This window comes from Condylostylus longicornis, unplaced genomic scaffold (assembly GCF_029603195.1).
Source record: "Condylostylus longicornis isolate FDR11 unplaced genomic scaffold, ASM2960319v2 ptg000005l, whole genome shotgun sequence".
Lineage (NCBI taxonomy): Eukaryota > Metazoa > Arthropoda > Insecta > Diptera > Dolichopodidae > Condylostylus > Condylostylus longicornis.
The window spans coordinates 3,844,844-3,954,124 of record NW_026577974.1 but is presented as its reverse complement, the minus strand read 5'-3'; the positions used below and the strand labels follow the sequence as shown (position 1 = coordinate 3,954,124).

The following is a 109,281-nucleotide window of genomic DNA, read 5'->3' as shown; positions in this document are numbered from 1 at the left end:
TAATAGTGATCATTGAAAAAAGAGTAAATTACAATGTAATGTGCATGTATACAGTAAATTATATAAATTATACAGCTTCTATACCTATTTATTAATGTTATACATATTATATGCATGTATACAAGTAGAACATATTTGCAATAAAATAGATTACTAGTATAATAGATTTATATGATTAAAGTAAACATTTAAATGAGCATCAATTTGAATAAAATATAACATTTATAATATATAGAGAAAAGTATTATAATATAACAGTTTTATAATAATTTTTTTTATAATAGCTACATAATTTGAGTAATTTTTAACAAACATTTGAATTGTTTTTATAAGATATAAATATTAGTTAGAAAAATAATATTTAAAAACTATTAAAATTTTAAGGCTGATTAAGGCTATCCATGTTATAGATAATTGTAGTCATAAATTTCAAACACTATCACTATCCTGAATTCTGTATGTTCTCTAAATTGTACATTAGAATTTACATAAACAAAGTCTTGGGAAACATTTTTAAATATGATGCAATTATAAATGGCAAAAAAAAATATTATGGTAACACAGGAACATTATTACATAAAAAACAACTTATATTAAGTATATTGTTTTGAATTATTACTTAAAATTTTAACCCTTTTATTGAACTTTGTAACAATTTTACAAAAAAAATTTACATTATTTAATATAATATGCAATAATTGTAATAATTAACTTTGAAATTCTTTTTTGTTTTATTTAAGTAGCTTATTTAATAATAGTTATTTTTTTATAACAACACTCTTTCGAGTTCAAATTTAATTAAAGTTAATGACCTTTTTTAATGATTACAAATACATAATATGTATAGGAGTAAAAATATTATCTAATGAGTTTTTATGAATTAAAGAGTCTTTAATTATACATATGTATCTAGACATTTTTCTAATTTAAAAGAAAATTAATTACTTCTGTTTTACCATAATGATAATTAATTAGGTTAATTTAAATTACTTTCAAATTATCTTCAAAAATATTAGTTTTATTATTAGAAATTTACGATATTAGGAACCTGTTACATTACCTAATAGCTAATTAATCATTGTAAAGCATTCGCATTGCAGTTCGATATTTTTTAATTATTTGACTTAGATTATTATATTTAAATTTAAAAGACATGAGAAAATTTTTTATCATTTTAATATTTCGTTTTCAATTGGACAAAATTATTTCTGAAATATTTTATTCAAAATTATTGAACGTATAATAAAAAGAAAACTATTATATTAAAAAAAAACTTTAAAAAATATTATAATTATCCAAAACTTTTACAATATTTTATATTTTTAACAGTATTTTAAATTTGAAATATTCTAAAATCAATAAATATTTCAGGTGAATTTCGGCATTTTCTATAAATATAAATAAAAAGTAAATGTGGCCAGATACTATTTTTTTTTGTTTTAATTTATTATTATTTTTTTAAATTTTAAAAACTTCATCAGAGTGTTTTGTAAAATAATGTAATTTTTATTATTTTAAAATTAATGCAGAATTAATTATTTATTAATAAAATACAAAAGAATAAAGTAAACAAAATTTTTTGGTGAATAAATACGAAAAAATTAAAAAAAATTGTTGCCATATTATATTTTAATTATATATTGAAAGAAAAATTAAAAATATTTATTGAATGTTTCATATTGAAGTTAACCGGATAAATTGGATTGTTAAATATTTCAAGTATATTCTATATTAAATTGGGATTATTTTAATACAAAAAATTAAGGATTAAAAAATTCTATTGGATTACCAGTTGAAAAAGGGATTTAAAATCTTAAAGGTAAATTTATTTTTTTACATTTTTTAAATTCAATATTAAATTATTTATTTTAAATCTAATTTTTTTTAATTCAAATTATTCAATTTATTTTAGTTTCAATATTAAAAATTATTGAACAATATATTTTCAAAATTTGCCCAAAAAAAATTATTTAATTTTAACTTATTTTCAAAATATTTAGAATTGTTAGTAGTTTTTGAAAGTTTTATTGAAATTTTTAAATAAATTATATTAATTATAATAAATATATTAACTAAATATTGATTACAAATTTAAATAACAAATAAATTTGTTGTATAACAAGTATAAATTTTTAAGCCGGGTAATAATTTTTAAATGAATCATAATCTAATTTCAAATTTGTTGCTCTAGGCTATAGACTTTCATAAAATAATATTGAAAGTCTAAAATTAAGTATGAAAAGAAAATATTTAAAAAAAACTATACTTGTTTTCTAGAATATTACATTTTTTTAACTTTAAAATACTTAATTGATTATTGTAATTATCAAGAAAAACAAGAGCATTTTAGAAACTAGTTTAAAGTACCTACTAGTTTCTTGCAATAAAACATATACTGACATAATTAATTGTAATTTTTAATAAATATTTATTTTATTAACTAGCTTAAATTTAAACAATACTATATTTTGGCACACCAAATTTATAATATTCTAATTCTAGAAGTCAATTAATCTATAAAGCAAATGTAATAAGCACCTTCATTTTTATTCATAAAACAAAAAATCATTAATTTTCATGATATCTTAAATTTTTATTAATTTTAAAATTTAAGAACATCCTGTTTGAATGAAATATGTAATTTTTTATTTTTTACTTGCAATATCTTAAAATTTCAAAAATTTTACAATATTTTATCGTTAATCATTATTATTATTAATAATTATTACATGAATATTATAAAATAATCTAAATACCAAACAATTCTAATCTATAAATTTATACAAAAAATTCAAATTAAGTACAAAAATATTTGTATGGAAAAACCTTATTAAATTTATTTTGCCTCATGTTTAAAATTCTTTTAAAATCGTGTGCATCTACATAAATATAATTAAATATAGGAACCTATACCTACTAATATGAGCATGTATATTATGTGGATAAGGTGCGGTTTCGCTTGAAATTTCCATCAAAATAATATGGTATATGGATGGATGAGACCATAAAAAAGAATATATAAAGTTTGAATTTTTCTTCATTCATTTTTGATATGCATATATTTACTAAGAATTGGTATATTATTGTGGGTATATTATGCCTTAAAACTTTCCAAATTTCAAAAAACAAAAAAAGGTTCATATATGAATATTTTTAATATAATACAAAAATATAATATAATAATAACAATAAACGAGAAGAGACGCGATAAAAGTAGAACTATAAGTGAAACATACATGAAATAAAAAACAAAAAAGACAATCCCCTGAGGGTGCATAAAGAATTTTAATCCCAAAGAATTCACGAAATACCTATGTTATGCTTACATTTTCATTTATTAATATTTACCTGAAAATTTTTGTTTTTTGCTTTAAATTCACATAGTTCAGGTGTATCTTTTACTTATTTCTCATATTATATACAGCAATGTAGCATGTACAGCGTCCTGTATATAATATAAAACTAGCATGTTCCCTAATAGAATAAACAAAACATATAAAATATTGAATGAAAGCATTATAGATGGAAGGGATCATTATTTTGATTAATTTTGTTTTTAGATCTAGTGTACTCTTGCATATATACAAGTTTGTTAAATATGTGTGCATGGAATAAAATAAAAAAAAATTAATTTAAAAATATTTATGTATGTTTTATAATTTAAAAAAAATGGAGATGATTTTGGGTTGATTGTCATATTTTTTATCTTTTTAAAGTAATGTGATGATGACATGAGTTGAATATAACAAAATTTGTTAGGGTCTAATTTTGTGGGCATAATGCATTAATATAAGTTTTATGTTATATGCTTTGATTGATTCTGTCTGGAAATTTTTAAGAATTTTATATTTTAATAACGACAGAACAAAAGTATTATAACTCAAAAAAAAAATTGATTTGGAGAAAAATTGAAAAATAAATCTAAATTATATGAAAAGGATTATAAAATATATATACATATGTACATAATTGTAAAAGTTACAAGTTGGTTACCTTTAAATCTACATTAAAATTGTTAATACAAATGATAAATAAATGTAAATAGCTATCAATTTTATTAGAATCTAAAAAATTTAATTTTGTGAGTTACAATATTTTTATTATAGAGGTACAATATGTGCATGATGTCATGAATATCCCATAAATATACTTAATTTTTTTAAATTGTTATTTATTTTCTCGAATATAATTCATTCCATTCAATACACACATATTCCTATAGCTTCTTATTATATATTAAGAGTGTGCGAAGATTAGAATTCAAAGGATAACGAAAAAAAAATGTTTTAACTTAGTGCTGTTGTTCAATTTTGTTGTTATATAACAATTTTTTAAGATGATTTTGGGTGAATTTAATTTTGTGGAATTCAGAATTTGGTTGATATTGTGGAATTATGATAATTTTTGGTTGATTTTTTCTTTTGTTTCGAGTTCAAGGTTAAATTTAGTTGAATTTGATTGAGATTAATTTTGTTTGACATATTAATTGTTTATCTTTATTCTACCTACAATTTTTTTTGTTATAATAAACCCATAAATTTCGATTTTTAGAATATTTACTTTAAAGTAGCTTAGAAAATGAATCTTTTGATTTATGTTAAGGAATGTGTTTTGATTATAGTTAGCAGTAAGTAATTATTTTTTAATAAAATTGACTTAGAATATAGAATATACAAGGCTCATAAGCTATTTTAAAATCACTAAAATTAATATAAACATATAAAATTATTAAATTTGGAAGTTAACGTACACATTAAAAAAATTTAAAATTACAAGCGATTAGAAAGTGATCAATGCATAAAATTGTTACCTTAATATTTTACAAATTGGTACGAACAAAAACTTTAAATAAATTTAATACATAATATTGGAATCATATTTGATTTGCTAAAAATTAAAATAAAAATCCCTACTAAAATAATCGTAAAATTTTACTTTTTAAGAGCAATAAATTTGAAATTTTTTGGAAATTCAACTTGAGTTCAACTTTTAAAAATAATGCAAAATTTTGATTTTTTCTTATAAATTCAAATTATTGCAAGATTATGTGTGATTTTATTCAAATAATACATATATTTTTGAATGAATAAAATATTTGAACCTCTAAGTAACAATTTTCTATTAAAGTTTTTGAGTTCCTATACAATATAATATTGAATAGGTGAGAGTTTTTTGAGGAAAAATAATTCATATGCTATTTACTTGCATACTACTCTATTGTATTGTTTTATATTGTATAGAAATGTATTTTTTTTCAATTCTTAATTATGTTAAAGTAATATCAAACCGATGAAAAAAACCATAATTATATTTTGCATAATTTTTTGAATTTAAGTTATTAGTTTACTAAGTTATTAAAATACAATAATTTTTATTTTGCATAATCATGTAAGGAAACAAATAGAAATAAATTAAATTTTTTTTTTATTTTTGCATTATAATTAAGCAATTGCTATAATAATTTCCTTAAAATATTAGATAAAAATTGAGTTAGAAAAGTGAAAAAAATCCGGAATTTGATTTTTAATTTATATTTATATAATACATACATAATATATGTGTAAGTACAAAAATTTTGTATAAACTATGGTTTTTTAAAATTATCTTTGCAAAATTTTTATATTTGCGCATATTTTGCTTTCAATTTTATACGGAATTTTCGTAAATTCCGCATAATATTAAGTATTAATAATGGAAAAAATTGAAATTAGTTCAGTGGACTGCAAATTAAAATTATTTGTACATGAAAAAAAAACTTAAAATGCAATTTTACAATAAATTAATTAAAACATTGAATTAGTACTCGAAATATGGTTCTTATATAATACTTGACATAATTTAATCTGTTACAAAAGGTTCAAAACAAGTTATTCTCAATCACAAATATAACATATTCCAATGTTTAATTTCCTCGTCATAATATCTATAAAAATTTTCAAACTTCAGGTAATTAAATTATAGCGACAAAAATGCTCTTCAAAAAAATTTTAATTGTTTTTCGCAAAACTTTGAAAATCTCATTAAATTTCAAAAAGTATTAAAACTAATGAGGAACATTTTAAAACAAAAAATTTGGATTTTCCTCAAAAATGATCTTTTAAATCTTTAAACTTCAATTAATTCGAAATTGCTAGCATCGAGCAATAAAATTTTCCATTATGAACTTAAATATTGATTTATTAATTTTCTAATTAAATGCAATTTACTTACAATTAATAAATTTAAACAAAAAATGCCATTTGGTACTTACTAAATATCATTAATTAGTTTAACATATACTAAAGTTACATGCTAAAACTCGTTATATATATGTATAGTACAGTGCAAAATTTATTTTGTAAACTAGTATGTGATTCATAATGTGATTCACATTAATTGTTTTATATTATTTATGTGCGTATTTGTACCGTTAAAATGATTATTATTTTAAAAATGTTTAAAATGATCATTATTTTGGTTGTGTTATAAATAAACGGATATGAATTTCCGAAAATAAAATTTAGTAAGTCTAAAACACAAAATCTAGTAAGTCTAAAAACGATAATTTACATTTAAGTAACAGAATTGTTGTATTTCAATTTTCTTTTTTAAAATTAAAAATAACGTTGTTCTAAAGTTTCATATTCTGCCTATTTACACTTAATACCTTTTTGTTATTGCAACAAACCTAAATTTGAATATTAAGTTTTTACAAAAATGGTTAACAATTTTTTATTGTTTTTAATTTTTATATTCTTAAAGCACGTTATTTGGCAATTTAGCACGTTTCTTATTGAGTTGAAAACTATTTTTTTACATTATGATTCAAAAAGACCACAAATAAAGACTAACCTTTTAGAGAGTGCCATTTACAGTGAAAATTATTTTCTTTTGTCTTTTTTAGCAAATAAATTTAGCAAAATAAAAATTTCTCTTTTTCTTTTTGTACTTCGAAAAAAAAAAACATTTCCATATTTAGAGCAGCGAAAACGTTTTTAATTTCTTTAAAAAAATTTTTGAAACTATTTAGAATTCTTAATGTAATCAGCCTATTTTTTTTTGTATATAATTCGTTTTTAAAATACGTTCGTATTTTTTTTTTAATTTTCGAATGCTTTTAACTAAAACTAGAATGGAAAGAAAAGAAAGAATCAAATCTTATTTGCATATACATTTACAAAAAATTAGTATATTTTAAATTGTACAATTTTGTATACTGGGTGAGCCATCTACAAAATTTTTTTTCTACAAAAGGTGTAAACAAAATATGGATCACTATAATACCATCTTAGCTGAACATACATACTTCCGAAAATGTGTACGAATATAGCTTAATTAGATATTTTTACATTAAAACATTCGATTGAATCAATTTTTAAACTCAATCTCGAATAGAGAAAATTAACTACTATGAAATAAATATTGCAAACTAAATAGTATTATTGAAAGGGTCACAATTAATAAGTAGTGCTGCTAAACAGAATGACATAAAATTTCATATATATTCCTACATGCAAATTATAATATAAAAGTTTGAGCTCATGTGTTGATGTCAATATAAAAATATATATCTTTATTTATTAATAATCAAACAATAAGAAAAAACAAGCAACCGCGTAATTTAAAATTTTAGCTTTTCATTCTAAAATAAATAAAAATTAAATTATTTGACTTTGTTTTCTTATTTTTTTAAAATTTTTTTTATTTATTTGCTAAATGCCATTTGTACTCATTACAAATATTTACAGAGCATACTGACCTAGTATTTCTTTCAACTAGTACTATTGTATATACGAATTATTATTCGAATATTACACAAGTTTATACATTGATTTTTGTATGAATAATAAAATTTATTGAATTGTTTAGCTAATTATGAATGTACCTAAATTGATTGAAAATTAGCAATGTACAAATTCAATTCATCTCAATAAAATAAAAATATTAATAAAACTTTTGAAATATTATTAATCGTTGTTTTTAAATATAATATTTTAAAATATCGGGAAAAAAGTAAAAAAAAAAATATAAAAGTAAAAAAACAACTGTAATTGAACTAGGTAGCAACAAAAAAAAAAAGAAAAAATACATGAAAAATGTGGAGAACACAAAGTAAAATAACACAGAAAAAAAGAAAACAAAATAGAAAATACCGAAATGTAAACCGTGAAACGCGAAATTTCCGTTTATTTTTATTTTACCTGGCTCACTTAACTAGGTGCTAATTTTTATACTATACTTCAATATTATGTACATACAAAAAAGAAGATATAACTGATTTTTAACGGTGTTCTTTTCTGATCAATTTATATATAATACTCAATTTATACATAAAAAGCACAAATACTTCATACATAGTTTTTAACTATAAGTTATTTTCTATTTTTCTTTAAATTATTCTTGACTATTTACAGATTTCTTTTAATTATTTTATGATTTAAAATGGAAAAATGTTAATAAAATACATAATAATAATTTCTTTTCTTTATATTATTTCGGTTTCGGAATATTTTTTCGTAAATTGTTCTTTTTTAATATTAAGAATATCTGAAATTATTAATTGATTTTAATTGAATTTTTTATATTAATTTTATTGTGTTTTAAATTTCTTATTGAATTGAAATTCTAAAGAAAAAATTGGGAATATTTTTTTAGAGAAATTGAGAAATTTTCTTTCAAAACTTTTTAGGTTAAAAACTCAAATGATTGTAAATAAAATCGTAACTAGTCGAAATAGTTAAATGTGACTAAGTCCAATAAATTACTGTTCTTAAAATTTAATTACAATACTTCCTTTAGTTCTTCGGAATTTTTATTTAAGTTTATACACAAATAACAGCTGGTTTTCACTTCCAAAACTAGATTCCATGTCGAATTTCATGAAAAAAATTGTGACTTAAAAACATCGACTATAAAATACAACTAACTAAACCTTTCAGGAACTAAGATACATATATGTATGTAATGTACCGAAACTATTTGACTACATATGAAAATTTTCAATAAAATATTTACTCAGTAAATGACTCAACAATTTCTTACTACATCACAACATTAAATTAGTTCCTTGTATATTTTTTAAAAGTTAGTGAAAGTTTCTTATTTTTTTGTTTTCTATATACAGTTTTGTATTGAATTAAAAATTCATTTTCTGTATGTAGAATACCGTATGTTAGTATCTGTGTACAATTTTTTAAATAAAAAATAACTATCAAATAATTAGAATACACATATAAAAAATTCATTAGGATTATAAAGGTTAAATATATACTTACATACTAACTTACTTATTTTATATAATTTAATTTTATAATTTTTAAAAATTTTATATTTCTCAAATCATTTTTTATATTAAATTGTTAAGTGCCTACTTAGAAATTTTAATCGAAATTTTAAAAATTAAGTTTCTTAACATTAGGGATTCGTCCCAAAATTGTGCTATGAAAATAAAAATTTGTTATAAAAATATATATTTTTTTCCGATAACACAGGATTAGATTATTTTCTTTCTCGGCCCTTGTAAAATTTAGGTCACATTCCAATTTACAAATGAGTGATGAATGGGAGCATTGATTGTAAAACATTTATCTATACCTTATATACTTTCGATAAGTCATCCGAAAGTTACAGTCACAATTAAAATTAAATTTTGCAAGTCCTGTAATAGTTTTTGATTTTCCACATTATTTGAAACTGATAAAATATTTGAAGCACGTCCCTAAAATTATAAAAAAAAATTTAATTATAAATTTTAAACTATAAATCCAAATTTTAAATTAACCATTTGATTTATTAAATAAATGAATCAGGTGATTCATTTTTTCATTTAATGAATCAAATAAATCATTTGATATATTTAATTTTATATATTAGATATGAATCAAGAAGAAAACAAAATAAAACGAAATAAAAATTTGTTCCTAGTTTAAATTTTAAAACTAAATTACTATATGGCAACCCTAAAGCCATTTTTTTTAATTCATAAAAATTAAAAATTAATTGGTTTTTTATTTTAATAAAGAATTTTTATTTTTATTCGAAATTTTTTCCAATTTATCTTTTTTTTTTTATTTTTATTAAAACAGGTTTCGTAATACTAACATACTTTTACCATTTATAATTTTTTCATATATTTTTTACAATTATTATACCAAAAACGAATGAGATTTTTTAACTGTTTTATTTTCATACTTTTACTGGTTTTTTTTGTTATTGTGATCAACGCGCAACTTAAAGACTGGATTTTTTTTTATTCCTTCTCTTGTAACCTAGAATATAGAAAATAATGAAAAAAATTTGTTTTTGTAAAAAATTTTGAAATTTTTGAAATGATAAACAGAAAAAAAAGACCTCAACCCAAAGAAACTTGAAATTGCCAAATTTGTCAGGAGCTTTTTTAGGACTTTTTTATGAATAAAATTTTTTTTTCCAAAATTTCATTGTTTGTTTCTTTTTTGATTTAAAAGAATGATTATACAATTTTTTAAAAAAAAATTTTAATCAAGTTCATTTGTTTTGAGGGGACAATAAAAATTTCACATAAAAAAACAAGAAAAAAAAGAAAACCATTGACGCTATATGAAATCAGCATTGAGAGAATGATTTTTCAATTTTTATTTTTTGAAGATTCTTCAATATTATTATTAATTTTAACTTTAGGGCAATGTTATGTTATAGTAATGATTAAGAATTTTAATATTAATAATAAAATACGGCATATACATAATTAGGAATCAATTATCTAAATTAAAATTATATTTTTAGATTTCAATAGAATTGAGAAAAATGACTAAACTACATTTTTGTATTTTATTTTTGGAATTATTACATAACTATTATTATATTCTTAAAAAAAGAATAAAAGTTATGGCGTACATTTATATAGTAATTAAATGTTATTGTCTAATAATCTAAGATGAAGAATTTAAAGTTATGTTGTTATTTGTAAAAAAAAATTGTGATCACTAAAATTTTAATTCTATCATAACTCATTTTGTATTGAGAAATTTTAAAATTTAAAAAATTTTTGTGTGTTAAATAAATAAAATTTGAATATTAAATTTTTTATTTAAAATAAAAAAACAAAAAATATTTTAATTAGTTTTTGCAATATTTTAAAATTTTTCAAAACTCTTCTGAAACAAGTAAGCAATTTGATATGGTAGTAGATATATTTTAAAATTATGTAATTTGTTTATGCCTTAACATCCTGTGTATCAATAATTTTCATATCTAAACTTGAATTTTTAAAGGAAAATTTGCATTTTTTCTATTTATATTGAAAATTTTTATTCTTACATAAGTTAGTGTTAATTCTATGCTTTCTTCTCTATGGTATGCTAAATATCTAAAAATTATTACATCTAAAATTATTTACATTATAAAACTTCCTATACATGCTATTAAAAATTAACTGTTATAATAATTGATTTTTAATTATTATTATTAAATTATATAGCCTGATACATGAAAAATAAAACTTAACAAACTTATTCTATTAAATAATAAATTTTTCATATTACCTTATAAAAAAAAAGTCATGAAATAATTTGTTAATTGTCTAGGCACGAAATTCAAAGCTCTTTTATAAACTTAAATTATTCGTAAAAGTTGTGCTCTATCAATTTTTTTAATTCACTTTAATTTTATATTTGAAATCAAGACTAAGAAGCTATTTTTCTTCATATATAAAAAAAAAATAATTTTAAATATCTTAACGTTTTTATAAAAATAATAGTTATTTAGAAATAAGAAATAGCTATGATTATTGAATGCTTATAGTAATTGGTTCTCAAGGTTATTTAACAATTTATTTTTATATTTCTTTTATGTTTTTGCTTTACGTTCAACTCTTTTTTATTCATGTTTAAAGTATTTTAAGATTTTATTAAACACATTTTTTTATAAATTGCATATAATAACCATAACCAATTTACAAAGTTATTTTTTTTTTACAATTTTTCTTTTTGTGATATTGGCAAAATACCCAAGTTCTTTTCTTTTTATATAAAAAAAAAATCTAGATTGATTTTAAAATTATTTATTTGGTGGTCAAATAACTTGATACGCTACATATATTATTAACAGGAAGTTAAAGGTTTTTGATTTTTTTACTTGAAATTTTGAATATATTGAATATATGGCGATGCAAGCTATTAGTGTGTTTGTGTTAAAACTTTTGTTATCTTATTTGCCATACAACTTCAAGATATTAAATTAAAAATAAAAAAAAAAACAGAAAAAAGAGTAAAATCGCAAAGATTTTTTTATCTCACATAACAATATTATAAATTAACAGAGTATTTCATTTGATTCCAAAATAAGATTATTTAGCCCGAGGGTATTATTTATTTCTATTTCCTATTAAACAGTTTATTATGCCCTACGAATATTATTTAAATAATTAAAAAAAATAAATGCCAAAATATTTGAAGAATCAATCAACAATTTTATAATACTAAAGATTGTGCATTTAATATTAAATATTATGGTTTTAACTTACATTTATATAATAAATTAAATTAACAAAGTTAAAATTAAAATTCAGAGTACAATACGAATATTGAGGTATTTAGTCGGAAATGAGCGCTATATCCAATGTTGCATAGCTCTTAGCATCCAATACTAAAAAAAATTTAATGAGTATTTAGTATCAATACGAAACTTAATATAAAAATTAATTTTCTAGATTTGCAATATTCATTATTATATACGAACAAAACCAAAAAATGGGCACTACATATCAATACCTTTAAATATATTACCATATAAAAATCGGTCCGAACTAACTATACTCATCAAACATCTTGAATGACTTGTTCAGGGCAGTGATAATCCGCAATAGTAATCTTGCTGAACAAATTTCTTTACACGATTATACTGTTAGAATATCGACTAATACTCTGTTTAGTGAAAAATCAAAATGATCTCCCAATATTAAACCGTTTCACTTTTAAGGTGAACTAAAATTAAAAAATTAAAGTAAAATTTTAATATAATATAGACAATGTTGAAACACACTTTATTTATAATTGTCAGTTATTGTAGTTTACACAAAATGTATTAATAATAGTCCGATAAAATATCGTCATAAAGTATAGGAAATGAAAAAAAAATTATATTAGTTATTTTTGTTTTTAAATATTTCTGTAGATTTACGAATATGCACAAAATATTTAATTAATATAAATATGTTTGGATAAATGAAAATAAAAAATGTTGTCATGCCATGGCTATTTTAAAACTGTTACTTCATTGCAAAGGTTAAGGTTTTTATTAAAATAAAATATATCCACATACATTTATATTTTTGAATATTTAAGCGTTTAACACTTTTTTCTCAACTAAAACTTGTCGAAAAAAAATGACTAAGTATATCAACTTAAATAAATTATTTTAATAAATTTTTTATATCATGTTTAGTCCATTACTATACTTATGTGTACACTATACGCAGAATATCTGTGTTATATTTTATAAGAATTTTAATATAGTAAAAGAATTTAAACAGGTTTTTCATATAATTATAAAATTTAATTTGAAATTTTATTCAAAAATTTCTTTAATTAATTTAAAAGCTTTAAAATAATAAAATATGCAAGACCTGTTATAAAAGATATAGAAAATGGTATAAGACAGTTTTTTTTTTTTCATATAAAGCTAGACTTGAAGACTAGTTTTAAATTTTTATGTCTTTATTTTAAAATAAGTTTTAAAAATTTTTACTTATTGTACATTTTATTATAATTTTAGAATTTCTGGAAGATTATGTACAGTCGAATGATTGAAATTTTAAAACTTTAATATATTTCTAAAGAAATGTTTAAATTGATTGCTCAACTTCAAATTATATTTAAATTTTATTACATTTTTTTAAGATAATTAAAATTCTTTGCACAGGTACAGAAATTTAGGCTTGTTTGAGCTTTAAATTTTTCAACCAAAACCATTCACAAACAATAATATGTTTATATTAAAGTATGGTCTCAATCTAAAAATATTTTCATAGAAATTAAATTACAATATGTATATAATTATAATTTTAAAAAAGTAAAAACTAACTTATAAATTTAAATATTTTTCATACAAAAATGAAGAGCCATCTCCAAGAATAATTGTGTAAAATAAGTATTTTTTTCTTCTGGCCGGGAGAAGTTGTTCTGTTGCCATACTCGATTCCTTTAAGAATTTACAAATCTACACAAAATCTGTAAAGTGCTATTTTCTTACCCTTAAATGGAGCATATGTAATAATTTTTGTTTTTGATTTTGACGCAGCTCTTCAAGTAATATTTAGGTACATTTCTGAAGCCAGCTTTTTTTTATAAATAATTATTGATTTTTATATATGGAAATTTCTTATGAAACGGAAATATTTCAAAATATCGTTCTTTTATAAATCAATTTTCCTCATTTTCATAAATAGAATTAACTTAAAAAAAAAACAAAAACTCTTTAAGAACAAAATTTTGTATTGGGATTTTATTGCTGAAGTTTCCTATCAATTTTCAAATAATTTGAATTTTTGAATATTTTTAAGAAATTTTTTTTGAATCGATATAAAACTCTTTATTGTTATAGAAAACAAAATGAAAAAAATTGTTGTTTCTTACAGATTTTCATTCACTCACCATTTTATTGCATAAATCTGAATTCATAATTGTATTTCAGTCATACGTAAAAAGAGGATTGCATCATGTTCATGTATTCATGTGTATATTATTCATTGTTTAAAATTGCAGTTATTGTTCTCATTTTTGACTTTTAATTATACTTTTAATTGCAATACATTATAAAATAGAAGGCGCTATATAGTTGATGATATAAAAAATTTATTATTATTGTTTTGGAGTTTTAATCAACATTTTGTAGCATACTTTGAAGAAAATTTGAAAAAGAATTGCATTAAAAAAAAATTTTTTTTAAGATTTTAAAATTTCAAAATTTTTTAATCAAAAAAATGTTAAATTTTTAATGCACACATAGAAAAAAAATAAAAAATTAAAGGGAATTTTTTTGAATTATATAAAAGTTTTGAGATTCACAACGAATTTACACGGTTATGCTTCTGAAAAATACAAATGTTTAGAAAAATAAAGTTTGAATTTTATGCATAAAATAGTTATTGTTACTATATTATACACGACATACAATTGTCATTAATATAAAGGTGCATGACTTATTTTTTGCATACTGTAGGTTTTCTTGAAATATTATTCTTGCTCATGAATAGCTATGACCATTGGTTTGAAATTAATAATTTTGATTTTTTAATAATCTCGATTACAACGTTTTGTTAACAAAAAAAAAACATCGTTAAAATTAGAACACAAAAACTTTTAAGTGCTAAAAGAAAATGCAAACAGATTAATAATTTTGAACAATAACATAAAATTTTAAAAATATTCTAAAATGTCCGAAAACTTGCAAACATTTTTTCAACAAAGCTTTTTAAAAAAGTCGTGTGTTTTTTTTCTTAAACACTAAGTTGGTAACCTTTATGCGTAAATATAAACTATGTACTAAATAAATACTGGTTTACATTTAAAAAGAAATAACAACTTCTAATAAAATCCATAAAAAATTATTCATTTTATCCAGAATTGTTAAAAAATTTTGTAATAAAAGATAATAAAAAAAGACTAAAAATTAAAAAAAAATATATTGTTTTTTTCTCACTATACAAATTTGTATTATGATGCAATTGTACAATACCTGTTATTAAAACTGTAAAAGTATACTGTATTTTTCATTAATATTTTTGCAAAAGAATTTCTATAAAATTTATCTTTCTTTATACTTATATGATTCGAAGTATTATCTACACGTGCACAATAAATTTTCTGACTAATTGAATTGGTTAACATTTGATTTTTGGGAATTTCCTGTGCCTGTTGGTTTTATTATCACAAAAAATTTATTTTCTATTCGTTTTAAAATTATTAGAAGAAAATATAAAGGACAACCGTGAGAAAGGTACTGGTATTTCCTTAGTAAGGTTATTTGAAGTTCCTTTTGAAATGTAATAAAAATAATTGCACATGTTTTTTTTTATAGTTACATACCTGAAAATACATACATATATGTACATATTTGTACATATTATTTATGCAGGTAATTTGAGCATGGTCTATGCTTAGGATCAGTTATAAAAATATTTACATATATGTATTAACTTTGGATGGTGAATTCTTAAACTGTGAAATCAGTAAATAAATAAAAAAAAAAACAGGTTTTACTCTATAGAACAAAATACCTGTACGGCATTATTTTAAAATGACTAATACGTCTCAAAACTCAAAATTTTAGTCACAAACAGGGAGGTATTCTGATAAAATAGTTATAGCAACCTCAAATCATAAATGTACTCTCGAAAACTTATTGTTATGTCTATTACCATGTCAGTTTTATGAAGATAATAAAATATTTGATAAATTTTATATTCTTAAATTCAATAGATTTTAAAATTAACGCAATTTTTGTGATTTTCACAAAATTGTTATTAATTGGCTCTGTTAAAATGCAGAATTTTTATTTGAATCCAAAAAATAATGTGTTCATTAAGGGTCATTCCATCTAATAAATTTCAGACATTTCATAAATTTTTAAAAAATTGTATTTCAGCTTAACATATTGTTATCATATTGACGCATAAGTATCATATTGATCCATATGTATCATAGTGATCCATATGGGTCATAGAGATTCATATGTATCATAATGATCCATATATATCATATTGATCCATCTGTATCGTAACTTACTCATTCTAACATTCTGCTTCTGAATTACTTGTTTGCCAGCGTATTTTGTTAATATATTCAAAATTATTATTGAACCTTAAATATAACTAGAATTAAATAATAAATCTCATTGCAAATTAACTATTTATTAATTTTTTAATGTATTTTGTTTTTCTTCTCAGGTAAGGATTAAATTTTTGTAAATGCGGATATGTATGTATGTATGTCAAATTTTAACAAAATCAAGTATAAAACTGATAATTTAAGTAGTTAAGGTTCTATAACATTTCATGGTATAAGATTTGTAATAAAAATAGCATAATAAGTTAAAATATAGATTCATGTAGTCTAGCATAAATACATACCTGCACGTCATATAAGTACGCATATACATATGTATATGCAAATTCAGTTTCAAGGTTGATAAGAGCAGTATTGAACGTTGGCACTGTATGATTAACTATTTTTATGCCACTTTTTCGTAATATGTAGGTAATTAATTTAAGTTAATACATATTACATGCACAATTTTAAGTACGTAAAAATTCTTCTTCATATTATATTCTATAGATGCAGCATATGTATGTATGTTTCACCTTGAACTTTAATTATTTGATGTATGCATGTATTTTCAGCAAAATCTACAATGTTAAATTTTGATACATGATGTTAAACTGGTAAAAAACAGATATATACCTACACTCCTATTTCCGGGTTTCATTTCCCAATCTTAATTTCGAAATAAAATTGAACTTGATATGATTATTACATCAATGGCTTTATTAACGGTAAATGTGCATAGCAGCCAATGCAATATATTATGTATGCATTTAAATTGAACAGGAGTCAATTTTTCATCATTTTGTAATTGGCTAACGAATAATGTCTTCTCAATTCTTTTATTACGCTAAATTTATCTTTAACTATTACTATTTTGATTAATTGATTTTCAATAATGCGAGTATATTTAAATTCATTAAATTTTTGATTTAAACTCAAAAATACATTCAACTTACTTATGCCACATATTTAAAAATGTCACACAAAATTTTGATCGCAAGTACGTTTAGACAATTTGTTTGATCCTAGTTTGTTTTGCTTTCACAACGCAACTTAACTTTGGTGATCGTACTTTTTTTTTCTCGATTATTTTCCTTAATATTTGTATCGAAACTTAACAAACTTCTACAAAGTACATTTCATTTATATTGTAAATATTTATATATATTTATAAATTACCGGAATTTTATTTATATTTTTAAATAAAATTCCGGTACTGTATTACTAACCTCAAAGTAACTTTTTATGAAAAAATTCATAAATCATGTTTAAAAACTAAAATTTATACAAAAACAATTTTTAATTTTTAAATTACTTAGCAGCAATATTCAAATGAAAATAACTGGTTCTAAATAATATTTAATAATATTTTTCCAGGTAAAAGAAAAATATTATCCTTATAGAACCGGTATTAATAAATTTATTTTATGCATCTAACAAAATCAAAAAGCATTTCAAAAGTTTAGTCATCCAGAGTTTAGTTTTCAACATTGATTTAAAACTGAAAATAATTTGCGCAAACTCTTAACAACAAACTATTAATAGTATATAACACTATTAAATAGTATTTATGTTGTCATCTTGAGGGAATTTTGCTGAAAAGTTAATTTAAAAAAAAATTTAAAATTAATTTGATATTATGACACAAGTTCTTAATGTGTATAAGCGCTCTTTGTGTAGTGTTAAAATAACCTTCTGCAAAATTTATAGTTTACTATACTTTTGATTTTTTTTGTTTGTCTTTATTCAATATCTTTTATAAACTGTTATTTGCAATCACTTGAAAGTAAAACGATTCTATTTTTAATTAATGATTTTTTAGATAAGAATTTTAGATTTTGACATTTTGACTTCCTTAAGATTTTTAATAAAGTTTTAATTCGATATTTTTATTCTAACATTAAGCTTTTTTGTGTTACATTTAAACATTTTTTCAATGTTACATAATTTTATGTCAAATATCAAATAAATGCTGCAAAAAGTATATATATATATATATATATATGCATAATGCTTATAGGCCTAATGGTATATTTCTTCTTCTTTAAAAAAAGTTAACGTGCACTTAATGCGATGGTTACTGGAAGTGAATTAAAATTCAAACGGTAACACTTTGGCCGCGTTTACATTTTTTATATAAAAAAATATTTTTGAAATGTACAACTTCGGACATAAAGAAATATTTTGGTTTATTTTGACAGGTGTTAGATATAAAATGTACAATTTATGTCAAAGCTATGTAATCCATTATATTAAATCGTGTATGTGTTTTTGAATTTCGATGTTAAATGTCACAATATAACAAATATTTTTGTTATTTAGAAATATTTAAAAATATTTTTCAAAATATCAAAAAATGGTTGTTACAAAATATTCAATAATGGACTTATGATTAGGCAACATGATTCACAGTAGGCTACAAATTAAAATTCATTTATTTTGCAAAATTGAGAAAAAGAAAGAAAAAGTTTTTTTCCGATTTACAAACAAAAAATCAAGTTTCTTAATGTTTTTCTATTCAATTTTTGTTTGATTTATTTATTTTTTTTTTATATTCTTGTATACAACAATAATTAATTTAAATATTAAAAAATAAATGTGGTTCCACAGTTTATCATATCCATCATCTACTGCATTGCTAGAGCATGTGTAGTATTATATATATTTTGACATTGAACTATTGTGAATGAAGTTGAAATTTTCAATTTTATATTTGAAATATTAGTAAAATTTATAGCTTAACAATAATAACTGAGTAACCTTTTTGTTATATTATCTTGATTTAAGAAATTCATGACAGTTGCGATATTTCAAAAAAAATTAATTGTAAAAATTTATTTTATAAATTATAAATTATTTATTGACAAGATTTTGAAAATATTCACAATGATGGTATTAATACAGAAAAATTAATTGTGTCCATTGATTCTGTTTTTTTTTTCTAATTTGAACTAGCAAATTTCATACACATATGTATGTAAAATACAAATTGCAATTCAATATTTTTTAAAGTTTATTGGTGGTACAAATAATTTATAAAATTTTCCGTGAAATTAAGAAATTGTTTGATTTTTCGAACAAAAATTTTGAAGGACAAAAATTGGTTTGGTCACTTTTTGTGTTTTTTTTTGTGAATAAATGAATGGCGAAGGTTTAAATAACACATTTTTTTCAAATAGATAAAAAAAATAAAATAATGCAAATATCTTAGATAGATTATAGATTTCGCTTTGTTTGTGTGTATGCATGACAGGTACCGTTTTGTTTCATTGATTCCATTAAAATGTATGTGTACAATTTAAAGCGCTAAATAATAATTATTTTACAGCATGAACTTTTCCTGTTTTTTGTTTAAAGTGGAATTTACAGCTTTTGTTATTCTTACCTACTTCTTGCATATAGTAATAAAAATAATGTATATGTGTATATTCGTTAAAATATAATGGTAAGCATAACTTTTGAATGTTTGACAAGTTAATGTACATACTTTGGTTTCATAAACTTTTTCAGTTTAGTATAAAGTTTTAAATCAGTTCGAAATTCAGTTATAGTTCTTCATGGAAAAATATTTCCATTAAGTATTTACAGCAACTCAGAATATTGATATGGCCAATAAAAATATTTGTTTTCTTATAACAATACCTAAATTATGTGCGCACACATTTATTATATAGCATGCTTTCAACCCATATTAAATTATATACGAGTAACCAATCATTTGCATTTCTGTTATATGTATGTATTTTTCATTATAAATCGGCCAATTTTGTTGTAATTTCCAATATAGTATTACTATGTGATACAAATTATATTAAGATATTTCATAATTCATGTATGAACAACATATAAATGATAACAATAAGTCCGACATAACCCTATATTATACCGTTATCCAAAAAATAAATTACCATTGAATTTTTACATATTATTTAAATTATTTTTATTTCTTTAAAATAAATCTATAATAATGTAATAATAGTATTTGAATTTCAATGTAATTTTTTCTTTACATATTTTTGATCGATTAATGAAATTTTTAAAAAAATTTTAAGGTTTTTGTGTTATCTAGAAAACTCAAAAGAGTGAGAAAAATGTAAGATGAAAATGTGAGGCACAATTAAAATTTACATCTTAGGGCAAATCAAAAATTGAATCGATGGTTACGGATAGCATTGCATAATGAATTGTTTTTTCTTTTATACAAAGTTCGTATGTTAATTTGTGAACCTTATTTAAATATCAATGTGAATACCTATAATAATATAAATAAAGGTATACTCTAAAATTTATGTAACAGATAATGTATTGGCATTATATACACATGTACGAATACGCAACGTGTACTTACACACATTGACAATAGGCTTTCAAATACCGTTATATATTAAGTATGTATATTTTATTCAATATAAGTATACCTATCTATTTTTTTCTATTTGATCTTATAACAAAATTTTTAACTGACAATCGCTATTAGCTTTTTTAATATGAATAATGCCCCCTATGAATGAAATCTTATCTTGACATTATAAAATATTTTATTTTAATAAAAAAAATATGTGAAAGAAAGAGAATGACTTATGAAATAATGCATATAAGTTGTATCACGGCTGAGAGAAATATGTATTATATTTTTGTTATGTCAAGGTGTGTATATACTTCTTAGAGGAAAAATACAATTTCGGAAAATGCATTAAACATGGCTGAAATTACGGTATGAAAATTAATTAGTTTATTTTAAATTCAATAAATTTGATAACATCGAAGTGTTTAAAAATTGATAAATTTCAAAAAATTAAGAGAATGGTGAATTATTAATAAAAAAAACACAACAGCACAACTGTTACGTGTACCTTAACAAGAAAATTTTATGAATAGTTTGTATAACTGTAAAAGGTATTTCGTTTTAGTGCATTAAATTACATAATTTTATTATATTTAGTGTTAAAACTATATTGATAATACAATAAAAGTTCAAAAATAACAACAATTTAATACAATTTGGCCCCATGTAGACCACTTTGCGTAAAAGAAACAAACCCGTGTCCAACAAATTTTTGTACTACGGCAGTATTAAATTCGTTAACGAAAAAATGTGGCATTCCATTTATGTATGTAAGTATGTAAGTGTTGCGATAGATGCTATCATATTTTTTATGAAAAAATAATCGTCATAATATATTAAAAATTTAAATTTGTAGATTAGTTTTTGATTCTATACAATCGAATACGCTTATTTGCAATATGCATTTAAGCAAAACTGTTTTACGCGGCGCAAGTAATTTTTCTAATTAAATAAGAAATTAATAACACGTGTGTCTATGCACAATATGGATCTATGCAAAAAAAAAAATCTTCCTATGGTAAAATGGTATACATAATGGTATTCAACTATATATATAATATAATTTTCCTATAAAATGGAGTTCCAGTTAAAAATTATTCGGCAATAGCTTAGACTTAATAGTATTATAGATGGAACGAACACAAGCAATGTTAGTGAATATTTCATAACTTCATAGTAATATTGTACTTTTTGTACTTTTTTAATTAAATAATATAGTGTGAACGAAGTTGATGAATCGTTCACCTAAAATTTATGTACTTATTTCTCAAATATAAGTTGAATTCAAAAACAGATTTGTCATCACACTAACATGTCATGTTGTAATTAAAAAATATTGTCGTCGCGCTCTTGTCATATACATATAAATTACAAAAGTATGAGTAAATTAAAGTGACTGGTAATTGCTTATTCTCAAAATATAAAAAAACTAATATATGTATGAATGTAACTTTAAATTTTGAAATTTAAATTACAAATAAAGAATTTGAAATAAAAGTAACGAAAAGTGGAAGAAAAAAAAATCTCTTTTTCTTCTTGCTTTTTTTAATTTTTATAACTTTTAATAAGCCCGATTCAATGAAGTAACAGCGGATCCATTGAGTAAATAACTCATACTTCATTGGGATTGTGACACAATTTTGTTTCGTTAACAAAATCAAGTTTTTTTTTTGTAAATTTAAAGTACAAAAATGAGTTGAAAAAAAAAAACTTTAAAAATAAAAATTGAAAGCATAAAAATTTTAACTTGATTTTTTTTTACATTTTCTTCTTTTGATTTGCTTTTGCATTTATGGCGATGAACGCGCGATTATAACAAATTTTTTTTGTGCACTGCTTAAGAGGATGTTATGGTTTTTTTTTTGGAAGCATAAACTATTAAAATTTTTTATTCCTTTTATATTAGTTTATGCTTTTACATATTTACATTATGATAATATGATGATGATACAAGTACAATATGAATACTTTACAAAATTTGTTAAAAATTTTCTTAAAAAATGACGATTGACGCTAACTAGCATATTAACTTAAGTCTATGTTATTTTAATTTGATTAAAATGAAAGACGTTGTTGATTTAATTCATAACGTTCGTTCAAACTTCAATAAATCTCCAATTACTCCAATCTTCCGAAATTCTTGATCTCCAAGTAATTTTGTATCACGACATTATCGGTTCTAAAAATAAATTTGAAATTTAAAACTTAAAATCTATTAGTATAATTTAGTATAAGATTATTCCACAAAATCTATAAATTTTAATTGATAAGGTTCACTTTAGTTAATCCCCTTAAAATAGATTCATTGTCATATTATATTTACTTAAGTTTAAAAAAAATGTAAAACATTTGTGTGGTAAAATTTACAATTTCACGTTTGCATCAGCACTGATTCTCCTCGCGTTATAGAAACTATTTTATAATTTCTGGTAAGCAATAATGAAGATAAAAAGAAATGATGTTTTTGCAAAGAAAAGAGATGTTTTAAGCGTTATCTCCATATAAATATCAAAAACTCACAAAATATGGAGTTATGTCACTGTTGCAGCAAATGAGTGATTGTAAATGCATAGACAATTTAATTCTATATTTAAACCAACAAACAATTAATGAAATCATTTAAAAAAATAATGTATCTTAGTGATATTTTGATTTTCATTCATGATAGGAAAGTCATCTTCAGTCTTCAATATAGCAAATCTTCTGTCATCCAAAACTTCATTTTCATCTTCTCCTCTCATACACATACATTTATTATGTTTTTATCAAAAGTTTCAATGTTGATCAGATCGAACTTTTTTTTATTCAAAGGTTAATGTTAAACTTTGTGATAATCTTTAATATTATATTTCTAAAAAAAAAAACAATAACAAAATGAAAAAATTAAATAAATTTTTAATATAAAATTTATCTTATAATTTTAACTTTACTGTTATAAGCACACATTTAAAAGACAATAAAATTAGTTGATGCCAAGTGAGCGCGAATGAAAAGAAAAAAAAAAGTGAAAAAAAAAACTTTCATATCTCTTTCATTAAAGCGTAAACATTGATAAAAAGATAGAAAAATTTTGAGTTGAGAAGCAATTTTAAGCGGCGAACATTTTAACATTTTTTTGATGCGTTACGTTCAAGCTTTCTTCTTCTTTATCTTTCAAAGATTAAGTGAAGAAGAAGACAAAAACAATTTAAAAGCCCTAAGGTGCTGTGTTCAACGATTTTTATTTTGTTTTATTAATTTTTCCCTATTGATTTAATGACGGACTTTCACCTAATAATTAGCTGGTTATTTGACTTGTTGAATCGTCTTTTACTTCACTTTTTGTTTTATGTTTTCATTTTTTGTTTTCGGGATCCCATTCTGCTGTGAATTAAAAAAAGTTAAAGTAAAATGTACAAATCGAATTAAAAAATAATTTTTAAAATTTTTTAATTTTCCAAAAAAATAAAATTATTGGAATCCGAATATGTAACTACATGTGTATTTAAGTGATTCCCAGCTAAGATTGTTAAATTTTTATAATCGATTAAATTATAGATATACACTAATCGATTCAATCGGTTTTGTAATAGTACAAAGTTATACAATAAAATTACTCTTTGAATTCAAAAATATAAAAGAAATTTTTGGTTTTAAACTTAAAATATCATTGTATTTACCTTCTAATAAAGAAGTTGAAATAGGATAAATGGTTTTGAAAGAGCTTGAACAACCGATTACATATACAAATAACCGGTTCAAATTATCGGTTATACATATTATATGTATAACCGATAATGTTTATATATACATGTATGTAAGTAATTTTTTGGAAAGTCATTACGTTTGTATTCTCAAAAATTACTGTTAAATATCAATTCAGTTTTTATTCAAGATCAATTGTGAATTATGAATAATTGTTAATAAAATTTTTAATTCTTTTAGTTCAAATAAAAATGTTTTATTATGCTATATGTATAAGCCCAATTAAAAGGGAATAGTTTTGATAGATTTTGAATAGATGCAAGATTTTTTAAGAGTTGAATAAGTTGTTAGCGGTGCAAATATTTATAAGGATTTTAGTATAAATCCTAAAACTTAAAATAAAAACTGTAATACCGAAGAAATTTTGGTATTACAGTTTTTATACAATAAAATTTATATGTATTCGAATAACTTTTGCTAATCGGATTGCTGAAAAATTTCAATTTTGTTGATATAACGGGTTCTCGAAAATCTGAAGAGATAATTATGATTTTGAAATTCTTTAAAATTTTAAATGCACTACAAATGATAATTTTTAAAAATAAATTGATTTTTTTTTTGAAATTTTTAATTTTATATAATAATTAATGATTCAAGCATTTTTTCAGATAGTTAAATTATTTGCATTATTATGTATGTTCACATAATTGTTATAATGTAAATTTAAAAAATCATATAAGTAAGTACCGATTAAGTATCTTAAAATTATTTATTTTAATTTATATTAAAATAAATAAACATATTTATATATTAAATATGAAGTATTATTTTATATAATTTATATATATATCAATTCAAATGAATTACTTTCACCTTTTTAACAGTTATATAGGTACATATATATGTGTATATACAGTATATATATATATATATACATGCAGATTAAATGAAAATTTTTCAATACACACACATATAATTTTCTGTTTGTGTTCAAAATCATTGCCAATTCATTATTTACCACCCGCCTTACTATACAAAATTGTACTATAAATAAAAATTGGCTATCTTTCACTATAGATTTTATTTATGTAAGTAAATAGAAAGAGATAATATACAAAACATATTAAAAAAAAATATTTAAGAGAAAAAATAGTCATCAAAATGTAGCAAATTATAACAAGTTTTCTTTTATAATAGATTGGAAAAAAATTAAAATTCATTTGAAAAGAAAAACTAAAACTATGTATTTAAAATTTTTATAAAGTGAAATTGTGTCAAGGATGTTTTACTAGTTTTTTTTTTTCTCAATAATAGTTAACAAATAGTCGAACAAAGAGTGACTATTTTCAGTTTAATTTTTTTTTAAAGTAAATAGCAAATCTAACCAAATAGTAAAAAAAAATTTCTTTATTGTGCGCGTGAAAACTCTCTAATACAACAACTATACAACAAAACTAAAGAAAATATCAAATATAAAAACACGACACTAAGTTCAAGTTATAAAATAAGAATTTAATATTAAAAACAATAATATGGAAAAAAACAAGAAGAAAAGAAAAAGAAATAATTTCATTTTTCACTTAATTTTTGCGTCAAGATTTTAAAAAACTAACCAGTGTCATGATAATAATTGTTATAATAATAGTAATATTAATAGTAATAATAACAGTAATAACGAAACGAACAATAATAACAACAACTATCTAGCAAATTATGTATGTACAACTTACACATCATACAATAATGTATGAGAACTGGAAAATTCACTTTTTCCGATTTAAAATAGTGATGGTGATTTTCACATTTCATAATTTTTTCTATATTATTATTTTTCAAATATCTTCTTTATCCGATTCAGGAACTTACAATTATTATAAAAAAAAACATTAATTTTAGAAATTATTTGCACTAGTATTACAATTATACCATTCAATCATACAAATCAATTGAAAAGAATTTCTGTTGTTTTACCGACTTTGTATAAAACTCGCGAATTTACCGGTTTTCTGGTATTTTTATAATCAATTGCCAATACCTTTACATAAATGTAAATAGAAAATATAAATTTCCGAACAATATTCCAATCCAATATTAATCATTTATTAACATTGATTGACAAATCTTCCATATTATTATGTTCAATGTATATGTATACAGAAAATGAATTGAATTTGAAATTTTCTGCCCAGTCCAATGAAAAATTTCTTTATAATTTTTTGATTTCTTGTTCTATTGATTTTTTTCGAATATAAATAAGGAAAGAAATGCATTTTTTTATAATTTACTTTGAAATTTTTTAGTAATCTCTAAATTTCTCTAAAGCAATGAAAAATTGTAGTTAAGTCTTGAAGATTATTAAATTTCTTTTATTGTTGTTTTCATTATTTTTTACTATTACGTTTATTACTATTATTGTTATTAAAATGCTATTACAATTTTCATATATTTCACAAAAGCAAAATGGTTATCATTGTAGTTTATCAGTTTTTACAATATTGCAAAGAAAAAATATTAAAATTTCTATTTCAATATTAAAAATAAAAAATTATTTTTTACAGAAATTTTTATACATATTTTTTTTTCATTGTGATCAATAGAAAGACCTAGATATTATTTTATTGATTGATGTGTTATAAAAAAAAAAATTAAAACTTGAAATTTTTAATGTTACCATTATTTATAGAAAATTTATCCATTTAACATATTGAACTTGTTTGAGAAACAGGAAGTGCCTAATTCCTATTGTTATATTTATGTTAATAGAATAAGAAATTAAAATAAAAAGTTTCTAACTTAAATCTTTTATTTGAAATTAATTTCGCAGAATTCTTCCGTAGTCTATATATAATTATACTTTGAAGTTCAAAAATTTGATGAGTGTACTAGTAAACTACCAAATTTTAATTATAATTAAGTAGTTGTGCGGTAAATTAGTGAGTTTTGAAATAAGCGTTTGTATGAAACAATTTTATTGCATGATTGAATTGAAATTCCGGCCACTTTACGGATTGCAACTAATTGTAGTTCATTAAAAATATTACTATCTATTTAATTTTGACTGGGTTAATAAAAATCACAAAAAATAACTTTCAATTTTTACACATTCCAACCTAATTAAGAAGAAATTCTCCTATTGTGAATTAATTTTAATAATTATACATCAAATATTTCATTTGTTATGTCCTTCAATGACACTGCATGTCATCCAAAATTTTAGTTCACTTTTTGTTTTTAAAAAATTTAACCATAAATTTAATTTAATTAAATTCACTTTCAATATTGAAGCTGTTTGAAAATTTTTAGTTCTTTTTTCATAAATCTATTACAAAAATGGTTTTTTTTTTTTCATGAAATGATTTGAAAGAGAACAACCACCCGTTGATACCGCAAAGAGTGTTATACACACAATCTACATACATATGTACATATGAAATCGTACTGCGATTATTATTGATTGGAAATACGTGCATATTAAACGAAGTACTTAAAGTTGACACTGTAAAATTAAATTTATTTAAATATACAATTATGCACACACACACTTGCATGTAATATACTAATAAATTTAGGAAAAAGACAAAATTCGCGCATGAAGTGTAAAAAAGGAAAAACTCTGGAAAACAAAGTAAGTTTAGTTTTTCACTGCTCTTTTTAATAACTAGAAATGAAAACTGGTCACAAGAATTTTTGAAAAAAAAAAACGAAAATACATTAGTGTAGGTTATTTGTATGGATTTGTAAATATGTGCACTACACATACATTGATAAATGACAAATCTTGTGTGTAACTTGAAAGTAATAAAGTACTTAGCGTTTATACCATTTAAGTTATAAAATTTTTAAAGGTATCTAAGCATTTTATTAAAAATTTTTTCTTAAAAAAACCTGATTTTCCTATCAGTCATGCACGTGGCCTACTTTACGACCCATTTTGTTTTTGTAGTTGTCGTCTTTTAATTTTTTTTCTTTAAATATAAATGTACTTACAATTTTATTTATTTATTGGGTTATTTTTTGTATACGTATTTGTATTTGGTATGATGGCAAAAGTGCTTCATGATGGTATATCATCTTGCAAATTGGCGCTGGTTATTTGAAAATTAACTTTTTTTTTTAATTAAGTTTTGGTAAATAAAGGAGAGTGCGATGATCGATGTTATTGCGTTATTGTTTATTACTTTGAAATTTTTGGAATTTCAATTTTCATCAATTAAATCAACGTAAATTTAATTTTAAATAAAAACATTGTAATTACTAATTGCTCTTATTACTATTGGTAACCTATTGAATAAGCACACAGAAAGTATATCATAAAATTTTTGATAGCTAGTGATGCGAAATTCAGAAATGCTTACAAGAAATCTGTATTTTAATAAACCATACACCAATTTTGCTTAAACCATACTGTAATTCAAAATGAAATATATCATAATACAAAATTTTTAGTGTATTATTCGAAACATATTTACCTATAGGCGATAAAATCTGCGTATTGTACATAAAAGATAAGTTTTCAATACAGAAGCATGATCTGAGCAGTTCACATTTTATTGATTATTCAAATTTAAATTCCATGACATTGTAATAGAGTTCCTGTCTAATAAAGTCAATAATAAATAAATTGAAGTCAAAATAAAACTTCAAACTTAAAAACTAAATTATAATATTATATTTTTAAAATTTCGCTCATTTAATTTTTGCTTACTCAATTATTAATAATATTCAATAATTGTTACGAATAATAACGGTATGCGAAAACTTTATAATATTACGATTTACAGTAATAATTTTGAATTTATCTATGTGTGTGTGCACATGTTCGCAATAAAGTACGTTAGTATATGTGAAATTTATTGAATGGAATGGAAAGTAATTATTATTTTTTCTTAATGAATTTCGAACGAAGGTTGGTAAGTTACAAAAAAAAATATCGAAAACAAAAATCTGAAAAAAAAATCGAATATTTTTTTTTTAATAATTACGATCAAGAGTATGAAAAATTCAAACTTCTTTTCTCGGTTTTTTTTTTTTTAATTTCGTTTAATTGTTTTTCTCATTTTTAATTTTTATTTTTAAAAATATAAGATTAAAAATCATTAGTTCCATATTTGATTTTAATCGGCTTATATATTCGAACCACAATAATTTTTGTTTTATGTCCTTACACACTTGGTAGACAAAATATATTTTAAATATTTGATTGCTTAAAGGGAATTTTAATTTTTTAAATTTTTATATTTCACATTTGTTACAGGGAAAAATTATGTATACGTATTTTGTAATTAGTTTAATATATGAGAACCAATTATTATGCAAAGTAATATTGCATCGCGAAAGAGCCAAATAACAATGATCTAAATACACCCAAAATTCGGTTATCAGACTAGTTAGCAAAATCGTCATTACTTGATGAGGAAGGAAAAGGAAATGGCGAAAAATTGATAAGAGTTGATTATTGGATTAAGTTTCCAAAAAACTAAATTATTTAATTAATCATAAATCGTTAAAAATAATATTGCCACAAACGGGGACTTTAACAATTATGTAAGGAAATTGGAAAGTGAAATTTTTTTATATTCATTTAAATTTACTAAAAATTTTTAAGTCTTCGTATAGCTATGATTTAATAAATAGTATTGCAAAATTTTCTAATTTGAAAAGTGAATTAATCTAACAACTATTATTAATTAAAGGAGATAATATTTGCAAGTTCCTTAAATTGAATTAATTGCTCTTCTCTAATATTTGATAACATATTTAATTTCGGCACAAATCATATACTTTGTGATTACTAATTAAGAAACTTAAACATTTATAATACTAATTGAATATAATACCTAGAAGGTTTCCACATTTCGAACATCAATTAAATTTTTATGAAATTAATTAGTTAATCGTATACATGTATAATTAAAAACAAATTAAAAATAAATTAATTTACTAATATCTTTTAAAAATTTTATACTTATCTACAATCTGATGGAAAATAAATACGCCAAAATACACTCTGACTGACATCATAAAATTTTTAAAAATTCGAACATCACATCTTAACAAAAAAAAAATTTTATTTTTTTATGACAAAAATTTGTTAATAAAAAAACCATAATCCTGGTCAGTTAATTATCGATTACATCATAAATTCTAATGGTATAACATGTGATATTGCTGTCTGTTTAGACGATTTCATTTAGAAATCTAGTTTAGAATGAGAATTGAATTCCTAATGCAATGTAGAATTGTAAACTGTGTAATTTTAGGCTTTAAGATTCATTGCACATTATGGATTTTTTCCACGGATATCGCGTTTTACTGGTGTTAATCTCATAGACGCAAGCTTTGTGGTATCCTTCCTTTCTCGAGAAACCTGGAAGCGCTATAGCGCTATAGTAAATGAAGTTGCACGCAATGTTTAGGGTATTTAGATCTTCATATATCAGGTTCAAAGCGCAAGGATCCTTTATTATAATAACCTTAATTTTCATTTGATTCGGAAAAAATCTGAAAATTAGATCTGCTGCACACCGGCCACGTCAAATAAATCAACCACTTAATCAAATAAAAATGTCAAATCGAAAATGAAATTGACATTACATTAAGTTTAAGATTTTTTAACCCCCAATTTTCATATATCGTATATGAAATCTTTCTCTAATTAAAATTAAATATTTTTTTTAAGGTTAATTATTAAAAATTGAAATGATTACATCTACCTCAAATACAAGAAATATAAAATATTTTTACTCGAGATATTAATGAACGTTTGTTTTAAAGCTAATTTCAAAATAATTATTTTATTTTTTTTTAATTTTTATATTTTAAAATCCAATATAATAAATACGTAAATAAAATATATTACCTCATATTTATGAAATCGAAGAAATTAGAAGAAGGTAAAAATACAAAAATAATAAGCAGCACAAAAACCACTATTTAATGGCAATGATTTAAAAATCAATAATTTCAGCAATACCTAACTGAAACTTTACGCGCACAATTACTCGCGTTTTTTCTTTTTTCTTTTCGTTTATTAAAAAAAATTAATATTTTTTACTATTATACTGTTTTCGTGTTTAAAGAAGGTGTGCAATTATTTGTCTTGAAGATATTTACCAAAAGCAAAATAAAAAAAAAAATTGAAATACAAAATATCATCTTCCAGTTTTGAGAGTTAATTAGCCTTCAGTGTATGATTTCCAATTGTAGTATGAGTACTATTATTACTACGATTAAAAAAATAACAAAAAAAAAATTATGACATGATCGTATTTTAATGTGAATATAACGGATAGCGAAGTGATTTGCGGTAAAGCGATATTAATGATTATAATAGTTGTTGGCGGCGACTGTAGAAGCGGAGTGGCGAGACGAGAAGACTATGATGACGATTAACATGAAATATATACACTTTTTCTTATAGTCGCAGTAAACGAAAATGAAAATATTTTAAACACGAAATTTTATTTTTAGTTTTCAGTTTTTCAATAATATTTTTTTTTGGTTGATCATCAAAATATTATCGAAGTGGGCTTGCAATGTAAGAAATTATTGTTAAAATATGATGTAATCAGAAAAAAAATTGTTTTTGCTGCAATTTATTTTTTATGTTGCTTGTTTTTTTCTGCTTTTTAATCTATTAGTATCGATATTTAGCCTTCCATTAAGTGTACTTATTATTTTACATTCCACTGTAATAAAATTTTATTTCTTTGCTTATAACTATTTTTTTAGGCCAAAAAGCAGTTTTATTTTCTCAAAATGGAGGTTTATAAAAACAATTTACATATTTGTAATTTCTGACGCTTTTTCATCAAAAAATTTCGACATAACATATATTTGAGTGTAAAGACTGAAAAAGACTCAAAAGGGTTAAATTAGTTGTTATAAAACTATAAATGTCAGAACGAGACAAGGAGAAAATGTTCCCGGCAACCAAGAACAGATCTTGATCTTTAAGTTGTCATTTTCAGAAAAATAATTTTTTTTGTTTAATTTTTATTCCTGTCATTGATCTTTGCGTTATTTTTTTTTAAATATTACAAAATATTCGTTTAGTTCATAAATACTAAATATAGGTTAAGTTATTTGTTCATATTAAGTGTCAAAGAAAAAAAAAATGTCACTCATGTCAAATATATAACGTTTAGATACGCAAGGTGTATTTGTCAACACCACAATATTGTGGTTGAAATTTTTTTTTATATTTACTTCAATTTATCTTACATTTTAGTTTTATATTTCGATAATAAAGTCATAGTTCAATTTGCTATGCTAAATGTTTTTTATATATTTGATGTAATATAAATTAACATTTAATACATTTATGTATTATACATGACAGGATATTATTTCATTGCGTATTCAATGAGAAACACTAGTAGAACTTACTTCTTTGCTCCTTTTTGGAAATTTGTCGAAATTTTCATTTGGTTAAAGGGTATTGTAAAAGAGAACTTTCGACGTCATAAACTAGCAATAAATTAAATACTGATATACGTCATCCGATTCACAGACATAAATGTACTTGAAACAAAAGTACCTATACGTATGTGTACCTTAATATGTTGAACGTAATATAAGTATCACATATTTATATCGCATTTTAGTAGTAAAATAACCTCGCTATTCGGTTAATATTACACATTGTTTATAAAATAGCAACGTAAAACAAAACTGTAATAAAAAATAAAAAAGAAATTTATAATTTAAGTTTAATATTAATTAATTTATGTACTGTTATACTGCTGTTATAACTAACACCGCAAACGTAATTCAAAATTACATTCTCTTAATTTAATTTATTTGTTGTTAAACAATTATAAATGTGATTTTATGTCATAATAAACTCAACGTCTGTATAGTTTGTAGTACAGTAGAAAATAGTGTTATACACATGTGAAAAACGGGTGACTTTTTTGTTATTTCAATTTTCCATATTTTTATTTTTAATATATCACAAGTAATTCATTACAGATGTGAATGCCAAATCAATTCGGCTTGCCAATTCACAATGGAGAAACTGGCGCCCGAGCAAGCATTTTCATGTTGATGATTCATTTAAATAATTCAGTCACTTAATATATTGAGACCAATTAATTTCACTCTTTGTACCTTCTATTTGGCAGTCAAGATTTTGTGATTCGTTACTTCTAGTAGAATATAGATTCTTTTTTACAAATATGCCGAATCAATTGTTTGTATGGGGCATTCGGCATCGGTTAAATAAAATCGATTCGGCATTAAATAAAATTTACATTTTGCCATTAATAATGTTTCCGAGATTCTTTTTAAATTTAAAAGCAAATGCTTGGAAAATCATCCATTGTTTAAGTTAGCAAGTATTGACTTTCATGACAGTTATACAATGATAAATATGAGAAAATTAAATGAAAGGTTGTGAATATTAAATGTGAATATTAAATTTTGTATATGTATACATGATGCATTCATCTTATATGCATAATATATGAACAATGCAAGTATATATTATGTCTGGGCACTCCGGATGAAATAATTACCTGTGTAATTACGTCTTTTTACAAGTTTCTTATTATCTGTTTTTTTTTTTTGCAAATTATTTGAAATTTTTTCTAATATTCTATTATAGAGTAGCAAAGAAAAAGGTTAAATATAATATTAAGTAACAAAAATTCTATTTATAGTTAAAAGTGCATTTAAAATACACAACTTCATTGTATTTTTCACATTAAGTGTATTGTAAAAGTGGAAAAAAGCGTTTGAAAACTAAAAAAATATGAAAATAAAGTATAGAAGTAAGATTTAAAAATTTTTCTTAGAAATAAAAGAATTTTAAGGTGAGATATTTAGATTTTAATTGTTATTGCTGCATTGTGTTTCGTTATTTTCTTATAATGGGATTTTTTTAATGAAAAATATTTTAAGGTTATTCATTTTTTTATTGTTATATTTTATATATAAGTTTTAATTTTCATTCATAGTTAAAATTTAATATTTATTTATGTTTTTTGTTTATGATCATTATAAAAATTAATTATGTTTTTCCTGTTCTTTTGAAAATATTTAATAAAATAAATAATTTTTTTTATTATACTTATTTATTTGTTGTGACAATTTGTTAGATTTTATTACTTATGCTTTTTTGATTAATTTAGGTATAAGAAGACTGAAAGTCGGATAACATCAAAGAAAAAAACTAATTTTGTAAAAAAACAAAGTGATCACTTCGACAAACGAAAGTTCGTGTTTTTTTTTTTAAATCTAAAAATCCAAATTGATATTTCAAATTCAGGATTAGATTAAGCTAGATTAGACATGGGTAACAACCCACTGCCTCCTCCGCTCTTCCAACTTTCACTCGAAACTTGTTATTCTGGAAAATGTGAGTATTTCGGAAGGATCAATTTCTTACAGCTCTCTAGTTGCGAGGACATAGTTACCTGCTGTAAATTAACATTCCACTTTTTTTAAAATATACTCAGAAATGTTATATGAAAAAAAATCTTTGATTACGTTCTGATTATTGTCAACTAATTGTCAAATTTTAAGATTTTGACATTGACAGTGAAATTTTTACTTATCATAAAATGACTTTTAGGTAACAATTTTGCATGTGAATAAGTCTTTTAATTGTGATTATAATAATCAAAAACTTTTTCTATTTAATCTCAACTATAACTAATATTAATTTCAGAATAAAGAGTAATGTAATTGTTTAAAATTAAACTCTATTAAATCTGTGTAACTGATAAGATTTTAAAAAAATAACATTTAAGATTTTATTTATCAAAAAATATAAATTCTTTTCCTTCTCTCTTTCTTTCTTTCTCTTTTTGATTCAATATAATATGTAGGTCATTAACTTATATAGACTCAGAATAATTACAATTAAATTACAAAATTGAGTATGAAAACAAAAATAAATAAAAGAAAAAAAGAACTGCGAATCTAATTTAACAATAATTATTAATTCTATTGTTACAAAAAAAACAATATAAATATAGAAATCCTAAACAGTTAACAGTCCAAATAAATTAAATTTTATTTTACTGTTATACTGTTTATTTTTTACAATTAAAGAAATGCTTTATTTTTGTACTGAAGTATTTAGAAATATACAGGAAATATTCTTTATTACTAACCAAATGTCATACCAGCAACAATGATTTTAACTAAGTTTGCTTATTCGGTAAAAGTTTTCTTTTTTTACCAAATTTATTGTTATGGGATAGCAATTATATCAGCGAAACTAGTCGACTATGTTACATTCGCCCTTATGTTGTATATGAGTATAATATATTTGGAAGGACAGACACAAGTACTCATTGAAACCTTATTTTGCCAAATAAATCAAAATTATAAACAAAAAATTTTGAATGTTAAATTTTAGATAATTTTCTAGAACTTATTCTAGATCTAATTTAGTCATTCGAACCCTTAGGGTCGTAAAATTATTCAGAATATCAATGAACTGTTGTTGAATTTTAAGCACCTCGGCTTTTGGAATATACGAAGTCGAATGAAATACAATCGTTTTCGTGTTGCAGTTCGGATTTTGGATCGATGCCCCAAAATTTTTCGTCGAAAAAAAGTGAAACTATATAGCCTGCGTTTAGAAACATTAAGTTTATGTTGCCGCTATCATTACCTTTACACAACCCTGTCAAAATAATATATAATGTATATTTTTCATCGATCTCAACACAAACATGTTTGAATTTTAAATAAATCATTCGATATAAGATACTATTGGTATTTGGTACATCCAAGTTTACTGCATATATAGAGCATTTATACATATAGGTAATTCCATCAGAAAAGTGTTAAAAAATTTGTTTTAAATTAATTTTTGTGAGAGATACAAAATGATACTAAATATTGGAAAAACTAATAAGCATTATAAACTGAGAAGCAAATTTGTATAACACATTTAATCAACTAAAATTCATGTAGGCTTCGAACCATATCCATATTTATATGTATGTACGTATACTTAGTTAAGTATTTAAATTTCGTTCCACTTGAATATTTAACATAACATTTAACATAACAGAACTTATCTTTAGATTAAATAATTGTTATTGTTGAATGAACGTGTACACAGCAAAAAAAAAAAATGAGAAAAAAAAACTTTTCTATTCTTTTATTACCTCAATTTTTTAACTTCTTTTTTAAAATATTATAAAATATAAAAAAGAAAATGTAAAAATAATTTTCTTCTTCACTTGTAAAACATGAAATCAATGAAAAACGCTAAATAGAGGTGTTATTGGTCTAATGGTTTCCTCGATTACGGTATTTTAGCGGAATAATTTTTTTAACTTCTCTGCATATTATAAGAAATCGGTGCTAATGAACTTCTTCTGTGTTTTTATTTAATGTGCCGCACATGTTCATATACATTTGAGTGCAAGCATATACGTATATACCTACATAAAAATTTTTATACTGTAAATATATGTTTGTACATTTATAAAATTGCTCTAATCAAATAAATTTAATTTTTCTCGTAATATTTGATTTAGTATTTTTGTATTTTTTATTTTATATTATAATTTTTTATATTATACATTTAATAATGTACGTGTTTATTATTGCATACGGGTTATAAGGTTAGTGTTTAGGAAATGAATTTATAACGCATCCATATAACATACCTACATTTTTATACATACATACATATATAATTAAATTATGTAAGTTTAAATTTTGATTTTAAGTATATAAAACAGTTGAATAATTATTTTCTAATATTTTTATTTTATTTATTTACTTTTGTTTCAGTTGACTGGCTTTTTTGTATAGAAGAAATTTTTTAATATAAAATAAAGAAATGGGGAGGATAAGGGCGGCCACACTTATTTGGCTGTCCGCAATTTTATCTGGGGTTTTATCAGAGGTAAGTTTTAATTATTTATATTTTGTTTTTTTTTATAAATTCTTTTATTTTTAATTGTCTGATTTTTTTAATATAATTTCTGATGGAATATGTAATTAGAATCATATACATTAAATTATACATTGAATTAGTAACTAGCTAACCAGTGGTTACTATTTTAGAAAAATATTTATTTCACTTACAGCTTACCCGAAAATCGGTGCCACGCTGGGGACTCTTAATATCAGTTTTTCCCCCAATATCTGGTTGATAGATTTAAAATCTTAAATCTATCAAATAGATAATATTCCGCCGCACAATAAAATTCACAATATTTTATATATATACATGTGTCGTACTCTATCTACCCACAATCAACCGTTTTATTTAATTTTTAAATAAAGAAAATTAAATTTAAAAAAGATTTTTATGATAAAAACCATTAAATATTTCGGAATTTTGTTAATAACTATGAAATGAATAGTAATGACAATTAAATGTCATTTATGCAAACCTATTTATCACATTATTTATCACACGCATCTACAATTTTGATACTGTACTATTATACTACATTTGCATATTTGACATATACATATGACTGCATCAACATGTAAAGTTAGTGCAAGTATTGTCTTTCAACATATTTATGTTCTTTTTATGTTTTGTTTATTTCCTAATTTGAAATAATAATTTTAAATGTCATTTCTATATAAGATTATACTTCAATAATTCAAAAAACATAATCGGTTGTATTATCGTTGTTTTGTAAGCGATATCCGGATAAGCGAAAAAGCATACAAAAAAAGAATTGGTTATTCTGGTAGTGTACAAAAAAGTTATAAAGCAGTTTTCAGATATAATTTTCAAAAATGTCATTTGGTTCATATTAATTCAAATTAAGTGCAAAATTTGGTGGCACATTTAGGGAATTTTAATGAACAATATTTATAAATAAGTTGTTATTTTAACGAGCAAGATAATTTCTTTTTGTGACTATATATTATTTGTCACATAATTGTGAGTTTTAAAATAAACAAGTTTTTTAATTAGAATTCAATATTTTGACAAGTATCATGTGAACTGCATGACACTAACTGAACGCAGTTATTATTGCATTAGGTGTTTAGAAGTCGCACGAATTACTTATAAACTCATTTGTGCACCTAACTGACAAATACATAACTACTTTTTAATTTCAAATTTACTAAATTTTCTTTTTGTTTTCATTTCAGGATTTATTTTCATGTCCCAATGGTAAGTTCAAATGTATATTGAATTATCAAGTACAAAATATTTTTTTAACTATATTTTAAATTTTAAGAAAAATTTCAGTTTCTCCCTTTTGCTATTTAAGTGTGCGCGTCACGAATTTTAATCAGACATTTATTTATTTATATAAACACATATAAAGTATATGTGTGGAATAAAATTTTTTGATTTTTTATATAACAGTTAATTTTTATTTTACCTTTACAGCTAATCAAAAATCTTTAAATATTTTTAAAGTTAAAGTAGGTAGTTGAATTTTTAAATTTTGTTTTCGGTAAAATAAAAATGCATAAATTGTATAATTATTAAAAATTTTTAATTCCGAACATGTACAAAAATAAAATGGACTAACCAAATTGAAGGAAAAATTCTTTATTGTTACTTTTTTTATTATTATTTTTATGGTGCTTTAATCAAAATGACAATGACAAATAATCGATGACAAGACATTCGGAAATCCTTTTGAATACATTTGTAGTGCTTGTAGTCTTTGTTCAAATAAATTTGGGAAAAACTGAAAATGAAGGTATATTGAAAATAATGTTAATAGGATTTTTTTTGGTAAATTATTAGTATGGTTTCAGAATGACAATAGTATTTAAGAAAAAAATCTCCCCTAGTTTGTAAGTTAAATAAAAACTTATGGCAGCAATTACTATTGACTTAACCCTTTAACGGTTAAAAATTTAAAATCTGACAATCAATGAAAGAGAGTCTGATTAGAGAGGCAGTAGGAGAATGGGCTCGAATTTAGTTTGCGTATGCACACCATTTAGTTTGTACTTCTCACGCAATCTCCTACAAGTAAATTTTACTTTTATAGGAGAGAGGCATAAAAGAAGAGCTGTGCCTAACCGCTCCACATACAAATGTAAATAGACACAATGTTGCTATTTTTTTCCAATAAAATTAAAATTAAAAAGTTTTTTAAACTTTCTAATTAAACAATAAATCAAAATTTTGAAAATTTGAAAATTAATTCATTTTTCTTCTTATTTTAATCTTCTTACGCCTCTACTTATATGAATTACGATTATTTAGACTAGAGCTCATATATATGTATTTACGAATATTTTTTATTTCGTACGTACCTATTGAATCAATAATGTTATTGCAGAGAAATATTTAAATATTATACCATTGTAGATACAGTAAAATCCCTATTATTTGATTGGTTATTTTTTTAATTCGGAAGCCTTGTAGGATTTTAAACGTGACGTTTTCGTGAAATAAATTTCATTTGTACTAGTGAACTTGTTTAAATATTCGAAAATAATATTTTTTCACCGAATTTCTTCGAATTACAGCGACCGCTCGAGACCAACTGCCCTGATGAGCTCGATCATCTTGTCGAAAGACAGCAACTCTGCCCCAATGAGACCAAACTCCCCTAAATTCTTTCCCTGTGAGCAACACACTTTCCCAGAAGGTATACTGAGGTTTGCTCATCTTCTCCACAGAATATGCTAGTGCCTTCTTTTTCCAGGCCCAGTTTACTTAGTAAACTCTGATCAAGACACCAGGACTATAGTTTATATATACCAGTGGTAAGCAGGGTCATTCATATAATAATTACTAACTATATATACCAAAAACTATAATTATTGCATAGTGGAGACTTCACTGTAATAAACAATATACAAAAGAAATTAAAGATTTTTTTGAATTTTGTTACATGATTTGTAAATTTTCTTTATTTTTTTTATCTTGATATTCCAGCTGTTAACTTTCCTTCTTTAGCTTATATAAAACTACTTAAGAATTCAATGATCGCGTTTGAGATTTTTAATTTTATAAAGATGTACACTTATTATAATATCATACGAGATTATAGTATTGAATAGAAATCAGTAGTGTAGGTACTTACTAAGTATTTCATACGGTCTCTTTATATTTTATATATATACGATATTTTATTTCATTATTTTATTTATCATTGCGCACAAATATCATTATTATGTGTGCAAAATAATAATTATGAAACAAGACAGAAGAGTATAACAATATGTTTGTAAAAAAAATAACGTAATAGAAAATTTTTCACATTTTTAATGTTTTTCTTCACTTATCTTAGATCAAAAACAGAAAGGAATTTTGTTTTGTTATATTTTTGGATTTTTACTAAAAATTTTGAAGGGGTTAAAGTACTTTAAATTCAATATCGATTATGAATTTTTTTTTATGTATGATTGAGTAAGTGATATGTAATGAGTACATGATTTTGAGCAAATTAAATTTATAAGTATGTATACCTTATTGGGTAACACAGTATTGAACAATGCTCATATTGCTTAAGTTACAAAGTAATTTAAGAAGTAATTAATAAACAATTAAATTTCAGTCAATTAAATTTATTTTATTTTGAGACAGTATATTAAATACGTGCAACTGATGTTGGCCATAAAGTCCAACGTGAAACATCATATATTCCAGTAAATGTTGCCAACGCAACTGATTATTATGTTTTTTTGCATTTATTTAAAGGTTATATTGTAACCATTATAATATACTATATTTTATAATATCTTTTAAAATGTCATCTTATTCGCATAAAATTCACCTCTGCAGAATTTCAATAATCACTTTTTTTAATTAATTATAGAATTACTCAAAAATTCAAATTTTAAAAAATTCTATCAGATTTCTTTAATTACAATTTATCAATTATATTCACATAAAATGAATCGAATAAAAAATACGAGTAGTATTGAATTTTAATCTTTAATCAAATTTTCAATAAAGGTAACTACTATTTTATAACCTTGATCAATACCATTTAATATTGTCTTTATACTTTTTACTATTTTACCATACTTTGTATAATATTAAACTACATAAAGAAAACTAGTTTTGTTGAGCCCCCCCACTTGCATTTTATAAAAAAATTTGATTTTTTTCATTTTTTATTTGTAAATTCCAGTGCACAAAAGCAAAAATTATAAGATTTTAATTCTCATGGAATTTTTCTAGGTACTTGTACCAAAATATTTTTGTTTTCTATTTTTTTTAAATTGGTAATAGCTAGTACAAATAAAATTGAAAATTTTCTTAGGTTAATAGATCATTTTATTTATGAAAAAAATATGGTCAAAAAATATTTCAGAAAAAAGACAGAAAATTAAAAAAAAATTTATAACATTACACGAAATTATCGTGATATTGGTTACCTACTTTAACTTTGCAACTACCTTTAAAGTATTTCCAACTACAATAAAAATATATGTACATATATTTGTATAGATAAATAAAAAATAAATTGAAGCATAGTTGAGATCAAAATATTGGAGTACCTACTATACAATTCAAGGCTAATATTTACTTAAATAAACTCAAATAAATTGTTTATTTCAAACTTAAAATTTTTTAAACTTTAGAAACTTAGAAATTTTAAAAATATTAATCTTAATGGTAACACATTCAATTTTTAAATCACAAGTTTCAATTTCTTAGTCATTATAAGTGTTACCGTAGACATACAATATGTATCATTTGCAATTGGATGTCACAATTAAGCTACCTTTTGTTGTTTTGACTATTTTTTTCTACCCTTGAAAAATCTAGTATATCTTTCGAGCTGATCTGGATTTCCGAATTGATTACTACATTTAATTACCTAATATTTTGATACTGTTTTGATTTGGAAATAATTTTTCTTATTAATCTCACTCATTAATCTGTTTATAAGTTTAATGAAAACAGTTACATCACAATCAATTTGTAATAAATTAACAATTTGAATAATATTGCAAACGTTGTCATGAACAAGATCACAGCTAAACTACAATCGAATGTCAAGTACGATTACTAAATATTGTTATAAATAATCGAATGGAAAGTTTTCGTAAAAAACACAAATGCAGATGAAAGGAGTAATTCTCTCCATAACATCTCTCTTTTCTTATTTAAAAATTAAAATATTTAACAGTTTACTATTATCGTAAATTTATAAAACTGTAATTGCAGTAAATTTACTATAACTTTTAATCAATTGATAACACTAATGAAAATTATTACTGTAGTGGCTTAAAACTTAACTGTGTAGGTATATGAATTCAATACCGGTTGAAAAAATGTTATTCTCAAAAGTTATTAATGCTGCTATTGCGAAAAAAAAAATGTTGTAAAATTTCTTGTTTTCATGTTATTTTTTTTCGTTTTTTCTTTTTTTTTTATATTATGTTGTTGGATGTTGTTGCAGCAACAACTATTTAGAAATGGCTTGCGGGGTTGTACAATTTGTACAACAAAAATAACAAATTTTTTTGTTTCTATTTTGAGTTTTTTTGATTAAATTATTGGACTTTCAATACGCAATCAAATATACCAGTATATTTAAAAATTATCAAGTAATGAAAATAAAAATTTGCATTTTTAGCTTGTAATCAATTTAAATATTTTTTTCTTCTCCGTTGCTATATATTCGAAGTTTTCTATAGTTAAAGATGAAAATATCGTATATGTTGCTCGGCATTTTATCGTATTTTTGTATAAGAAAAGATTTTATTTTTCTTTCTTTTTCAAATGAATTTAAAAATAAATAAAATTGATTTCTTTCTCTTGCACTATAGCGCAACTCTGTAGCTCAAACATTAGAAGAAAATTTAATTTTCTATAAAATTTTTTAACCTTTATGGTCAGTGAAAGTTATTTATTAAAAATTTATTGAATTTTTTTTTCTATTCATTTATATTATATGAAATTACATTTCAATATTAGTTTGTGTATAAGAAAATTAATCATATAAAAAAAATTAACATATTGGTTTAGTCACATTATAATGCAAATAACCTAGAAAACGTGCAAAAATTTTAGCTGCATTTCAGTCAAAAGTTCAAAGAATTATGAATGAATTTCAAATTTTTTAAAAATTATCAAGAATTTACAATAATCCATTATAAAGTTGAATCGTATGATGAAATATATTGCTAGCACCCGGTTCTAAATTTCTATAGGAATTTGCATTCTTTGTGTTAATTTTGTGTTAGATATAAGTAAGTAGTCCCTTAGTGATTTAATAGAGTGATCGTTTTCTTATTTTTCTGAAGATTTCTGCAATTATTCGACATTTTTTTAATACTTTCTAAATATGTATACTCCAGTTTAATTCACAATATCAACAGTTACTCCAAGGTAGTTGTGTCTGTTTACTTTTTTTATTGAAGCTCCGTTAAATTTAATGCACATTTTTTTAGTACCATAATTACTAAATTAAATATAGTTTGTCCATATTATATTTCCCTGGTAGTTTATTGGCTAATTATGTTACATAGGATTTCATTGTCGGAATTTATTTTGTTTTGCATTATATTAAAATCTCTCTCAGAATAAACTATACATAAATATTTCTCCATTGGTGTCTAGGTTGGCTATTTCATTTCCGCACCACAAAGGAACTTTCATATTCAACTCTACACACTATTTACTTTTTATGATTTGCTTTGATTCCGGAATACTAAAAAAAAGAATATTTTAAATTACTTGCTTTTGGTAATTCTTGATGTACATTTGATGTTGCTCCAATTTTGGTATTTTTACTTCATATGATAAACCTGAATAAATTTTAATTTTCTTCAAATTATTTTCAATCATACTATTATTGTTGTGCATCAATCATGATTTAATTACACAGTTTGACAGAGCCTTGAGATTTGTTATATTTTCTAAAATAAAAAAAAGGTTCGTTATTAATCATTTAATGTCAAAAAAAAAAACTTTCAAATTAAATGTTTGATAGAACTATAAATTCTAAATGGCTATTAAAACTTAATTGGGAGTAGATAAAATAAAATAATAAAATTTATTCCGATTTATATGAGATTTCTGAAATATACTTAAGAAATTAAAAGAATATACTAAATTTATAAATAAGCAATTTAGTATATGTATATGTACATGAATCTAGGTTATTTTACCAATTGAATTAATATATTGAATAAAAAAAAATATAGAGAACAAAAACAAGGTTAATTAAGAATTGAAGAATTGGAATATTATGCTAAAATTTATGTACATTCTGCAAACCTATATTAAAAATTCTAGGTTAATGAGGAAATTATACTTTGTCTTTTTGTATACAAATATTAAAAAATAAAATAATTTACAATAAATTACAATATTATTCTACATAATTGAATTTTAATGACTTTTAAAATTAAGACTTTTATATAAGGAAATAAATTATTTATATTATTAATTATTATTTTGTTATATAATATGCCTAAGATTATGAAAATTTAATGAGTATGTTAATTAATTAGTTTGTGCGCAGTGTTGTTTTTAACTACTATGTACAGTAATAAAAAAGATATGTACAATTTAAAATAGATTTCCCTTAACGTGCCTGACTAAATATGTAAGTATTTATATAATTAGGTTTTATATACGATATTCATGTGCAATATTGTCATAGTCATTACAGACTGAACTCTGAAGGGAATCGTAATTACTCAGCCTGGGTATTTTATATTTTACCGGTTGGTATTCAATAAAAAACCTTCGTCATATTACGAATTTGATTTCTATCCATCCTCCGCAATCCGCACCTCCTAAAGAAGTTCCTTGTATATAATGCAAAGGACACCTTGAATCCCATGAAATATCAGCTCAAACTGTCCAGTTGTAATTCCTTCTTTAAGATGGATCTTCAATCTACAAAATCAAATTTGTTCAAGATGTTAATTATAACATTAATATTTACAAAAATTCAATTAGTATTTAAATTTATCTAGCAGATCTTTGTAAAATTATAATTTTGCATCTGGTGATCTTGATTTTGTAATTTGTTTGATTCGTTTTGTTATTGAATATATTTTATATACATACTTATATGCATATATGTATATAAGTATGTGTGATAATTTTAGTCTAATAAAATAAAAATCATAAAACCGCATGCAAAAATGTACAATTTCAAAAGTGCATTCTCATCATTATTTCAATTCTATATATTCGATTTAAAAAATTTTATTCTTCATCAATTCAAAACCCAGAGTCCTGATCAGAATCAAAAATCAGAGTCCTGAAATAAAATAGTAGTACATATTTCTGTAAGCCCACTCCACCTTGTCGTACTTGTAGAAATAGAATTCACAATATCGCAACATTCCTTTTAGTTTGTAGAGAGGTTATTAGATGGCGTAAACGTTTTAGACTAGCAATTTGTCAAGTGTGCTTCTCTTTTTTAAATAGAGACCAGTAATTTCACGTACCTTCTGAAAAAATTATTTAATAATGTCTCTTAATTTAACGTTGATGTCCAATATTGTCAAATTCATTTTTTAAAATCAATTTGTCGTTAAATTTATTTTGATCACCGTATAAAACTTCATATACTGATCAAAAATTGGTCAAAAAGTAAATGCCAGATGACGGCTTGATTGACAATCAACCCCTTTCTAAATCGTAAATTCTATTTAAACAAGAAAGAAACACTTAATATTTCAAATTTTCCTGTCTTATTTTATAAAATATAAAATCAATTCAAGGTTCAATGACAGAATAACAATTTCTATTGTATAATAAATATTGTAAGCAGAAGATTACAAAAGTAATTCAACAACCAAAATGTTCACATAATACAAATTTTATATTAAACAATATAAATGTATAAATATAAATGATTGTATAACTAAATTTATCATTTGAAATTGAAGCTAGAAACCAATTAATTTTTTTTAATTTTGCTTTTGCCAGACTAAATTACAGAAAAAAAAATTTGATTCAATGTAGGTCATTCTTAACATACATGTGAACGCAATGTAGGTATGTACTAATGTACGTATATAAATAAAAAAATTCTTCACCTGATTTACATATTTCATCAGTTTATATCTACAGACTTATGTTATAACTTACACATTATATTGTTTTAAATCCGATTTGAAATAGATTATTATTTAAGGTTTACATAATAAGAATTTGCATTGTAAACCTCATAGTAACATAGAAATGTAAATATACAAAAAAATAGAGCTATTGATATTTAATAATAATTGCGGTTTTCTGTTTTTCTTTAAAAATAATGTAGGCTTTCAAAATGACTCTTATTCTTATTATAAATATATGAAATTTTGTATGTACAATTCAATTTGAAATTTTATTCCATTGATTGCAATCAATTTTTGTTCTTTAATTGTGAATTGTTGAATAAATCATCTTGAAAATGTTATACCATATTGATTTGACATTTCACTCAAGATTATTTTAAATCGTTTTGTACTATTTGGTATAAGAATACAAAATGTTTGTTGTGAATAACGTTTTATTTAGATTTTAGAATGGAATTTTATATTTATAAGATTTTTATTGACTAATTTTTGTGTTAATCATAATTTAACGGGGCTTTAGAAATTTTAAAAATGAATTTCGACACAGGAATCTACAGCATACTCAAGTTATGGTTGAGAAAACGTGCGGCGTTGTTTATTGTATTGGCAACTGTGCGAGGTTTATAAAACTCTCCCAGAATTAAGTCAAAAACGGAACAAAAGCGGGTTAAGTTAAAAAAAGAACAATGGAGTAACTTGTGTTTGGAATGCTTCTGTATTTCAATTGTTTAATCAATTATCAAAAAATTATCAATTTCATACTCGTACAATAACATATAGGTATAATTGTATGCTACTTTCGTTTGAGATTCTGGAGCTATATTATAATAAGTATGTGTGCATGTATGTATAAACACCTATACTTATATACGTATAACTGTTGACATAACCATTTTTTTTAATAATTTAGAATAGATTACGATTTGCAATTCTTTTTCTTTCTCATCAATACACCCAGTTCAATAAAATGTAGAATGTAAGGTAAAATTCTTTTATTTAGAATGCATAGAATTTCAATTAAGAATAAGAATAACAAAAAATTTTCCAGGTTTCAGGTGTTCTATATTTTTAAGCAACAAACATACATACAAACAAACAAATAATAAACAACTCAATTTTATTTCAGTTCTTAAAACAAGTGTACATTATCTATTTTTCCTTCTCTCGACTACCCTCCCCTTCCCATATTGTATTCGAGATCGTTAAAAAATTTCTTTTATTTTTTTTTTATTTTCAAGTTTAACGAGTTTCTTATTTCTTATAGCACAATTACATTTTATTTCTATAGCGCTTATTTTATTAAAGAAATCATGTGAAATTGTTGAAATTTTTAGCAAAATAAATTTCTAAATAATAAAAAAAATTATTTCGTTCTCACTCAAATATTCAAGAACCGTTGTAAATTCTATTTTACTATTATAAATTATTTGAGTAATATTAATACAAAAATTTACAATAGTTTTCATACATGTATGAATGTGTAACATGCCATACATTACATACTTAAATAGGTTGGTAATTTAAAAAAAGTATGAATTTGTTTATTGCATTTTATTTACTTGAGCTGTTGTAATAAAAATATTAACGGTTATTATGTTACGAATAATTTTAGTTGTTCTTACTACATTTTTTGTGTGTATAACAGGTTATAGATATTGTATGAAATGCTATTGCTCATACAAATATGTACGCAGCGCAATGTTTATGAGCTTAAAGTAAATTTTTCATTTGTTATTCAAAAAAGTTGAAGGAAATGAGGGAAATGAGTTCTCAAATTTTGTATATAATTCTCGTAATTAATTTACGAGATTAAAACAGATAAAATTGGTATATTTTATAAAATATTTTATTGATATTTTTTTAATGAAATTTGGTTTTAAATTTTGTTTCTTAATGTTGTGCTAGGCGACTTATAAAAGTAGTAAACTTACAATTAAAGTTGAGTTTAAACTCTTAAGCAGAGTAATAAAATTACTCGTTTTATTAGGACATTGATTATTTATTTTGCTTTTCAAAAACCAATTTTTTGTTAAATTTTGTTAATAAGTTTTAGGTAATATTGGAACAATTGCATTTTACATTTATTGCCGCCTAGTTATATGTCTACACACGAGCATAAATTTGTTCAAACATACAGTGAATAAAAAAATGAATCGGAGTTGTATCGAAATTGATAATTTCTTTTCTTTCGGTATTAAAAAAAGAAAGAGAGGAAAATTCTTTTTCTTTGTCTTTTTTTTCTTGGTTGCAATCGCGCACCTATTTTTGTGTTTTTTTCTTTCGTATTTTTAAAAAGGCGATGAAGCATGACTTAAATAATAAAGTCTTTTAAACAGTTTAAAAAAGAATAATGTTAGATATAAGACGAAAACAAGAAACGAAATAAAAATAGGGAAAAAGATTTTTTTTTAGAAGACAATAAAAGTTAATCCGATACTGTACATAACTACATCGTATATATAATGTTTATGTATTTTAATTCTAAATAAAATAATTCTAAATCTTTAATTCTAAATAAAAATAAAAATCCGAAAACTTGACTGGCTAATTGGAAAGTATTCTAAATTGAACCTGCAAAACAAATTATTAATATACAACCAAATAATCAAACCCATATGGACTTACGGTATTCAATTATGGGGTTGCACGAAAAAATCAAATCATCAACACATACAAGTACTACAAAATAGGGTACTGAGAAATATAACAGCAGCGCCGTGGTACGTTCGTAACAATGTGATCCACCGCGATCTAAAAATAAATTTAGTAACAGAAGAAATAAAAATCCAGGCAATTAAACACAAAGATAGAACACTTCGCCATCCAAATATTGAAGTTAGGAGCTTAGTTCAGACTCCAAATCACCAAAGAAGATTAAAAAGACTGAAGCCGTTTGATTTGATTGAATAAATCAAATTCGGAATAAACAACTAAATTAATTGGGGGGTTTGTCCACTGGGTATCACTCCCCTTCCTCCACAACGTATCAGAACATAAAATTGCTAGATAGGTTACATTAACTTAGTTGCAATATAATATTGAAATAAAAAAAAAAAAAAAAATGTATTTTAATTCATAGCTAGGGAGTATTCAATTGTAAAAGAAGGTATTTATGTAGATAAAATTGTACGCTATTATAGAATGAATTATGAATAAGCCACGAAAGTAGGCATTTTGGGCTTGCCAGATTAAATTAAAATTTTTTTTTCTGTTTTTTTTTTTTTGTATGAATTCTATTGGTAAATGCATTCATTTAGCGGTTTGAAGGTTTTTTTCATTTTGTCGTGTTTATTTGCATTATGCACCTATAATTGTATTGTACATATGCATATATATATATATTTGTGTTTTTAAACAATGTAAACGATTTATATAGGATTTATTTTAAAATGTTTGTGTATTTATAAGTAGAAAATTTTAAAATTTGCCTCAATATTTGAATCAACTTTTTGCGACAATTTTCTAGAATTTAAATATTGCCTTATAAATTAGTTTGTATACATATATATGTATGTATATATGCATACATATTTATTTGTTAACACTTATAGTATATAAGAATTGCATATGTGGAATTCGTGCCGGAATTTCATTTTATATAAAAGTTTTACATGCTTATTTTACTCACTTAAACACATCGCTTTTTGTTCGGAGAAAAAAAGTGGATTGAACGAAGAGAAAAGTTTTTTTATAAAAGAATTTTTAAGTACCTACTTTAAAAAAAAACAAAAAGAAATTAAAAATTTACAACCGAAAAGTAATAACAATAAAAAAAGAATAACCCCTTTTTATTTAAATGTAATAAGGTATTTTAAATAGTGAAATGAAACAAAGTATAAAAATTTTTAATGTACCTACATTTTTTCATATGTTAAATCCCTATTCCTTTACTGTATACTAGATATTTTTAATAGGCGGAGGTAATAAGCTATTTTTTGTGAATCTAGGTCATTTATGTTCAATTGATTATTCGATTAGCGAAGAGTAACTATACAAATAAAAATATATATGTAAGTAGGTACATGTAATTGCCATCAAATAAAGATATAACGATGTTAGATGGAAAGTAATCCGTTTATTAGAATGAGTAATAGGCATTGTGTTATAAGAAGAAAATTGTGTTTGTCCCTCTACTCGCCAGTGCGTCAACTGCCTAAATTTATAAAATCAGTGTTTCAGAATATAGTATCCAAAAATTTCTAAAATTAGATTTCGTAGTCGTACCAAATTTATTCGAGTTCTGCATAATTTAAGTATAAAATTATGGCTGAAATCTATGTGGAAAATTTAGGACCGCATGGAATCTAAAAGTCATTGTTAATGCTGTTTGCAAAAATCATTTACCATTGATAAAAATTCAAAAAAAGTGTTTTTGAATTTACAGAAGGTGTATAAGTTAATAATTTTTGATATTATCATACTAAGACGCTTGTATCCATTACAAAATCAATTGAACAAGTTCTTCATTTCTTATTTCTCTTTTAACATTTGAATTGTTTTATCTAGATAAAAATGTTTTATTGTATATTTATTAATTTTTCCTTAATTATATTATTATTTAATATTTAAATAAGATTTTTAAGGAAATATTTAATTAATTGAATATTTTAATAAAATTTTTTTTTTTATCGTACAAAATTAACATAAAATCACATTATATTTTTTATTAATTCCAATAATTCTTGTGATCTAATCAGATAGCAATTATAAAAAATACACCTCTGTATTTTTTAATTTAACGAATAAAAGAACCTTGAATTTCTTTATAAATGATGGTATGAGAGACAAATGTTATTTTATTAGCTTATTGTTTGAAAATATTTTGTTTTTTGTCATCTACACTTTTCTATAGCTTATAGTGCATTTCAATATGACTTCGTTTTTATAAGATTAATTTCATGTAAACAAAAGAAATTTTTGATTTTTGTAGTTTCCGAAATTTTTTTATTTTTATAGAGAGCAAATTTGCATACTGAAATTAAAATAAAATTTCTTAAGTCAGCTCCCTAGAATTTGGTAAAATACACAATTTTTACAAGTTTTTTAAAAAGGAAAATAAGTAACCCTGGCATCAATTGCTTAAATATATCGCAATATTATATCTAGAGTTCAAAATTTTTTTATGCACAAAAATCTGTAAAATGCAAAGTTTAATGCATTTTGTTGCTCGTATATAAAAAATGGTCAGATAATGTAAGTATTTCGAGTATAAAAAAATTGATACATGCTTAATTTTTGCTTTGTTCACAGCTGAAACGGCAGTAACAATTTTTAATGTTTAGGTTGCCACAGCTTATGTGATAAAAACGTAAATGGACAAAAACTAAAAAAATCAGTACAAAATAGAATTTTTATTGGATAGATAATTTGAAAAAAAAAATGTCATTTTGTTTTTGCGTCCGCACTTTACAAAGTTTACATGCAGTGTCAAGAAATTATAATTATATATTACCAAAATCTATGAGTTCTAGGTGATCACGAAGAACGCTTAAAATTGCTCTATATCTTTTTTAACTTAGCCAGAGAGCGCGTTAAAAAATTTTCAAAAAATTTTTTCAAATATATTCAAAAATATTTTTACTATAGGTTATTATCATATATTGATGGATTCTGGAAGATCCTGGTGATAACGAAATACGCTTACAAAGAAAGCAACTTAAAGGGCATCACATTCCATTTAAAAAAATTTAATTTACTCAATTGCTTAATAAACATAATATTTTAATGCTAAAAAAATAATTTGTAATATGGCTGGTCTTAAATCAACACAAAGAAAATATAAAATTTTGTTTATTTTTCATGAAAATTTTCAAAATTCAATAGTTCAATATTGCATGTACAAAAATCCAAACTGGAATGGTAGACAAACTACAAAATTAGAAAAAAGAAAAAGAAGATATTAGGTGTGCAGCCAAAAAAATTTTTTCAATTTGTGTTTAAAATTTTTGTGCAACACAACATACTTATAAAAACAAATATTTGCATTTAGTATTTTTCACGTAATGGGTTGCATATTAAAGCAATAATTATACTGATTATGCCTTCAAAAATAATATAAGAAAATTTAACTGGTTTGAATATTTTTGTGTTTCATTCAAAAAACGATAGTAAGAGTAAATTGAATGAAAGTTATATTTGTTTATTAAAGTGGTTTTATGGCAATACAATTGCATTAGTCTTGTACTCTTGTGTATAAAATTAATCAATATTAATTTGCAAATTAATAAACTGGTATTTTATTTAATATTTTAATTAAAAAAGCTAATTTATAGTTAGTATAATTGAGTGTTATAGTAAAAATAATTGAAAACCTTATAAATAAATATTAAAGTTGGGGGTATTTAATATCAAATAAAGTACCATTATCTATGAGTAAATTTTTGAGTACCATTAAATTCGTATTTCATAGAAATATTTGAATATGAATTGCTTTATTAACGTACATATAATATGATATATACATCTAAATAAAAGACTAACAAAAAAACAAAACACATATTTTAATTTACAGGTGTGGTGTAATTTACCTTTAATTTTTCACCAATATTCAAATATTTTTACAAAAATTATATGTAAGATTGTTTTGAATATAAAGTGTGTTTGAATGGAAATTGTTCAGAGTTGAAAAAAACCAATTTGGAAAAGCTAATTTAAGTTAAAGTTACCCTTAATTCATTAATTTCAGCTTATTTTAATAAGATCAGCCATCACAGGCTAAGAATTAGCTTTGTGAGTACAATATTAATCAAAATTATATTAAAGTTTTAAGGTAATGGCACGTGGTATTGCTAAAACTCAAATTTGACCATGCATCCGCTGGTGAATAATTTAATTCTCGGTAGTATATCTTGGCAAATAGTAGATATTACTCTATTCTCATTCAGATTTGTTGTCAAATTCCTTAAATGTTTGAACGATCAGCGGAAGTTTTTAGCTGTAATCAGCTGATTTTTATTTTGATTATAATTTTCGAAGCAAATTGTTTAATTTTGGCATAAAGTCTGAGAAAATTTCAGTGTAATATGTCAAACCATCAGACTTTGTCGTAGATTTAATCATAGATTTTGTCGTATATATAAGCAGTAACTTAAATGTACACACTATAGTATATCGACCAAGGTTTTTAGTAAGTACACACTTTATAAAAAAAAATTTTGGAAAAGTTGAAAGACTGCCTCCATTATTTTCTAATAATTTTATAGTATTAAAATTTTATTAACTTTATTGAACATATTTGTATTAGTATACATTAAGTACATTATATTGACATTGACATTCTAAAATACCGTTACCATTTATGCATTTTATAGGTAAATAACTAATTTGAAATTAAATTTTTTTTGTGTGTGACGAATCGTCACTGCGATAAAAAACTAGTGAATTTTATCCAAAGACAGAAAATTCATTAAAAAATTAATTTGATTTCTTAACACCCATAACAAATTGAATTTTTCAATACTAAATAAAACTGTTTTATGTTTTCTATTGTTGTTTTTGTTTTTAATTTTTTTCATTACATTAACGTGAGAATTAAAGAGAATGAATAGAGCACCGTATTTTAGCGCAGTTCTTAATTAAAAAAGAAACAGAAAACAATGATAAAACAAAAATATTTTTGTAAGGCGGAAAAATTCGATTTACATTTTTGTTTTGCCCTGTAGTCTACCAGATTTTCTAATGCCGCTATTAGCTTAAGTTATACCTGTTTTACTAATACTAAAGAGTGTTTTATCAGTTCATTGAATTTTTTATATCCAAATACTAGTGAATTTTTTTTTAATCAAATCATTTTTTTAATTGATTAAAAAGAAAAAACTTGAATTTACTGAAATTTTTGAGTGCATTATTGTGATTTTTTTCTTCTACTGTATGTTTGTTTGATTGCATAAATGAGTTTAATGACAAACGACGTGGTGGTGGCCTCATTTTATTTGTAAAAAAAAAAAAAATATGAGAAAAAAAAAAACAATATCCATTAAAATTAATGTGGGAGTCAACGGCAAACACGATATTTTAATTTGAATTTTTTGACACACAGTACAACCTTTTTTTAACAGAACAAATTTAAGAGAATTGAGAATGTATTTTGAGCTTCTAAGTGACTCAATAGTATATTCAATGGGCAGTAATTAACTTTAAAAATTTAGTATGTATACATGGTTGATTGAATTTGAATAACGCGACAATTTGTATAAATTCTATTCTAATAGCGCGGAAGTTAGCTAGTGGCTTATAGATGACTTTCAGGCATGCTAAAAAGTTTTGTATACATATATTATAAGATTTGTGTGATTCGTTCAAACTTCAGTATTTCTTGATCGTTTTGAGTGACAATGTTCCTTTCGAAAAACTTTTACTGTGATTTTGTCATATAACAAACACAATTTATTTGGTTAAGCATATATTTTGAAACATGTGGGAAATTAATATTCTCTCCAGTATCAAGAAATATTGAGTTCAGTCCACACATATACATACATGCATAAACTTAATATCTAGGCTACTATTATATATGTATAAGTAAACAAAAACTAATAAAATTTTATTGAGTTTTAATTCTTTTCTTCAAAAGTTACATAATATAATAAATATAACTAGCTATTGGTAAAACTGTTATACTGTATATCTACAACCTATATAATTCGTTTTATTTTGTTCTTTTAACTTAAATCCAAAAGAAAAAAAAAGTCAAGAAAATTTTGAAGGTCATTCAATTTATATTGTAGCTGATAGCTATAATCTGGTAGCCTGCCTACGAATGATTGATTTTAGCATTTTAACACTTTTTTAAATTCTCTTGCACTTAAATACTAAAATGTCAAGAGGGATTTGTGTATTTTCGTTATATCTATTAAAATAAATATTCAATTCATTAAGGTCAAGGTGTTCATAATTAATTACTGCGTGTATATATAAGAGTAAAATAGTTTATTAGACTGTTGTATATTTGTTAGGTATATTATACTCATTAGCTAGTCAATTAAAAATTTTGATTATTAAAATTTTATGTAATCACCATAATCAAGTCTTTTAATGTTCATGAAATTTTTGCTCTGTGAAAATTAAAAAAAATTAAAGTCTATACCAAAAGATGTTAATTAAAATGTAATCAATTAGTTGTTTAGCACAATATGAAATATTTTTCCAAATAGTTGGTATTTAATATAACCGCTTCCTATAGCAGCTATGAAATAGTCATGTTATAATAAATGAAATCGTATAACAAAATAATAATTTGTTAAATAAATGTAGAATATTTCCTTTTATAAGATAATTAACAATTATTAGTACAAATCATTTCATTTACTTGAAAGTAGTTTTTTGACAAAAACCGAGTAGAGAATACATTGATGGGTCATAACTTTTGAAGGGAAGGAAGAAATTTAGCTTATGGAACAAAGTATTAATAGAAATTTCTAAACTGTAAAAAATACAATTTACTATGACTTGCCGTTGGTGAAAAAAATTATTTCATAATTTTGAAAGAAGTTTTTTCAATATAACAGTTAATTTAAATAACTATTTTGCAATGAATACCTATTTTTTTGTGCTTCTTTTATGGAATTCAAAATGTTATTTTACTTTAGAGACTATGAGTAACCAAAAAACACTATTTTTAGTATTTTGGGTGGGGAGATAAACAAACATTGTGTTCTAAAGAACGAAGTTTTCCACTTGAATTTTCTGTATAATAAATCCTACATATTATATCGCATGTATTTTGGTGCAAGTAGTTAATGAATTTTTATTTTTACAAAAATATCTTTGAACTCTCAACTGAAAGAAACATTATATATGTATGTATAACAACAAAGGATTATTAGATCTATCTAAAAATATAACAAAAATTTTTGATTTAAAAAAAAATGAACACACAAAACATTTTCTATTATAACCAATTTGAAAAAATCAAACAATGTGTATTCCGTTTTCTAGCAATAGTTTCGCATTAAATAAATATTTTTAACAAAGTTATACATACGGAATATGCATATACAAAGAAAATTTAATGTGACACGTAAAATACCACTTATTTCAAGAATTTAACGTCATATATAATCTACATATGTATATAAATTCACTAATTATATACTATAGTGTAAAGTTTGTAAAAATATGCCGACTTTTATGCTATATCTATCCTACATTCATACTCTTATATATGATGACCAAAGCCAATTGATTTTTTATGGTTAAATAAAGAAAATTTAATAAGAAAAATATAAAAAAAAAAGACTTGAAACATTACCCTTTTTCGTAAATATGTATAGATGTATGTGGGTATGAATAGTTTGTATAACACAGTTTGTATGTGCATAATTGTGCTGATATACCACATTTTTCTTATAACTTCCACCAGAATAACTTCCCATTTAATTATAATTGAAATATAACAAAAAAAAAAAAAGAAATTTTCTAAAGAAAAGAAAACCAAAGAAAAACATTCACTAACTGGCGATTATAAAAACCCAACTAACGAATTTCTCTCTTTTAATGCCGTAGTCCATACACTCCACTGCTACTAACAACTTCTTTTTCCAATCGTATATTTACACATAGATTCTATTATACACTATCATACCTGTCGATATATGTATGAATGGAAATTTTCATACGCACATGTTTAATGCTATACAATCCGTGCGTTTACGTGTGTATATTTTAAAACTTATTTTACATTATGTGAGTAAGTAAAAGAAATATAAAGCTAACAAAAATTACAAAATAGTAACCGGGACTTGGTATGCCTTATCTTAATCTATCGTCATTATTTCTTGTGTTTATAAAAGTTTGTAACAAAAATCCAGTATATTGGAAATTATAAGTAACTAGTTTGACAGGTTACTTTTCACATTCATACACACTTATATAAAATTTATTATTGTTGTTTTTTTCATTTTATCATTTGATTATTAACTCTTTCTTCCAGCTTTTTGTTTGGTTTTTTGTTTTTAACATTTAAAACCGTTTATGGTATTATGCTAAATAACTTTTATACATGGCCTACACATTAATTATTTTTATACATTTCTTCACTATTTTTTATTTAATCATGTTGTTGGCTAGCTATATTTATTTACATACTTATGTGTAACTATTTGACTGGGCTAACTATTACGGACTCTACTTTAATATTAATTTCGTATTATTTTTGCTGGTGGATAAAAAATGAAAAGGTTCAAAAATTAAATTTTGTTTTTGTATAACTTTCATACCCATAAGTGAATTCGCAGGTTCATATTTATGTACACACAATACAACATACACATATCTACATATATATTTATTATTAATTTACTTATTTTAAATTAATGCAAAAATAAGAAAATTTATAGTTAGATGTACTAACCTTAGGATATTTGTATAAGTATGTTTTATAATTTTCAAAAACATTTTATAACAAACAAAATCAAATCATCAATCATGGAAGTTGCATTGCTGTTCATACTATCTGTTTGATTTTGAACATGATTAATTAATTGTATTTATAAGCGAGTTTTTTGTATTTTCATATTTTATCTTTTGTTGTCATTCATGTTGTCTTACATGTTATCGTTCAAACAAGAAAAAATAAACAAATGCAAGATAAACAAAAATTGAAAATTGTTGAATAATGCGCGACAAGTATATTCATACAAAAGCATCTTAATTGTTTGATATAATACATCATACAAATGGAGAAACAAATCAACTATACCATATGCTTTACTATACTTGACTAAAACACTTCAAGTATGGAAGTATTGTTTACTTACTATATAGATTTCTCTCTATATACATTAATGTAATTCAGCAGCAATTGCTAAGTCAACATACGAACACACAGAGTAACATAATTTAGTTTTGGAGATAATATTACAATTTGATTTTAGAAACAGTTAGAACTTAGAGAAGAAAAATTTTTCTGTAGAATTTGTCATTTTAATGCTTTCTTACTGAAATTTTCTTTAAAATTAATTATTTTTCTCACATAGTAGTTTATATACAAAACCATTACTCAAGCATACTCAAATATTTGAAAAATAAAAATTATTTTTAATGAGAGGAAAGCATTCTATATTTTGAGTTTGACTCCAAATCTAACCAAATATTTAACTGCTTAAATATACAAAATATGCTCTGTAAATCTTATAATATGAAAATCCTTAATTACGGATAAACAATTTTATCTTAGTTGCAATCTAACGCAATCGTAAGTGATTCTTCTATTTAATTAACTCATTAAACTAAATTATTTAATTATACGTTAATGCTGATTAAAAATTATTTAATAAATACTTACATGAATTTCATTCGATTTCATTTCCTTTCCAATATTTTAAAAAGGAAGTGTTAAATTAAGTGTGCTTACATACATTTAATTCAAGAAAAATTATACTTGTGTCGAATGATAGAAACACGGAATCACTTAAGCGTCATCGAATTTCGAATACAAATGTCATCGAAAATATTGATCGAAATTTCTGCATAACATTTATATGCGTTCCTTTTATGTCTCAGGGGTAAAAAGTAACCTATAAACTTAAACATTTAGTATTTGATGTTTATTTTCCATATCAAAATGTGAGGTCATCTACTGTAAAAAATATTCCTAGCTACTCCTGTCATCTACACTTTTCCATAGATTGATGTAGTTATATAATTGGTGTAATTGGTTGTGGAGAGGTATTGATTTGAACTGTAGAAGGAATACTTACATTATTGATAAAATTAGAAAAATCAGAGTAAAGTCTCTGGAAACACACGACTTGCGAAGGATACTTTAAATTTTCAAGTAAATTTTGTTTGGTAGTAGCAGACATCACACTGTTAAAATTAATATTTTTCTTGCATAACGCCGGTCGCACTATTGATATAATTGAAATGTAGAATAATTTCATTTATACACTTTCGAGATTGTGTCATAATTTTTTTTTTTAATTCTCACATATTATTAATTTAATTTTTTTATTTATATTAGACATTTCCGCTCGTATTTGTTTGTATTTAGCTGTGAAAAATTAGGTAGGAACGTAAAAGTATTTGCAAAAATCAATTTCCTGTATTTCGTCATTTTCATAATAAAATTATATTCAGCATTTTAACTACCAACTGCATAGATCACACTTCTTTGACTACAAGTAACCGTTGATTTTTTTTTTATTTAATACGATCACTAGCCGAATTGGTATGCGAAACACGAATCATGCCGTATTTATTTACTATTTATTTTGTTTTAAATAGAATGTTCGTATTTTAACGAGTTATCGTCGCTGTGTAGTAAAAAAAAACTGAAACAAAATTTAAGCAACAAAAAAATTTCTTTTCTATTTTTATTTTTGTATATGATTTGAAATTTTTTCTTAATTACCTGTTGATTTACCTGTTGATCTATATGGAAAACTTGTTTCAATTTTTTTTCTTTTATTATGCATAAAAATTTCTATTTAACTTTTTTGTTTTCTTTTCATTTGTGTTGTTTATTCTTAAGAAAATAGAAGAAACTTGAATTGCTACTATAAAAAAATAGTATGATTTACATTAACACAGTTTCATACAAAATGTAATATTATCTTTGTGTTGAGCTAAACCTAATGTATAGATAATGTTCGAGTAAGAGTACATATATTTCAGAGAAAGATAGAAGGAAAAGAAGAGAAAAGTTAATTAATTGCATATAGAAAAAATAATTTTTTTTTTTAATTAGTTTTTGACTTTAATTAATGATGGTTGGTTAGAACAATGTCGTGTTTGATACACATTATGTATATAGTACACATTTTATACATAGAAAAAAATAAATAATTAAAAACATACTTATAGTGAAATGATAATCAGAGATGGCCAAATTTTTTATTACAATCAATAGAAAATTGGTGGCAGGTTGAACAGGATGATTTATTATCTTACTCATTTTGGAATTTGAAATATTGATCATACCAAATGTTAGTACACCGAATTGTATACACACTCATTTCAGAGTAAGACGTTTTATAAACTGCATGCCTTTCTTCATCTTACATACATGAATGTGTTAGTGCAATTTTTGCTAAAATCTGCGATTTTATCCATTAGTGAACTTTTGTAGTCCCTCCGGCTTTCTTACACTGTTTTTTCCTTCTTCTTGATTTGATTACAACGTACGGTTTTATACTGCCTATTTTGTAATAATTTTCAATTTACGAAGTTCTCTTCTGCAGGAAAACAAAAACAAATGATAGCTATTTTACTCTAAATTGTATGAAACGTCATTCAATTGTCAAAGTTTTATTTTTAAATTAAAATCTTTTTTTTTAATACCTTTTTTCTCTTTTTTACTTTATTATTAATTAACTTAAGGAAATACAAAATTTTTTAACTAAAGTATAATTCATACCTTTTTTTCCACTAAAAATACAGATAAATTGCAGAATATTTTTAACGTAAAGCATCATTCATGAATCATCATGGATTGTGAATCATTTATACACTGATAATGTGCATTTTAAGCAACATTGAGAACAAAAAGAAAAATGACAGAGAATTTCTGCATTGCCGTCGTTTTCATTTTAGTTTTTTTTGTTGTACTATAAAACAAAACTTGTACAATATGGTACTTTTACATTACACTTTATAATTTACAAGAAAAACCTTCACCTTGAACGCCTTCACTTTTAAGTTAAAGATTGTACAGTGCAATAAAAGAAAGAGAATTATTTATGTATTAACAACACATGTAGGGATAAAATTACCATTGCAAAAAACTTGAGTTGAACTTAAAAAATATTAAAGGCATATGGAGGCCATTTTTATTATGACAAGCGAGTGCTTCAAGCAATGTTTTTCTTAATTTATTTTTTTTTTATTCCTTTTTCTACATAGTTTTGTTGCTCATATTTTACACAGTTTTAAACAGTTTAAACGTTTTTAATTATTTATAATGAGATTTTAATAAATTTTATTCAAATAAATTAGAAGTTGCTAGATGTTTGAATTCTTTTTAAATTAGATTAGATTTAACATAGGGTAACAATGTACCGCAATCCAAGGGGTGAATATGTGCTCCCGTGATAGATGTGCTCCCGTTCTATCTATCGCGTGTAAGGTAGTCCCTCGAGATCTCCCGTTCTGACCAATTTTGGCAACTACTGGCAGATCTTTTGCTCTTGAGCCCATAATCACCAAGAGGCTTCCTTCTGCTGTTCTCCATAAAACCTGTAAGTGCTATCGCCTTTCAGGATCAACCTCCTCAACTTGAATTCGGTAGTATCTACAGCTTAAACCAAGTAGAAATATTGAAATTAACAGTAGTAAATTGAACAAGTGTTAAATATTTTGTTCATAAAACATAATCCGTCATTATTATCCAGAGAAATTATGTCTTACAATTTACAGTATCCCCTACTATCATCATTATAAATTTTAATAATTTAAGTCTACCCTAATTTGGATATAATTTTTATAATATTTATATTTTATTGAAATAGACAAAAAATTTTTTTATTTGTAAAAATCGCGTGGGAGTACGTTTTACATGAGCGGAACAATTATACTTATGCAACATATTGTGTTTCATTCTCTATTTTACTTTTGATTGCGTTAAAGCTGTCAAAAAATTTTATTTGCATTCTTTTTTTTCCTCTCAAATTTTATATCTGAAGTTTTTCGCTTTAAATTTTTCATTAATAATTTTATTATTTTTTAATAACTTTTATCATGCTCCGCTTTAATTATTAAATTATTTTTTTTATATAGTATTTTAATAAAATCTCCTAATGAAAAATTGCTGTTGAATAAGCGTTTAAAAAAATTTTCATCATCTAGTCTTTTAAGAGTTGTTGTTGTTATTAAATCTCTTTTATATTGTTTCAAGAAACAATTACCTCTTTTTTAAATTCAATATTTTAAATTTTGGATTTGTCATAGCTTATACAATAAAGGAATCAGCTTACAATAGGAAGGTACATGCATAACAACGCAGAAAAAAAATAATAAGCTTGCCATATTAATTTCTAAAACAAAAAATAAATTTTAAACTGATTATGATTTTAATTTTTTTGGCTATTTGAAATTCCTTTCACGAAAATGTTACATATTAAAAAAATTTAAAAACAAAAAAAAATAAAAACGAAATTTTAATAACAAAAGAGGGCAACACTCATTGTACTTATATTTTTAAATTTCATTATTTCATGTACGCGTGGTGAATTCGACGTCATGAATTTCGGCGTCGAAAGCAATGAAAAAAAGATGAAACTAAGAAAGATTTCAGTTGGTGGACAGTTTTTAATAACCAATTCTTATTGTTGCTTTTATATTATTATATTAAAAATATTTTGTAATAATTAGTAAAAATTTTCACGTCAAAATTTGCATCAATTATAAATTTTCTTTTTCTGTTTTTGTATTTTAATTAATTCGTTCTTTGATTGTGTTTCTCTATTATATTTCATATTTAATTGTTTACTATTGAAATTAGAAAAGATTTCATTTTTCTTTATAAAAATTATGGGAACAGAGACAGTCATAGATGACAAGTTGAAGTTGATAAAGTGTTGAAATAAAAATACAGTGTTGCCTCAGTGTTGAATGTTAAGATTTCAAACAAGAAAACAAACAAACCAGGAAGTGAATTTTTTATTTAAAATTTAAAAAAAAAACGTTATTAATCATAATTTTTGTTGGTTAATAATAATTACTAAGATGACTACTTCATTCAAGTATAAAAATAATCTTCGAATCTTTAAATTTAGTTTATTTTTAAATTCGTTTCATTTTCGTTAGGATTTATTTTTACTTTTATGACCACATCGAATTTAAGTGTTTTTTTTTTTTTTTTTTTTTGGAAAAAAAATGTGAGATATGTATGTACTTCTGTTGTATTGTAAAGTAAAACTTGAACATATTATTCATATGTCTTTAATAGCACATTATGTAGTTTTGAAGTAAAGCAGCTCACTTGTCGCGTATTGAAAATTATATGTACAATATCTTAATGTATGATTTGCTTTATACTCTACCGTAAATACAATCACATTTTTATGTCGTTTACTAATAGAATAAGTGATAAGACTATTTACTATTAAAAAAGAGTAGGTTTCAGTAGTTCAGAAGTATTCGGGACAATCAATGCTTACGACTTTTCCAGCATTATAAAAGCGTTAGGTGACATTTGTAATACATAAAGAAAATAGTGTACAGACATTTCATATTATTGCTGTTCGAAGTAAAATTTTTTGAACAATTTATATTCAGAAATGTTTGTTAAGTACAATAAATAAATATTCTCATTAAAATTTTTTGTATTATCATTACAAAAACATTGACTGTTTACTTTGTCAAATTCGCTATAAACACAAATATCTTGAGTTCTATCAATTAAAAGACTTTCTTAATTATGCAATATATTTTTTACTTTTCAATAATTTGCAAAATTTATTCGTACAACAATAAATTCACATTCTTATTAACAAAATATTTTCTTAGGTATGTCATCTGTCAATATCAGTAATTCTTCAAACTTATTCACCAAATAAAATGGTAGTACTTCATGATAAAAGAATTCTACTAAAAATCTGTCAATAAAAAATTTTACCTCTCATAGGCACTTGGATTATTTTTGTATTTCGAATCACTCATAAATTTTCAAAGAGAATTATTTACACTGATCGTAATTTATTCAAAAAATATTTCATTATGTCCGGGTATTCTCATTTTATGTATTAAGAATTGAGAAAGACAAAATAAAAAAAATATTGAACACAAAAAAGTTTTGATAAATTATCGATAGATGTCATACTATCATATTAACAAACAATAACAATAATTAAAAAATTTTATTAAAAAAAAAGAAAAACAAGTTTCTCGCTTTTGTCTTTCGTTCGGTTATAACGTTAAAAATATTTTTTTTTTTTCAGAATGAATCACAGTTATTTGCATAAATTGATTAATTTTTAAATAAAATATTAAAATGTTTAAGAAGCAAAAAAAAAATAGGCAATCAGTGGGGGCCATTTGTCATTAGTTTATGATAATTTTATAAATTTTTTCTTAAGGAGGAAATTACAGTGTGGGAAAATGAAAGCTTTTATAGATAAAAAAAAATAAAACAAAACTCATGTAAATGAATTTTTTTTAACAATTTTAATGTTAATTAAATATAATGTTAATAATTAAATGTATTTAAAGCAGAAAAATTATTTTCGGAACAGAAAATAAAAAAATGCTTTCCAACATGTTTGAAGTACGAATATGCAAATGTCAACATATGGACCATTCACAACCTTTCAAAGGCAATATTCTAACTCTCAGTAGTGTAGTAGGCAGTCACAATTGTAGTACTCAGTAGTGTAGCGTGATAAAAATTAAATCAAGTGATGGTACTATCAAATTTTTATTAATTAAACAAAATTTTGAAACAAAAAAATTTTCCATTAATGCATGTTGCAAATATTTTGGAAAAAAATTTCATTAAAAATGGATAAACTTTTGATGTTGAAATTTACAATTTTCGTGCGATGAAATAAAAAAACTAAACTTGTTTTATTATAGAGGTAAATGATTTTTAACTTTAAATACGCTGCCATTTCACGAACATTTTAAGGATTACTCAACAGAGAACATGATCCTATGTAAGTTAATTTGTCAGTTATTAAAGTATGTAACCCTCAAATAAATTAAACAACAAAGTAATAAATTATAATTTAAAAAAAATTTTTGAACGTCTCGATTCGCCAAGGTTTCCACCCTCTTTTTTTCTTATCCAACAATATAAACATGACTTTCAAATCTAATTCAAATCTCCCTTTATGATTTGCTTTGGGTTCAAAAAACAAAACCTTAATTAAAAAACACTTATAAAATTACCAACACATTTAACAAACATAATTTTTTCTCTTTAAAATGAAATTTTTCTTTAAAAATTCTTTGACTTTCGTTACCATATCGAATTTTTTTGGGTTTAAAAAGAAAAGATTTTTACGTGAAAACAAGAAAAAAATAGCCCATGTTTTCAATAATAGGGCAACCATAGCAGTAACAACAAGAAAAAATCAATAGCTTTTTCAAGTCGATTATTTAATCTCGTAGCAATCATTTTTTTAATTTTTTTTGTATTGGCGTCGATTGTTATTTCGTTTATTCATTTTTCTTTATTTCATTGCAAAAATTATTTTTAAGTTTTCTTTTTAACAAATAAAATTTAACGAATTAAATTTTATATAATAAATCAAAATTAATTTTTATAGTTTTGGAATTTATTATTCAACAATTATAACGTATAGAAACTCTTATGGAACGAGTCTTGAAACCTTGAAAATTGTTTAATCAATGATGTGTCATTGATATAGACTCCAACTATAAAAATATTTTTACAACTATAAAAACTTTTTTCAAAAAATTTTTATAATAAAGGCAAAAATATGTGACAAAATATTTATAAGAAAAACCTCATCATTAAATGGAATTAAATTATTTTATTGCAAAATTATCAATAAATTCTGGTGACGAATCATTTCTTATTTAAAAATCATTGATGATGGTGCTGAAAAAGCCATGAAAACCAAAAAATACAATAATAGAATATTTAAGATTTAATGATTTGAAAGATTTATTATTTGAATTCTGATGGTTTTCAATTTAATTTTCTTGAAAGAAATCAATTCGAATCACTTAAATTTATGATTTTTTTTCGTTTATTCTATGTAATCGATATTATTAACTATATTGGTTGAAAAATTCTATATGGTATCGAGTTTAATGACAGATAATGAATTTTAAGGGTCAGTATAAATGTCAATATATAAAAACAGTAAGAAAATAATAGCATAAAATGATTTGAAAGATAAAAAGTGAATCGATTTATCGTTGAAAAACATTTCATAAGATGAATCCTTTGCAAGGTAACAGTTTTGTTAAATAAAAGTTTATTGCATATACCAAAAGTTCCCAAAATGAAACACATTTCATTTGAGTGCCCACATCTTACGACACACACGTAATAAATAGTAACTATGTATTTTGTATGCGTTAAAGCATTTTACAAAATTTTTAAATTCACTGACCACTCAACTACTTTATTATTATTTACTATTTTAATTCATTTTATTTGAATCAGGAATTTTAATTATAAAATCTGATGAAAGGTAGTTGTCATGTCATTGTCACAATATCTTTAAATGAGTTGAAGTAATAAAGTGACATTTTCACTCTTATATAATGAACTATCAAGTTGTATGCAAATGTACAAATTGATTGTTTGATTTCAATGAAGCATAGGATATTTCTTTCTGTTTTGGAATGAATATCCGTTGATATATACATAAGAATTATTCATTTATCCGCGCACATTTCTATATATTCGTATTTATACATATGTGCATTATGTGACTAAATACCTAATAATGTGTTTAATAAAAATTTTATATTAATAAACTTTCATCCACCATTTTTACGAAATCAGTATTCCTTTTTTAGGCAAAATATTATTTTTTGTGTATTTCTTGTGCTTTTCAAATGAAAATTAAACATTTTTGGAATATTTGATTAACACACAATTTGCTATGCTCAGCATTATAGTGTAGTATCTTTTGTTTATTGTATATAGCTTGTGCTTATTTTGATAGTGTCATCTATTAGGAAATTATGTAACAAAATATTGTATAAAAATATCAATGACAGAAACATTGCTACTGTCACTTTACATATTTAACAAAACTGCTTGTATAAATATGCCATGTATATTTAATAAAAAATTATAAAAATAAATAAATTGAAAGCTGTGAATATTTTTTTAATTTTTTGAAGATTTCTGAATGAAAAGTGAAAATAAAAAGTAATTTATTATTAAAAATATCCTAAAGGGTTTTGTTTTTATTATTTTTTTTTTTTGTTTTCTAGGTATTTTAAATTTAATTACATAATTTAACTTTGCCATGTAGATTTAGCCAATCGATTAATTTAATATTTATAGTAAAATTTAATTTGTTAAAATTATACTTTTTTTTTATTTTTTAAATAAATTTTAATAATATCGGATATTTTTACAAATTAATTTGTCCAAAAAATAAAAATTTTATAAGGCTTTTCTATGAATTATTCATTAGAAATTTTACTAAAAATTATAAAAAAAACCTAATATTTCTCTTTCATTTCTAAAATCAAATTATGTAAAGTCAAGATTAAATTTAAATTTTTTTTTTGTAATTTTGACGGAACTAAAATTTTTAATGATTCGACTGTCATAATTTATTTATAGGAATTAATATTTGAATGGTATATGCAACTATAGGTATTGAAAAAAAAGTGTTGTCTTCTTCGATTACAATATAAGTTAGACATAAAAAAGATAATATGATAAAATTATAATTTATTATAGAAATTAAAAAATAAAATGTTTAATTTATGATTTTTGGTTATCGTTTAAAAAATATTCAAATTTTATAATACATATGTACATACTGTGATTGTTACAAAATTAACCAAAATTTAATTTAGTTGTAAGGTATAACACATTGGTTGAATAAACCTATAAAAGTATTCATTACTAATATTATGTGATATTTGATGGTTAAAAAACATGATTATGCAAAAGTTTTACAGTTTGTATTTCATCCAAAAATGTCTTTAAAACAACATTTTAGGTTTATGCTTAGGAGGCCCGCGCATTGACAGCTTCCAAAAATCGTGAAACGCTTAAAGCTCACTCTTTTTTGTTTCACTGATACATAACGTTTATGGGTGTGAAGAACGATTCGATTAACCTTAACTCTTGACATCCAGATGTCAGTAATTGTCTTGTTTAGCCCTTTCGTAGAACTGCAGTTGACGTACTCAAGTAAATATATCTTATCTCTTTAGACTATTACAATCCTGATTTAAAAATATTTTTCCGCTTCCATTTTAAGAATTGCTATTCTCTTATCTTAAGTTTGGAATTTCATTTTGTTCAACTATAGTGTGCCTAATATAAAAGAAAACACTTTTAATATAATTCTAATAAGAAAATTTTTCTTTCATTCAATTTAGTGTCGGTCATTCAGTCTGTATATACAACAGCCATATGCATACATAAAAATTTTCATTTAAAAAAAAAGTTAGATTTCTCTCTAAATCACAAAATCAACGTCATTTCAAGTTTAAAAGTGACTGAAAATTAACCCATTCGTACGCAATGGTGTGCATGTGTATGCATATAAAAATATACAATTTAATTACGAATTATAGTACGCATATGATTATAATTCAAAATGAAGTTACAATTATATTTAATTTTAAAAATAAATCTAATCAAATAACAACTATTACTAAAACACCATAACCACAAATTAATTGGTATGTACATACAAAAAAAAAATTTTTTTTAACCTCATCAATAAGCTTACCATTGAATTACAAGTGTTGTTTTATATTACCTTTTATTATAATAGTTTTTTCTTTAAATTTTTATATCTCTATATTTGAGACTTTGAGAAAGTTTTTCATATTCATTTACGCTTAAAATTAACTATGATTTTTTTTGCTTGAATATTGTACCAAAGAAAAACTTGAATTAGAAATGTGTAATTAATAATTACATTTAATTATAAATTTTACATGTTCATACAACAATTTAAATGATATACTGATATACTTAATTATTTCTGGTTATTTAATGATTTTATAGTAAACATAGCAATTTGTTAGGGCATCTGCAGAAATAATATTAAATCTAAGTCCTTTGTTAATGAATTTGTTTGGGTGCAATCAAACTTGTTTAACTAAACATTTATAATACAAAATTTTGTATGATAATTGTGCATGATTGATTTAAAAATAAATAAAACGCTGATAATTTCAATTTTATGGGAAAATGCAAAGATAATTACTTAGTTATATTGGAAATAGATTGTTTTTGTACACATATGCAGCAAACTCAAGTGAGCACATAATGATTATGATTATTTTATAACAACCTTATGATTACAAATACCTATACTTGTTGTCGAGAGTACTTTATGTAAATTTGAAATTTTTCCAATTACACGTTAGCCCTCCTCCACGTCACACATTTTGGTATATATTATCAATTATTTTTTGTCATTTTTATAATCATTACAACAATATTTTAGGCATGGTAAGCTACATACACTGAAGAGCCTAAGTGTAACAATAAAATGCAATTCTTTGAAGAGAGTTTTCTTACTCAATACCATTCTTAAGTGAAATTGGCCAAAAATTTCTGTAATTTAGTAGTCCACTGGTCAAAACGAAACCTTTAGATGAAAACATAAAAAATCATATATTAAGTTTAAGCAGAAACGGGAAGTCTACCTGTGAAATTTCCAAGAATAAATTTGTTTAGCATTGCAAGTCCTTCGAATTAAGTGCTAAAAGTTCTTCCATCAGTTTATTTTATTGGACGAGCGAATATATTTATTATACTCTGTATTTAATTAATAGTGATTTAATTTCCATTTTTAGCATTCCTGTATATAAAAACTGGGTGCGTTTCTGAAGAGTATGTTTGCGTAAACTATGTATAGGTCATTGAATATTTGAATATGTAATTCAACCGTGAAATAACATATTGTGCTGCCATTCTTATATTATGATTTTTTAATATAAAATGAATTAATTTTAAAGACTAGAAATTTCAATGATTTAGCTATGTTTTGTACGTACGTATGAATGCGTACAATGTGAGCATTTTGATACATAAATATGATACAATTTAATATTAACATATGACCGTAAAATCAAAGAATACCGCAGATAATAGGCACAAAAAAAAGTTGCAAAATGGAAATAGCTGAAATTTTAAAACGCTTACTTTTACTTTAAACTAGATTAGTAGTTCAATCGGTTAGGAAATTTTTATTAATAGAGATTTTAGAGTAAAGAAAACTAAATATTAAAATAACTTAAGATAAAGTTTTTTTTTGGATTAGCCAATATGACAAATTGAAAGTAAATTATTTTTAATTTTAAATTTTTATTTTAATTAAATCTATAGAAAAAATAAAATGATTTGAGTTATAAATTGAATTAAGATTGAATTAATGAGTAAAAATTTTTTGTTTTAACAAAACCTGCTCTAAAACATTTTGCTGTTTTTAATTTCATCTTAATTATACTGCCTCCGTCAAATGGTATGCATTTCGACTTTTTATTCGTATGAGTTTTCATTGTATTTATTGCCAAATCCAACGCCTAATTATTATTTAAGGCTAAGAGATGGCGTGCCTGTTGTTGTGTTATTATAATTCTTATGTGAATGCGTTTGTACTTTTTTTCATTATTTCGTCTTGAACTGTAGCCTTGTTTAGTACAAGTTAAATATTTGCTTTCAAAAAATTCCAATAATATGAAATAAATTTATAATTATTAATTTTATTATTTTTTCTATTTTTAGGTTGGGAACTCCGTGGTTTATATTGCTATAAATATTTTAATATAAAACATTCATGGGAGAAAGCAGCTGAACTTTGTAGACGGTAAGTTAAATTCATTATACTTGCAATATATAATTTTACTTATAAGTATTAAACATTGAATTAATTGTAAGAAATTATAATTTGTTCTATATAAAAGATTCATTGTTCAATTGATTCCCAGGTATTTAATCGAGATCATAAACAACAATATTAATTATGTATTTAAAGTCGGTATAATATTTTCATCGTATATAAATTAAGTACAGTCCAGTTTTACAACTGCTGGTATAATACTTGCAAACGGTAAATTTTTGTTCTAACTTTCAAAAACTCTATTATTAGTGAATACAAATGTGTCAACAATACCATTAATTTATTTTCATGTACAATAAAAAAATAAATTTTTAATTTTATTTTGTATAGAGTTTAGAATTTAAGAATAAAATGCATATACAATATACATAATCATCTTAATAATATAATTCTTTTCACCATACACCATATACACGGTAATTACAAAATAATTCTAATGGAAAGAAACTATTGTATAACATGCAATGGCATTTTGATATATCAACCGTGACACAGTAACCGATCCATTGTTAATTTCTTTAAGAAAACAATGAATGATTGTATGAAAATATTATCAAACAAGTGTCTTGAAAAATTCTCGTACATATAGATACATATATGTATGTATATTTGCATATATGTACAAGTTAATTGCATTTATATGCAATGACATTATTCTATTTAATCACGATACGTACGGATATATACATATGTGTAGTTGTAAATTAACAAATGACAGAAAAATTTTTGGTACACGTATATTATTATGTATGTCTCAACACACGCCTTAAATATCATGTGGAGTTGTAGAGTACTATGTACATATACAAATGATATACTTTTATGTCACATTGACTTGCTTTACTTTTTGACAATAACGTCTATTATAAATATCATTTGACATAAAATCTTATAATTATAATAATAATTTTTTATAAAAGAAAGAATTTAAAAACCCGAACAATCGACTTACTTTTAAAAAATAATTGGATATACATGAATATATATACAATAATATACATATATTATAACATACATATATGTTATGTTATTGTGTATAAAATATAAAAACTCGTGCATTTCTTTATCAAATGTTCTAAATTTTTATAGAAAAACAAGAAAATATGTCATTATTTTATTAATGGATAACAAGAGATAGAAAGAAAAATTCTATATAATAAAAAAAATTAAAATAATTTAATTATATTATTGCTGCAATGAGAAAACCTGTACAAATTAACAGTATCCATACAGATATTGTTACCATTTCATCAATCGCAATGTTGGTACCATCAATGACAAGTTTATTTTTTGAATTTTAAATTTATCTTATACCAATAGAGTTTACATTATTTTATTAACCCGAAACACGCCGCCAAATTTTCTCCAAAAAAAAATTAATTGTTTAAATTGAAATACTATGAAAAAAAGAAAACAATAAATCAAATCAAATTTATAAATTCGAATTTGACAATTAGTTGTCAAAAGTGAATTGCAAAATTTTACAAAATGCTACTTTTATTTAGTAAAGTTTTTATTTTATTGTAACTTTTATGAATTTTTAATGTATGTACGTTTTTAATTAAATCCAGATTTAAATTCTTCAGAATAGAATCAGTTTTATCTCAAAGTTTTTGAAAAAAATTTAATTTAATTTTGACAGAATTTTAAACAAAACTGTTGAACCTTTGTTCAACAGTTGAAACCTTTATTGAATTATGCCAGTTAATTACATTTTATTTCAATATTCTTCTTAAATTTCAAGAATATTTTTTACAATCAGTTTTCAAATTTTAAAGAATTCAATTCTTATATGGTCACTCTAAAGAGAAAAGCTTATTATACAAAAGCATAATATGTGCACGATAATAACGTGATAACTTGAATTTTTTATAATTTAAATTTTAAATTATTCTTTATATATAAAAAGAAATACACATAATTAATTTCCTTTAACTTTTTCCTCATATTTAATGCAATCCACCATATCTATGGAAGAAAAGAAATAAAATTCAAAAACTTGTTTTAAAACTAAAATACTAAAATTAATTTATTCTTTTATAATAATTTTCATAATGAAACAAACACAGAGGAAAATAAAGTAAAAAAAAAAGATATTTAATATGTTGAAAGTAATTTTAACAGTTAGAATGTGGTTCTATGCCACTTCCAACATAAAAGTGGTTAAACTAGACTTTTTTAATTTTTGTGTTTGTTTTATTTTTTTGCATAAATTTTTTTTGCGTTGGTGTTAGGCAAGTAATTCAAGTAGGTACATATGTAGATTTACTTAGACATGTTTTTCATCTTGGTTATATTGTGGTTATAAACACCGTAATACATTCTCGTACATACTTGATAGTAATTTATGATTTTGTTTAAACGCAAATGATCGCGGTCAAATCTTAATATAGCAAAAGGTATTTTTGGTTGTATCAATTTGTATAATTACTGGTATTTATAGGAATACTGGAAATGTCTTCTATATGTACATACATTCAATATATTTTTTTAAAATTATGCTAATTTTTCAAATATTTATGTATGTACATAATATGTGCTTTGAAATCACCTTGAAACACCTTTCAAATAAAATCTTAAATCATAAATGATAATTATTTAATATGTAGAATTGTATAATAATGCTATTATGTAAATAAGAAAATAGGTGAATTTTAATAGTAAACTAATCAATATTTAAACAAAAATTTTTTTTTTTTATATATAGAAATTAAAAATTAAAAATTTTTATATTTCATGCCAAAAATTAATGTCACAATTAAACTCGCATTAAAATGACATCTGTATGCGAAGAGAAAAACTTCATTGCAATTGAGTTTTTCTATTAATGTTGCGCCTGTTTACACGAGTATGTATGTAGTGCAAAGCCTTTATGCTATGATTCTCACACCGTTTTTTCTATAAAGTTAAATTTTCATTGTGTGAAGCACAACGTAATTGCTGATCGTAGGCTTAATGCATAAAGAAATTGCTCAAACAGTGACAATTTATTATTATTTATAATAAAACATATTATATATTACATGTGCACTAATTTAATCCGAATACAGCTCCACCATTTGACATATCAATTTAATATTATATAAATAAGCAAATAAGTTAATATCAATAACGTGTAACATTTGTTTAACGTCAATTTATTGTCAACTGTTTATATACTAATATAAAACAAATTCTTGAAAACGACAATCTTTCAATCATATTGTCTATTTAACTAATACTTTTTGATTTAATCAATTTTTTCAAAAGGACATTAATATTTTTTTGCTACTTTTAATCACGTCATTTGATTAAAATATGACTGTATCGTTCAATAATAATAACATCAGTACAATAATTTTAAGCATTTTTACTCTGAAGTTTCTACTTCAATGTCATTATAAATTTACTTGAACCACAAAAAATATATGCGTACAATAGTAGAGGTTAACATTTATGAAAATGTGGGCGCGGAATTATAAGGTATAATGGTGAAAGTGAAATGAAAACAAAAATTTTTTATGTAAGTATCAAGGGTACAATTTTGCGTATAATTCTATTAATTTTTATTTATTCCAATTTTAATTAATTCTTTTTAATATTAGATTTTTTTTTATTGAACTGAAAATGAAAAGCGCGCAATCAAACAAACAAATACAAAAAAATCTCATTAAAGTTATATTTCTTGTAAACTTTTAAACTTTGCCTCTTTTATTTTATTCTTTTGCCCTAAAAAAGATATTTTTTTTTTTTTGTTGACTGCCATACCCATAACTCTAACTACGTTTTATGACAAATATTTCAAATATTTTTTTTTCAATTTGCAATCTTTATTTCATTCTATCTCCTCTATCTGCTCAGCCGTATTCTCCTTATTTTCAATTCATTATTTGCATCAGATTATTATAATGCTCTTCATTTTCAAGAAAAAATGACAAAATATTTTTAAAAAATATAGAAAACAATAACAAAATAAATAAATCAAAATGTGAAATAAACAATAAAAGAAGAATAAGAAAAATAAAAAGTCAAAAACTAGGTTGACCCAATAAAGAACTTTCTTCAAATAAATTTTTATCACTTTTCCTTGTAGGTGAAACCATCGAGCCGTTGTTATTGTGCGCATAATTGTTTGAACTTTCATTTCTTTCATTGTATACCAACCATACCAAAATCTACCAATACCTACCGTAACATATTATTCATACCTCAGTTAATCTTTAATATTATGTACTTAAAAGAATTTATACATTAAAAATTTTGGTAGGTACTTTAAGTACTTTTTGTTTGATTAAAACTTTAAAATCAACAAAAGAACAAAAAACAACAAAATCTATTTTCTTAACAAATTTTTGACACTACAAATAAATACCTACATATTTGAAACATAGTTGAACTATTAAGAGAAAAAAATTCTTTATTTCTTTGCCATCTCTGTTTTGTTGTGCTTTTGTTTTGTTTTTGTTTACTGTTAAAGATGAAATTTCACTTACATTTTAGGGTTTTAACATTAATTTAACTTTGTGGTGTTTTTTTTTTAAGATCTGCAATTAAATGAATTATGATTTTATTAATGTATGTATAGTGTTTACTTAGGTAAATTAGGGAGAAAGAAAAGAAATAATGATTTTTTAATCATTAAATGCATGTGAAATCTTTATCGCGTGTTTACTGTTTGATTTCAACTGTCATTGAATTATGATTAATGTGAGTATGAAAAATGTAACTTAATTTATGTAAGATATGCCAGAATTAATCTTCTGACATTAATTTTAAAGTCATTTTAGTAGCAAAGTGTTCATGGTAAAAATTTGGCCTACTTAAGTGGAATATATTGCAAGAAAGGGCTGTATTACACTTCTAACACTCATCAACTTCAATAGCCTGTACTAAGGAATTGTTGAAATGGAAAGAATAGTTGATGGAAACTATCTAGCGTTGTGTTTGAATTAATTTGGTGCACACTTATACAGTAGAAAAATGAATTTTAAATTTCCAAATAAAATAAATTTTGATTTACAACAACTTTCAAGTTGTTCGGAGCGTTATCTGTAAGCAATCTTAAAAGGATCGTACTTGATTTTATTTGAATTAATTACTCAGTGGATCATATGCTTTCATTACACAAATTGCTAACTTTAAATTTTGTTAAATATTCTAGCGCAAATTTGTAATTTAAATAGGTACAACGCAATTAAACAATGTTTGATTTTTAAATCTTTATGTTCTTATATGAATATAAAATCAACTTTAATTACCTACATATGAAGCTATATTGTTGTAATGCTAATCACGCCAAATTCTAAACAAATTGTGAAAAACAATTTATGTACTTATAGGTTGGTACCCAAATGATATGTAAACATGTACATATGCATATAACTTCTACAATAATTATTCAAATTTCTATTTAATTAAAAATATATGTAGTTATGGCTAAACAAAATATATATAACAATATGTATATGTAAACAGCTAGTACCATATTGAATATAGTGGCATAAATATCAATCTTAACAGATCATTTTGATTAATGAAAGTAAACAGCACAAGTTTTACCGGTCTATACAGTTGTATATTTTAATGATAAATGTAATATTTGTATGTGCACACAAGAGAAATTGTGAAGAATAATGTTATTAAAGTATAGCACAACCAATACTCGTTAATATTCAATCCACATTTAAATATATACCTTAGTATGTATATGTAAGTTTGTAAAATCGTGATATATGACCATTATTAAAACAGTTATTTATCTAGTTAGTTAGTTATACTTCAGTTAAATATGTAAAAGTTCATTGACTTTTATCATCCAATTATAATTGACTTGTGATGTCGAACATTATTTATATTTCTTCATTTCTGATTTAATTAACAGATTTTGTGTTTTCTTTTCTTCTTTTTTTATATTTACTTAAAAATCTCATTGAACTTGGTTGATTTTCTTAAAAAAAATAAAAGCAAACAACAAAATTTAAATAATTCTTTACGGTATAATAACTCTAACAATGACTCCCTAGCTAGACTATAATATGCATTCCGTCCTAACTGAAGCATATTAAAAATATTAGAAGGAAAGTACTGCCACAACTGGCTACAGTTTTGTAAGTGTTGTCAAAATTTTTCAATTTTCGGAAACTCTTGGTTTTCTGTTTTTGTTATATGCTTGGTTTAAATGTATGAAAACACAATTCAATTTGAATACATAATTAAATTATTATACCAAAATCACGTGATATTATGTGATTAAATAGTTTAGATTAAGAGCAGAGTCGCAATGGCGGAGCTGATAATTAGATATGTGTGTATGTATGTGTAGGTACATAAAATGTACTTTTACTTCAATTTTTTGTATAATTATTTAATGTTATACACATATTTTAACTGTAATCCTATTATTCTATTGTCACTCACGACTCACAATGCAATGTCAATAATATGTGACATTTGAAACTAATTTGCATAAAAATATAATGATTGATTTGTTTTTATGTATATGTATGTAAAAAATTTCTAAATTGATTGAATTGTTAAATTTTTGTTGTTTTTCTTATGGGTTTCAAATTTTTATTTTTTTTTTTTTTTTAGAAATCAGCTTAAAAATCAAAAGAAAACAAGTTGGACTTGAATTTTTATTGGGATATCTTATATATAATATCAATATTTTTATGCCATTAAATTAAATTTAAATTAAAAAAATTTTCACTTTTCAAAAAAATTGTTTTCGACATTAATTAAATAATAGATATTCAATACAGTTACAATGTTACATGTATTGAATGTTAAATATATTGAAAAAAATGATCAAATTGAAATTAAATTTGATAGCTCAAGTATTAGCTCACGATTACTGAATGAGAAAATTGATCAAAACCAACGACATTACCAAAATAATCAATTTAAAATTCTTACATGTACACAAAATGTATTGAAAAATAACTGATTACAGTAGAATATTCATATAAAGAACACTCACAAATACCATCAGTTTTATTCGTCAAACAAAGAAGTTCATGAAATGGAGTCTGCAAAATGAAAGAATAAATAGTGTTGTGTCGAGAAAATTGTTTTATGAATAAAGATTGCTATCATGTTGAGATAAAATAAAGACAGATGAGGTATTCGTTATCATACAGATTCGATTGTATATATTTTGCTACCCAAAATTAGAAAAATTAATTCTCAAAATGTTTTGTTTTTAATTTCAATTAAATCAAAATTTTAATTTTTGATTTCAATCAAATCAATTTTTATTTTAAAATCTAATCGAGTATTTAATTGTAATTTTTATTTCATATTACAAAAATCTAAATAAACAGAAGGGGTGTCATTTAAATTCAAACAAAATATCAGTCATTATAAGCTCTCTTCGCTCTCTCAACTACTCTGATTATCGCACACACAACTCATTACGCTTACTTATAAAAATTATATCTGTTCTAAAGATCAGAAATTTTTTTAAAATTAAAATAAAAAAAAAATATTTTCCGTTTTTATGTCACCTAATTTCTTTTTATTATAATTTAAGAAAAAATGTTAAGCGTATTAAAAATTTTATTTAAATATTTCTATAGTATTTCCTCAATCCAATGTTTCAGATTTTATACCTACCTCTTTCTGATTTTATTTATATTTTAATAATTTGAAAGTAAAAAAAAACATTATTAAAGTTAGAATAATGAGCTTAATAAAATGGAAGAAAGAAACGGCGAGAGAAGAAGAAGAAGGCTATACAACAAAGTATTCTTTTAGCTACGATGCTGCCAATAAAACAAAACAGACACGGTTAATTTATGCAATTTAATCTCAATATTTAAAAACAAAGAAGGCAAATAAAAAAATGCCACTTTTTGTTTTTAACCTGTTAAACAAAATTTTTTAACATTCTTAAAAAAGTCATTTTGTTTTTTTTTTTTTATTTATTTGAGACAAAATGTTGTTAAAAAATAGCAGTAAAGAAAAACAAAAACTTATTTGTCAACATTCTTAAGAAAGTTTCACTTCATTAAATCTTAAAAGCATTATTTTTTTTTATTGTCGTGCAATCCCTGCCCTCTCTTTTTTTCTTCTATGTCTTCGTCTTTCTTTCTACATTTTATTATTTTACCTCTTAAAATCTTTCATCATTTTACTTTTAACAGAAAAAAAAATACTCTTAAAGTTTTAAAGAGATTTTTATCTTCTAATTTCATGTTAATAAAAAAAAAATTAATTTTATAAGTATGCAATACAAAGTATGAAACCAGCTTTACAACATCAATCAGTTGCAACATATTATTCGTGTTGCAAAAATGTTCTAATTTAATAACAAAAATGTATGTTTTCTATGCCATTATTTGCATGTCATGGCTTATACACAATGGTTTACTGTATTATTGTCATGTGAAGGTAAAATCAAATTAAATTGTGATATTGAAAGAAAAGAAACCGAGTATATAGCATAATAAAATTCTCAACTAAATTGTGTAAAAATTTAGAATTATAAGAACGGTTTGATCAATCTTAATGACAATAAAAATGTTTTGTGATTAAGTAAAATGTCACTTTCTCTATTTATGTAGTGTTTTATTTTATAAAAGTATGTGTTTATCGGCGAGCATAATTCAAATTATTTTTTCATGATTTCTGTTTTAGTATACAAAATATAACAAAAATTAATTTCGTAAATTGATCATGTTGAATACATGTATAAAGTAAACATACACTGCACAACACAACACAAAATTCATGCTCGAACAAACCTTGCATGTGCATGTACATATGTATGTTTTGCAAACGGTTATATTATGTAAATGTGTAACAGTCAAAAAAAACTTCGATCATTTTAAGGGTGAAACACCTTTTGTTATATAAAAAGGCCAAAATCTATAAGCATACAGGCATACATTATAGCTGTAGTTTCTTAAAACAATATTTCAGCCTTCGTAAAATACAAAAAACTTCTATGAAGACGAACAAAACAAGCAAATTAATTAATCATACGTTAATAGCAAAAATCGAAAAAACCAACTTCATTATGATTCCACATGGTGTATGTACCGTTGTCACTCACTTAAATTTTAGAGTCTAAAATAAAAGTAAAGCATTAATGAAAACTGTTTTTTTTTGCTTTCTTTTTACTTTTTTCTTCACAATATTTTCCTTCCTTTTCTACTTTATTTCCTTTTACTTTGTTTCCTTTGATCGTCTACTTCATTCTTTTTTTTTTTTTTTGATGATCAACTTTTCTGCATTATCTTCTCTTTCTATCGCTTATATCTGGCTGGATAAAAAATTAAGAAAATACTAAATAGAGAGTAGAGAAAATACTAAATAATAAAAAAAAAAAAACAGAGTCATAATCAAAACACACAAAAGACAAAAAATATTTCTTAAGAGGCGCTTGAAAGGTAAGACGCGCTCAAAAGGTAGGTTATTGGGTCACTGATTTTTTCCTTTTCTTTTTTTTTTACAACAATATTTTCTTAATATTTCATCTCTTTCTTTGATGATTTGGCTATATTTAATATCGTTTATGAAAATAAAATCGAAAATTTTATGAAGTTTTCTTTCTTGTTACTTTTCAAATGATAATAATTGGGGCCCCCATCCATCTGTACTTTTTAATTTTATTAATTCATTCTTTTTTAAAAAGCGACTTTAATTACTTAATTATTTTATCTATTTTTAAATAAACTGAATAATGAAATTTTTTTTAAAGTTCATTTGGGTCTTTTTGACAATATTGTGTTATTTTAAATAAAAAGACTAGATTTAGAGAATTAAAAAAATTGAAAATGCATAAAATTTTACATACATACATACATGCATGAATACAGATATAATTTTATTAGATTGGGTTGGTCTAGATGGGGATCGGTTCAAAAACAAATTATACCGCATAGGTACGAAAAAAAGTGAAAATTTTTAATACAATTGAGGAGAAAAAAGTTCATAAAGAATAAGAGGATGATTTAAAATTAATCTATTGCATGTATAATCGATTAAATACATATGTAAAAATATATGTACATATATATACATACATCATATATGCATGTAGTATAAAATTCCAATGGTATTTAAATTAAATTTTTATTTGAGTTTAATATTATTTCCAAAGTCGCAATGAAGAAATCGTACGTAAGGATGGTCGATATGAAGAAGAAATCGTACGTACCAACAAAAAATTACCTACATATATAGATGTCATTCAAATCGTATGATCTCGGTGGCCAATCGACTGTGCCATAATCGTAATTTCGTTTGCAAATTAAATAGCAAAATAATTTGGAAGACCATGTTCGGGTGCCAGTTCAAGCAGAACATACTAATTAAAAATGATTCCATATTTCAAATATTACTCGTATCTAGGCTAAAGAAAGATTTCTCTCTCAATTGAAGACATATTGAAATTGGCAATGTTAATTAGAATTTCAATATACCACAAATATTCAATGAGCATTGTTGATTTCCTCATTTATTTCAACAATGATACCTAATAAAATTCTAAAAAAGACTTTTTTGATTAATCACTTTTTTAAGTAATTGTTAATTCTCTAAATTAGATTCTACATCAATAAAAAAGTTAACAAATATTTGAAATTTTATTGAAATAAAAAAAATTACACCTTATACAAAAATTTTTTTTATGTCTAGATGATTTTTGTTTTGTATTTTTGCCAAGTTACGCCTCTGATAGCATGATAAATGGTGTGAGTGATTACCTAAATATATTGAAAACAAAAACTTCTTCTGTATTTTAACTTGTATTGTTTGAATAAGAGAAAATATCACGCTGAGAAAAGGTTATAAAATTACAAAATTAATATAGGAATTTAATTTAATACTCAATAAATTTTAAAACCTAAATAATTGTATTTCAAACAACCAATAGCAGCACCCTAGTAGAAAGTGTTTTGAAAGCAGCTTTTTAATATTTAAATATACCCGAATACCTTAAACATATAGGTATTGTGTAAAAACAGGTGAAATTTTAAAAATAATTTATAGTGATTTTTGGATTTAATTTATGTATTAATGAAATATATTCATATTTTTAATATCAAATAAATAAAATGAATTTTATATCGTCAGATATAATATATTAGACGATTACTTAGTCTAAGCATTGAGTATAGTAAAAAAAACAGTCACTTAGTAATATTAATTTAATATTAATATGTAAAATGTTATATATAAAAAATTAAACAACCACTGCTCGGCGAATTAATAGGCAGAGTCATATAAACTAAGAATAAATTAAACAAAATCAATGCTACCATTGAGTCTAATTTAAAGCACCCTATTACTTATATTCATGCATCTCGTAGTCTATAGTATACGATGCAGAACATTGAAAAGCTTGACCAACCTTTAACAACTGGGATTCTCTCTGTAAGAAATACGACTCACTAAAATCGGGGCAACCAGGTTATTTACCACAAATGGATGGTATAAAACATTTGAGTTTTCATTTATAAACAAATAAAAATTTATTTTGATAATTAGATCCAAAAAAATTAAAAGAACCAAGGAAATTCTGCCGTTAATGTTTGTTAAGTTAATTTTAAATGCCATCCTGATCAAGTCTCTCATTTTCATTAGATAATGTTCATAGTTTGTGATTTGTTTTCAGTTTTAATGCTATTTAAATTATTAATAGTTTTAAAAAAACAAATTCCACGCAACGCTTACAATTTTTCCTGTCTATTTTTAGGTTTACCATGCTTAAATATTTTTAAATTCAAAAATCGTGACATAAGTTTATTATATTTTTTTTTAAATAATAGAAAGTAAGAAAACAAATATTAATATTTTCGCAATTAAATTTTAATAAAATTGTATCTACATTACTACACAGCTATGAAAAGAAACTCAAACCTTAATATTACACTCAAGATAATAGTTTAACACCGTAATTTAAAATACTACAACAAATGATGATGATCTCAGATTACCTGATATCTTTTCTACAAGACCCATTACATTTGGTTAATAATGTAAAAATAGGTTTAGTATGTGACTAATTATGTCCACTTCATGTGAATATATACATAGATGTATGTAGAGTCAAAATGTTGAAAATAACGTTGCCGGAAGAAAACAATTGAAGCTTAATTGTTGCCACTATTTACCAAAAACAAAAATTGCCAACAATATTCCCACAATTATAATTACGTACAGATTATGTCAGTAATTCAAAAATAAAAATTTTAACATACATAAGTAATATGTACTATTTATATATATATACAAAAGTACTACAAATTACATATTTAATTTATTTTTTAATATTATATTTCAGATATGGCGCCGATTTAGTAGCAATAGATTCATTTAATGAAAATAATATAACATTGTCGATAGCAAGAGCAAGTGATCCAAATCAACGTTTATCTGATAAATATTGGTTGGGTTTAGCATCATTAGATGATCTCAGAACAAATACATTAGAATCAGCAGCTGGTACTCTAGTCTCACAATATTCTGGATTTTGGTCACTTGAACAACCGGATCCAATGTCTGGTGAATGTGTTGCTGTTACAGTAGGACCTAAAAAACAATTATGGGAATTAGATACATGTGAAAGTTTATTACCATTTATGTGCCGTTCAATGGCCTGTCCAGTTAATTCATTTCATTGTTCGAATAGCTTATGTATAAATCAACAATTTAAATGTGATGGTAATGATGATTGCGGTGATGGTTCAGATGAAATTGATTGTCCAACACAATGCCATTTTCATATGCAATCTGGTGGTGATGTTATAGAATCACCAAATTATCCACATAAATATGGTGCTTTAAGTAAATGTAAATGGACATTAGAAGGTCCACAGGGCAGTAATATTGTATTACAATTTCAAGATTTTGATACAGAAAAAACTTTTGATACAGTACAGATTTTAGTTGGTGGAAGAACTGAAGATAAATCTGTATCGCTTGCAACATTATCTGGAAAATTAGATTTGGCTAATAATCCATATGTAACTGCTTCTAATTTTATGATTGTAAAATTCACAACTGATGGTAGTGTTGAAAGAAAAGGTTTTAGAGCAACATGGAAAACTGAACCTAAAAGTTGTGGTGGTATATTAAAAGCAACACCACAGGGTCAAGTTTTAACAAGTCCCGGATATCCAAAACAATATCCAGGTGGATTGGAATGCTTATATATTATTAAAGCTCAAACAGGACGTATTATTTCAATTGAAATACAAGACTTAGATATAACTCCAGGACGCGATTATATGCTCGTTAGAGATGGTGATAGTCCAATGAGTCGGCCAATAGCAAGATTATCTGGATCAGCTAAAGATAACGACAGAGTTGTAATATCAACTGGAAATAAATTATATTTGTATTTCAAATCCAGTATGGGTGATTCTGGTAAAGGTTTTAGCTTAAGATATACACAAGGATGTAAAGCCACAATTACTTCACGAAATGGAACTGTTTCATCTCCAGCTTTCGGTTTAGAAGATTATCCAACAAATCAGGAATGCTATTTTGTCATAAGAAATCCACAAGGTGCACCACTCTCATTAAAATTCGACAAATTCAGCGTTCATAAATCTGATCTCGTACAAGTTTACGATGGTTCATCTACGAATGGTTTAAGGCTTCATTCTGGAAATGGTTTCACGGGAACACAAGCACCTAAACTTACTTTGACTGCTTCATCGGGGGAAATGTTAATTAAATTTGTTTCTGACGCATTACATAATAGCGTAGGGTAAGTTAGAATACAAACTATTTCAGAAGTATCTCTAGTTATTTACCTATTACTTAATATATTTAAACAGGTGGTCTGCAACCTTCTCGGCTGACTGTCCAAATCTTAAGCCAGGAATGGGCGCACTTGCTTCAAGTAGAGATACGGCATTTGGTACAATTATTGTATTTACTTGTCCGATAGGGCAAGAATTTGCAACTGGAAAAAATAAAATCATCACTGAATGTCAGAAAGGTGGAAAATGGAGTGTTGACTATATACCTAAATGTCAAGGTAAATTTATATATTTTTAAAACCACATACAGATAAAACTGTATTTTTAATTTCAGAGGTTTATTGCGGTCCAGTACCACAAATAGATAATGGCTTCTCTATTGGATCCACGAATGTTACATATCGTGGTGTTGCAATGTATCAATGTTATGCTGGGTTCGCTTTTCCATCAAGTTCCCCAATTGAAAAAATTTCATGTCAACCAGATGGACGCTGGGAAAGGAAACCATCTTGTTTAGCGTCTCAATGTCCCCCTCTTCCTGAAGTTTCACATGCTAACATTACACTATTAAATGGACTTGGTCGAAGTTATGGGACAATAGTAGAATTTGATTGTAACCCTGGTTTTGAACGTATCGGTTACCCTGTTTTAATATGTATGTCGAATGGAACATGGAGTGGAGATGTACCAAAATGTGTACGGAAAAGATGCTTTAAATATCCTGAAATAGATAACGGATTTATTGTTGACTCAGCTCGTCAATATTTCTTTGGAGATGAAGCACGTGTTCAATGTTATAAGGGTTACAAACTAACAGGAAGTAACATTATCAAATGTAGCTCTGAACAAAATTTTGAAAATCCACCCAGATGTGAGGATATAAATGAATGTAGTTCAACTCAATGTGATTTGGCTTCAACTGAATGCATGAATACGCCAGGATCTTTCTTCTGTCAATGTAAAAAAGGATTCGCTCCAACTACTGAATGTCGTCCTGTTGGCGATTTAGGTTTAGCGAATGGAGGCATTCCAGATGATAGTATAATGACCTCGTTAAGTGAAGAGGGTTATACTAGCGGAATGTCAAGACTTAATTCAGCAGGGTGGTGTGGAAGTTCAGTTGAACCTGGTGCCAATTGGGTAATGGTAGATTTTAAAGCACCCACAATTTTAAGAGGATTCCGAACAATGTCTGTTCAACGTTTTGATGGAAATATTGCATTTACATCTGCAGTAAGATTACAATTCACAAACAACTTAACAGATGTGTATAAAGATTACGCAAACCCTGACGGAACCGCTGTTGAATTCAGAATTCTTGAACCAACTCTGTCTATATTAAACCTCCCAATTCCAATTGAAGCAAGGTATATCAAATTTAGAATTCAAGACTATATTGGAGCACCATGTATTCGCTTTGAAGCCATGGGATGTACTCGACTTGATTGTGTTGACATAAATGAATGTGCTAAGCAAAATGGTGGCTGCGACCAGAAATGTGTAAATTCACCAGGAAGTTACGGTTGTTCCTGTAACACTGGTTTTCAATTGTTTACGGCAAATGGAACCGCAGGCTTCAATATTGAGAAGTCAGAAACTGGAGGTCATGAGGCTGATACTTTAAGGTTAAATAAATCTTGTGTGCCCGTAATGTGTCCAGCTCTAACTGCTCCAGAAAACGGAAAGTTTTTAACAAATAAAGCTCAACATCATTTCGGAGAAGTTGTACACTTCCACTGTGACTTCGGATATGTTTTATCTGGAAGTGCTTCCTTGCTGTGCCTTTCAAGTGGTCAATGGAATGGAACAGTTCCTGAATGCCATTGTAAATATAATTTTTAATATTGATTATCATGACTTTAAATTTTAATTGTTTTTTAGATGCAAAATGTGTTTCTCTTGTTGATGAAAAGAATGAAGGTTTGATGGTAGTCAGACCAGACCCAGATAGTGTATTGGTACCATTCAGAGATAATGTTACTTTAACATGCAATAATCCAGGAAGGTACTTACGCGGAACCGCATCATCTGGCTTTAGGCAGTGTGTATATGATCCAAAACCAGGTTTACCGGACTATTGGTTATCGGGTTTAAAACCATCATGTCCCCGCGTTGACTGTCATTTACCAATGCCAACACCAGGAGCTGAATACGGCCAATATGTTGACACGCGGTACCAGAGCTCATTTTTCTTTGGTTGTCAAAACACTTTCAAGTTAGCTGGACAAACATCAAAGCACGATAACGTTGTACGCTGTCAAGGTAACGGAATATGGGATTTCGGTGATCTACGTTGCGAAGGCCCTGTTTGTGAAGATCCTGGACGTCCAAGTGATGGTATTCAAATTTCGAGGAGTTATGAGCAGGGTTCCGAAGTTTACTTTGGTTGTCAACGCCCTGGCTATATTTTGATTAACCCTCGACCAATTACCTGTATAAGAGAACCAGAGTGTAAGGTTATTAAACCTTTAGGCTTAACATCTGGAAAAATCCCTGACTCGGCAATCAATGCTACATCTGAAAGACCAAATTATGAAGCCAAAAATATTCGATTAAATTCTGTAACAGGCTGGTGTGGAAAACAAGAAGCTTTTACTTATGTTAGTGTTGATTTAGGTCAAGTATATCGGGTTAAAGCCATTTTGGTGAAAGGTGTTGTAACAAACGATATAGTCGGACGCCCCACCGAAATTCGATTTTTCTATAAACAAGCTGAAAACGAAAATTATGTTGTTTATTTCCCTAATTTCAATTTAACAATGAGAGATCCTGGAAACTACGGCGAATTAGCGATGATAACTTTGCCAAAATATGTCCAAGCAAGATTTGTCATATTGGGAATTGTTAGTTACATGGACAATGCTTGTCTGAAATTTGAATTAATGGGCTGCGAAGAGCCAAAGAATGAACCACTTTTGGGTTATGATTATGGGTATTCACCTTGTGTTGATAATGAACCACCAGTGTTCCAAAATTGTCCTCAACAGCCAATTGTAGTAAAACGCGATGAAAATGGAGCTGTAATGCCTGTTAATTTCACTGAACCGACCGCTATCGACAATTCAGGATCCATTGCTCGTTTAGAAGTTAAACCACAAAACTTTAAGACTCCGTCGTATATTTTCAAAAATACAGTTGTTAAATATGTTGCTTTTGATTATGATGGAAATGTTGCTATTTGTGAAATAAATATTACTGTACCTGATGTCACCCCTCCACTGCTAAGTTGTCCTCAAAGCTATGTAATCGAACTAGTGGATAAACAAGATAGCTATAGTGTGAATTTTAATGAATCACGAAAGCGAGTTAAGGCATCTGATGAATCTGGTGATGTTAAGCTCACATTTGTTCCTGATAAAGCAATTATACCAATTGGTGGTTTCGAAAACGTAACCGTTGTTGCAACTGACAAACACAACAACAAAGCTATGTGTCATTTCCAAGTATCAGTTCAAGCAACACCATGTGTTGATTGGGAATTGCAGCCTCCTGCCAACGGAGCTATAAATTGTTTGCCAGGTGACCGTGGTGTAGAATGTATAGCAACTTGCAAACCAGGATTCAGATTTACAGATGGAGACCCAATTAAGCAATTTTCATGTGAGACATCTAGACTTTGGAGGCCAACATCAGTAGTTCCAGATTGCGTTTCAGAAAATACTCAACAAGCAGATTATCAAGTAACAGCTACTGTAATTTATAGAGCAAATGGCGCCGTAGCTCAAGCTTGTCTAAGTCAATACCAAGATTTGCTTGCACAATATTATGGAGGTCTTAATAATATTTTGTCGCAACGTTGCTCCGCTGTGAACGTAAACATGAATGTATCATTTATAAGATCTGTTCCTACTTTATTGGAAGAAAATGTAGTTAAAATGGACTTCATTATGTCTGTGTTACCAGCAATCCGACAACCTCAACTGTATGATCTCTGCGGGTCTACATTAAACTTAATTTTCGATCTCAGTGTACCTTATGCGAGCGCAGTAATTGAAAACTTGTTAAATATTTCCAATATTGGTAACCAATGCCCACCGTTACGCGCTCTAAAAAGTTCAATTGGCCGTGGTTTCACATGTTCTGTTGGTGAAGTTCTAAATATGGATACGAATGACGTACCAAGATGTTTACATTGTCCAGCTGGCACTTATGCTGGATCTGGTCAAAGTATTTGCACATATTGTCCAAGGGGATTTTTCCAAAATCGAGAACGGCAAGGATCATGTATGAGATGTCCAACTGGTACATACACAAGAGAAGAGGGATCGAAATCGATCTTAGATTGTATTCCTGTTTGTGGATATGGAACTTATTCGCCAACTGGTCTTGTGCCTTGTTTGGAGTGTCCACGAAATTCATTTACATCTCACCCACCAACAGATGGTTATAAAGATTGCCAAGCATGTCCAAGTAACACATTCACTTTCCAACCAGCAGCACCTGGAAAAGCTTACTGTCGGCAAAAATGTGCTGCAGGTCAGTATTCATCTACTGGACTCGCACCATGCTCACCATGCCCACAAAACTATTATCAGAGTATTGTTGGATCCCAAACTTGCAACGAGTGCCCTTCAAATATGAAAACTGATGGACCTGGAGCCGTTGGTCGAGAAGAGTGTAAACCAGTTGTATGTGGGGAAAACGCTTGTCAACATGGCGGTTTATGTGTTCCAATGGGTCACGGTATTCAATGTTTCTGCCCCGCAGGTTTTTCAGGAAGACGTTGTGAGATTGACATAGATGAATGTGCATCACAACCATGCTATAATGGTGGCACGTGTACAGATTTACCTCAAGGTTACAGATGCGAATGCCCATTAGGTTACTCTGGAATAAATTGTCAGGAGGAGAAGAGTGATTGCAGAAACGATACATGTCCAGCTAGAGCAATGTGCAAAAATGAACCTGGATACAATAATCATACGTGTCTTTGTAGAAGTGGGTACACTGGTGTAGATTGTGATATAACTATTGATCCTTGTGAAGCCAATGGCAATCCATGCAACAATGGAGCTTCTTGTATAGCTTTACAACAAGGAAGATACAAATGTGATTGTTTACCAGGTTGGGAAGGTATTCATTGCGAGAAAAATATAAATGATTGTGAAGAAAATCCATGTCTATTGGGTGCTAATTGTACTGATCTCGTGAACGACTTCGCTTGTAGCTGTCCACCTGGTTTCACGGGTAAACGTTGCCACGAAAAAATAGATTTATGCCTAGCCGAACCATGTAAACATGGAATTTGTGTGGACAGATTATTTGATCATGAATGTGTGTGTCATCCAGGTTGGAGTGGATCTTCTTGCGATATTAATATCGATGATTGCGCAAATGATCCTTGCAGAAATGAAGGAACTTGTGTTGATTTAGTGGATGGTTATACTTGCATGTGTGAGCCTGGATTTACTGGCAAAAATTGTCAAAATCCTATCGATGATTGTGAGTCTAACCCTTGTCAAAACGGTGCTACCTGTCAAGATCAATTAGATGGTTTCGTCTGCAAATGCCGTCCTGGTTTTGTAGGTTTGCAATGTGAAGCTGAAATAGATGAATGTTTAAGTGATCCTTGTAATCCTGTTGGTACAGAAAGGTGTTTGGACTTGGACAATAAATTTGAATGTGTATGCCGTGACGGTTTTACTGGATCTCTATGTGAAACAGATATAGACGACTGCGAAACTTTCCCATGTATGAATAATGGCAAATGTCGGGACAGAATTGGTGGTTATGAGTGTATTTGTCCCGAAGGCTGGACTGGAGAAAGATGTGAGGATCAAATAAAGACATGTCCATTGCAGAAACCTTGCCAAAATGATGCAAAATGTATTGACCTCTTCGAAGATTACTTCTGCGTGTGCCCAAGTGGTACAGATGGTAAAAATTGTGAAACAGCTCCTGAAAGATGTATAGGCAATCCTTGTATGCATGGTGGAAAATGTCAAGATTTTGGTTCTGGATTAAATTGCTCTTGCCCGGAAGATTATACAGGCATAGGATGTCAATATGAATTTGATGCATGTGATGCTGGAGTATGTCAAAATGGAGCTGCTTGTATTGATAACGGCACTGGATATACTTGTATTTGTCCAGAAGGGTATACTGGCAAAAATTGTGAATTGGATATTATTGACTGTAAAGACAATTCGTGTCCTTTAGGCGCTCAATGTATTGATTTAACAAACGGATTCTATTGCCAATGCCCATTCAATTTCACTGGAGATGATTGCAGAAAAAGTATGCATTCGTTATAACGATAATTTAAATTTTATTAAAAAAAAAAAAACATTTTTTTTTCAGCAATGCAAGTGGATTATGATTTATACTTTAGCGATCCTACTAGATCGACTGCAGCTCAAGTTGTTCCTTTCTTAACTGGGGAAAGCGGAAGTTTAACAATAGCTATGTGGGTGCAATTCGCTCAAAAAGATGATTCTGGAATATTTTTCACACTATACGGTGTTGATTCGCCACATGTAGCTAATAATAGAAGATTACTGTTGCAAGCTCATTCAAGCGGCGTGCAAGTTTCTTTGTTCCCAGACATTCAAGATGCTTTCTTGTCATTTAGAGAATATACAACAGTGAATGATGGTCAATGGCATCATATTGCTATTTTATGGGATGGTATGACAGGACAATTGCAACTCATCACTGAAGGTTTGATCGCTAGCAAGACGGAATATGGTGGAGGAAGAAATCTTCCTAAATATGCCTGGGCAGTTTTAGGAAGACCACAACCAGAAGAATCCACTGCAAGTGCAACTTACGCTGAAGCTGGCTTCCAAGGAAAAATTACTAAAGCTCAAATTTGGGGAAGAGCACTTGATGTAACTTCAGAAATACAAAAGCAAGTAAGAGATTGCCGAAGCGAACCAGTTCTATATCGTGGATTAACTCTTAATTGGGCTGGATATGAAATTACGTCTGGAGGTGTAGAACGTTCGGTACCTTCAATGTGCGGTCAGAGAAGATGTCCTTCTGGATATACTGGTCCTAATTGTCAGGAATTAGAAGTAGACAAGGAAGCACCAAGAGTTGAACATTGCCCAGGTGACTTGTGGGTAATTGCAAAGAATGGTTCTGCTGTTGTTTCATGGGACGAGCCACATTTCAGTGATAATATAGGTATTGTCAAAATAATAGAACGCAATGGGCATCGTCCTGGTCAAACCTTAATGTGGGGATCGTATGAAATAACTTATGTTGCATTTGATGCAGCTGGCAATAGCGCAACATGCAGTTTCAAAGTTTCGCTGCTTTGTATGTTTTCTAAATAACCAGAATTTGTGCGATATTTTAATTTTATTATATTTTTTAGCTGATTTCTGCCCGCAGCCATCCGATCCAGTTGGAGGTTCTCAAGTATGTAAGGACTGGGGTGCTGGTGGACAATTTAAGGTTTGTGAAATTGCATGTCAACCTGGTCTAAGATTCTCAGAACCAGTTCCTGAATTTTATACTTGTGGTGCTGAAGGCTTTTGGAGACCAACTCTTGAACCGGCAATGTCATTAGTATATCCAGCGTGCTCGCGTAAGTGCAATGAATTTTTTTTTTTTCTGATATAGTGAATATGTAAATACTTTTAAACAAATGATTTTATTTAATTTGCACAATGCAGCATCGAAACCGGCCCAAAGAGTATTTAGAATAAAAATGCTCTTCCCATCAGATGTACTATGTAACAGAGCTGGTCAAGGTGTTCTTAGACAAAAAGTTACTAATGCTGTCAATTCACTGAATAGAGATTGGAACTTCTGTTCGTATTCAGTAGAAGGATCAAGGTTAGTGTAAAATATGTATACAAAAAATGAAAATTCAACCAATTTAAAATGAAAAATTACTAAAACTTATGTATGTATTATCACTTTTAGAGAATGCAAAGATCTTCAAATCGATGTTAAATGCGACCATTATAAAGGTGGATTAGCTAACCGGGTTCGAAGACAATCCGATGATGATGGCGGTACCTATGTTTTGGACGCTCTTGTTCCAGTAGAAAAGTAAGCTCTTAATATTTGAAATTGAAATTTGAAATGAAAACTTGTATATTCTACCTAGGTTAACTAAAATTCCTTAAGGTAGAACTGTACATTATTCAAATGTAAAATTAAAATATAGAAACCCAAAAAGCAAAGTACTGATATAAATAATAAAATTTTCCGAATGATTTTCTTTTTTGAGTTTTAAACTAAAGTGCACTTTTGCTTGATATTTCCGTCCAATAGTGGTTTATATTACTTTTTTTTTATCATTATATAATAAGAATTTTTTCAATACAATATTATAATTTCTACAAAGCACACAACATAAAATTGAAAAATATTCCGATTACAAGAAATATAGAATCTTTATATAAAGCAATCTTTCCCCTTAAATTCCTTAAATTCTAGAAATCTTGATACTGATGAAGATGCCAGAGGTCGTCAAGGTAGACAACAAGGTGGAGATACTTATACATTGGAGATTGCTTTCCCAGCAGTCAAGTACGTTTAAAAAATAAACAAAAAAAAAACTACAAACTACAATAGAATATTCTAGAGTTTTAATCGCTTTTATGTAGTGCCGGGAGTAAAACTCAAATTGCATTGTCTCATTTTTTATATAGTCTTTGTATTTTAAATAATTTTTTTAATGTTTTGTAAATAAAAAGTGGACCTTTACATAATTATTATTAAAGGCTAGTTGTACAAAAAAATTTAAAAACATAACGTAGACTAAAAATCCAGGGTATCATCCATTAATAACAAAAAAAAATCATTGCATATCGTTGAATATTTTGCTTGCATATTTTTAAAGGTATTAACCAGTTATTAACCAGTACATAATTGAAAATTTCAAAGTACATAGAAGGTAATCTTGAACCAAAAACAAAACATTATACTTATAAAATAGTCACCATACAAAAGAGTAACGTTGTGGCTAAAAATAACCTATAAATCCAATGTCGATAACCTAAGAACTTTTTTATATGGTATCCAAATTTAAAGTCTAAGAAAATGAATTAAATATCTGCTTTTGTAAATATCAATTTCAGCTAAAATGTAATAAATTTTACAAGCGCATAAATTGTTGGTTTTGGTAATATTAATTTGGTATTAGATTTGTAAATATATCGATAGTTATATAACACATTTTATTTAATATTTACTTGTAAAATTTACTGAAAACGAAGCACAATAATATTCGCTCACATTAAATTTTAATTATAATAATATTTCTAACTCATGGTTTATCATCAAAAAATTCATTTTGCCTACCGCATAACAAAAATAAAAACCATTTCAGAAAAATTGCTAACAAGTACAACAACAAATTATAACAAGTTTTATAATTAATTTAAAAATTTTAATATTAACCCCCACATTTTCTTTATTATTTTTTTTCAAAATTATGAAAAAATAGTGATCCTGTATTACATTCATCAACTGGAGAACGTTCTGATGTTAAATCACTATTACAAAAATTAATTTTAGAAGAAGATCAATTCGCTGTCGAAGATATTTTACCAAATACTGTACCTGATCCATCCTCACTTATTCTGACATCAGAATATGCTTGCCCAGCTGGTCAAGTTGTTATGGTACCAGATTGTGTTCCATGTTCAATCGGTACATATTATGATTCTAGTAACAAGACATGTTCACCATGCCCTCGTGGAACATATCAACCACAACCTGGTCAATTACAATGTATTAAATGTTCAAAAATATCTGGAAGAGTTGGTGTTACAGCAGCACCAGGTGCAAGACAAATTGAAGAATGTAAAGAACGTTGTGTTCCTGGTAAATTCTTTGATCTTGATAGCGGTGAATGTAAACCATGTGGACATGGTTTCTATCAACCAAATGAAGGTTCATTTAGCTGTGAAATTTGTGGTTTAGGACAAACAACAAGATCAATAGAAGCTACATCACAACAAGAATGTAGAGATGAATGTACATCAGGTATGCAACTTGGATCCGATGGTAAATGTGAACCATGCCCTAGAGGTACGTACAGATTACAAGGCGTTCAACCAGCTTGTCAAGCATGTCCTTTGGGTCGAACAACACCAAAAGTTGGTGCATCTACAATTGATGAATGCACTTTACCAGTTTGTACACCTGGTTCATATTTGAATGGTACAATTAATCAATGTATTGAATGTCGCAAAGGCTATTATCAATCGGAATCTCAACAAACAAGTTGTATTGCATGTCCACCAAATCATAGTACAAAGAATACTGGAGCGGTAAGTTAAATATTAAATTGAAAATTAAGGAATTTTGAAATATAAAACATTCAATTTCATTTATTGTATTATGCAGACAAGTAAACAAGAATGTACGAATCCATGCGAACATATTGCCGAAGGCCAACAACATTGTGATCCAAATGCATATTGTATTCTTGTACCAGAAACATCAGATTTTAAATGTGAATGTAAACCTGGATTTAATGGTACTGGTATGGATTGTATTGATGTATGCGATGGTTATTGCGAAAATTCTGGAACATGTGTTAAAGATATTAAAGGAGTACCATCATGTAGATGTATCGGTTCATTTACTGGACCACATTGCGCTGAAAGATCTGAATTTGCATATATTGCTGGTGGAATTGCTGGAGCCGTTATATTTATTATTGTAATTGTTTTATTAATATGGATGATTTGTGTTAGATCATCAAAAAGAAAAGATCCAAAAAAAATGTTAACACCAGCTATTGATCAAACTGGATCACAAGTTAATTTCTATTATGGAGCACATACACCATATGCAGAATCTATAGCACCATCACATCACAGTACATATGCACATTATTATGATGATGAAGAAGACGGTTGGGAAATGCCAAATTTTTATAATGACGCATATATGAAAGATGGTATTATTGAATTTTTTTTTTTACATATGTATTTCCATAATTAAAATTTGTATAATTTTTTCATTTTCAGGAGGAATTCATAGTGCAAAAATGAGTACATTAGCGAGGTCGAATGCTTCGCTTTATGGAACTAAAGAAGACTTATATGATCGACTGAAACGACACGCTTATACTGGAAAGAAAGGTGAGTTATAGGTAAATTTCATATTTTTGTATGTATGTGTTAACATTATGAAATAGCAGAAATAATAAAAAAATTTTAATTTATTTTAATTTCTATTATATTATAACATTGAATTAATCTAAAAGAAGTAATTAACTTGTAAATTAGGTGATTCAGCAATTAAAATCATATTGCTGAATAAGTCGAATAAGATTATTTTCAAATATTTTCTTATTTTTTTTTTTAATTTTACACAACTCTACCCTTGAATCGGTCTATCAAAATGTGGATTTAAATTAACTTAGTTTATTTTCAAATTTAATCAAACTTTAAATGCGTGTTATTTTATTACATAATAAAGAAATAGCAAACTTTACTACAATTAAATATTTTTAATATTATAAGATTATTTAAATAAACTTTTAAGCATAATTAACAATAAAAATGGAATATTTTTTTTTTACTAATTTCTATTCTTATTTATTTCTGCTAAATTAAATTTATTAACTCTTTAATTTTATTTTAAATAATTTCTTAATTTATTCTCTTTTCTAAATAAAATTATTAATTTTTATTTTTTACAATTTTAGAAAAAAGTGACAGTGATAGTGAAGTTCAATAAATTTTGTAAAAATTAAAAAAAAAAAACAGGATAATCAAATAAATAATATTATATAATTATTATTATTTTGAAGAAAAGAAAAAAATTTAAATAAAAATGTAAATTTTTTTTTTATATAATTCACAATAAACGAGTATTCATTTTTATATTAAATAAAATTTGAAGAAGAAAAATAGCAATTAAATAAATTAAAATGAAAAATTGTTAAAAATATAAAAATGAATATTAACTTTGTAATTCATTCAAAGCATTCAAAATGTCTGGTCATTAAAAACATTGTTATTTTAAAAAATAAAACTTTCTATATAAAATCTTTCTATTTTTCTTTCATATTTTTATTTTCTTTTGTAAAATTCATAATAATTTTTTCATACAATTTTTGTTTTTATATTTTATTTTTTTAAATTATTATAAAACAACTTTGAACTAAAATGAATTTTAACTAAAAAAACTGCCTTTTTTTTGATATTATATACATGTATATATTTATATATACTCTTAAATACTTTTGTATGCATATTATATAATATTATTACTCTATTATATTATTCATTATAATTTTTTTAATTTAATTATCTTTAATTTTAAATACTCAAAACAAAAAATATTAAAGAAAATTTTGATATATTAAAACATATTATTATAGTTGAAACATTGTAGAGCATCAGATTTAATAATTAATTTAAAAATTTAAAAAGAACATATGAAAATACATAAAAAAAAATCAAATACATTATAGATAAATTCAATTATAATTATAAATAAATGTTGTAATTACCAAAGTTGGTTTAGAAGATGTTTTAAGAAAAATAGGAGTTTTTTTTTTAATTTTTTATTAAATTAAAATTTTGTTGTTAAGTAAATTTTATTGATAAAATTCCATTTACTTTTAAGTTGTAAAAACAAATTCATTAGCGAAAAGCAGGTCCGTATTGCACTTACCACTGCTTACTTTTTTTTGCAATCAATAATTCAAAAAATTTGCAAAGCTTCTGTTGCACAAAGAGTCCGAGCACTAATGAAATGACTTTTTAAAAAAAAAAATTAGGAAGTAAGACTGGTTGGTGCAATACGGCCCAGGTCACATTGTAAAAACTAATTGGTTTTAAGAAAACATTGTAACATTTAAAAAATATAAAAAAAAGTATCAAATCGTCTAATTCAAAATTTTTTCAAAAAATTCTTAAAATAGATAGTCTATTAAAAATTATATTATTGACTTAAAATAATGCAAAAATTTTCAAAATTATTTGAAATTTTTCAAATTGGAACATTAAAAAAAAAAACGTATTAAACAAAAAAAAACTCTTATTTTTCAAATGAAAAAAGAAAAATTTAAAAAAAAAAAATTAATAATTTATAAAAATTGTTTTTTTTTTTTTATATACATTGCTATTAATGTACATTTTTTCAAAAATATATATGTATATAAATATACATAAATATTATTATTTACACATACTATACAATTCACGCATTAAATAAATTATTTATTTTAATTTAATTATATAATAAAATTTTATATAATTATTTTAAAATAAGATAAACAAGGCATTCTGTATAAAAGCGCTTTATGCTTTTGACAAAAAAAAAAAAAAAATTACAAAAAAAAAAAAACAGAAGGTTCTAACAAAATATTTTAGTTTCATATTATAATATAAAATTAAATTAATAAAATATAAAATAAATATATAATTTAAATGTATAAAACAAAAAAAAAAAAAAGAATTATAGTATATAAGTTCTTCAACACTAAAAATAAAAAATAGAAAAAATAAAAATATAAAAAAAAAAATTACAGATAAATTTAAAATTAATTTTTAATGTAGGGAATTTTTTTTTTTTAAATAAGAAAATAAAAAATTAATTATATGCATTTTAAAAATTTAATTTATATAAAATTGAAAAATTTAATTAAATTTACAAGATAAAATTAAAAAGGGCAATTTTACATTACATTCGTTTTTCTCCACTTTCTTGAAAAAAAAATTTACAATTTCCCTTTTAGTCCAGTATGGGAAAGAAAAAATTTTTGGAAAAATTTCATACAAACGAAACGTTTTTCTTTTCTTCTTTTTTTTTTTTTGTTGAATGTAGGTATGTGTTTTTTGAAGGTTTGTATGAAATTCTTCTGATATTTTTTTTTTTCAAAACACAAATTAAAATTAAATTTACCTTTTTTGTTTTCCGAATTAAAAAAGAAATTGTTAATTTAAATTTAATTTTAAAAATAAAATAGAAATAAAAACAATAAATAAAAAAAAAATTAAAAAATTATTTAAAAGAGCAAATTATGATAAAAAAAAAATTAAAAATGAAACTCTTATGCAATAATAAAAATATAAATATTAAATAATAGTTATTATTATTGATTTTATAAATTCGTTATTAGTTTTCTCTGATAAAAACAAAAAAAAAAAAAGAAAAATAAAAATAAATAAAATATTTTTTATAAAATAAAAATTTTTAGTGTTTTTATTTTAGGTAAGGATTTTTAATACAATCGGCACTTTTTCAAAATACCTAAATTTTGCTTATTATATTGTGCTTGGTGTAACTATAGTGTAACAATTATATAATATATATCATGATTTTTTATCAATTGTTTAAAATAATATCTAAAAATTGGCATACTTAGTCGAGGTTAAAGTAGAGATTAAATTGTTGAATAATAATTAGAAACAATTTTAAGCTTACGATGATCGAAAACCGTTGAATTTGTAAGAAAAAAATAATTTACTTAGTTTTTTAATTAAATTTCTACTTTTCTTTAGTAATCTTAAAACATTGGGGGTTTTCGTTTATCCACGCTGCGCTGAAAGTTCTACATTAGAACAAAAAATTTCTAAGTCGCAGCGTAAAACAGTATGCAAAAACTTTGCTAAGTTTTTTTTGTTTACGCAATCTACAAATTCTAAAACTTCTAAATAATCAGTCGTTCGAAAATAACAGAAATGACATTGAATATGAAATTGTATCCCCATATTTTTTGCCTTTCAATTCATTGCAAAATAAGGAAATTTTAACAAGACTTAAAGAAAACTTATTTTAATAACCCTTCAATATTTGAATCTGCCATTTTGAAATCTAAAAAAAAGAAACTTCATGAGGAAGCGACAAAATTTACACTATAGAAGTTTGCGCTACTTTTCTAACATTTCTTTATTCCAGATTTAATTGCAGATGATTCTGAAAGCATTTTATTGTAGTCAGTATTTCCGAACGATCTATAATTTCAGTATATGTAGCGTCAATTTTCGAACGTGCTAGAAGTTAGAACTATTCTAGAACTGAATAAATGAAAACCCCCAATGCTTTTGTATTTATGGTAGTACATGTTTTTTTTGAAGAATTTTTCAATATTAAATGTAAATATTTTAAAGTTATTAGCCTAAATATATGCAATTTTTTAATACTATGATTTGCTGAATACAAAAAAATACAATAAAATACTACCTACATACCTAAATAAAATATAATATACAGGAATTGCTTAATTTATTATTAACATTATTAATATTACAAAGCTTTCCGGAATCCCGCATATACCTCAAAAGATGAAAAACTTTATAAAGCTCTATAAATAATATAATATTTGCATTATAACTACTGTGGTAATGATAACAAAAGTAACTGATTTGCATAAAGTTTTAATTTTATACGATTTTAATATAGCATTATTATAACTTTATTATATTAAAATTTTAATCGTGAGAATTCACGTAGAGCTTAAACACGCTAATCTAATTAAATTTGTTATACATAAATCTTGATAAACTTATGAAAAAAAACGATGAAGTGAAATATATAATTCAATTTTGCGGAATGCAATTAATTAATCATCTAATTAATAGTTTTCAAGCGTCATTTACAATTTATAATATATAAGTATACCTATATATATTTTATTATATATATACATCAATTAATAATTGACACGATCTTTATTAAAAATGAATGTGTATACTAAATACTTTTTAATTATTTTCTCTATATTTTCAAATAATTATAATTAAATAGTTCCTTTTACTCTAATTTAATTGAAATCCCGACACAATATTTTAGCAATGCAATAAATTATATTTTGTCACTAATACTCCACTCATACATTATAAATTATTTATACACCATTGGTTGTGCATATATTGGATTTGTTATACATAAATTCAAATATTTGAATATGAAATTAGTAGGTTAGGTTTAGGTCACATCTGAAAATTAATCAACTTAATGATTAATAGGGTTTTCTTTTTTGCTATATTTTGTGCTTATAATTTCGCTACTTTTAACCGGCTGACTTATTACTTGAAGGTCAATTATGCTAGTCTTCAAATGAAATAAAAAAAATATTTATTAAAGCAAATTAATATTTGTTTGTATTAAAGATGCATTATATAGTTCAATAAACTAAGTCTGTATATATGTTTAATAGAATAAATTATATAAACTAATAATAAACTTTAAAGTTTTCATAAACATATGTACACATAACTGATTTGTGTGTCGACAGCTTTAAGACAATTAATTTAAAAGTATGTCTAGTCAGTTTTTTTCTTAATTTGAATAAATTAATTGTACAAATTAAAAATTTTTTCATTGATATTCTATTAAAGTACAAATTAGGGATAGATTTATTAATTTATAGTTTTATTTTATTAATATTTTAATATCTATTTAAAAATTAATTGTATAAACTACATGTTATTTTCTTCATAATATGAAAACTTTAAATTTTATTGAAATCACAAGTAATATAAAAATGCAATCCATCGACTGTTTACGGCTGCAGACTTCGATAATCGAATTAAGTATCGATTTTATGTCAAAACTTCTACATAGTTTTTATATTTCTTATTCAATCTTAAGTCAATCTTAAAAGATCTTACTATATGTTTTTGGTCACTCCAATTTATTTTTTTGCATAACTCTTATTTATAATCGCTCAGATGATCCTTCATATGATGGAATTTCGTATTAATTATCCATTTCTCAATTACATACTAAATATCTGCATAATTATATTTTTAATCTGATTACTATCTGATTGATATTTAAATAATAATGATCGATTATAATCACATTTATATTACTCAATATTTCAACATTTTAAATTAAATGAAATAAAATCTCTGATTCATCTTATTTTCATCTTAAAATTTTTCAAATATTTCACATTCATATTATATGGGATTTAAAAATTTTGATTTTCTTTGAATTTTTAATTTTTTTTTTCTAATATTTTTCATGTAAATATGATAATTTTATATTCGTTCGGTATACACAAGTTTTAACACACGCTATTATAATAAAAAATCAAAAGCTTATTGTCGTCATAACCGAATGGATTTTCTTAATTCAAAGGTGTAAACATTAATATGTACTGTTATATTTATGTGCATATATATATATATATATATATATATATGTATAGGGAACTCCCGAGCTCGACATAAGTCATTAAACCAGATTTACAATATAATTAATGTTAATTTGTACGTATATATAAATACATTTATATAAAATTACAAGAAATAATTTTGACAACAATTAATTTACAAATTTATTTTTAATCGTTTATATGTATGTAAGAAGCGCATCATATTTCACGTTATTAAAAAGAAATTTTATTGTATATACAAACATACATTAATATACGGCACATTATGATCTTTTTATTAATGTAAACAACTGGAAAGTTTATACGTGACCATATACATTAGGTTGTATTTCTGGTAAGTATATTTATAAGTCAAGGAAATTACAATATTAGTCAGGTTTAAGATAGTATTGGTTAGTAGATTATACTATTAAATTTTCTTATAAATAAATTTCATATAGCGTCATAGAATATTTATTGACTATTTTTCTAAATTTTTGGAAAATAAATATAAAAAGATTCACATTCGTATTTAGAATAATTAAATTCATACCATAATGGAAAAAATTAATTATTATTCTGAATAATTATAAGATTTAAAATATAAAAGTGCAACGTACAGATTTTCTTATATAAAATTAATAATAATTTCTTGTATGATCACTAATTAAAAATGTAAAAAAAAAGTTAATGTTATAAATTTGTTATCAATATTATAAAGAACAGCTAATGTATTTTACATGTTACAATGCGTGACTTTAAATAAGGAATGTTTCTAAAAATATTTAATATTATTATAATAAATTAAAACTAATTGAGTGATTTATTGTTACGGATTTAATGAATACTCATATATATATGAATAGAAAAAATCATGCTGGAATTGTGTCAATAGTATTTCTATTATACATTTAATGAGAATTTACCACAAATGGGTATATTTCCGGCTAGATTCATCCTAATTGATTTAATCTTAATTGAGTCAATGGTTAAAATCATATATTTTATAATTAATTAAATTTCTAATTGAATTTAATCCTATTCTAAATTAAAATATTGAAATCTTTATAATATTTGATGAAATTCCGTCAAAGAAATTGGAGGCATTTATTATATTGGTAATCGAAAATTAATTTCTTTGCTATTATAAAAATTATAATCTAATATAAGTAAAATAACTCGGACCACTTTACGAAAGTGAGTGATTTTTACCAGGAAGTAAAGGTACTTTAAAATACACACGTGCGTAATATTATATTAGGGATTTTTTATTTTTGACGTAATTACACATGAATTACACATTATCTTATTATTTAAAAATTTATATAAATCTTTGTGAGTCAATAAATTTGATTAAAAAAATAAAAAAAGTCCCATGTAGAGCCATGTGGTTACACACCATTTTTAACACAATAATTAACATACCGTTTAATATTTAAATTATACTTAATAATAAAATAACTATTATTTTATATGAACTTTGTATATATATACATGTGGATATTAAAATTAAAATACTCAAATTGTTAGAAGGAAATAACTATAAAATGAATAATATGGGATATTTTATTTTTTTCAAATTTGCGTATAAAATCTGTGGTTTAATAATTTCAAATATTTCTTTGATTAATTTATACAAAAATAAATGTATTTTAAATATTTTACAATATCTTATTTATAAATAAACAAAAATTAATATAAAGATCATTGAACTTTTTATGAAATTTATTTTAATTACTTATGTTCCCTCTTATTTTTCTCTTACTAGTTAAGTTCATATTTTGAGAATATTTCATAATATTTTTTTTTATTTCCAGTAGTGGTGCATCGTTCAATCAAAACACCTTCTTTTTCTTAGTTATTATGCTTAAAAATGTGAAATGTCAATCATTATTTGTTCAATTTTAATTGATATCACATTTTTCTTTCAAGCTTTGATGTAAAAGTGTCCGGTCTAATTATTTTTATTGAAATATTAATTTAAATAAAAATAATGCACAATTTGGTAGACACAGGAATAATCGACACTTTTGTAAAATTTCAAAACAATAAATTAAGATATTGGATTAAAAGAAACATTTTTGAAAATCAAAAATTTTTATGTGCCTAATTTTTACATGCTTGTAATTAAAACTGATTCATATACATATTTAATATTTTAATTTCATGTATAAAAACTTATCATATAATTAAAAGTAATTGAGTCAAGTAATATTCAATTCTTGTAAACCAAATATAAATTAATAAAAGAATTTAATACAAATATTATTTTTTTTTATAACTCTTGCAACAATTTAATAATTTTCCTGCAATAAGTACCGCAAATATTTAATACTTATCGATATTTATAGTGTAATTTCGAATCAAAATCGTGTAATTAAAGCAGTAAAATGGTCAAATAATTGATTTTTTTTGCTTTACAAGAATCTAATTTGTATTACATTATTAATAAATGATAACATACATTTAATTGTTGTCATGAAAATGAATTTACAATTATTGGAAAAATATTGGAGCTTTCCTTGAACAGAACAGTATCATAAAATATCAAAATATTAGCGGTAATTTCTATTAAATTGTAATTATTAAATTTTTTAAAAAATTTTTTAAAAGTGATTCTATTGTATAATGTTATATATGGGGCAATATTAACTAATTATGTACTTATTTTTATTGTATTTAATATACAATATAAGTGCAATTATTTGCACTTAAACTCAGCTCTATTTACAAGCAATAATTTACATATTTTATTTATCTCTTACAATCTATGATATACATTACATATAATGCCAATTATTACACATCTTTACCACCATTGTATTATAATATTCATGTATATACTTAAATTACTAAAATTACTAAAGGTTTTTGTACATTAAAAATTAATGACCTAATATTAAATAACAATAATATATACTGTTAATATTTTTACTGTGTATTATTTAAATAATTTTCGCCATAAAACAATAATTAAATATTTAAACAATTTCATAATACCCACACACATATTACATATTAAATTATTTAAATTTTAATAAAATTTAGTATTTTCTTAGATTTTGACTTAAAAAAAATAATTATTATTACTAAAATTTTACAAAATTTTTAGCTACAAGTTTATATTTTTCTCATTTATGTGCATTAAGTGTACAAAATATTACATTATATAATGTGGTTTTAATTAACTGAATATATTAAATTTTAATAAACTCATATATATACATAACATATGCATTATTATTACAGTAGATCTTTTTTTTAATATTCTTAAATTTTCAAAATGTTAATAGTCTTTTTTTTTTAAATACAAAATTTTAAGTATACATAATAATTATATTTAATAAAATAACCTCGCATATTTTAAGAAAAAAAATCATACAATTTTTTAAAGGTCAAACACATTTCGTAATTTTGAATATTATGCAACTCAAAATTTACTTAATATTTTCTTAGTTAATTAACAATAATTCTTATTATAATTACATATACAAGTAAAACTTAACTATTTTTATAATATTATACGTAATTAATTAGATAAGCTTTTTAAATTAAAATTAAAAAATAATCATCCTAAAGTATAGAACCATCAAATTTTTTAATTATAAGATTATTGTTAAGCTACTGAATTCGTATACAGTATCTATATGGGCATGTAAGTGGAATTAAATTTAAAAAAAAATTTCAAATCATTATGTTGATAGTATAATACAATATAAAATCGTTTACAATAACCAATAAACTTCAGCAGTTCAATTCAATATTTTGATAATCTTATTTTTAAAAATTTATAAGATAACAATATAATATTCTTAATTTTGAAATTTATTTTTAAATTAATTTATTTGTCTCTAAGAGTACCTAAAATAATGTAATTCTAATTCATAATTTACTTTATTTGAAAATTAAAATTGTATTAGACCACTTAAAATTTGAAATTTGCTTATTCAAATCTAAGAGTTTAATGACATCAATATAGACTTCATTCAAAAATTTCATATGACAACCATTCAACAGGAATCTTCGGTAAATGTATTTTCGATAACCTAAAAAAAATCAAGCATTAATTATCAGAAATTATTCAATTGGCATGTCAGCCTCATAGGTTTTTAGAAAATATGAAAAATATATAATTATATAAATAAATCTAGAATCTAGTTCTTATTTTAATAATAAAAAATAATTGGTCAAAAATAAAATTTGTCAACTAATCACGTTTGCACTAATATTTGTGTAAACCGGAAATACTAAATTTTTTTATTATGTGGTTTAAAAATTAAAAATTCCCCTAAATTTTGAAAAAAAAAATAAATAAATTGTTAAGATTTATTTAGTAGTTTATGAGGATAATTATTTTGCAAAAGATATTCTTTCCATCTTGTTTTGTTTTTAATAATTGTCACTATTTTTATTTTAAAAGGATCTGAAAAATTTGATTAATAGTATATAGAGTTTTTTTTTTCTAATTATTAATAATGATTGTAATTAGGGTAACCATCTGTACTAATATTGGATTTATTCATTACAGTTTAATTAAACAGTGATTTCCAAAATTGCAATAACCTTCTGTTGTTGCATTGTACAGTGTTATATATTGTTTCTTGAAACATTTTAAATTTATTAAATTGCATTAAATGCTTCGAACAAATTTAATTAATTAAATATTAATTAATCGGCAATCTTAAATATTTTATTAATTATATTCTATATAACAAAAATTACCTAGAAATATAAAAAGAAAAATATATAATAACAATTAAAATGTCATTTAATTTTTGTACATGTTAAATATTACTTGCAATAAAAATACTTTTACTTAAAGTCATTACATATATTCTAATAAATCAACAAAAAGAGATCGTAAATCTAATTTGTGGTTAAATGAAGGCATATAATAAATTATTCTGTCAAAACTGTATGGATACAAAATTATTATGTGATATTTGAAGTAATCAAGTCTTTAGCTTGTGAAGTACATAATGATAATAATTATAAAAATAAGAAGTACACACAACTATTTTGAACTACCACCTTGAACAAATTCTATGCGTTTGCAAATATGCAAAACTACAAAATTTTCAAAAATCATATTTATAGTCCAAATCTATTAACTAGAGCTAACTATGATAATTAATTCAAAATCCGCGATTATCATCTAAAATATTTAAAAATTAACAGATTTATTATATTGTCTTCCGTTTTTTTTTTTCATTATTTTTTGTGGTTTTCCATTTCCAAATAACCAAATTTTACCACATATTTCAATAACAATTAAATTAATTTAATAAAAAATGATTTTATAAAATGTCACATAAAAAAAAAACAAATACAAAAATATTTTTCATATAGTGTGATTTTTTAACATTGTCAATGTTATCAAAATTTATGCTAAAATAAAAAAAAATTTCATGACTCATTCAAGAAAGAAAACGTAGACGCAGGTAATAACCAAAATAAATTTAAAGAAACACAAGTATATATGTATATATACCGTTAGGTATATGCATATTATGAAAAAACTATTTGACATTTATGATATTAATGATATGACACATTTGACATTGGTCATTTTGAATACACTTAATGAAAATGATTAATTTAATTAATCCTGTCGGAATTAAAAAATGGTTCGTATAACCAGCATTAGTACGGATTTTTTTATTCCTATTTCGCTCCTGGGAGGAGCATAGGGCGGGTACACGATATTGTATATAACCATGAACAGCAGTTTCTTAAAGTCATTGTGTTTTACTAGATAGGTGATAGGTGCTTATGAGCTGAATTGTTTAATAATATTTTAATGTGATTTGAGAGTGGGAGAAACAGTTGACCTTGTTGTATATGCTGGGTCTAGGGACAATGTTCTTGATCAAAAACAAATATTTTACCCAAACATAATTCATTTAATACGTGAATATGCAAGCACAGGTTAACACTCAATTTTATAAATATAATATTAAATAAATGACAAATTTACAGGTTTTTGATAATATAAAGCAAAATATTCAGTACATACAACTTTAGTAGCTCTTACATTATGAATTTCTGAGAAAAACCAGGTAAGTATGTAAATTTACAACTGAATTGAAATCAAATGTATTATCTTTATTAAAAATATTTACAATTATAGGGAAATTAATGCACCATCTGCTGTCATTAAGCAAACAAAATTTTAAAACTGGAAGAATTAAATCAACTGATATCACAAACGCATAAACGTATCAATATCACCAAGAATTTCAGTTGAAACTAATACCAGATATGAAATCAGCTATATATAGGAATTAATAGCATTTACCTAAATAATTATAAATGCATGTACAATCAATGAATTCAACCAAATTCTAAAAATTTCTCTTAAAATACAAACAAAACGGAAAACAACAAAAAAAAAAGTGATAAAGAATTTCAATTTGATCTTGAAATTCGCATGAAAACAAAAGTATACCTCAATACATACATACATGCATACATATTTATTTTCTAATAATTTCATAATCTTAAAAATTATCTTTAATTTTTACCTTATAATTTAAGTCACCTAAATTAATTTCGAATTCTTAAAAATAAAAGCAATAAACTCACTGTTCATTTCACATTTTAATTTTCTTATTTAGTTTCGGTTAAATTCGGTATTTTAATGCTCTCTAAAGCCTAATATAATTATTGTGATAAAAATCTTATCATCTTTATTTCAAGATATTTTCTTTTGCTCTTATTTATATTTTAAAAATTCATAATCGCATTGTTTTATATTTTTATACATTTAGTTACAATAGTTTTAAAAAGCTTTCATATCAGAAGCATAACACGCTCTTAATAATAATAATAATAGTAATAATGAATTAAAGTATAAAAGCTTATTAATATATATTTTATTTATTTTCTTATATTTTTCCCTTTTAATATGCGCGATTTACTGTAGCGGCTGTAATAGTTAAATATTTTTTTATAATATCAATTAATTAACAAGAAGTTTTCCCACTAAAATTCACCTGGCGAGCGTATACATTATTATATTGAAAATTGGCATATTAACGCAGGTATAAAATAATATTTAAGTATATGTTTGTATAAATGTATGTGTACAAAGTTTAAAATTATAATTTAAAAAGCTTAACTTGTTACCATCAACATTCAGTTGAAGATCAGAAGTCATCGGGTAATTGAAAATTTATTTAAGGAAAAGGAAAATTTAAAATATTAAGAAAAACAAAATATAGTTTAAATTTAAAATTATAATTTGCTTTTCTTTTTGTATTATTAAATATTTAATTTTGTGTTAAATAGTTTATTTTATAATTGTTTTTCAAATGAATTTCAAAAC

General features: G+C 24.3%; 1 protein-coding gene across 2 annotated transcripts; it reads left to right on the top strand.

The window, feature by feature from the left end:
- Positions 1–1,727: 1,727 nt before the first annotated feature.
- LOC129616312 (uncharacterized) lies at positions 1,728–98,126 on the top strand. Of its 2 annotated transcripts, none has more exons than XM_055531926.1 (17): positions 1,728–1,819; positions 37,573–37,687; positions 38,902–38,923; positions 71,114–71,195; positions 83,497–84,927; positions 84,998–85,200; positions 85,257–86,747; positions 86,804–91,159; positions 91,223–92,185; positions 92,244–92,456; positions 92,545–92,707; positions 92,798–92,926; positions 93,317–93,409; positions 94,329–95,157; positions 95,234–95,792; positions 95,863–95,987; positions 96,546–98,126. In XM_055531926.1, exons 2-16 carry the CDS (start codon positions 37,622–37,624, stop codon positions 95,985–95,987), a joined length of 10,725 nt encoding a protein of 3,574 aa, XP_055387901.1. In that variant the 5' UTR covers positions 1,728–1,819; positions 37,573–37,621; the 3' UTR covers positions 96,546–98,126. The 2 variants fall into 2 exon arrangements, with proteins under 2 accessions (XP_055387901.1, XP_055387896.1); XM_055531921.1 differs by having other exon boundaries at positions 1,729–1,819; positions 95,863–95,976; positions 96,546–98,125.
- The last annotated feature ends 11,155 nt before the right edge of the window (positions 98,127–109,281 follow it).

Coding starts and splice junctions, on each gene's coding strand:
- LOC129616312 (XM_055531921.1), top strand. CDS start 37,622: ATGGGGAGGATAAGGGCGGCCACACTTATTTGGCTGTCCGCAATTTTA. Junction 71,196..83,496: donor GCAGCTGAACTTTGTAGACG/GTAAGTTAAATT, acceptor ATTATATTTCAG/ATATGGCGCCGATTTAGTAG. Junction 91,160..91,222: donor TGGAGATGATTGCAGAAAAA/GTATGCATTCGT, acceptor TTTTTTTTTCAG/CAATGCAAGTGGATTATGAT.